General features: G+C 36.4%; 2 protein-coding genes across 10 annotated transcripts; one reads left to right on the top strand and one right to left on the bottom strand.

Annotated features, from left to right (window-relative positions):
- The first annotated feature begins 43239 nt into the window (after window positions 1-43239).
- LOC131151912 (protein TIC236, chloroplastic) lies at window positions 43240-125009 on the top strand. 4 transcript variants are annotated; one of them, XM_058103405.1, is made up of 25 exons: window positions 43247-43554; window positions 43781-46004; window positions 60605-60803; window positions 60917-60976; window positions 77696-77800; window positions 90836-90976; window positions 96126-96188; window positions 96487-96717; window positions 96809-96892; window positions 103081-103238; window positions 103342-103864; window positions 109008-109178; window positions 109307-109366; window positions 111004-111126; window positions 115772-116047; window positions 117229-117294; window positions 117513-117644; window positions 117756-118580; window positions 118716-118996; window positions 119330-119586; window positions 121971-122209; window positions 122326-122517; window positions 122632-122783; window positions 122873-122904; window positions 124498-124606. In XM_058103405.1, the coding sequence occupies exons 2-24, from the start codon at window positions 43891-43893 to the stop codon at window positions 122877-122879; spliced, it is 6459 nt and encodes a 2152-aa protein (XP_057959388.1). In that variant the 5' UTR covers window positions 43247-43554; window positions 43781-43890; the 3' UTR covers window positions 122880-122904; window positions 124498-124606. The 4 variants fall into 4 exon arrangements, with proteins under 4 accessions (XP_057959385.1, XP_057959387.1, XP_057959386.1 ...); XM_058103402.1 differs by having other exon boundaries at window positions 43240-43554; window positions 122632-122904; window positions 124498-125009; XM_058103404.1 differs by having other exon boundaries at window positions 43240-43554; window positions 43701-46004; window positions 122632-122904; window positions 124498-125009.
- Window positions 125010-125526: 517 nt separating this feature from the next.
- Window positions 125527-132956, bottom strand: LOC131151911 (psbP domain-containing protein 5, chloroplastic). 6 transcript variants are annotated; one of them, XM_058103398.1, is made up of 11 exons: window positions 132632-132956; window positions 132399-132565; window positions 131690-131798; window positions 130564-130613; window positions 129951-130018; window positions 129780-129878; window positions 126787-126846; window positions 126605-126664; window positions 126462-126516; window positions 126080-126129; window positions 125527-125723 (listed from the first exon to the last, which is right to left on the bottom strand). In XM_058103398.1, exons 1-11 carry the CDS (start codon window positions 132703-132705, stop codon window positions 125625-125627), a joined length of 891 nt encoding a protein of 296 aa, XP_057959381.1. In that variant the 5' UTR covers window positions 132706-132956; the 3' UTR covers window positions 125527-125624. The 6 variants fall into 6 exon arrangements, with proteins under 6 accessions (XP_057959381.1, XP_057959382.1, XP_057959378.1 ...); XM_058103399.1 differs by having other exon boundaries at window positions 132399-132553; window positions 132632-132946; XM_058103395.1 differs by having other exon boundaries at window positions 129780-130018.
- Between the last annotated feature and the right edge of the window lie 11223 nt (window positions 132957-144179).

Here is a 144179-nt window from a genome sequence, read left to right as displayed (position 1 = left end):
CTATTGCAGAAATATTACAAAATGAGAGAAAGAAGAGAGAATGTGCCTAAGAGAGAAGTAGGCAAATTTGGGGATGAGATTACAAATGGAGGTGATGGGTTTATATAGGTTAGGAAATACCACTATTACAACCACTAATCACCTACCTTTGAAAAAATAGCCTACCATTGAAGACTTCAATGGCAATGGTAGGCTTCTAGAATGAGCCATAATTCAACAAATCTCCACCTTGGCGAAATTCCATCTCTTAACATCTCTCATGGATTCCATAATGTCTTCAAATGCGCTTGTAGCGCAAATCTTTCAATTTTTAACAATGTTGATCAAGTTCAAGTAATGTTGAAACTTGACCACAGTTACCACTTTTGTCATCATATCAGTAGGATTCTCAGTGGTTCGAATCTTCTGGATTACTACTCCACCTTTTTTCAGAAATTCTCGAACAAAGTGATATCGAACGTCGATGTGTTTTGTCCTTGAATGGTAGACTTGGTTTTTTGCTAGATGGATAGCACTTTGGCTATCACTATGCACCTTGATGTGCTTTTGTTCAATTCCCAAATCTTTCATCAATCCTTGAAGCCAAATTGCCTCCTTCACAGCCTCTGTGACTGCCATATACTCTACCTCTGTAGTGGACAAAGCAACTGTTGACTATAAGGTAGACCTCCAACTAACCGGCGCTTTTGCAAGAGTAAAAACATAGCCAGTAGTTGACCGACGCTTATCCAAATCACCAGCGTAGTCGGAATCACAGTATCCAACAATACTATGATCATCTTGCTTATCCTGTTCAAATATCAGTCCAACATCTACCGTATACAAAATGTATCGTAGAATCCATTTCACAGCTTGCCAATGTTCCTTTCCAGGATCATGCATATACCTGCTCACAACTTCAACGGCTTGTGAAATATCGGGCCTTGTACACACCATGGCATACATCAAGCTACCAACAGCACTTGAATATGGTACTTTTGACATGTATTCTCGTTCTGCTTCAGTTTTTGGAGACATAGATGCATTTAGCTTGAAATGAGGAGCAAGCGGAGTACTAACAGGTTTTGACTTCTCATCCATACCAAAACGCTTCAGTACTTTACTCAAATATTGTTTTTGAGTCAAACAAAGTCTCCCCAATTTCTTATCTCTACTTATCTCCATACCGAGAATTTTCTTTGCTTCGCCTAGATCCTTCATCTCAAACTCCCTATTCAACTGAGCCTTCAGTTTGTCAATTTCTGTCTGACTTTTGGAGGCTATCAATATATCATCAACATAAAGAAGAAGATATATGAAAGATCTATCTTGTAGCTTGCAAAAATACACACAGTGATCATATTTGCTTTTTCTGTACTTTTGCTCCATCATAAACTTGTCAAATCGTTTTGACCACTGCCTTGGGGATTGTTTTAATCCATACAACGATTTTTCAAGTTTGCACACCATATTTTCTTTTTCAGCAACTTTGAAACCTCCTGGCTGAGTCATGTAGATTTCCTCTTCCAAGTCTCCATGTAAAAATGCAGTTTTTACATCTAATTGAACTAGTTCCATATCCAATTTTGCTACCAAAGCCAATAAGATTCTAATGGAGGAATGTTTTACTACTGGAGAAAATACCTCATTATAATCAATTCCCTCCGTTTGTGCATAGCCTTTAGCCACCAATCTTGCTTTGTAGCGAACACTATTCTTGTTAGGAAATCTATCTTTCTTTGTATATACCCATTTACACCCAATTGCCTTCTTTCCCTTCGGAAGACTAACAAGCTTCCATGTTCGATTCTTATGAAGGGACTGCATTTCTTCATTCATGGCTTCCCTCCACTTTTCTTCTTCCGAACTTTGGATTGCTTCATTGTAAGTAACAGGGGTATCATCGTTTGCAATTGGAGATGCGTAAGCCACCATGTCAACAAAGCAAACAGGCTTTCTAATTTTTCTCTTTGGCTTACTCAATGCAATAGATTCATGTTGCTGTGGAGGTTCTTGGGTTGAAACCTCTTCTACAGGCGACTCTTCTTCTACCATAGGAGAGTCTTCATTTTCTGGGTAAACAATTCTTCTATCAAACTCCACCTGTTTTGGAGCACCATCTTTTTGCTCAACACTTTCTGTTGTCACCTTTCTTAAAAAAGTAGATTCATTAAAGGTAACATCCCTGCTGAAGATTATTTTCTTTGTCTCTAGACACCAAAGACGATATCCCTTTACTCCAGAGGTGATTCCCATAAAGATTGCTTTCTTAGCCCTCGGATCCAGCTTTGATTCCTTGACATGATAGTAGGCAGTGGAACCGAATACATGTAAGGAATCATAATCTGTAGCAGGTTTTCCAAACCATTTCTCCAATGGTGTTTTACCACAAATAGCAGTAGATGTTAGGCGGTTGATGAGGTGGCAGGCATATGTTATAGCCTCAGCCCAAAATTCTCTACCCAACTCAGCATTGGACAACATACACCGAACCTTCTCCAACAAAGTTCGATTCATACGTTTTGTCACACCATTCTGTTGTGGTGTACTTCTCACTGTGAAGTGTCGAATAATACCTTCATCTTCGCAGACTTTAAGAAATGGATCACTTCTATATTCTCCACCATTATCTGTACGGAGGCACTTGATCCTTCTGCTTGTTTGAGTTTCCACCATATTTTTCCATTTGAGGAAGACTCCTAACACTTCATCCTTAGGTTTCATAGTATACACCCATACTCTTCGAGAAAAATCGTCAACAAAGGTCACATTAGTAGTGTTTTCCTCCCAGTGAAGTTGTCTTGGAAGGTCCCCACACATCAGAGTGTACATAATCCAAAATACCCTCGGTATTATGGATTGCAGTACCAAATTTCACTCTTGTTTGCTTCCCTTTGATGCAATGTTCACAGAAATCTAGCTTGCAGGTCTTTGCTCCCTTTAATAATCCTTGATTTGTAAGAAGTCCCAAAGATTTTTCACTTGCATGCCCTAAGCGTATATGCCATAACCTAGTTGCTTCTATTTCTTTATCATCAGAAGAAACTGTTGCTGCCGTCCCAATAACTGTACGACCTTGATAGTGATTCAAGTTATTGTTCTTCCGAATTCCCTTGATTACCATGAGTGCACCAGAGATGATCTTCATGACTCCGTTTTCTGCTGTTACTTTGAATCCCTTTGATTCTAGGGTTCCCACAGAAATAAGATTCTTCATCAAACTTGGTACATATCTAACGTCCGTCAATATTTTGATTGATCCATCTTGATTCCTCAAGCGGATTGAACCAATCCCATGTGTGGTAAGAGGGACATCATTTGCTGTGTAGACGACTCCACCTTCTAGTTCTTTAAAATCAAAGAATCAATCCCGATTGGGACACATATGATGGCTACACCCAGAATCTAGTAGCCATATACTCGAAGAACTAGTTGATGGCGTAGCAACAAGCGAAAGATCTGAGCTTCCATCTTCGTACTCGGCCACATTTGAGATGGCCTTTCCTTTATCAGGTTTGCCTTTATTCTTTAGCTTCGGACAGTCTTTCTTCCAGTGCCCCTTTTCCTGACAAAAGGCACATTCATCTTTGTTTGGTCTGGACCTTGACTTGGATCTCTCTTTCTTTCTACTATTCTGGCTTTGTGAACGGCCTCGAACTACTAGAGCCTCGTTGGCTCCACTTGTGCTTTCAAGCTTGTCCTTCTTCCTCAATTCATAGCTGTACAAAGCAGCACAAACCTCGCCAAGAGACACTTTATCCTTTCCATGGAGCAGAGTAGTTTCAAGAAACTCAAACTCCTTAGGAAGGGATCCCAACAACATCAAAGCCAGGTCTTCGTTTTTAAAAGTCTCATCCAGATTAACTAGATCAGTAACCAACCTATTAAAGTTGGTGATATGATCATTCATAGTGGTATCCGAGACATAAGTGAAGCGAAATAGTCTCTTCTTCATATGGAGTTTGTTCTGAGAGCTTTTCTTTAAAAACTTTTCCTCCAGTGCCTTCCACAACTTGTTTGCAGAAGTTCCCTTACAGAATGCATACTTCTGCTCTCTTGAAAGACACGATCGAATTGTACCACATGCTAACTGATTAATGGTCCCCCATTCTTTCTTCTCAATATCTTCTAGTTTCTCTTCTTCAATGGCAATGTCTAAACCTTGCTGAAAGAGAGCGTCTAGAACCTCACTTTACCACATACCAAAATGACCGGTGCCTTCAAAAATCTCCACTGCAAATCTGGCATTTGTCACAGTAGTTCTTGCCAAAATAGACGAGTTTGATGTGGATGCTTTTGCACTATCTCTGCCATAAATGCTATTCAATAGCTGCCGATGTGGAATGCCAATAGCCTAAGGAAAACTTTTCTGATGTGGAAGATCAGACTAAGCTACAACCACAGAGCATACTAAGAATAACCTTGGCTCTGATACCAATTGTTGTGAAACTTGAGATTGTTCCACCTAACTTTACCACAGTTTACTATTGTATAGGTAAATAGAGAGTGAATAATTGTGCAAAATTACACCAGGTAAATTCCCAGGGAAGTGGGGGGTCACAACGGACCGCTTAAATCTCTCTTTCCTAGACAGAATTTTCCTTAGACATGTAATTAACACAATATATTATTACAACTATACCCGACAAAAGTTAACTACTGAATAGATGAAAGGAAGAACACCAGAATTTAACGAGGTTAAGCTAATTGTGCCTACGTCCTCGGACACTATCAATCAATATTTCTCTATTGTAGAAATATTACAAAATGAGAGAGAGAAGAGAGAATGTGCCTAAGAGAGAAGTATGCAAATTTGGGGATGAGATTACAAATGGAGGTGATGGGTTTATATAGGTTAGGAAATACCACTATTACAACCACTAATCACCTACCTTTGAAAAAATAGCCTACCATTGAAGACTTCAATGGCAATGGTAGGCTTCTAGAATGAGCCATAATTCAACACTCTCTAGACTGATGGATTACTAACAAGTGAAATAAAAAATTTGTCATGTCTTACGATTTGATTATATTGAATACTTGTTTTATAAAAATAGAAGAACACTTAATAACTTTCAAGAGTGGATAAAATAAAAGTCAAATAGATTTCTTTTTAACTAAGAACAACGACCGTCTATCTTGTAAGGATTGTAAAGTTATCCTAGTTGAAAGTTTGGCTACACAATATAGAGTCTTAGTATCAGATATCCATATTAAAACATGGAAGAGAAGAAGTAGCATGAATCAATACAAGAGTACTAGATGGTGGAACTTGAAGGGAGATAATATAGTGAAATTCAAAGATAAAATGAACAAAGAGTGTGATTGGACAATAGGGGATAAGGTTGATACAAATATTGTTTAAAATAAAATGGTGAATTCTATTGCAAGGATAGCAAAAGAGGTTTTAGGTGAGCCCAAAGGAAGATACTTGGGTAGTAAAGAAAGTTGGTGGTGGGATCAAGAAGTCTAAAAAGTCGTTAAGACAAAAAGAAATTGGTATAAGATATGACAATATTGTAGAGATATAGAAAATCTTGAAAAATATAAAGTAGTAAGAAAAAATGCATAAAAGACTATCAATGAAGCTAAACATAGAGCTTATGATATTTTATATACTAAGCTAGATACAAAAGAAGAATAAAAAGACATTTATAAATTTGTTAGAGCTAGAGAAAGAAAATGTAAAGATTTAGGTTTTGTAAAATGTATAATGGACGAGAATAATAATGTCTTGATTAGAGAAGAAATAAAAGAAAGGTGGTGGAGATACTTTGATAAATTATTCAATGAAAACTAAAATAAAATATTGAACTTGGAAGTGACAAATGAAGAAAAGATTAAAAATATGAGATTTATTTGTAAAATTAGAGTCCTTGAAGTTAATATGACATTAAAAAAAAAATGAAAAGTGGAAAATCTATAGGACGAGATAAAATACCAATTGAAGTTTGGAAATGTTTGGGAGATAAAGGAATTATTTGGTTAACTAATCTATTCAATAATATTATAAAAATCAAGAAAATGCCAGAAGAATGGAGGAAAAGTACGTTAGTACCTCTGTATAAAAACAAAGGCGACATTAAAAAATGTAATAACTATTGTGAAATTAAGATTATGAGTCATACAATGAAATTATAGGAAAGGGTAATTGAACATAAAATAAGATTAGAAATGAAGATTTCAAAAAATCAATTTGATTTTATACCTGAGAGATTAACAATAGAAGTTATTTATCTTTTAAGAAGTTTAATGGGAAAGTTTAGGGAAAAGAAGAAGGATTTGCATATGGTTTTTATTGATCTAGAGAGAGCTTATGATAAAGTGCCTAGGGAAGTTGATGGGTGGTTTAACATTAAAAGAGGTAAGAAATGAACATATACGTAAAAATTTAGGCATAGCACCAGTTGAAAATAAGATAAGGAAGGGACGACTTAGATGGTTTGGGTATTAAAATTCAAGCTTAGCAGAGCACCTATGAGGAGGAGTGAGTGAGTTATGGTTTCTGGCATGAAAAGGGGTAGGAGCAGGCCTAAAATTACTTGGAATAAGGTAGTGAGGAAGGATTTAATAGCCCTTAATCTAATAGAGGAAAATACTCTGGATCGGGTGAATTGGCGAAAAGGAATTTATGTAACCGATCCCACCTAGTGGAACTTGAGGCTTGTTGTTGTTGTTGTATTGCACTCTTAATTGCTCTAGTTATTTCTTCATAGCATATGATGGCTCGATTTTGTTACTTGTACACATTCATTTTGGAATTACTAGTTGCTGCACCTGTGGGGTCGTATGTGAAATTTTTGACTAATTTTGAACAAAGAATTATTGTAAAAGGTATAGCTTATTGATACGAAAAGGCAAATGTTTATCCACGACAAAATGAGTATCAAATGAAATTTCCAAAGATTTTTAAACAAACAGAGTTGACTACCAACATGTATAACCTCCTTGTACATAACCGTGTGTAATATCTACTCTATTTTTCAGTTGATTTTGTCAACTTGTGATGCATTGGCCCAAAATGCCCATTTCATAAGTTCATAACCTTTATATTGACAATCCAATTATACCATAACTTCCTCTTTTTGCGTCATCATATTTAGAGTCCTTTTTCCTATAGTCCTATGACACATCTCTTTCCAACACCAACCTTTCTATGTGTTGGGAAAAAAAATTGTGGAGATTCTTAATTATACAAAAATAAATAAATAAATAAAATAAAATAAAATAAATAAAGGAGGAAATTGACCATGGAGTCTGCAATCTGACTGTTTATGCATACCAACATTTATCTGTTCATTCATTGATCTTTTGTGAAAATATATTAGTTAGAATGAGAAGAAACAAATGATTGCTGAACTGAATATTTTACATCGTGAGCTTAGCTTATCTATATTTTTCAAACGGAGCTTATCTACAAAGAACATAAAATTTTCATTGTTGGGTGTGAGTTAGCTTTGTGCTTCTTTAAGTAGTATGAAATTTTAGTATCTTTTTTTTTCTTACATGTTTTAGGATATTGAATTGTTAAAAGTTCTCTTAGCCTTGCATGGGTTTGACAAGTATTACACTAAACAGATCTTATCTGTTGCTATTCATGTCATCTAAAGACTCCATATTTTTCTTCACCACATTGCTTTGTCACCAGAAACAGCAATGGAAGCCTGCAGTTCACACATGCACGCATACACGTATTGCATACACCCGTGTAAAAATCCAAGCACAGACCTTCACACACTTTAAAGGTAACTGGAGATGGGAATTTCTTATATAATGGCATGCATGCTCTGCTTGTGTATAGTTGCCATTCCTCTGGAACTCAATCCGAAGCTTTGAGCGATTTTGAAGTAATGGCAGCAACTGGTTCTTCATCTTCGCAGTCATATGCATCTTGGCCACACCCTTCCCCTGCAGATGCTGATACCAAACACAATCTTGTCAAGCAGATAAGAAGACATGAGGTTGCGATAACCGAACTCACTAGTCTCCAATCCACTCGACCAGTCTATCAGAAATTTGGGAATATATTTTTTCGCACCACTGTGCAGAAAGCAGCAGCATATGAGCAGAGAGAACTTGATTTGGCTAGAGCCCGTCGAGAGGGCGGCACATAGTCTCTGTAAACTGATCAAATTTGTGCGTGCATTTGTAGTTTATGGAATGGATTTGAGATTGTGTTATTTCTTATTTGAATCTGTTTTTCGTTGGTTTGGTTGTGATTTTATTCAGGTTATTTAATGGGTCATGAGCGGCGCTATATATTTCTGGTCATTGAAATCATGTTTGTGTGAATGCATTGAATTTTTGCATTTTTTAATAGATAATGGCCATGGTTTTGGGAACGTTGTTGTAAACTAGAGAAAATGGGAGGTGAAGATGGCTGGGTGAAGATTGGCAGTAGGACTACAGAGTAGATGGTTCAATTAATACAGCGAAATGTGGCCTATGATCTTTAAGAGAAACTTTACAAATTAGTCTATGATTTTATTATGCTCACAAAACTAGTTAGGGTTTTCAAAACTATAAAAAGTTATAAAGCTATTAATTTTTTTTAACAAAAATGAATATATTAAGCGAAAAACATATTTCTATAGACAAGAATGCCGCTTAAATGTACTTGAATGAAGCATAATATAATTTTGTATTATGCTCTATATAAATTCACACAAATTTAAATCAAAAATTTTAAATTTATGTTCCTAAATATCAAGCAAGAGAGTATAATATAATACTAATGAAAATTAACTAAAATATAGAAGGAGTTCTATTATATGTTAAATTGCATGCAAACATAAATAATATTCATAAATGGGTGTGGGTGCGAGGGGTGGATCCAAGGATCGAGGGGATGGTTGTTGGCAAACCTCCAATTTTTCATGAATATTGATATATTTTTTAATTAATTTTCACCTTTCAAAAAATATTTTAATTAATTCATATTAGTATTATACTATTTCTCTCTTAATATTTGGAAGCATGAATTTAAGACTTTGAATTTAATTTTATGTGTATTTAGATAAAATATAGTATGAAATTGTATTATACTTCATTCAAATCCACCATTTAAGGGCATTCTTGTCTATAAAAAAGAGCTTTTTCATCTAATATATTATTTTTTGTAAAATATAGGGCCAACCTTGGGTTTCTCCCTTTTTCTAATTCTTGCTTATGAGATCCTCTACTTGTGCTCATATTGCTTTAATTAATGCTCGATTTGGAGAAGCTTTGAACCTATAAATGTATACCCTATGTTGTGTATGATTAGGGATATGCAACAACTCCTCATATTTCTCAATAAAGGGAAGCAGATTTGTAGGTATGAAAGTGAAACATCAAAAAACTAGATCCGTCCATATTTGTTATTGAATTGATGCTGATCTTCCATGGACAACTGATTCCAAGAGATTAATAAATTGTCAACATCATGCTTCTTATATCGAAGCTTCGTGGTGTCTAGTAATGTATTTTGGTAATCTTGAGGTAATGCATCCCTTTCCTTCATATATAATCGTTTTGATTCTAATGCCTCTTCCGATATCCTTATGACTTCTCGAGGCATGATATATCATAGAATGCATGAACCTTTAGTTGTATTAAAAAGGAATAAAAATTCAAATAGATTAGCGCACGCCAAAAAAAATAGTTATCATGTTCTCGGTGTCTTAGGAAAAATTTAAATAGACCATCGGTTCAAGGGAGGGGTTTCTAGTGCAGGGGTACAACACTAATAGGCATTCTAAAGGTTCCCAAACTATATTTACCGTTAGTTGTGCAAGTTAGAAAAGCCCCAATCTTCAGTCATTACATATTTTGAGTAGAAAGAGTTCAATTTAGTTAAGGGAATTTTCATAAGGCTTATGCGGGGGAGAGTGCCCCACAGAGATCTCACTACTTCTTCCCTCTCCTAGCATAATAGGTGAGAGTGCTTATGTAGAACTCGTGCAGTGTTAGTGTACAATGTGTATAGTGAGCACATGAACGAATGAATGTAGGTAAATAATGCAGAAAAACAAGATAGCCCTAAAAAATAAAATAAAATAAAATAAAAAGGCAGAGGACTAGCTTATTCTAGAAAGGAGAAAACACATAAAAGCACAACATGTACACATATGCATTACAAAACAAGCAAAAACACAAGGTATACAAAACCAACGAAAGAAAGCTAGCTGCCAAACAGATCACACAATTACTCATAACAAACACATATAGAAGGAAGGCAAAAAAACACAAGTGAATTGACTCTCTATAGCTCCCTAGTGGAGTTATTAAGTTGTCGACGTTTTGTCCGGGGGGTGCCGATGAATAGGGAATGGTGGTCCCCAAACAAGAAAGAAAATAGTTTTGATGAAAAAGGGTAAAAACATTTAAAGATGTAGTTGCCACCTTTTCTTTTCTTTTTTTAAGAAAATACAAGGAAAATAAAGAAAATCCCTACAAAAGATCTGTGGAAAAAAACCATAAAATGAGCTCGAGAGTACATTTTTTCATAGGGAAGTTGATTAGCCACTCATCTCAGTGATGATTAGCCTCTCAGCACCCCTTAACAACACTCGTCGTAGAACGGTTACCACAATTTTGTATGTGTTGCTTTAAAAAAGACAAAAAATTTGAAAATGAAAGGATATCCTTTTCTGGTCATCCAGTGATGAAATCACCATATGAGCACTCCAGCATGGCTTCAAGTAGCCCAGGGTATAACAAAGGGTTGGACTCAAAACCCTAAGTTTTGGTAAAAGTATGATGGTGATGGTGATTGATAAACTGTTGGTTTTAAAAATGTCGAGTTTGTATTACCAGCTTAGAAAATCAAAGTTTTAAGAAAAGGGAGATCGGACTTGTAATACTAGTATTTGAAAAAAAAAATGAGTTTTCGTGTAGCGATATGCATGAGTTTTGAAAAGTTAAGGATTCATCATCGGCTCTATTGAAAAATCGAGAAAACATTGAAAAAATACATATTTTTTGGATTTTTTTTTTTGAAAATATATTTGAAAAAAAGAAGACTCTAACACCAAATGGGCTAAATATGGTTCATTACATTTAATTCTATTAGTCAGAGCCCTAACCCTTCTTGAATCATATGATTCTCGAAGGTTTAAACTCCTACCATGCCTAGGGATAAAAGGGAGGAAAACACTATATAATAAAATTCCCCTTGTTATCCCATCATCAGTTAGAAACAAACTGTGAGAACCACGCAAAAAAAGCTCATATTTTTGTAATTTTTCAACATTTTCTCTAAATTTTTGGGTTTTCAAATAAAATAAAAATACATGCACCTGAACACAATTAAACACACACACACATGTCAAACAGACACTTACATGTACATATTCCCACACACTTATAATATTATATAAGTATACACCATATTCACACATACCCGCACATGCGCACACGCACGCACACACATATAATACTTGTATCACACATGTCTGTATATGAATAATACACTTTATATAAAAGTACACACACAAGCTTATATACACACATGTGTAAATATCGCATATTTACATATAGATACATACATACATACATACATATATATATATATATATATATATAGATATATAAGTCCACACTCACACTTATAAGCATTCATACATATATTTATTATGTAAATACACACATACACTCATATATGTAACATATTCACCTACACACACACACACACACATATATAATAATAACCAAATGCATAAATAAATATTTATGTGTATTAATATGTATTAATGGGTGTATATATAGGTATATGTGTGTGTGTGTGTGTGTATTAATATATATTTATACACACACACATATGTAACACACACACACACACATATATTTATATATATATGCATGCATATCATGCCTCCATACATAAACATGCATCCATCCATCCATCCATCCATCATACATGACATGCAAATGCAATTATGCATCATGCATCCATGTATTCATGCATCATTATGCATACATATACTCATTCATGCATGTCACATTCATCATGCATATTCATGCATCCACACACATACACATACCTATGTCCATGCATCATCATCCATGTATATGCATCATGCATCCCTACATACATCTATTTATGCATGTCACATTCACCATGCATCCACACACATACAGATACATATGTCCATGCATCGTCATTCATGTATATGCATTATCCCTACATACATGCATAATCTATTATACATGACATGCATATTCTCCATGCATCCATGTTGACTCTATGAGTCCGATTCCATTTTAATTATGAAAAAACCAATGTTTCTTACATGTGCACTGAGCTTCTTGAACAGGTTCATCCTTAACACGCACTAATGGTAGGAACACAAGGAAGTCATACAAATCATAAAGATCATGTTTCATACATGGCATCTAAAGAAGCAAAAGAATGAAGACTTCTTTGTTATTGTATTTGCAATCAATTTTATTGGGTCTGTAATATAATATGGTTTGTAATAACTGCATCACATGCATGATAAGACTAAATGCTTAAGGCTGTAGACTGACCTTAGGGATCACTTTCGGTCGACTGACGTTGGATTTTTGGCTTAACTCAAAAGTCCATAGACTGACCTTAGGTTCCTAAGCACTACATGAAAAATCCCTTAAGCCTATTTGCAAACACACAAAACAAAGATTGAATCAAATAAGGTCAAAAGAAAGAAATATATTTTTTCCAAGGGTTCAGGTGACCGACCCACTCACGTTATAAACGTCTTAATTAACTGAACATCCAAGAAGTCAACATTTGACTTGCTCAGTCGACTGAACCATATTTGAACGCATTGTCCACGGTCGACCGAACCCTAACCTTGTCTGTCACGACTTGTTTAATTTTCACATTTTTTTTTTCATAATATAATACAATATCACAAGGCTCAGCAGACCATAATCTACCTGGACTCGTGGGTATTAGTGATATATCAGTAACATAGTGCAGAAGCCTAAGCAGCAGGAAATACACAATCATACTATCATAAATACAAAATCATCCATCATAATTCCAGAGTTACTACATCTACTATATTTATATACACACAGTACACAACCCAAAAGATAACTAGGGCCATCCCACAAAGTACATCTGACCCTATCAAAACACTTACCCTTCTGGAAGGACAGACCAATCGTACTAGATCAACGAGGCTTTACTCGCTCTCCTATCAGGGGCTCCTGAAATGTTTATAAAATTCGGGGTGAGACTCCTCTCAGTAAGGGAAATAAACTAATACTAGTGTGTGGCAACATGAGTATTCCGTGTTATACATATACCATACAGAATATATTTAGTAAACTTGTTATATCAAATCTGGGAAAACATATATATCATCAAAACATAGCAGAACATACTGCATTTTCATAAACATATATCATCTCATATAATAATAATACAAAAACATTCCTGGTAGGTTAGTTGGCTGTTGTCATGTATTACCCCCACATGACTGGGTTGTGTGGCTCGAAGGCGAGACCTGACAATGGTTGGCCGACCACTGCCAAGTCAAAAGTTTAGTCTGTAAGTCTGATGGGTCTGCCAGACCTGGTCCATACACCAAGGGCGCTCACACACTTCTTAAAAACCACATCGACCATCCAATCTCACACCACTCTGTACAGCGGCATTAACTTGAATATCATGATCATGATGACCATGGACACATAACAATGGTACTGTGCAAGTGCTAGCCTAAACCAAACCAACCAGGTTCTGATATCATATAACATATACTGAAACTGTGATACATAGATATTTCATATCATTAATTACCAAATCAATCATGTCATTTTACATATATACGTATATCATGAAAATCATCGGCCCGTATGCCGGTATTTCACATTTTACCATAGCTTGGCCCGTACGTCGACAAATCATATCCATAGCATAGCCCATACGCTGGCAAATCATTTCCATAGCTCAGCACGTACACCGGCAAATCATACACATAGCATAGCCCGTATGCTAGTAAATCATTTCCATAGCTTGGCCCGTACGCCAACAAATCATACACATAGCTCTGCCCGTACGCCAGTTTTTCATTTTTTTTTTAAATCCGTATCATTAACACATTTCCATAAAACAGTTTTTCATTATAATTTCTACTCATTGCATACTAAACAGGTTTTTTGTATATTTAACATACCATCATTTTCAGTAGTATTTCCCAAATATAAAACATATATATAAATATATTTATTTTCCTGAAATCAAATACTATAGAAATATACACATTTCGTAAAATATTAGCTTAGTTTATCCCCTTACCTGATTCTTGAAAAGGCCCTAAATCAAACACTCCTACACCCGCAGGGTTCCTCGTTCAACACCGTGAAAACAACATTTTCCAGAACCAAAGTTCAGTATTTCTACGCGTACTACGCTTTCTACAACTGTAAAAAATCTAAATATTGAGTAGAAAGTCTTACCTTAGATTTGGGATGGTTTCCAACTCAGGCCCACCGACTATCCACTCCAGTAGATTTGCAGAGAACTTTCCCAGGAGCTTCGTAGTGGCTTTAAATCCTCGAACCGGCAGAAATCCGACCCGAAATCGAAGAGAGAAAGAGGAGGAAACGAAGGGTAAGAGAGAGAGAAGTTATGCGTAGGAAAATGACTGAAAAATCACGTTTAACCCTATTTATCTTGCGTGATTCATCTACGAGCCACGTCACCTCGTCGACGAGTTTGTAGAAAGTTCGTCGACAAACTTTAACCCTCGTCAACGAATTTCAGGCTTCCGAAAATCCTCTCTCGGCATCTTCCCGTCGACGAATCTTGTCCTCGTCGACGAGCTCCTCTTATACCCTCGTCGATGAGTCCCCTATGTTCGTCGACGAGGAGCTAAAAAATTCCTCAGGATTATCCCATCCAAAATGCAACGTTGTCAACGAACGTGAAGCGTTCGTCGATGAATTCGACTGCCTCCTTCTATTCCTATTTCCATTTCCCTTTCTTTTTATTATTTAAATATCATTTTTCTTCGGGTCGTTACATTCTCCTTTCCCACCTTCCACGATCGACCGAACGATCAGTTCAAAAGTGCCTCGGCAAACCAAGGCCCATGAACTGGCAAACCAAACTCATGGCCGAGCGATCGAACCTCGAAGGGTTGGAAAATCACCCTTGCTCAGTTATTCGACCAGTGTCCCCGAGCTACCCCGTCTGTTCGGGCAACTAACCCTTATCACCAGGTGACCGAACCTCTCGGGTTCGCCTATTTTTACCACGGTAATTAGCACTAAACAGGGGTTAATTTTTAGTTAAACTTTTTCAATATCCCTAATAGGTCCCCAACAGTCAAAATTTGAGGGATATCTATATACACCCCCTCATTTTCCTTGATTAGCAACGAGATTAGCCAAAGTAATTAGCAATAATTCCTCTCAAATTTTTACACTTCTTTCGCTATATACTTTACATTCCAAACATAATTTTTTTAATACTCTCTCTTACACTTACTTGCAAATATTATTTTTGAAGTAGAGAGTTTCATATTATTCCTCTCTTACAAATCAATTGCAAGTTTGCAAGGATTAATTGTGGTTATTGTGTGCATCTTTCAAATCATTTCCTTGGCATTACTCTCACATATTCATACATGTTTAAAAAATCTTTTTGAGAGTTTTTCTTGATTGTTTATTCCCATAATATTTCGTATATAAATATTTGATTGGTTTAACTTGCTTTAGCTTCCTAGTCTTTCCCTTCAAATTGTAAGACTTTAGAGCTTGCATACTTTATTTGATAAATCTTTTGCAAGCTTAAACCCTAAGTATCTGTTGTGATTATATTTGATAAAATATCTTTGTAATACTTGATTAGGGTTTTGAGGTAACCTTGAATATTCATTTGTTGAATATATTGTCTTGAATTAAATTTTCAAGATCTCACTTGAGCATTAAATCCATATCATCTGTGAGTGCATATATTTGGATCATATTATTGTACAAATCTGCTTGTGTACGAAAAAATTTATTGATTTTAATATAGATGTGGCCTAAGGTGGGTATTCTCCGCCACTTAAGGAGTGTTTGGGCCTTCTCCACCCCGTAAGGAGAGTTTGTAAAGGTTGGGGTCAGCCCTGCTAATTTGACCTGGGGTATTCCCTTGCCCAGTAAGGAAAGGGTGGTTGTAACCGGTATCGCTCCACCCGTTAAGTGAGCATTAGTGGTAATCCTCGGGCTTGCGAGTTAAGGCAAGGATGTAGGCACGTTTGCCAAATCCTGATAACATATTCGATGTTACTTTTACTTTTCTTGCTTTTTATTCTGCTTCTTGCTTGATTTAATTCTTTTTCTGAATATACTGTATATCTGATTGACACGGAATTGTAATTTGTTGAGAGATACTGGAACTGTATTGCCTGTGCTGAGAATTGATTAATTTATCATTTTTGCAATTTCATACGTGCTTAGACTGCCCCTAGGTTGTGTATTACTATTGCTGGCTCAGTTAAACCTAGGAAGAAATTTTAAATTTTCAATTCACCCCCCTCTTGGGACCACACCAATTCTAACTATCCATGTATTCATGCGTCATCATGCATTCATTCACATGCACATGCACGTGCTCACATGCATATTGCACACATACATGCATCACATATGCAACTAGCACACACCATACACACACATTGCATGCAGCACACCGCACACACAAAACACACAACACAACAAACACACAGCACACATGCATGAATACTGGGGAAAACAAGAGAAGAAAGGGAGAAAATAGAAAAGGAAGAAGAAGAAGAAGAAGGAGCAGAAAGAAGAACAAAGGGGGGGGGGAGAGAGAGAGAGAGAGAGAGGAGGTTACTTGAAGGGAGGGAGTTCTCAAGCTAGTAGGGCAAGAGAAAGAGAAGAGGAAAAAAAGGTAGAAGGAGGAGAAAGATTAAGAAATGAAGGGGGGAGAGAGAGGGGGTGTAACGACCCGAAAAATAATGGTATTTAAATAATAAAGAGTGAGGGAAATGGAAACAGGAACAGAAGGAGGCAACAGGCTTTATCAACGAACGCGAAATTGCACTTTGGATGGAATAACCCGGAAGTAACACACAGGCCTCGTCGATGAACAGAGGGAGTTCGTCAACGAACGCATAAAGGGACCTCGTCGACGAAGCCACGCCTCGTCGACGAGAAGATACTGAAAAGGGTTTTTGGATAGTCTGAAATTCGTCGACGAGGGAGGAAGTTCGTCGATGAAATTATTAAAGGACTTGTCGACGAGGTGACGTGTCTTATCAACGAACCGGCACTATAAATAGTGAAAATTCATATTTTTATCAAAATCTCAACACAAATTACCCCTTTCTCTCTCTAAAAACGCCTCTCCCTCCTTCTCTCTTTGATTCCGAGTCCGTTGCTCACCGGATTGACAATCTAAAGCCACAACGACGCTCTTGGCAAAGTTCTCTGCAAGTCTGCTGGAGCTTATCGTTGATGGAGTTGGTTTGGATTTCGTCCCAATCTCAGGGTAAGACATTTTATTCGGTATTTGTCTTCCCTTAGTTATAAGAAATACAATACATAAAGAAATACTGATATTTTGTTCTGGGGGATGTGGTTTTCAGGGTGTTGAGTGGAGAACCCTGCGGCTATAGGGCTAGAGTACAGTAGGGACTTTTTAGAGATAAGGTAAGGGAAATTTGCTATGCTATGAATTTTATAATGTTATCAGAGATTTTTATATATGCATATACCGGCTTATTACGCAATTTTTATAGAATGAGTTTTAAATGCTTGTGTGGTCTGAGTAGATAATTATTTGATGAAGAACTTATACAATTTGTACAGTATATCATACTATACAGAATACACAGATATAGATTGTATATTTCAGACATTTATCTAGAATAGTAAATTATAGTTTTACTTATATCAGTATGTTATAGTTTTATACAGATCAGTATATCACAGATGTTTATCCAGAACAGTATATTACAGTTTTACTCAGATCAGTATATCACAGCTTTATTCAGAACAATATATACAGTATTTATAGTTTGCCATGTTTCTTGTTACCATAACAAACAGAGTATACGGACATAATATATAGACAAAGTATAAAGACAGATATACAGAGATAGCATTTAGATGCTACTGATACAGAATATAGAGATTACAGAGTTTACAGTATAGAAAGATAGTGTTATGGTAATTTTGGAAACATGATGAAAACAGTAAAAGAGTATATATGTATATATATAGTATCAGATCCCTCAGGAATGATTACAGACAGATACAGATAAAGAATACAGAGCACGATACCTTTGCTATATACAAAATAGAGTCCAACCACATATCTCAGATAGTGTGTGGGTACCGTCAAACTGTGCTCAGAGAGGATGCAGCTCCCCAGTTCACTGGGTTGAGGGGGCCAGTTTGACGAGGTAGCAGCCAGTCCCGCACCTAGGAGAGTATGCAGTTTGGTCGAGCTGAGATAGTGTAGAGTATATTAACTTATCTAGAGGGCTGACCAGATTAAGTCCCACTTACGAGCCGCACAATCCTTTTATGAGGGGTCAAATCATGACATACAGAGTTCCAGGGATAAAGCACAATTATGTATATATATACAGTTTTACAGTATCTGATGGGTATAGTATGATATTAGCAGTATGAAAAGTAGAAAATATAGATGATACAGTTATATTTTAAATTGTGAAAAGAAAGATATGCTTTACAGATTTACTATTGTATTATAGTTCAGTTGTTATTTAAACAGTATTCCTAACTTAGTTGTCACACACTAGTAATAGCATATTTCCACTTACTAAGTGTCGACTCACCCCATGACTTTAACATTTTTTTTCAGGTGAACTAGCTGGGCGAGCTAACCAGGCTCGCAGATAAAGAGTTTATTTGATTACCTTGGATTAGAGGGTAAGTTTGTGCAGGGTTTTGTATTTTGGGTCAGATATTTTGGAGAGAGATGTATTATATAGTATGATTTAGAAATACAAATTTCTGGTATTGTATGATGTGTATAGATTACGTTTCTGCTGCACAGGTATGATTTTATATTCAAATTTACCCCGGTGCCTTCCGAGGCTCGAGTTTCATAGCAGGGGGTATTAGAGTAGTTCATATATATATATATATATATATATAATGATGTAAATTTTGAGGTGGCCACAAGGGGGATAGAGAGAGAATAATTGACAGAGAGAATTGAGACCATGAGAAAGGGAGCCCTTTGAGCTTTAAATAAAGGGTAAAGAGGAGATAGGGGAATAGAAAAAGAAAGAGAGAGAGAGAGAGAGAGAGAGAGTAAGTGCTGCTACGACGTGAGCCCATCAGCCTTTAAATAGAAGGCAAAGGGGAGATAGGGGAATGGAGAGAAAGAGAGAGAGAGAGAGAGAGAGAGAGAGAGAGAGAGAGAGAGAGATAGAGAGAGAGAGAAACTTACATCTAAGGTTACAAAATCATGAATTCAAAATATTAATTTCTAATAACAGAGGACATTTCTAAACATTAAAATCTAATAATAAATTAGGACCATTTCAAAATTTTAAAGGTCCAATTTATTAAAGTTGACATGCTTGTCCATTGCTTATTCGCCTGATCACCTAATGACTAGGCGATCAACATCACTTGATGGTTGCATGACCTTTGTTGCTTAGATGGCTACTTCTGATTTCTGTGTCACTTGGTTAATAGCAATTCACCTCGCCTAGTGACTTGGGCAACTACCACATGTCCAACCGATGTTAGTTGTATTTTAAGGTGTGCTTAAAATGAGACAAATAATGCCCTCCATGACTGCTCAATTTAGTTGTATTCAATGCTTATAAATGACAACTATAATGTTATTTATTAAAAAACTTATTATTTATTTTTACTTTTTGGGCTTGAAGAATGTATTATCTTCATTATCTTCCTAGGTCGAATCATTTCCTAATTGATCAAATTATTTTGTAAGGAATGCTCAAAGCATGTTTTAATGGACCAAGAATGTATAATAGAAAATAATCACCCAATATCGAATTTAGATTATTCACCCAATATCGAATTTAGATTAAGTTAAGAAATGTTGTTCACCTAACTTAAATTCGTCACCAATTAATTCATTAAGCCCCATATCAAGCTTGAGATTATTTTCATTCTTAAGATTTCTTTCGTCTTCATCATCGGTAAGCTTCAAATCCTCGACCAAAGAGGAGTTCTTGTTCTTTTTATATTTAGATACTTTAGAATCATTGTCCTCATTAGTATATTTGGCCACTAAGAAATCCTCATAATTTATGTCGGTGGTGGGCTCGACCTCTCTATCTCCTTCTTTAGAATTGACCAATAGATCATTCTCATGTTTTTATAGCCACTGTTTTTGCTAACAAAAGTTTGTTGCCCCCATATTGTTGAGGACTATGCGCGATCTACAACGGAGGCTTTCACAGGTGTTTTTGTTGTGAGTCCTGAACTACCAAACTTTTCTTTTCGTAGGTTTTCAATTCAGGATCTTGTCTTTCTCTTCAAGTCAACCATGATTGTCTTCATCACGGTTGTTACCTCGTGAGAGGTGTAAATGATTGCATGAAAACTTTCTTCAGAAAATTGTTGCCAAAATCAGCGTCAAATTAGCATTGGTGAGTATGATTGGCCTTGGTGACATAATTGACTCACTCGAAAAATGAGCAGCTCAGAAGCTATCCCAAGTATAGGAGTTACGTCATGTAATAATCAGCCCAAGGGCTAAATCATCTCCTCAATGAATGCGTTTTAATCTCAAATTTTACGTTCATCCATTCGAAAATAAAACAGTACTGAACTCAGTTCAGATTCGAGTTTTTCAAGATTGTTCAGATTCCTTTTAACCAATTAAAATAACATGCAATTTGAATCCTAAAACTAACGCGCACTGAATTAACGAGCAAAAATGGAAACCCTAATATACTCAAGGAAATACCGAAACATGCGTTAACTAAAGATGGTAATTTAGAACATGGAATTAAAAACACACAATGGAAACTCAATAGATTCAAAGCACACACTAAAAATTGGATCTTTAACAAAAGCAATAACTCAAACTACAATCACAATTTAAACACAAAACAAACAAAAATTTAACACATAAACGATAACAAAAAATAATAATAAAAACACGAGAAATCAAACCGGACTTGATTGAAAAGACTAAATTAAAACTTCCACTAATTAGATAAACAAATAAATAATTTCAACAAGAATTAAATACTTGACAATGTTCAACTTAAAGTGGAATTTCAAATAACATTTAAAAACTAAACTTTATTCAATATTTAAAGACTTAACAAAAATAAAAAAAGAAAGGAAGGAAGAGAGAGAAAGAGAAAAAAAAATAAAAGAGAGAGAACAAGGGCCTGTGCTGGTTCTGGAGCAACCCGAAGGCAGAGACTGCTCTTCGAGTACAGCAGAGAGGCTGGAAAAGGCAGCTGCCATGATGGTTGCAGAAGAGAGGTCCTCAAGTTCCAGTTGGTGTGGCACCAGGCTGCTGCTGCTACTTCGGGTGGCTAGCAGGCTGCTAGTATGGAGTGGTCTGCTATGGAGTGGCCGTGGGTTCTGCTCTGCTGGAGGTTTGTTGCTGGTAGGAGTCCTGGCCAAGGGCTGTGCTAGAGAGTGGTCAGAAGGCTGGTGTTGTTGGAGTCACGGCAGCAAGGGGACAAGGGAAAGACAGAGGGAAGAAAGGAAAAAAAACAGAGAGGGGACCGAGAGACAGGGAGAGCGGGAAGACAAGGGAAAGAGAGAATAAAGGGATACTGAAAGAGAAGGAGAGATTGAGGGTTAGAGAGAACCAAGAGAAAGGGTGAGAGGCAGGGAGAGAAGAGAGCAAAGAGAATGGAAAGGGAAGGGAAGAGGGGTGGTGCCGGAGGCACACCGTGTGCAGGGGAGAAGAGAGAGCATTTAAAGAGGGGAGGGAATGCCCTAGTGACCCGGATCCAACTCACTTAACCCGACCATGCATGGCCAGGTCACATCAAGGCTTTTATTATTATTTTTTTCTTTTTTTTTTCTTCATTTTTTGCTCATTTTTGTTCTTTGCCAACATGTCCTGTTTTGACCCTCTTGGAACCCGTTTCGCTCGAAACTCAAAACACGAAAGTTGTAGATAATCCTTTCCTCTTTCTCCAAAAATTTAAATCATCATCAGAGCTCACATGGAAAAGTTATGCATGATTTACAAATTAGTACCGATTTTGACTCTCGAGAATTTTCCTACGACAAAAAATTATCAAAAATTCATAGATTATGTAATAAAACTAAAAAATGATAAATTCGGCACTTTATTAAAATATTGGATGTAGATGGACATTTAATTAAAAATATAAGTCGTAGAGACCGGATTAAAGTGCCCAATTATGCAGTTTTGGCGCGTAATCACACCCCCCAACTAACGTTTTGCTAGTCTCTAGCAAATGACGTGAATGAATTTCAGGACGGTGCTTACAACTACAAACTCTAGTGAACATGAAATTAGTGCATATATGACACTACCATACAACTTCATATACAAGAATACAACTGAATTTCACACAGGCTTGTTCATATTCAATGCACATACTCCGAAGCACGTCACTCATGCAAGTTTCATCGTTTATATGTCGTTTAAGAACAGTATACCCACATGAAGTTAACCGACGGCACAATTCAGAGTTAAGCAGTCTTATAAGTTTGTGACTCTCAAGATGTGTGGGATGTGTGTGACTCAGTACACCTAGGATACCAGTGGACACCTACAAAACGGTCGCTTTGACTCGGCCTAACTGGTATACCCTCAAGAACAGTCAAAGAAAATGGGTTCACTCATCATATGTGAGGAGGAGTATCGCGATCAAACATCCCACATATTAAAAGGAACAAACTCGAAGTATATGGAGTGGACTAGTCTGGAAAGGATCTAGCCTATCTATGAGGTGTCGGGTCCTTCACCCTAGCATCTTCACACCTACTCACCATATCCAACCAAGGCCACCCTAGATCAACTTATTCACAAACTTGTCATGAATACATCTAAGGCATTAACCGGTTGAAGAATCTTCATACGTGAAAAATATGTGTCGTGTCCTTAACTTTTTGTGATATGTATTTGGACTGATATTGACATTTCATTTCATGCGCATGCTTATTTCTTGTTCTTTTTTTTCTACTCATTCTTCATTTTCTGTCTTTTCTTGATCAATTAGGACAATCTCTACGCTTCTTTTGTTATCTTCATACCATCAATGGGAATTGAGCTCGAATAGTGGTCCATGAACTAAGTCTATCTCTAGGGGTGGCTTAGCCTTCACATTTTGAGTAGGTTACAAGACCTAGGTTTCTATCTCCCCACTAAGTGTCACCTTTAGGCTAGCAAATCAAAGACAGAGACTAGTGTACAAGGAATCATCCAGAAAAAAAAGAATTGAGTTCCATGAACTCTGATTTGATATTAACGCTCAAAAGGATGATACATAGCTCAAAGATATCTCACAAGGTGTCATAGTCGCCACGGGTGTTTTTTTAGTGCTCACAGGAAACCCTAAGTGCAATGTATCACGTGAATGTGTTTATTTAGCCTCGTGAGATACATGTAGATACAAGAAATTATATAGCCAAATTAACACGAGTGTACTATCAATCAATTCTTCGTGGAGTCACAAAATCATATAAAGAGAAACTACGCATAATTGACTCAAGTGTGTCATTCTTAAGTTATACGCAAGTATATGAAAGGTATACGCATTGTTAAGCATGGCATAATGCAATGTAATTACTCAATTCTCTTTTTTTCTTTCTCTTTTTCTTTTTGATTTTTTTTTGATAATATAAAACTCATATAAAACCCAGTACGTGTACGTGCACAGTGTCACATGCGAATGCTCACCCCACCAACTAAAGTGGAACATTGTCCTCAATGTGAAAGCATAGGGGAAATAGAAAGGACTGTGCACGGGAGTAAAGCGTACCTGAGTGACGGGGTAATGGAAAAGAAAGACTGAACTGCAAGAAAATAAACCTGAAAACTAACTAAAAATAAAATAAGGTAAAATAAAAGGAAAAGAAGAGAAAGAAAAACATCACAATTGTCTGGCAGAAGCTCAGGAGGAATTTCTTCTGGTGGCCACGGGTCTATAAATTGCATCGGCGGTTCTCCAAATTTGAGCCGCCACAATCGATCAGTCTTCAAACCTGCACGAAAATCAACCTCAAATGAATTAATACTCGTTAAAATACCAAACAATATGTGTGCAAATCGACCCTCGTGTGTTGACAAGAAAGGGTATTTATTCAACATCGTGTCCAGGAAATTTGCTTCTTTACGAACTAGTGTTTAAGAAAAAGTTATTGGAACGGTTACCTTTAGTTCTTCAGAAGCATTAACATTACAAGTTTTACCTGATTCTTTGAAAATTAAATTCTCACCAGACTAGTCACCCTCTTTATTGGGTGTACAAATCATCTCACCATGGCAAGAATCTACTTCCACATTGGGTTCCGTTACATTTGATTCAGGCAGGAGTGACGGTTCTACCGATTCTGAGCTCTGAGTATGAGGTACCGCAAGTTGGTACTCTATATTGGTATCAGTCTCCTTATTAACTAACTGCTCCGCTTCTTTGCTCGTTTTCTCTGATTTTTCTTTGAATTCATCTATTTCAGCCATAACTTATGGTGCTAGGAGTACTAGTTGACTTGTGATGAGCGTTTCAGGTTGGGGAACTTCTTTCTCACTTATCGAAGTAGTTGTGGTCTCTGCTATCTCAAGAGAAACATCATGTATTTGTTGGTGTGGCTACTAGTACTCTTGAGGACTAGGCTGAGGTTCCATGAGCAATTCTTCATTTTCTAAGATGTCTAACTGCGTGCTTATTGCATTAATGATATCCCGCAATTCCTTATTATAATTGACTTGATTTTGCATGAACTACTGGAGCATGTTCGCCATCTGTGTTATGCTATCCTCGAAAAGTCTTAACGGCGTATAGCTCTGAGGGATCTATTGTAGCTGATATAGAGGCGAAGGATTCTTTGGATAATATGGTAGTTCATATGCATCTCCATCACTGATTGTGTTGATAGGGTGTGCAATCATGGGTGCTTGAGTGTATCATGTGTTCCACTGTGGGACATTGTTAGCTAAGTAATCAAAGAATGATAGTATCTGATCTGGATCCTCGCTGACGGGTTCACCATTAGATATGGTCTGGACAAAGTACTTGCAATTAGGGGTAAGAACAGTATAAAAACAATCAGCTAACCTCCATGAGTCAAACCCATGATGTGGACAAGTACTTAGCAGATCCTTGAATCGCTCCCAGCAAGCCCGAAATGTCTTGTCATCCTGTTGCACAAAATTAAGAATTTGTTCCTACAAAAATTAAATTTTCTGTGAGGAACAAAAAGCATTTAGAAATTCACGCCCTATATCAGACCAATTAGTGACAGAGTGAGGTCTCAAGGACTGAAACCACATCTGCGCTCTATCCTTCAAAAAGCCAAGAAATAAATGCAGTTTAGTAGATTCATCAGTTCTAGCATGAGAGAAAAAAATATTGTAAGTCAACTCGAACTCTGACAGGTGCTGATAAGGGCACTTAAATTCCATCCCATAGAATTGAGGTAGCAACGACTTCCTCCTGCGCTACCTCATGAAATCAAGTTCTTCATTAGGCAAAGTGAAAGAGGATGCAGTAGCGTATTCAAGTTGCAAAAAGTCCATTATCGAGCGCGGTGCAGGTGTAGCCATTTTATTTCAAAACTCAAAAAAAAAAAAAAATTTCTATCCTTTGTTTTCTTCTTTTTTTTTTTTTTTCATAAACCAAATTAAAATGACGGGAAAAACGCTAATTTGAGACTAAAATCGACATTCCCCGGCAATGGTGCCAAAAACTTGACTTACTCGAAAAATGAGCAGCTCGGAAGCTATCCCAAGTATAGGAGTTACGTCGTGTAATATTCAGCCCGTCTCATCAGGGAATGCGTTTTAATCTTAAATTTTACGTTCGTCCAATCGAAAATAAAACGGTACTGAACTCAACTTAGATTTGAGTTTTTCAAGATTGTTTAGATTCCTTTTGACCAATTAAAATAACATGCAATTTGAATCCTAAAACTAACGCGCACTGAATTAATGAGCAAAAATGGAAACCCTAATCTACTCAAGGAAATACCGAAACATGCATTAACTAAAGATGGTAATTTAGAACATGGAATTAAAAACACACAATGGAAACTCAATAGATTCAAAGCACACACTAAAAATCGAATCTTTAACAAAAGCAATAACTCAAACTACAATCACAATTTAAACACAAAACAAACAAAAATTTAATACATAAACGATAACAAAAAATATTAATAAAAACACAAGAAATCAAACCAGACTTAATTAAAAAGACTAAATTAAAACTCCCACTAATTAGATAAACAAATAAATAATTTCAACAAGAATTAAATACTTGACAATGTTCAACTTAAAGATAAATTTCAAATAACATTTAAAAACTAAACTTTATTCAATATTTAAAGACTTAACAAAAATAAATAAAAGAAAGAAAGGAAGAGAGAGAGAGAGAAAATAAAAGAGAGAGAATAGGGGCTTGTGCTGGTTATGGAGCAACCCAAAGGCAGAGACTGCTCTTCGAGTACAGTAGAGAGGCTGGAAAAGGTTGTTGCCATGGTGGTTGCAGAAGAGAGGTCCTCGGGTTCCAGTTGGTGTGGCAGCAGGCTGCTGCTGTTGTTTCGGGTGGTTAGCAGAAGGCTGGTGTTGTTGGAGTCACGGCAGTAAGGGGACGAGGGAAAGACAGAGGGAAGAAAGGAAAAAAAACAGAGAGGGCACCGAGAGACAGGGAGAGCAGGAAGACAAGGGAAAGAGAGAATAGAGGGAGACTGAAAGAGAAGGAGAGACTGAGGGTTAAAGAGAACCAAGAGAAAGGGTGAGAGGTGGGGAGAGAAGAGAGCAAAGAGAAAGGAAAGGGAAGGGAAGAGGGGTGGTTCCGGAGGCACACCGTGTGCAGGGGAGAAGAGAGAGCATTTAAAGGGGGGAGGGAATGCCCTAGTGGATCCAACTCACTTGACCCGGCCATGCATGGCTGGGTCACATCAAGGCTTTTATTTTTATTTTTTTCTTTTTTTTTCTTCATTTTTTACTCATTTTTGTTCTCTGCGAACATGGCCTGTTTTGACCCTCGTGGAACCCGTTTCACTCAAAACTTTAAACACATAAGTTGTAGATAATCCTTTCCTCTTTTTCTAAAAATTTGAGTCGTCTTGATCGGGGCTCGGATGGAAAAGTTATGCATGATTTACAAATTGGTACTAATTTTGACTCCCGAGAATTTTCCTGCGACAAAAAATTACCAAAAATTCATAGATTATGCAATAAAACTCAAAAATGATAAATTCGGAACTTTATTAAAATATTGGATGTAAATGGACATCTAATTAAAAATACAATCCGTAGAGACCGAATTAAAGTGCCCAATTATGCAGTTTTGACGTGTAATCAATAATGACCTCCCCTTACATTTCTGGTAACTAGTACTGGCATTAAGGGCCCCACTGGGCATGCCAAACATATATTTGGAAGAAAAAAAAAAAATCTTTTAAGGGATGGTGCGATTTTAAATAGGTAGAAGGTGGATTGGTAGTGAATCGATTTGTTATATCAACTCCTATCAAAAGTGCAAGAATAACAATAGTAAGACTCATAGAAAACATAGAAGGAGGAGAACAGGGGGGTGAAAAGACTTAGTTAGAAGAGTTAAGAAGAGATAAAGAGGGAATATACTAAAAGGAGAATAAAGTGAAAGAGATAAAGAGATAAGCGGAATGAAAGACAATGAGGGATGTGCAACACTAGGCTATTGCATTATGTTTGCTAAGTTGAGCTGAATGGGAGATCCTTTCAATAAACCTTACATGTGTTTATAACCTTCTCGAGCCTAACCTACATCTAAGATTACAAAATCATAAAATCAATATATTAAGTATTATAAAGGATGTATCTAGATATTAAATTGAGATCATTTCATAACATTGAAGGTCCAATTATTATAGTCGACATGCTTGCCTAATGCTTGCTTACCTTATCACGTGAAGGATAGGCGAACTTCACCTGATCACTAGGCGATCAGTGTCACCTGATGGTTGCATGGTCTTTGTCGCTTAAGTAGATACTTCTAATTTCTATGTCACTTGGGTAATAAATGATTAACTTCACCTAGTGACTTAGGCGACCATCACATGTCCAAGTGATGTTAGTTGTATTCCAGGATGTGCTCAGAGATGACACAGATAACAAGTAAGGAAGATTTAAAGGAAATATGATGCAATTTCTAACAATTATAGAGATTTCCATCACATAAATAACTTGGGAAGGAACATTTGCATTATGATAACTTGTAAGACTCTTGTCTTTAATCTAACTTTTTCCTGTTGTATTGACTAGGCAAACTTTTTTTTTGTCATGATTACTGAATATAATATTGTTTCAATAAAAGATTGAGGATACAAATTTTATAATAAAATAATTATTATAGGTTAACATAAATTTATTCTATACATGTGTGTGTATAGGTTAATATAAATTTATTCTATACATGTGTCTGTAATGTGCCTTTGTGCATATGCTTGTAGTATGGATTTCTAGATTTGAGACTAGCATTTGAGAAAACCATTAGCACTATATCATATATTGAAATGGAAAATTTGCCCATCTCCGCCCACCTTTTTCTCTCTCACAAGTGAAAATCAAGATATAAAATTGTTTTTTTTTTTTTTGTGGTAAAAACAAAACTAGAGTGTTGATATTGCTTTTAAGAGTTCCAATATCCTTACATTCTTATTTTAAAAAATCACTTTATTATTTCTATAACAACCTGCCTAATTTACCATATTTATTAATTTTTTTTCCATAATAACAATCAATATAACAATCTTGTACAACTGTATAACATAATCAACTTGAACCCGTGGGTACCAAGGATAATACCCAAAATACAACTCAGATACCTAAGCAGCAGGAAATGTAAATTACAACATACCATACAATCAACCACAATACCAAAGTTCAACTAAACCCGTTATATTTACAATCATCCACTAAAAGGTCAATTATATCCTAGGGTCATAACCTAAAAATAAACCTAACCCTAACTCAACAACTCACCCTTCATATAGGGTAGCCCCACCGATTTCTACTGTCGCGGAGCTCTATCCACTCCTCTACCTGGATTTCTTGAAATGTTTATATAGCTGGGGTGAGACACCTCTCAGGAAGGGAAATAAACTAATATCACTGTGTGGCAACATGAGTGTTTTCGTGTTATACATAATATCAGTACGTACATCATAACTGGTAAAAACTATTGATATCATATCTGAATAAAACATGTTTCTTCATAACATATTATAACGTACTAATTTACTAACATGAAAATCATCTTATATAACTGTAAAATACTGAATTACACCCAGGATAGATAGCTAGCTGATGTCATGTCTTACCCCCACATGACTAGGCTGTGCAGCCCGAAGGTGGGACCTAACAATGGTTGGCTAACCATGCTAGATCAAACATAAGTCTAGAAGTCCGATGGGCCCATCCCTACCTGGTCCCGGGACTACTAGGGGGACTACTCCACTCTACACTGATGCCACATCCACTTCCATCTCCCACACTATTGGTCGTGTGGTAGCACTATCATAATTCTGAACATATAGCTACGGTACTGTGCTCCTGAAACTGTACTAAACCATGTCATCCGGGTTCTGATATCATATAATAAATTTCATATACTTAACATAGCTGTTTCGTATTTCATAATAATAACTGTCATCTACATATTTCATAAATTCTGTGTGATCATACTTGATTATGGCATCTGCGCCGACATGAATCTCGGCATCTATGTCGGCATAACATAATATACCAAACATAATTTTCCTGTACCGTTTAATATTATAATAATAAAATAATGGTTCCTGTGTTCTTTTATAATTACCTTGAAAACTATTAGATCATACTTGATGTGGGAAAACATATTATTCTGATATACATATTTACATGGAAATTTAACCTCATGCCACACAGAAATAGGTAACATTTTGAATATAAACTCTGTTCTAAAATCATGATTTCTGTCAAATCACGTTTAAATCATAATCTTGTTCATAACAGTATTTCCCAAAAATAGTTATATAATATACGTATTTTCCTGAAATTTAATGCTATAAAATGATAATAATTTCATGAAAAGCCTTAACTTAGTTTATCCCCTTACTTGGCTTACTGAGAAACCCACAAAATCCCCAATTCCTACACTTGCAGTGTTCCCAACACAATACCCTGAAATTAACATTTTCCCAACAAAACTTCAGTATTTCCTTTCCTAACATATTCTCCTTAGTCCAAAAACACTAAATACCCAATAATACTGAAATTAACTAACTTACCCAAATTTTGGGATGGTTCCCAAGTTAGCCTAACCAACGATCCTGTTGACCTTATTGGTTATATCTTGTTTCGATTATGACAAATACTATGATATTTAATGGTTAATGAGTTTGTGTGCAGGATCAATCGAACGTATTATATGGTGCACGCACACGACATATGAAGTGAAGACCTAAAGACCCTTTTTATGTTGTATTGTAATTTAATCATCTATTTGGGTCTATAATAATAATTAATGTCTTACTTACATGGTAGGATGAATAAAATCAAGACCATAGATGGACCTTAGGGAACACCCTTCGGTCGACCAGATTTTTTCGGTGTCTTCAAAAGGACCTAAAAATGACCCTAGGACACTCACTATTGCACATGTATGTGTTAGACATTTGAATAGGGCGTTTGTTGCATGTAATAGGACCGAAATGCACAAAATGTGCACACTTAGTCAACCGGCCCATCAAGTATATTTTCAGCCTCGTCGAACAAACTGGTGCCAGGTTAATAGTTTGACCATGGCCCGGTCAACCGAGCTTCCCAGTTCATTACTTGCCGATCGATCGAAACTTGACTGGGTCAACAGATTGACCATAGCCCGGTTGACCGAACTTACATAGTTCATTTATACCTTGTCGAATGAACTCCCTTGGAGTCAACTTTTCGACCACTTGGTCAACCGAGCCCAAAATGTACTTCAATGCTCTGGTCGACTAAGGGTCCTCGGGAGATGTCCCAACGGTTTGGTCGACCGACCAGTTAGTTCATATTTGCCCTGGTCGACCGAACCTTGGACTTTTGGAAAAATCGCATCGGACATACTTGTCCGGTCGACTGGCCCTACAGTTCATTTTTTGCCTGGTCGACTGAACCTCAAGAACTTCGGTCGACCGAACTTGTCTTGGTCAACTGGTGCTCTTGGGTTGTCCCATATTTTTTACCATGGTTAAATTTTTTAAACGAGGTTAATTAGGATTAAATTGGTTTAAAACAATATTAATAATACCCTACATGTCTTAATGACTATAATTTTTCCTATCTCTATATATAGGGCTTCATTTGAAAAAAATAGTAATGAGATTAAGAAAATAATTAGCAAATATCCTCTGATTTTCAAAAGCTCTATTTCTCACATCCAAGCCTTATTTCTTCGTTCTTACTCATCCTTGTTGCAAATCTTGCTAAGTAAGAGTGCTATTGTGTGTATTTAGTAAAACTTACACTTTTGTTAGTTCCAGATTGATTGATATATATTTTTATCCAAGAGTAAGCTTGAAGTTTTTCTAGGAGACTTCATTAATAAGTCTTCTGTAGGAAAACCTTATAGAGCTAGTGAGTTTTGCATCATCATTGCAATACTCAAGAGTTCGCATTACTTTTTGTTTGTGAAATAAATTTTTACGAACCATTTTCAAATATCCCGTGTGCTTATTTTTGAGAAAAATATTTTTGAGATATTTTTCTTGTCAAGATCTTTGTTATTGTACCTTTTGAGTGATAATATTATCTTGACACAACGATCAAATATTTTACAAACCAATTTCAAATATCTCTTGTGATTTATCTTAAGAAAAATATTTTGAGATATTTGTTAGCATATTGAAGATCTTTATTGCTATATCTTTTTATCTTGATACAAAGATCAAATAAATTTTGCAAACCATTTTTGAATATCTCTTGTGGTTTATATTAACAAAAATATTGGTTGAGATATTTGGAGTGTGCTTGTGATTTTTGCTTCTGCATTGTGATTGAATATATTGTGTTTTACAAAGATCATATCATTTGCACTCTCACGCACTAATTACATCGCTCATATAATTATTTGAGAGTAAACACTTAGACTACACTAAGCTTATCAAATAATATCTTTTGGTAGTGTATTGATTATACTGTGCGTAACTGGGTACATATCTACTTTACATGAAAACACAATCACTGTACCATATCATTGAGTGAATATTGTTTTATTTCCAGGCGTGGCTTGAGGGGGCGGTAATCCAGCTCGGTAAGGATTGTGTAGGTTGAGGTTAGCCTTGTGTTAATTGACCTGAATGTAAAGGTTGAGGTCAGCCCTATGCTAATTGACCTGGTTGTTTAGGTGTGGCTCCACCTATTAAGTGAGCCTATAGTGGTAATCCTTGTGCTTATTAGCCAAGGCGGGGACGTAGGCAATTTGGCTGAACCTCGATAACATTTCTGGGTGTCGTCTCCTTTACTGCTATTGTGCATGCTTAATTAAATTTCTATTGCAATTTAAATTCCATTGTATATTTGCATTGATTTATTTTATATGCACTAGATGGACCTTAGGCTTGTGTAATACTATTGATTAGTGGATTGGCCTAGGCAATAAATTTTAAATACCCAATTCACCCCCCTCTTGGGGTTGCACCAAAGCTAACAGATCCACTCCAGTAGATATTAAGAGAATCTTTTCAGAAGTAGCATGGCGGCTTTGGATCGTTGAACTGATGAAAACTTGAGTCAGAAACTTAGAAAGAAGGTAGAGGGGACGAAAACCTAGAGAGAGAAGGGCTACATGCAAAATTTCATGCATTGAAATCCGATTTTGGCATACTTATGCACTGACCTTCTATAGAGACCCGAACCCGTAAGTAAGGAAAATTGGTAAGAAACATAATAAAGGAGATTTTTACAGTAGGGTTCGTCAACAAAGACAGTGAGTTCGTCAAAGAAGTCCCTTGAGTTCCTCGTCAATGAAATTCAGAGCATCGTCGACGAGCTGTGTGACAGATTCGTCAACGAAGACGCCGCCTCGTCGACAAGTTTGACTCGGTCAAAAGCTCTATAAATATCCATTTTGTTGCTTAAGGGTTAAGAAACTCAAAATTACTCTCTCTTTCTCTAAACCAGCGAAATTCTCTATCTCTCTACGATCCTTCATCGTTCGATGTCTGTTTCTAAAAACGGAGGTTCCTGCGTGGATCAGGGGAGGAAACTCTACAACTCTAGCGGATCGGATCGTTGTTTTGGAAATTTTCAGGTTTTCCCCAAAAATCGAGGTAAGGATCTGATTCCATTTTTGATTAAGCAGTTATATAGTAGTCTAGATTTCGAAGAAGTTATGTTCTGTGGTTTTTAGGTTTCGAGGATCTCGGGTTGTCGGTTTGGACCTTTTCATATGTGGTTTTGTTTTGGGTTTAAGGTAAGGGAAATTTGATTACAACAGTATTTATGTAAAACCAATCCGCTAAAAAGTTAGTTTATATCGATATGTATGTTTTAACTGCTTATTTGCTAAATTTCACCGAGTAGAAATACCAATTTTACGATTTTATGGTGTTTGGTAGAAATGAGGATTTTGGCGTATGATCTACAAACTTTACAAAACCTCTTTATTTGCACTAGTATTATGGTAGGAGATGCTTGAATCCCATATTTCTATTTTAGACGGTGTTTACTTAATTTTATACCATATAGCGGACTTTTAACTAAACTAGTGTGACATATGAACTGGAATGGAATGTGAGATTCTTTTATAATATTTGTATGAATTATAGGAACTGAAGTTCCATTTTGCTATACTGAAAATGTGGAAAACAGATGTCGGTTATATACCGTGCTCTATACCTAAAAAGGGTAAACCGAGAGAGTATGTGCTGGTTTATACCCAAAGTGATTGAATGAGTTAGCGAAAATATTGGAATTGCACAAGTTATTTTGTTTTCATTATAAATTGTATATATGATAAATGGAAACACAACTTGCTACCAAAGGAGTTGAAATATACTTCAGTGAATGAAGTTGAAATATACTTCAATGCGGGGGTTGAAAAATACTCCTAGATGCTCGGTTCCGTAACTGGTAAGTACAATGCAATCGCACATGTGAATCAGTGTGGGTACATAAGATAGTTGGCTTGCAGGAGTTTGTAATCACTGGTGAAATAATAGACCAGGTTAGGCAGTCTGACTATAAAATAGATGCTCAACAATGTCTGCACAAAGAGGGCATGTTAGAGTCATTAGTGCACAACCTGTGTCACGTGGTAAATAAGCATAATTATGTCATACCAAGCTGGTCATTGTTCTAATATTCATATACATGATTTAAAGGCTTTTATGGAAGAAATATATCGTATTTACGTTACTATACATGTTGCACCACCAGATTGAAAAATGGTCATTGTATGTATTGAATTTGATTAAAAGGAGCATATGTAGTCACACACTGTTGCAATACTTTCCACCTTACTGAAAAGTGTCTCACCTCGTATCTAACCTTTGTTTTTAGGTCCATCAGGATGTCAATCCTTGTAGCTAGAGGGACTCGGGAGGTTGTTTTTGGGTTTAGTCTATGTAACCTTTTTCCGCAACGTTTACATTATAAATATGTATGATTTATACTCGTATGTCCCTGTTTAGGGCAAGATGTCTATGTATGTTTAGCAGGTACAGGTATTATGTATTTGTGTTAATGGTACTGGTCCGTATCAAGGGCTGGGTCGTTACAGTTGGTATCAGAGCCCTTAACCAGTTGGAAGTGTGTTTTGACGCATGCTGTCTGGTTAGGGATATGTTCAGGACTTAGGAGTTGCTAGTTCTGTAGTCTAGAATATACCAAAGTGTAGGACAAGGATGAGACCTTGGGTTTTGCTTTGTATACTTGGAGACGTAAATCCATTGATAGACTTCTGTGTTTTTCTGGATCAGTCAAGAGGTTCAGAAAATCACGGCAATGCATTGACGGTTTTGTTTCCAAGTGGAAGGGTGGAACTTGAGTTAGAATGAGAATGTCAAATTTATGGAGTATGGCAATATTGAGCATACGATCATAGGAAATTGAGCTTATATTATGATAGTAGTAATTGATATTAGGCTATTACTCTTCTAATGGATTCTAGTAATTGCTTTTCAGGATGGAATCCAGGGATATTACTACCAACGTGGGAGGCAGTAGTAGTGTGGGTGTTGGCCATGAGGTTGGCAATGACTCTACTAGGGTATTGCGGGATTTCGCACAATAGCTTATGGCTGAGGTGGTGCGAATGAATAGAGGGCAGGATCGTTCTACGACTGAGATGGGTTGCTCCATTGATCAGTTCACTAGGTTGAAGCCTTCGGCTTTTGTAGGAAGTGCATATCCAGTTTGTGCTGAGAATTGGATTCAGGAGATCGAGAAGATCCTAGATGTTTTGAACTGCACGAAGAAGCAGAAGGTCACCTTTGCCACATTCAAGTTGGCAGGGGAGGCCGAGAGATGGTGGGTGTCTGTAAAGAAGATGGAGGAGCACTGACCGATACTAGTAGCGTTGACGTAGGCTTGGTTCAAATAGCTATTCTTTGAACTATATTTTCCGGCCACGGTCAAGAACGTGAAGATGGAGGAGTTTATGAACCTGATGTAGGAATCATTGACAGTGCAGTAGTACGCTGCCAAATTCCAGGAGCTGTCCCGATTCGCTCCATTTGTGATACCGGATAAAGTAAAGAAGGCTTGGAAGTTTCAGAGGGGTTTGACGAAAGAGATTCCTAGGCAGACAGCGATCTTGTAGTTGCAGGACTTTGCTACATTGGTTGATAAAGCCACTGTGGTAGAGGAGAGTTTGCTAGAGGATGCCGAGGTTCAAGTTCCGAAGAAAAGGCCAGCGCCTCCTAGTTCTTCGTCTGGGGCAAGGCAAGGCAGTTGGAAGAGGAACAGTGGTGGTACATCCCATAATATCGCATCTTACCATAGTTGTTCTCTTTGTGGTAAGAAACTCGCTGGGCAGTGTTGGTTGACTACGGGGGCTTGTATACGGTGTGGTAGGCAAGGGCATCAGTCAAGAGACTATTGTGTAGTGGGAAACGGTGGAACCTCGCAGCAGCCATACAGGGGAAATACTCAGGCACAACATGGTGGTCAGCAAGGGGGTACGACCCAAGCTAGGGTGTATTCTCTGACTCTAGCCAATGCAGAGAACGCTGGTGACGTAGTCACATGTATCATTTACATGCTTTCTTAGAAAGCTATTGTATTATTTGATTCCGGGGCAATGCATTCTTTTGTTTCCCATGGTTTTGTTAAATTGTGTGGTTTAGAGATGCAACTGTTAGACTATGAACTGGTAGTGGCTACGTCATTTGGGTCTGTAGTTGGGTGTAGCTGTGTAGTCCGTAACATCCTGGTAGAAATTCATGGAAGAGTGCTACCAGTTGACCTTGTGGTGTATGACATGTACAACTTTTATATCATCTTAGGGTTAGACTGGTTGTCAGCCAGTTATGCCAGTATTGATTGCCACAAAAGGGAGGTGTTGTTCAGACTGCCAGGGGAGCAGGAATTTAAATTCCTAGGGTCGTGCGTGTGTTCCGGACCACGGATCCTTTCAACTCTACAAGCTAGGAAGTTACTCCTGGGGGGATGCCAGGGGTATCTAGCGTTTGTGAAAGACACGCCAGCAGAAGAGAGTAAACTGGAGATGATTGCTGTAGTACGCGAGTTCCCTGACGTGTTTCCAGATGACTTGCCAAGGTTACCTCCGGACCATGAAGTGGAATTTTCTAATGAGTTAGCTCCAGGTATGGAACCCATATCGAAAGCTTTGTATCGTATGGCTCCAGTTGAGCAAAGAGAAAGCTCCAGCTGAGCTAAGAGAGTTGAAAGAATAGCTTCAAGAGTTGCTAGACAAGGGTACATTCGACCTAGTGTTTCTCCTTGGGGAGCACCGGTATTATTTGTGAAGAAGAAGGATGGGTCGATGAGAATGAGCATCGACTACAGAGAACTGAATAAGTTGACGATGAAGAATAAATATTCGTTACCCAGGATCGATGATTTGTTTGATCAGCTTTAGGGCACACAGATCTTTTTTAAGATCGATTTATGATCTAGGTATCACCAGCTGAAGGTGAAAGCGGAGGATGTCTCGAAGACAACATTTCGAACCCGGTATGGCCATTTCGAATTTATAGTCATGCCTTTTGGTTTGACTAATGTACCTGCAGCATTTATGGATTTGATGAATAGAGTCTTTCACGAATATCTAGACCAGTTCGTCGTGGTATTTATCGATGACATCCTAGTGTATTCTAGGAGTGCTATAGAGCATGAAGTTCATTTGAGACTGGTATTGTAAAGCTTAGGGATAAGATGTTGTATGCTAAACTAAGAAGTGTGAGTTTTGGCTGGAATAGATTGCATTTCTAGGGCACGTAGTGTCTAAAGAAATTGTATCAGTGGACCCAAGTAAGATTGAGGTAGTAGTGGACTGGGTGAGATTGAAGAATGTTCAAGAGGTCAGAAGTTTTCTAGGTCTTGCAGGTTACTACCATCGATTTGTAGAAGGGTTTTCCAGTTTAGCACGTCCTTTGACGAGACTCACACGGAAGAATGTGAAGTACGATTGGACTAACGAGTGCGAGCTGAGTTTCCAAGAGCTGAAAGGGTGATTGGTTACTGCTCTAGTCCTGACCATTCCTTCTGGGGATGGCAGATTTGTTATTTATAGTGACGCCTTGGAGGTGGTGAAAGGAAATCATCAGGCTGTTCTTGCTAGCTTGGTGGTACAACCAACTTTGCAGGAGAGGATCCGTGTAGTGCAGGAGGAGGATCCGGAGTTGGTTGAAGTTAGAGAAGGAGTTCAGAAGGGGTTGAAGTCGGATTTCAGTATCTCTAGTGATGAGATATTGGGATTTTGTAGCAGGGTTCGTGTATCTAATGATGCCATGATTAAATGAGTCATTTTGGAGGAGGCACTTCGTTCACTCTACACTGTACATCCTGGTAGTACGAAAATGTACCGGGATTTGAGGGAATCTTTCTGGTGGTCCAACATGAAAAGAGAGATCACCCATTTTGTAGAACAATGCTTGACATGTCAGCGGATTAAAACGGAGCATCAGAGGCCGACAGGACCACTTCAGCTACTTGACATTCCTGAGTGGAAGTGGGAGCACGTCTCAATGGATTTTGTGACAGGTCTACCTGCGGCGGTGCATGGGCAAAATGCTATATGAGTTATAGTAGATCGACTGACGAAGACTGCACATTTCATTCCAATCAGAGTTAGTTACTCTCTGAATAGGCTGGCAAAACTTTATGTACAGGAGGTGGTATGACTCCATGGTGTCCTTATTTCTATTATTTCAGATCGAGATCCGCATTTTACATCTTGTTTCTGGAAGAGTCTACAAATGTCTTGGGATCACGATTGATGTTCAGTACTTCTTTTCACTCGTAGACAAATGGATAGCCGGAGAGGACTAGTCAAACGTTAGAGGATATGTTGCGGGCTTGTGTACTGGACTTTGGGGATAGTTGGATACGATATCTACTGCTTATTGAGTTTGCATATAAAAACAATTACCAGGCTAGCATAGAGATGGCACCTTACAAAGCACTTTATGGTCTCCGGTGTCGATCTTCGTTGTACTGGGATTAGGTAAGTGAGTGGCAGATATTGGGTTCAGAATTGGTTTAGTAGACCTCCGCAAAGGTCGAATTGATCAAGGAAATAATCAAGACAGCTTAGAGTCAACAGAAGTGTTATTGATACTTGTCGACGAGAGTTGGAATTTGAGGTAGGAGATATGGTATTCCTGAGGATCGCTCCGATGAAATGGGTGATGAGGTTCGAGAAAAAAAGGGAAGCTAAGTCCTTGGTATATCGGGCCTTTTGAGATCCTGGAAAGGATAGGTTCGGTTGCTTATCAAGTGTCTTTAACCTCAGCACTATCCAGAGTTCATGAAGTGTTTCACGTGTCTGTATTGAGGAAGTACGTACCAGATCCATCACATGTACTGTGTTATGAACCTCTAGAGATCAGTGATGCTTTATCATATGAGGAGGTACCAGTACAGGTATTGGACCGAAAGGTTCAGCAGTTACGTACTAAGGAAATACCTCTCGTGAAGGTATTATGACGTAACCATGCAGTGGAAGAAGCTTCATGGGAATTAGAATATGAAATACGCCAGAAGTACCAGCAGTTATTTGGTAGTATGTAAGTACGTATAGTAGTATAGATGGTTTAGACTAAATGGCATGATCTTCGGGAAAGTTTTGTTTGTGCATGTAATCTTCCAAAGTATCTTTTTGTAATCACGGTATTCCTCCACCATATGTGGGGGTAAGTAATAAATTTAGGCCAGAGCCGCTTGTTGGTGGCTGCTGACTTTTTCGCAGAATGGAATTATAAGATAAGACTATATTTAGCAACAATTAGTGAATTTCGAGGACAAAATTCTTATAAGGAGCGGAGATTGTAGAGAATCGAACCTGTAAATAAGGAAAATATGTAAGAAACAGAATAAATGAGGTTTTTACAGCAGGGTTCGTCAACAAAGACAGTGAGTTCGTCGACGAAATTCAGAGCGTCATTGACAAGGGGATACATAGAGAGCCCAGAAAAATTAAGGGTTAAGAAACTCAAAATCACACACACTCTCTCTCTCTAAACCAGCGAAATTTTCTCTCTCTCTCTCTCTACGATCCTTCACCGTTCGACGTCTGTTTCTAAAAACGAAGGTTCCTACCTGGATCAGGGGAGGAAACTCTACAACTCTAGCAGATTGAATTGTTGTTTTGGAGATTTTTGGGTTTTCCCCAAAAATTGAGGTAAGGTTCTGATTCCGTTTTTGATTAAGCAGTTATATAGTAGTCTAGATTTCAGAGAAGTTATGTTCTATGGTTTTTAGGTTTCGAGGATCCCGGGTTGTCGGTTTGGACCGTTTCGTATGTGGTTTCGTTTCGGGTTTAAGGTAAGGGGAATTTGATTACAACAGTATTTATGTAAAACCAATCCGCTAAAAAGTTAGTTTATATCGATATGTATGTTTTAACTGCTTATTTGCTAAATTCCACTGAGTAGAAATGTCGATTTTACGATTTTACTGTTTTTGGCATGAGGATTTTGGCATATGATCTCCAAACTTTATAAAACCTCTTTATTTGCACTAGTATTATGGTTGGAGATGCTTGAATCCCGTGTTTCTCTTTTAAACGGTGTTTACTTAATTTTATACCATATAGCGGACTTTTAACTAAACTAGTGTGACATATGAACTGGAATGGAATGTGAGATTCTTCTATAATATTTGTATGAATTATGGGAACTGAAGTTCCATTTTGCTATATTGAAAATGTGGAAAACAGATGCCGGTTATATATTGTGCTTTATACCCAAAAAGGGTAAACCAAGAAAGTGTGTGCCGGTTTATACCTGAAGTGATTGAATGAGTTTGCGAAGATACTGTAATTGCACAGGTTATTGTGTTTTCATTATAAATTGTATATATGATAAATGGAAACACAACTTGCTACCAAAGGAGTTGAAATATACTTTAGTGAATGTAGTTGAAACATACTTCCGTGCGAGGGTTGAAAAATACTCCTAGATGCTCGGTTCCGTAACTGGTAAGTGCAGTGCAATCACACATGTGAATCAGTATGGGCACATAAGATAGTCGGCTTGCAGGAGTTCGTAATCACTGGTGAAATAATAGACCAAGGGAGGTAGTCAAACTATAGAATAGATGCTCGACAATGTCTGCACAAACAGGGCATGTTAGAGTCATCGGTGCACAACTCGTGCCACGGGGTAAATAGGCGTAATTATGTCACACCAAGCTGGTCATTGTTCTAATCTTCATATACATGATTTAAAGGCTTTTTTTGGAAGAAATATATCGTATTTACGTTACTATACCCGTTGCACCACCAGATTGAAAAATGGTCGTTGTATGTATTGAATTTGATTAAAAGGAGCATATGGAGTCACACACTGTTGTAATACTTTCCACCTTATTGAGAAGTGTCTCACCCCGTATCTAACCTTTGTTTTTTGGTCCATCAGGACGTCGGTCCTAGTAGTTAGAGGGACCCGGGAGGTTGTTTTTGGGTTTAGTCTACGTAAATGTTCTAATTATGTACTAAACTTAGTTGGAGTTCTCATTTTAGAGGATTGTAATAACAAATTATATTCTAAGTCTGGATATTTGTATTTGAGGATATAGTAGTAAGCTCTGATATAAGTCTAGTAGAAATCCCAATAAATGTTTTATGTTTTTCCGCAACATTTACATTATAAATGTATGATTTATACCCGTATGTCTCTGTTTAGGATGGGATATCTATGTATGTTTAGCAAGTACAGGTATTGGTATTGGTCCGTATAAAGGGTTGGGTCATTAAACCTTCGTCGACAAGACATGTCACTTCATCGACGAGGACAATAAGGGAGTTATTCGATGAATTCATGACCTTTGTCGACGAATTTCAGGTCCATAATAGCCCTCTTGGTAATTCCTTGTCGACGAGACACGTGTCCCCGTCGACGATCCCAATAAGCCAATTCGCATTCGTCGATGAGACCCTGCTATGACCTCTTTACAATTTCATTTTTCTCTCATTTCTTTCATTATTTTAAATACCATAATTTTTTGGGTCTCTACAATTTCAACACTCGAAAAACCAATGGAAAAGGACAATGCTCATCCAAAATTTAGCTGGATTGCAAATATAAAAAAATTATTTAGAATAATATCATATTTGAATTTAAAAAATATGTGTTTAACTAATAATTGCAATTTTCTTTTTTAAAAATTTTGTTTTCTTTTATAAATTTCCAATAAGAGAAATATAAATTCATCACTATTTTTCTTAATTAAACCATGTAAAACAACAATAACGATTTAGTAAATTAATTTATTTTTAGTATAAATTAATGTGTTAATTTTTAATAATATCATCTTCACATTTAATATCAATTAAGGAAATCTTAAGTGATTTTCAATCATCTTTTTTTCTTCAATTATCTTTCTAAAAATATCCCAATTCACAAATCATCTTATAATTATAATATATACGTGGATATACAATTAAATTAATAAATTATTTTAATTTTAATTTTAAAAAATTCCCACACCTGCTTATTGTTTTCAAGCTCTCCATTATATCTTAAAAATAATAAATAAAAGAATTGATTGGGCTCTTCAAATAATAATAGTTCTCTTGTAACCATACCATTAAACTTAGGGGGGGTTATAGGTAACTTAAGAGGGATTATGTGAAACATCAAATGTTGGTCTTATAACTGTCAAATCCTATGAGCGTTCCTATCAATTTTGGGTGTATCAGTTTTAAATTATGATTCTAATGGGATATAAATTCAAGTGATTTAAGTCTAGCTAAGGGTCTAAAAAATGTCACATTGAAGTACGAGCGTTGAATTCCCTCTTGTTATCCTACACACGATCTTCACTTAAGAGTCATGTTTTTTCTTTTATGTGCAAAAGAATACATATTTGTAAATACATAGAAGTGCTCTTGATTTCTTAGAAAAACAAAATAATATATTGACAAATATCTCCCTCGCAGCTTCGTAAAGTAAAAATAAAAATCATGAGTACAAAATTTAGATTTGACAAGAGTTCAAGCCTTCAAAATCACAACTTTCTAATAAAAAAAGACTTTACTATTCAATGTAGAGACGTAGTTTTGCTATTTCAATGAATTAAATATATGTTTGAACATACTTTTAAAAGTAAATGATAGAAATTGCCACGATTAGTATTGAATTTGTTTTTCTTTTCAAAATTGTTTCTTTCTAAATTTCACTAATGCATTACTTACAAATTCATAAAAAACTTGAATATAGTTAGATGCACTCAATAATAACTAGTTAAATACAATCAAGGTAGAATATTGTTTCCATGGGCACATTAAATTATTAACTTATTTATTATTTGACAAGTTATCAATCTTAGTTTTTTTTATTTTTCTCAATAATTAATTAATATGTTTATAAAATAAAATATATATAAGGGTATAAATGGTATTGTATCGAACAGTGGCATTTCTGTCATCCAATCCTAACTAATTTCGGTCGTGCCTCGCACTTCAAAACAAGACAGCATCTTTGAACACCCGCAGCAGCACCTTGCACGGCTATGCCACTTCTTCCTCCTTCCTTCTCTCCCCCTCTTCCTCCATCTCTCTCTCTCCCGAGTTTGAACAACACCCACATATCTATAAGCAATCTCAGACACTCTCCACTGGCGTTCAATTGATTTTCTTTTCCCCAGTTCTTAATTTCATCACCTCTGGTTCGAGCTTCCCCGTTTACGCTTCTCTGCCTCTCCTCCACTCGTCTATCTATCTGTCTCCCAATTTAATTTTCAAAATTTTGATTCGATTCTCCGGGCTCGTATCAATTGATTAGGTATTTATAACTTTTCGCTTTTTTTTTTGATCTGAAGACCCCTTTAGCTTGGCTTTGTGTTTCTTTTTCGGTTTTCAAGAACTATAAGGAAAGTAAAAGTGTTATTTGATTTTTAAATCTTTTCTCTTTCTGGGTTTTCTCGGCAGTCGTACAGAATATTTGATGAGCAGGTCTGATTTGATGAAAATGGCTAATTTATGGTGTTTTATGTTCTTCCTTTCGATAGGGTTTTATGTTTGAGCATTTTGTAGTTTTATGAGGATTTAGGGGACTAAGAGCAGGTTCTTGGTCCCCGACAGATGTCTTGCATTGGGTGGAGGTGTACAAAATTTGACGATGAGCATTAAACTGCACAGTCCATTTATCGGATTTCCGCTTCATAGCTCGGTAAATGAAAAGAACAATGGTGATTTATTTTCTTCGGATAGATATCTGGCAAAGAGGGCTTTCCGCAGATTTATGTGTGCGAACCAGAATAACTGGATACATCGAGCAATTGGGTCTTCATATTTCCGTTGGAAAAATGTAGAGTTAATAAGATGCAGCTATGGGTCAAGGAGTGGGTCAAAATCCAAGGTGAAATGTGTGAAAGAGCCTTTTGCTCGTAGCAAGGCTCTGGTGAGGTCTTTTTCTCCTTTGTGGAAGGAGGGGCTACTGTTGCTCAGGTGCTCTGTTTTTTTAGCTGTGGCATCTGGGGCGTGCTTATTGGTATGGTATGGGCGGGCAAAGGCCAAGAGTTTTATTGAAACTAAGGTTTTGCCAAATGTTTGTTCGGTGCTAAGTGAATACATTCAGCGTGAGATTGACTTTGGTAAGGTGAGGAGGATTTCACCCTTAAGCATTACATTGGAGTCATGTTCAATTGGGCCTAATAATGAAGAATTTTCATGTGGCGAGGTCCCTACAGTCAAACTTCGAGTTCGTCCTTTTGCGAGCCTGAGGAAAGGAAAGATTGTGATTGATGCAGTTTTGTCTCATCCAAATGTGTTGATTGTGCAAAAGAAGGACTACACTTGGTTGGGGTTACCCTCTTCTGAAGGGATTTTACACAGGCATTTATCAACTGAAGAAGGGATTGACCATCGGACGAAAACCAGGAGGAATGCTAGGGAGAAAGCAGGTGCTTGCTGCTCCAGACAAAGGGATGATGCAGCTAGGGAAGCAGCAGAGATGGGCTATATTATTCCTGAGCGAGTTACTTGTTTATCTGAAGCTGATATTCCAAAGGAGGGTACTAGTCCTTTAACAGGGTTACCCAATTCTGAGTCTTTTTCATGCTTGAAGGAGGGAATGCACTGGAGAGATCATCATTGCATGGACCGAGGTGTTGAGTATGATTTGAAGCATGCGGATCTCGAGAAGTCATTTGGCATAACAATCTCAGGATCAGGGCTTAACTTCTGGTCTAGAATGACATCAGGGCCTGCAAACTACAAGTTCAAGAGGAAGGCTAGTGGGAAAGATGTCTCTGCATCTAATGTTACTGCCAAAAGAAGAATTCTTGAGTGTAGTGCGTTAAAGGCAGTTCCATATTTTCACGGCTCATTTGATAGCATTATTGGTAAGAGTTTGCAGTCATCTGGAGGTTGTGCTGATATGAATCTTGATCCTCTTTTGGCAAAATTAAAGGAAGATACTTATCCCGTTTCTCGGTTGAGTAGTGCTGAAGAAAATTATAACATGAATGGAGCTCATAACATTGGGGCAAAGAAAATTGATGATCATGAAAGATTTGAAACTGACATTGATCATTCTGGTATCAAGGTGAGCTCAGAATTTGGGAATAACATGAAGGAAGGTCTTGTACCAGGAGATAATTCAGACAGTCGGCCTCTCACAATGAACAAAAATATTAGCAGTCATATTAATAGTTTTAGTTTTGTATCTTATCCTTCTCTTATGATAATACATAAACTAAATGAAGATAGAAAATTCAGTGAAAATTTTCTTCCGATTAGTAATGTTAGAGGAGTGGGCAAAACCAGCGGTTATAATGTGAACAGTAAGGATTTACAAACAGTTGATGCTGTAAATACACATATGGATACAACCGATAAATCTGTGAATTTGAAAGACAGGATGTTGGAGTCTTCTGTAGATGTTTCTGAGACCCAAGAAAGTCATACATCTCAAGGTTCAACATTCATAAAGCTCCAGCCTTGGAGTGCAATGCACCATTCAATTCAAATATGGCCCTTGAGCCTCAATCCAGGTTCACCCTCTTATCCTAAGAAAGTGGGGGAGTTGTTATCTTATTTTCTCGCTGGTCCAATTCAAAAATTGAAGACAGGTATGGGTCAGAAAGTTGGAGGTATTGTTACAGAACTTCTTGATTGGGCAGATGAAACGCAGACTGAAGGCATTGGCAGAGTGCTTCCGGTGATACTGGATTCTGTTCATTTTAAAGATGGGGCACTGATGCTACTTGCATATGGCGATAGGGAACCCAGGTGAAGACCACTTCCATTGACTTAATAGCATTTTACTTATTGTTTACATTTATTCCTAGTTTATTTGAAGATATGATAATTTTTTTATTGATTTCCATTTCTGAATATTGCTTCTGAATATTGTGGGGGGGCTTGATTTGCTTACTGCGAAATTCAGGGGTTCACTGTGCTGATCTTACTAGATAGCTTCTGATGCAATATATACTGAAATATTGAATATTTAAAATAATATAAAATAAATATGCAGTCCAATTTAATTTTTTTTAAAAATATTTTGAATTGAGCCAATCAAAATTCCAAACCTGATCGAGCTTCTGTTTCATGTTTTGCTCTTTTCTTCTTCTTCTTCTTCTTCTTTTTTTTTTTAATTTGTATTAACCATTAAGGTGCTGTTTGGTTTGCGGGATCTTTCAGGATTCCCGGAAATCTGATGTCCATGGCATCCCATTGGCATGTTTGTCTTGGGCTTGGAAAGTGTCGCAATAGTTCCTTATTGTTTATTGTGGTGTCTTTGGAGGGAGAGAAATAGTAGGTGTTTTGAAGATAAGGAAAGATCCTTCTCAGACCTGAAGCTATTTTTCTTTACAACTTTGATGGATTGGTTGGTTGCTTTGTGAAACGAATAATTTTCTTCTGTTTTTGAGTTACTAGATTCTTGTAATTTCTGTTTTTGATTTGTTTACCCCATGTACACTCCTTGTGTATTTGGTGTTCATTTTGATATCTATAAACTTATTACTTATCAGAAAAAAAAAGTGTCGCAATAGTAATCTCACTTCTTGGGATTGAAAAATTCCCAAAAAAGGTTCCCATGTTCAAAAATAGACTCTTACATTCCAATGGGCATCATATTTTTCAGGACTAAATTGTCCCACTACTTTAGCCAGTTGGACTTGGACATAAGTGCTCTGTATAACACAGACTACACAGTATTATCATACACTATTATGATATTTATGTTAGATTACCACATTACGTAAAGGCTTAAGCTATTAGATTGTGGGCCAACAATGTATATCAAGCTTCAACACTCCCCCACATGTGCAGCCCGACAACATGTGGATAGATAAACACACAATAAGTAGCTCTCATTACAGGGAATACAATAACTTTTTAAACACCTCATAATAAACGCGGGCAACAAGACTAGAACCATAGTCTTCAATTTCCAAGAAATTGTTGAAAATTTTGATTTCTGTCACCCTCAAAATCGAAATGGCACTCGATTTCCATTTTACATAATTTCCATCAAAATTTCAATGAATCATTCAAAATTTATTGAATTCTTGAAATTTTAGCAAAACTTGTCAAAATTTTAACTATAGAACTAAATTTCCTCGGAATTCAAGTAAAAGATTTAGGAGTGAAGTGAAATTTCTCTCTTAATTTATTTTATTTTTTATTGAAATAAAAAATTATTACAAGGGATTTTGAAATTATATGAAAAAAATAAACTTACAACATTTTTTATCTATGCATTCATGTCTAAATTATCAATATAATAAATAATATTTAAATTGTTTAGGAATTTCACTTGTATTAACTGAATATTTTTTATGCACATTATCTTATACACAAATTATATTACAACTTTTCCACCTCATACACAACATAGATGTATTTAACTTGCAATATATTAGTCCTAAATTTTATGTTATTACGCCTAATAACCATTTCTAAAGCTTCATAAAAGAGTTCCATGATTTACTACTGCTTTCCATTATTTTTTCAAATCGAAATTGAAATTTTCATCGAAATTTCTGTACTTTTGGAGCTTCAAAATTTGAGTCAAAATTGAAATTTAAGACCTTGACTAGAACTCAGGTCCTCTTGGTAGTCAGCTCTAATAGCATATTAGATTACTACTTTACCTAAAAGCTTAAGCTATTAGGTTGTGGGCTAGCGATGTATATCAAGCTTTAAAAATTTATAATAATAAAATATTATTATAATACTTTTGAAAATTGAAAGTAGTTACAATTGAAAGTAATAATATTAGTATTTTATAACAATATAATATTAAAGTCTAATATAATAATATTAGTATGTTATAATAATATAATACTAATATTGTTAATTATATATATTTTTTGACTGTATTCATAAAATGATATAGTAATGCATTTTTAATGTTAGTATGTTATAATAATATAATGCTAATATTATTAATTATATGTATATTTTTACTGTATTCATAAAATGATAGTAATGTATTTTTATCCTATAATATTATTAATATTTAATGTTGTATTACATATCTTCATATATCATTACATACATAATAAAGTGTATTTTGGTAATCTTTTGAAATGCCTGATTGTATTCTCATGTTGATTGTTGAACTAAACATGAACACGGGTATTTTGTGTAGATTCCCAAGGATCCTATAACATAAACCAAACTAAATATTCCTACAAGAATGACATCTCGTTTGCAGGAATGTCACTCCAAGGGAGCATCTTTAATCTCGAGAAACAAATGGAACCTGAAGGACATTTAGCGGACAGTTTTAAATATTAAAAGCTTATGCTTTGTTATCGTGGTTTGTTTTTTTTGATAAACAATGATCGTTCATTAGTGTGCCTAATGTGTTCCTGGGCACTGCAGTGCAGTGAAGTGCATGCCTGCTGCTATTTTTTAGCTTAGGTCAGGCACCTTGAATGAGGCCTTGGCCTGTGGCACCTAACATGTGCCTCACTCAAGCACAAGGTGCATTAAGAGGACCTCATTTGTATCCTATCGTCAGTATTAAAACCCTTGTTGTTCTGAAAAACTTGTCTAGCACTTTTCAAGCTGTCAGACAAGGTGCCTTAATGATGCAATTATCTCTCTCTCTCACTTGAGCACAAGGTGCAGAAAGGAAGTATCTCCATGACTCCATCGAAATCTTATTATCATCATTAAAATCCAACTAGTATTAAGATGATATGGTTCTAGACTTCTATTAAATTGATTTAAATCGAGTATGTGAGCTAGTCTTGCATGTAATGATGCAAGTGATGAGAGAGAAATAGAGAGGGATGGGAGGTTTAAGGTTGAGAAATCTTTAGGAGCTCAAGTATCACATGGCAGGTAAGGGAGGAAGAGAGATGATATGATGAAGGGAGATGTAGATGGAGAAAGGTAAAAGGTTTTAGTAGGACACTTTTTTTCTAGTGGAGAAAAAAACTAAGAGAGAAGAACTGTTACGAGAATGGGCTAAAAGGTCCCCAAAAGAGTTAATTGGGGGTATTTATAATGGTGGCAGGGTGGAATTAGCAGCGTTACCTAATAATGTGATACCATCGGGCACCTTAAGCGATGAGAAAACATGTATGATTGGTCGAGTGAGAAGGTGGCAGTGATGCTTCTTGTTGAGGGAATAGAAAATAAGGTCAGTTGTGGTATGCCGGTAGTATTTGAGCTTACTAGGAAAGATCTAGGGTTTTGGCTTCTCTTAATGTCTCCTGCTCCCAAACATGAGCCCCATTAGGTCAATTCTCTCTAGTTCATCCCAAGGGTCCATTGTCAAATGGGGACCTGCCACCAATCCTGTACTTAATCCCCTGCACAACTTGTGTCTGCCCTCATACCTAGCTTGCTGCTTGGCTCTTGATTGTGGACTGATGGAAATCCTTTTCTATTAATTATCACTAGACTAATAAAATATTATAACAATGATGGATATTTCCCCTTAATGGAGATCATGTGGGTTAAGTGAAAATGCAAGCACTGCTTTAATTTTCTGTTATACATGGGTTAATTAAGACTAAAATAATAGTTGCTTGGGTTTTTTGGAGAGAACTAGGTTTGTCTGGAATCGGTGAAGGATTTGTTGAGTATTTTTATTACAGGTTTTGGTAACAGTAATGTTTGGCTTTGTGGAGGTGTGGATTTTTTGCTGTTTTGTAGGGTATTCGATTGGAATAGAATGCTCATGTCTTTATGGGGAAGAAATGACTTGCCCTTTCTCTGGGATATGATTCACTATACAGTGTCGCTATGGGCTTTTGTAGCAGGTAGCTTTAAAGGGTTGTGTTCTTCGGATTTACAATGTGATTGGATGGCTGTCACATTTTGATTGTATATTAAATTTTGTTATCTTTCCTTAGGATGATTTCTTCCCTCTTTTTATGCATTCTTCCTCCATTAATGAAATCTTTTCTTCTTTTATAAAGTAAAATATCAAAATAATTAAGCTCTTTTTTAATCATTTATACATGTAAAGCCATTTAAGTTACTTAACATTTTACATGTGAATAAGGACAATCCTATTCGAATTCAATAAAGTACTTCTAAAAACAATCAAAATCGCAAAGAGTGAAAAGTCCACTCCGCTTCCAAGAACGATATTGACAATTGGAAAGTGTTATATTAGTTTAACTATCTAAATTTGAAGTTTGGGTTATTTACTCAAAATCAGAGTTCTAGGAAATTAATTTAGCCTAAAATCAATTAGAAGCTAAAATGTTGGGGAAGATTTATTCGTTAAGAATCGTAAGATTATTTCAGAAATAGATCCTTGAGGTGTTGCTCAAATTGTTGTCCAGTAACCAAGGTTTCCAAACTTGGATAAATTCTACATTTGGTGAAACCTGTGTTTAGTTTTGGTCAAATGTACCATGTTTCCAAAATTGGACAAACTCTACACTTGGTCAACCCACTATTCACTTTGGCCTAGCTTGATTATAAACACTCTTGAAAACTTCATAGCCATGAAATTAAGCCTAATCATGTTTTTCAAATGATATTCTCTTTTTCTAGTTAGTAAATGAAATAGAAAATCAAATTTTGGATGGGGATACTAGGGCTTGGAGCCTTTAACCATTGCATCCTAAGTGAGCACTTTACAATTTGTTGTGAAATGGATCGTATAATGAAATTGCACAGTGGAATAAACGACAAGAAATAAATAACACAACCAAAGCCTACATCCACGGAAGTAAAAGGCACACAGATTTCACTATGGAAATCACAATGTACACAAGACACTTCAATAATGATCACACACACTCTCAAAATATGCCCAGATGACATATATAGAGTTTCCTCGGAGGTTTTCCCTCCGTTTGCCCAACCACCCAACATTCAAAAATTCAAAATTTTAGAAAATTGTTGCAGCCCAGGCGCCCCTCGTCGATGAACACAGGGGCTTCGTCGACGAGACCAAGAAGAACCTTCGTTGACAAATACAGGGCTCTCGTCGACGATGCTAGAAGTCTGAAATTTCCTGCTCTCAGTAATTATTCGTTGACGAGCTTCAGAGCCTTCGTCAACGAATCTTTGCTGTTCTCTTGTCGACGAGTCCTGCTGTGCTACCCTCGTCATATTTTTCCTCCTTCCTTCTTTGCTTATCAAAGCAGAAGTATAAGAGCCACAAATAACAATCTCCACCTTGGTGATTATACGCCCCTTAGGAGAATCTCAAAAACATGAACTGTTTCGCTTTGAACTTAAAAATGCTTGGTTGGGTATGCCTCCCTTCTATCACTAAGTAAGTCCAAGCAATGCTTGAACTTCTCTGAAGTAATTGATTTGGTTAGAATATTTGCTGCATTATTAGATGTGTGAACTTTCTCCAATACAAGTTCACCCAAAGCAATCAATTCCTGAATCTTGTGGAACCTCACATCAATGTGCTTGGTCCTTGCATGATATATCTGATTCTTTGCCAAGTAAATGACACTCTGACTATCACAATGCAGCACCACACCATCTTACTGTAACCCTAGTTCTCTAACTAAACCAGTAAGCCATAAGGCCTCCTTTGTAGTTTCGGCAACTGCCATATATTCCACCTCAGTCGTGGACAATATTACCAGAGACTGTACCATGGATCTTCAACATACCAGTCCTCCTACCAAGGTAAACACATATCCCGTTGTAGACCTTCTGTGATCCATATCTTCAGTATAATCTGCATCAACAAACCCTATAACTGAAGGACAACTCTGTTGCTTGCCGAACATGATGCCATATCCCGATGTACCCCGCAAGTATCTAAATATCTATTTTACAGCTTCTTAATGCTGCCTTCTTGGATTAGAGAGGAACGTGCTCACCACGTTCACTGCATGAGTTAAATCTGGTCTCGTACATACCATGACATACATTAAACTCCCCATAGCACTAGCATAGGGAACCTTTGATATGTCTCGAATTTCCTCATTTGAACTTGGGCAATCTGCAATAGACAATTTGAAATGATTCGTTAGAGGTGTACACACCGGTCTTGCATCAGCCATGACTCTCCAACTCCTTCTGCACATAATCGCCCTGAGATAGCCATAATCTCGCTGCAGTCCTGTCTCGGCGAATCTCCATCTCAAGTATTTTCTTGGCTGAACCAAAATCCTTTATGTCAAATTCCTTATACAACAAGTACTTTAACTGATTCACCTCAGTTAAATCTCTTGCAGCTATCAACATATCATCGACATACAATAACAAGAAAATAAGTGAGCCATCATCAAGTTTGTTCACATATATGCAGCAGTCATACTCACACCGTTTGTAGCCAATTTTCATCATATACGAATCAAACCGTTTATACAATTGCCTTGGAGACTGTTCCAGCCCATAAAAATATATTTTCAACCTACAAACAAAATTTTCTTTTCCTGATTCAATGAATCCCTCCGGCTGTACCATGAAAATTTGTTCCTCCAAGTCACCGTGAAGAAATGCTGTCTTCACGTCCATTTGTTCCAAATGAAGATCAAAATGAACTATGCCAACCCCAATACAACTCTGATAGAAGTATGTCGGACCACTGGGGAAAAGATTTCATCATAATCTATTCTCTTCTTCCGTGAGTATCCTTTTGCCACCAACCGTGCCTTGAACTTCTCACCTTTCTTTTTTGATATTGCCTCCTTTTTCCTGTACACCCATTTGCACCCAATCGGTCTCTTTCCATCTGGAAGCTCCACCAACTCCCAAGTTTGATTTTTATGTAGTGACTCAATTTCCTCAATTATTGCTCCCATCCATCTATCTTTCTCCTAGCCGTGCACTGCCCATTGAAATGTAGTTGGATTATTGCAACTAATAAGAAAAGCATAAGACACTAACTCTTTAAACCCATACCTTGGCGGAGGCCAAATAGTGCGTCTACATCTTCCTAACGGAATTTCGTCGACTTGCTGGCTTTCCAAACTAGAGCTCCCTGCAACCATGGGACCATGATCATTTCCGTTGCCTTGAGCTTCCAATTCTAGCTGCACAATATGTTCATCATTGCCCCAGCTTTCTAGCTCCTGTTTCTGTTCATCAAACTCTTGAATACGCTTCACCATAGTCTTCTCATCAAAGACTTCATCTCTACTGATCACCACATTATTTGCCACTGGGTCCCACAACTTATACCCCTTCACACTCTCTGGATAACCAAGAAGATGCAACGACAAGACTTCGGGTCAAGCTTAGACCTCTCCTCACTGGACACGTGGACATAGGATGGACACCCAAATACCTTCAATTCGGAGTAATCTACTGCATTTCCCGTCCAAACCTCTTCTGCTACTTTACCTGCTAGTGATGCCCTTGGTGATCGGTTAACCAGAAAACAAGCCATACTAATTGCCTCGGCTCAGAAGTTCTTCGGTTGCCTTGCATTCAATCTGAGACACTGAGCCCTATCAGCAAGAGTCTGGTTCATCTGTTCTGCCACACCATTTTGCTGAGGTGTCTGGCGAACTGTAAAATGTCTCTTAATGCCCTGCTCCGCACAAAACTCCATAAACCGAGAATCAGCATATTCAGTCCCATTATCCGACCTTAAGTATTTGATTTTCCTCCCTGTCAGGTTTTCCACTACAGTCTTCCAAATCTTAAATTTGGCAAACGTACTAGATTTGTGACGCATCAAGTAAACCCAGACCTTTCGTGAGTAATCATCAATGAAACTCACATAATACACATGTCCACCCTTTGATGCAACTCTAACTGGGCTCCAAACATCTAAATGTACATAGTTAAGAATTCCTTTTGTTTTATGAGTAGCTGATTTGAATTTTTCCCTGTTCTGTTTTCTAAGAACACAAAACCTACGAAATTCCAACTGACACATTTTCAAGCCTTTCAACAATTTTCTCTTGTGTAGTTCTTTCATGCCATGTTCTCCCATATGCCCAAGACACATATGCCACAAGACGGTCTCATCTAATTCAGCATCCACGGTTGCAACTCCACCTACAATGGTAGTTCCCTGCAACGTGTAAATATTTCCATCCAGTTTTTGCCCTTTCATTACAGTTAGATTACCTGTCAAGACTCTACCTTTGGACTTGTAATTAAAACAATTACAATCCAAAGTGTCAAGAGATATTAAACTCTTTCTCAACTCAGGTATATGTCTTACATTACAGAATGTTCTTACAATACCATCAAACATTTTTACCTTTACATTTCCTATGCCAACAATCTTGCAAGAAGCATCATTACCCTTAAGAACTGATCCAGAATTTACTAACTTGTAAGTGCTGAACTACTCCTTGTTTGGAGTCAGGTGATAAGAACATGCTGAGTCAAGTATCTAGGAGTCCGTTAGATTATCCGACTCCGCTAAAACTGATAGAATATCACCATCCGCTGAATCCTTTTCTTGAACAACATTCACAGATTTAGAAATCTTCTCATGCTTATTAGCATTACTTTTCTTCCAATCCGGACACTCAGGTTTCACATGCCCCTTTTTACTGCATTTATAACACCAGATTTCCTTCTTATTATTGGATTGATTCTGGGATTTCTGATTAGACCTATTTTTAAACTTTCCTTTGCCTCAATCATTACAACCCTTTACCACAAGTACTTCACCTTCATCACATATTTTCAACCCTTGATGAAAATTTAACAAAACACTTGTTACTCTTCCAAATCAAGCGTTTCTTTTCCCCACGTAAGAGTGGTCACAAGATTTTCGTAGGTATGAGTTGAGGGTAAAGAATTTAACGGCATCAAAGCCTTATCATCCTCATCAAACTTCACATCAACTCTCATAAGATCACTTATGATTTGATTAAACGCATTGATGTGTTAATCTAGATTAGATCTTTCTACCATATTAAGCCAATAGAAACGCTGCTTAAGAAAAAATTTGTTATTGTGGGATTTAGACATGTACCGACTTTCTAATTTTTGCCAGATAGCCGCTGGAGAATCCTCCTCCATCACCCGATAGAGAACTTCGTCAGCCAAACACAAGCGTATGGTCGACGCTGCCTTTGCTTTCAAATCTAATCATGTTGCCTCATCCATTCCTTCCGGTTAAGTATCAAGCAAAGTTATAGCCATTCCTTGTTGCACAAGAATGTCTTTCACTCTCCTCTGCCATAAACCGAAGTTTTCGGTTCCTTCGAATTTGACAATGTCAAATCTTGCAGAAGACAATCCTGATGCCATAACAACATTCACTCTGATACCAATTTGTTGTGAAATGGATCGTATAATGAAATTGCATAGCGGAATAAACAACAAGAAATAAATAACACAACCAATAAGAACAACAACACAAAGATTTACGTAGTTCGGCAAAGCCTACATCCACGGAAGCAAAAGACACAAATTTCATTATGGAAATCACAATGTACACAATACAGTTCAATAATGATCACACACACTTTCAAAATATGCCCAGATGACATATATAGAGTTTCCTCGGAGGTTTCCCCTCATTTGCCCAACCACCCAACGTTAAAAAATTCAAAATTTCAAAAAACTGTAGCAGCCCAGGCGCCCCTCGTTGACGAACACAGGGGCTTCGTTGACGAGACCAAGAAAAATCTTCGTCGACGAATACAAGGCTCTCATCGACGATGTCAGAAGTCTGAAATTTCCTACTCTCGGTAATTATTTGTCGACGAGCTTCAGAACCTTCGTCGACGAATCTCTGCTGTTCTCTTGTCGACGAGCATAGGCCCTTCGTCGATGAGTCCTGCTGTGCTGCCCCCTTCATGTTTTTCCTCCTTCCTTCTTTGCTTATCAAAACAAAAGTATAAGAGCCACAAATAACACAATTTATGCTACATCTAATTATGTGTGTGTTGAATAATTTGGTAAAATGGAAGACCTAATCATAATGATGGGTTTCTCCCTTTATTTATAATATATGTCAAAGTACATTCCAAAAACCATAATGCCCTTACTAACTATCACTTGTTAACATAACACACGCACACACCAACAATGCTAAATGACTAAGATAACCATCAACACTCCTCAAGCTGGAGCACATATATCATATGCTCCTAGCTTGTTACAAATGAATTTAACATGAGCACCCCCCAAGGCTTTAGTAAATAAATTAGCAAGCTTCAAATCAGACTTCACATGAGTGGTGGTAATGAGTTTCTGCACAAGTTTCTACTGAACAAAGTGGCAATCAACCTCAATGTGCTTTATCCGTTCAAGGAAGACCGGGATGGAGGCAATATAAATGGCATCTTGGTTGTCACACATCAGCTCCATAGCATGAGAATGTGGAAAAACTAGTTCTTCTAGCATGTTCTTCAACCAAAGAAGTTCACATGTAGTGTGGGTCATGACCCTATACTTTGACTCAACACTTGATTTGGCCACCACAGTTTGTTTTATACTCCAAGAAACCATTTTTCCACTAACAAGAATACAATACCCGATTGTGGATCTTCTATTAGGAGGTGACTTGGTCCAATCTACATCATTATATCCCTGAATATGAGTGCGACCTCGATCTTGATATAAGAGACCTTGCCTAGGTGCACCTTTGAGATATCTCAAGATGCAAATTATTGCATTCTAGTGACTTGTTCTTGGAGAATCAAGAAATTGACTCACAAAACTTGCTGCAAAAAATATATCCGACCGGGTGACCATGAGATAATTCAGATTTCCAACAAGTCTCCAATATTGTCTTGAATTGGCTAACAAATCACCCATATCTGACGCTAGCTTATCGTGACGATCCATAGGTGTATCGACGAGTTTGGATCCCAACAGTCTAGTCTTATGTAAAAGTTCAAGAACATACTTCCTTTGTGACAGGATGGTTCTGATACGAGATCTTGATAATTTTATACCCGAGAAATACTATAATGGTCCCAAATACTTTGTTCGAAACTTCGTCTGCAGGAAATGCTTTAGGCTCTGAAACCTTGATCATCATCACCAGTAATCACAATGTCATCCACATATAGAATAAGCAGAATCCTTCCTGATGGAGTATGACTATAAAATATAGAATGATCTACTGCACACTGTTGAATGCCAACATGCCTTCAGAGATTGTTTTACATATAGCGACTTCTTGAACTGACACTCTAAGCCTGACTCCCCTTGAGTAACAAACCTAGGTGGTTGCTTCATATAGACCTCCTCCCGACGATCACCTTGTAGGAAAGCATTCTTCACGTCTAATTGGTGTAGAGGTCAGTGAGAAGGGGTGGCTAAGGAGATGAACAAATGTACCGAGGCTAGTTTAACTACATGGGAGAATATGTTTGAATGGTATAGGCCATATACTTGAGTATATCCCTTAGCAACAAGGTGGGCCTTCAAACAAGCTAGGGAACCATCTGAATTAACCTTCACAATGTAACCCAACGACAACCAACCACATACTTATTAGGAGGAAAAGGCATCAAGCCCCAAGTGTCATTATCCTGTAGAGCATGTGTCTCTTCTATCATTGCGTTCCTCCACCTAGAATGGGAGAGGGCTTTAGAAATAGACTTGGGAAGAGCAATAGAAGACAAGATACTAACAAAACAGTAGTATGAGGGTGACAAGAAATCATAAGAAACAAAATTAGAGATTGGATGTTGGGTGCAAATGCGCTTACCTTTTTGAACAGCTGTAGGAGGATCAACCACTTGGGGTAGAGGATCATTGGACGAGGGAATTGGAGGCGTAGAAGTGGAAGTTGGAGGAAGTTCTCCTCCCTTGAGTCTTCATATGTACACCTGTAGATTGGGACGATTCAAGCGGTGAGAAGGACTCAAACTAGATGAAGATGTAGGAAGACTAGACGAAGGAAATAAGTTAGGGTCAGGAAAGATAGGTAGAGGAAGAGACTCATCAAGGTCAATAAAACTCAAGGAATCATAATAGTAAGGTGTAGACTAAGAAAAGGTGACATCAACAGAGACAAATAATTGATGTGAAGTGGGACTATAACGTTGATATCCTTTTTGAGTATAGGAATAACCTAGAAAAATACATTTGATAGCATGAGGATCCAATTTATCCCTTTTGGATTTAACAAATGAACAAAGGACAAGGAAGAAGGGAGAACGAAGGAGCCTTAAAAAAGATAATTGAATATGGGATTTTACTACCAAGGAAAGAAGATGGCATTTTATTGATGAGAGAGTAAATGGAGTGCACAACATCACTCCAAAAAAACTATGGGGCATTCATTTGATATTAAAGGGTTCGATTGACTTCAAGAACGTCTGTTTTTCTGCTTTGCAACTCCATTTTGTTGTGGAGCATGGGTACAAGATGACTGATGGATCATGCAGAGTTTGTCATATAGTAATGAATTGAGTATTGAAGTACTTTTTAGCATTATCACCATGAAGTATCTAGACTAGCATATCAATTTGACTTCTTATTTGAGAACAGAAGGCACAAAAGATATTAAACAACTTAGACCGATCTTTCATTAAATACTACCAAATCATTTTGGAGTACTCATCACAAAGTGAGAAAGTATCGAAAGCCCAACTTTGACGTGACGCGACTAGGACCTCAAACATCGGAATGAACTTACATAAAAGGGCCAATGACTCTTTTATTGACTTGGGAGGCAAAGGGAACGCGATGATGCTTTCCTAATTGACATGAGTCACAGTTGAGGTTAGACACGAAACTCAAAGTAGGAACTAGTTGTTTTAACTTGTCCAATGATGGATGACCAAGGCGACAATGGATTTGATGTGATGCGGCAGCGGCACTATAGGCAATAGGAGAAGAGAGCGACTCAAAGTAGTAAAGTCCACCAGCCGTATGTTCTATGCCAATTGTCTTCCTTGTCTTCAAATCTTGAATAAGAACAGAATCAGGAAAGAAGGTTACAGAGCAATTTACTGACTTTGTAATTTTACTAACATACATGAAACTAAAGGAGGATTTAGGAATGTAGAGAATAGAAGAAAGAGAGATGGAGGGGGTATGATTTATTGTTCCTATTCCCTTTGCAGCAGTAGTGGACCCGCTAGCAAGGGTAAATTGAGGTAGATTTGTAGAATATTGGAGAGTAGAAAAGAAGTTGGTGACACCTATCATATGGGCAGTAGCTGCAGAATCAATAACCCAGGAACTAGTGGGAGAGATTCTGGATGACGTATAGATGGTATGATTACTTTTCTGTGCAAAAGATGCAATGTGATGAGATGCCTGTTGGGATGCCTGATACTGCAAGAACTTTAAATACTCTTCCTCTGAAACATTTATAGCATGTTGTTCACTCAAACAAGTAACTGACGAGGGGGACACACTTTTGGGATTGGGAACTCCATCCCAACACAAATACAACCACGATAGAGCAGCAAATAAAAAATACACAGCAGGCAACATGTTTTTCGAATTCACCAACTTGATCCCAACATACACAACCTTCGACAGCCAATGCAAACCACAAGCCCACAATGTACAATTCAAAAACACAGAAAATGCCACTGTTTCAGGCTCAATAGACTCAACATTGACAAACAGCTTCGAGAAGCATCAAACAACCATTCCTCAAGTGTCGTAAATGAGCAACTAAAAAAGTGAGATCTTTGAACAAAAAACATCACAAAAAACTTCAATAATATGTTTATAGAGGGATTTGAGCCCTGCTGGAAGAATTCAGGCCAGAAACATGCCTGAAATTGGCTTGATGCGCTGGTGAGTGAGGTCAGCCCTGACAGCTTTCAACTGTTGACAGTGTCTGGGTGACTATGGTGTTGATTTTGCAAAATCTATTATGGATTTTGTGTTCCTGAACTGGCAGTGTCGCCCAGGAATTTTATGGCGACTGCTCTGGCTTCTGGCAGCTGCTGGCTATTTTTTTTTAGGGCTATAGTGTTGCTGGAAATTCTTCTATGGTGGTAGACATGCAACGGATTTAGGGTTTTGGGCTTCGGTTTTGATGACGGCTGTGACAATTGGGGTTTAGGTCTCATAATCATGCTCTGATATCATGTTGAATTATTGGGTAAAATGGAAGACCTAATGACAATGATAGTCTCTCCATTTATTTATAGTATATGCCAAAGTACATACCAATGACAATAATGCCTTTACTAACTCTCACTTGTTAACATAACACTCGCACACTAAAAATGCTAAATGACTAAGATAACCATCAACAGTGTGCAAGTGTATATGTTCGTGTGTGTCACTTTTACATGCCAAAAAGAAAAATTAAAGGGTTGAAATCTGCTTGTGCCCTTATTTTTGTAACCTTTGTTCAATGAGTCTCTTTGAGATATCTTTAATGCATTTAGAAATTTGGAATGTAACAACTGTATCTTTTCTGGTGTGATTTAAAGTGATGGTGTTTGGTGATTCTCTGTCTCAAAAAGTCAAAGTTCTATTATGTACAATTATGTGCATTATTGCTGGCATTTATGTCTTTTATACACTTTTTGAAGAGAGATGGAGAATGTCAACGGACATGTAGAGTTTCAAAATCATTATGGCCGTGTGCATGCACAGCTGAGTGGCAGTTGTAAGATGTGGAGATCGGATGTGACATCAGAAGATGGTGGGTGGCTGTCCACTGATGTTTTTGTCGACCTTGTGGAGCAGAAATGGCATGCCAATCTAAAAGTTGTTAACCTCTTTGTCCCGGTAAGGTATAGAGTGAAATGTTATCTGAAGTTGGAAATTTAGACTTCAGTGTATCTTCACTCTATTGGTTTGTGGTTTGTTTATGTGCTGCATTTTATATGTTCTTTATGCAGCTCTTTGAAAGGATTTTAGAAATCCCAATCATGTGGTCTAAAGGAAGAGCCAGTGGTGAGGTGCTCATCTTAACTTCAATTTACTTATTTTTATTTTCTGTTTCCTATTTTTGAGTATTATTTTAGAATTATCTCATAGAAGACACCAGAATGTTTCTTATAATTATCCTATAATTTTTTATTTCATGCGTGCTGTTTTTCTTTTAATGTTGAGAGCTGTGTAGATTTTCCAACCTTCGCTCCAAGTTATGAATTTTTTGTTCTTCTGAATTTTGTATTTGGAACAATTTCTTCGTTTGAACTTTCGTTGAATGCTTCTAATTGGAATTTTCAAGCATCATTTGTTTTAGATCCAGCCCCCCACAACGAACATGCACACACACACACACACACAAAATCTCTGTGACACGATGTGGGAATTTGTGCACCATCACTCATTTTGCCTGTGAAAAGATGTACTGCCCTTTTATGTTTTGTAACTCTATTTAATGTGCCTTTTTCCTTTTTAGGTTTTTAATAATACTTTTAAGGTGGGGAACTTTGAAAGAAAGTGACGCACCAATGCAAAATTTGAAAGAGGAACTTATTTTTTGTGAAGGGAATTAGTATGAGTAAGTGTGTAACACTGAAGCTCTTAATGCCCTTCTTTGAAAGTGTGATGTCAAACCAGTTCTTGGTTTCATTTTGGTATATGTTAGATTACCACTTCATTCAAATGCTTAAGCTTATAAGTTTTGGGCCAACAATGTATATCTAGCTTTAATATGCATTCTCGCATATGATCCAATCTCTCAACTCTCTCTCTCTCTTGTGGGCGGAGACGTAAAACGCATGGTGGTGGTTGAGGGATGACTTTTGACCTGGTTCTTGAAGGTGAGATTTTCGATCTTCTTAGAATCATAGAGTATCGAAGGGCCAGGAGGATTTTGGTCTTCTTGGAGATTGGCAAGATTGAGTGGTTCCTTGCAGCTTGGGAAGACTTCTGGGTGTTGAGAAGTGAAAGACCCGTGACGACCCCTTGGTATCATCGAATGAGGAACAAAAACAAAACCTTGCTGCTGCAACTGAATGTTAACAAACATGGTAACTACCTTGCCCTAACGGACATAAACATTAGCGGCTGGAGAAGCATCGAGCTTTCCTGAGGGTTGCTACTTGAAGGGTGGTCATAAGATCTTGTCTTCGGCAGTTGAGGTAGGTCGACGAGTGATTCCTAGTTTGAAGAGGAAGTCCAAGTGATGTAGGAGAAGAAGCAAGATCTTGGGAAGAGCCATGTTGGAGAATAATTTAGAAGAATTGGGTTAAGGGATTGTTTGGTTTAATTAGTAGTTCATTAAGTATTTAGTTTAATTAGTATGTTGTGTGTATTTTGGGGGCTTGTTTGTAATATTTGTGTGCAGTAGGGGTATGTTTGTAATTCATGTAGTTTTAGGGGTATGTGTGTAATTTTATGAATTTAGGCTTTCTTATAAATAGTGTGTGAAAGGCATGTTGTAAGTTAGTTGTTGATGAATTTGAATTGTTGATTGAACATGAGTTCCCCCCTGGTGTCTCCTCTCTCCGCCCTTCCCTCCCTTCCTCTCTTCTATTTCTTCTAGTCTCTCTCATGGCAGAACCTTGATGCTAGCCCTGCATCACCAAGGCCTCTGCACTGAGAAGAATGATACAGACCAGCTCACAAATGGAGAAGAAGAAGGTGGCTTTCTCTCTCGATGCAGTCCCACTCCAACTTGACAAGAAACTGTGCGTTCTTGCCCCCACTATGGTAACTGCATGAGGGTCTCCTTGTTTATTGAGCTGAAACAAGATTTGCAAGGGTTGGGGATGATGACTGGGGCTATGCAGTCTTTAACGAGTATTGCTGGGCAGGGAAACAGTAGCCAGGGCACTTCTGATCATTTTCGATTTTCTGGGCCAGGACTTGGGGTGGACCTTGACTTGGGCTCTGACAGTTCGACTGTCAGTGCATTTCTATTTGACCTCTCAGCACCTCAAGCACCTAACCCTGGGCCCCTTTCTTAGCCCTAGCTCACTTCTTTCACCTCTTTTCAAGTTTCACATAGACCAGTTTGCACTGAGAAAGAAGAAGTTCAATTTTGGGGAGTTACTGCCCTACAGGAACCCCTCACACAGAAAACAGGAACTCAGGAAGATGAGGTTGACCTGGAGCTGGAGTCTAACAATTCTCAGGCTGGTAATGAAGGCTTAACCTTAGTTGCAGCCCCTAACACTTGCTTAGAAGCTTTGCAGGACAGCTGCCCTTCCTACAACTTTAAGATGCCGAAAGGTTTAGATATGGCCACTACCTGTTTTAAGGAGCAGGTCTCTGATTGGGTTCTCTGGAAGATGAAGTTGGTTAGTATAACCATTGGCGTCCTTTGAATGCTTCGAAGACAAGGCCTTGAAACTGTTCAAAAAAATTGAAAAAATGAGAAGGGAGAATTGTCACTAAAATACCCATGGTCAGTAATAAGAAAATGGACACCAACAAGGAGTCAAAACGATTGAAATTCTCACTGGAAGGGTAAAGTGTTGAGGAAGCTCATCTTATGGAACGTGAGGGGATCCAATAACTCAATAACAGATAAAAAAGGAGTTTAATAAATTCCTTCTCAAAGATTGAAGAGGTGACATCGTTTGTCTGCAGGAACCTAAAGTAGAGTTGGTGGATCACTTTTTGGTCAGAAGTTTATGGGGACAGGAGGCCTGTGGGTGAATTTCCCTTGGAGCTGATGGTAATGCAGGGGGTATTCTTGTTTTTTGGAAGCATAGTGGGGTGGAATTGCTGGAGCACTCAGTTAATTCCTTCTCAGTTTCCTGTATGTTTAAGAATCTGGAGGATAACTTCCAGTGGATCCTCACTGGGGTCCATGTCCTAGGTGAAGGTGCCTCAAGACTGCTTTTGTGGAATAAGCTCTTGGATATTAGAAGTCAGTGGGATGCTCCTTGGATCATTGGGGATGACTTCAATATGGTTGTTTATCCTCATGAAAAATGCGAAAGTAACTCTGACAACACTTGCATGAGAGGTTTGGGATTTCATCAATGGAAATGCCCTCACCAATTTGCCACTGATGGGTGGCACTTTCATTTGGTCCAACTCTAAGGTGTCGCTTTCTTTCTTGAGGATAGACAGGTTCTTAATTTCTGCAGATTGGGAATTTACTTCCCCAAAGTTACTTTGAGTCTCCTGCCTAGGCCCATCTTGTATCACTTCCATGTACTCCTTGACACAGGAGGAGTGAATTGGGGTTCAACTCCTTTTAAATTTGAAAACATGTGGCTCAATTGTTTCAGAGGCCTTGTTAAGCAATGCGGTCTAGCCTACATTTCAGGAGAAGAGCCAGTTTCATGTTCGTCTCAAATTTGAAGGGGTTGAAAATAAAAGCTGAATTTGTGGAACATAAGTACCTTTGGAAATGTTCGTGTGAAAAAATCACCTTTCTTAATGGATTCAAAGATCTAGATGAAGAGGAGCTAGGCCAAGGTTCAAAATGCTGAAAGGAAGGCTAGAAGATTTTTACTAAAAAAGAAATTGCTTAATGTTGTTAATGTATATGAGATCAGATGGAAGCAGAAGTCCGTAGCATTATGGCTCATGGAGGGGGATTGAAAGACTAGTACCTTTCACTCAACAGAAAAACCCTCACCGAAGATTCAACACCTCATCTAGCATTGAAATTGGGAGGGACACCGTGACTATTGAAGAGGATGTAAAAGGGCATATGTGATTTTTACAAAGACCTCTATACTGAATCTAAAGCCTGGACCAGCAGTGGATGGAATCAGCTTCAGATCTCTTAACCCTTCCACTGCAAGTGGCTTGAGAGGCCATTTGTTGAAGCAGACAATTTTCAAGCTCTCAAGAAATGTTGGGGATAAAGTAATTGGCCTGATAGTTTCTCGTTAGCCTTCTGTCAAGCAAACTGAGGCCTTCTCGAGCATGATATTCACAGCATTTTTAGGGAGCTTTGTAGCATAGGCAGATCTGTGAGTTGCATTAATGTGACTTTTGTCACTCTGAATCTGAAGTGATCCAATCAGCCTTGTGGAAAGTATTTACAAAATCCTGGCTGCCGGCTCAAAAAAGCCACTCCAGAAGTCATTGGGCAGCACCAGCATGCTTTCTTGGCTGGCAGGAAGATAATGGGTGCAGCCATTATTGCAAATGAAGTAGTGCATGCCTATTGTAAGGATAGAAGTGGGGGTGGTGGTCTGCAAGCTCGACATGGATAAATCAAAGGTCATATTAAGTAGAACTTTCTTCTTTATATCCTGAAGAGAATGGACTTCGGAAAGCTATGGTACACATTGATCGTACAATGCATCAATACCCCAAGCTTCTATATGCTGGTGGTGGTCTGCAAGCTTGGCATGTAGAAATATTTTGGCCATGTTAATTAGAACTTTCTTCTTTATATCCTGAAGAGAATGGGCTTTGGAAAGCTATGGTGCACATGGATTGCACAATGCATCAATTCCCCAAGCTTCTCTATGCTCATTAATGGCTGCCCATCGCTCCTCTAGAAGTTTGAGGTATGGTGATGAACCCCCCCCTCCCCCTTTTTCTCTCTTTCTTATCTTGGTGATGGAAGTGTTAAGCTTCATGTTGAAGAAAGCTATTGAAGGAGGGCTCCTCAAAGGTCTCATAGTGGGTAAAAACGGGTGGTTTATGGAAGTTTCACATATTCTCTGAGGATGACACTGTCATTGTTTGTGGAGAAGAACCCCGCCAAACCCTCATTTGATGCATTTTAGTTGGGTTTGAGGCAGTTTCGAGCTTGAAGGTGAATGTGGGAGAAGTGAGATTATTTCGGTTGGGGATGGTGTTGGGGCATCTGTCCTAGGTGGACTTCTAGGCTGCAAGATGGGGACCTTCCCCATCAGGTGCCTTGGTCTCCCTCTTGGAGCCAAATTAAAATACAAAGGTGTTTGAGATCCCATAATTAAAAAGTTCGCGAAAAGGTTGGCAGGTTTGCAAAGGAACTTCTAATTAAAAGGTGGGATACTCACACCCATTAAGAGCACCTTGACTAACCTCCTCGTCTATTTTATGTCCTATTTTCCTTGTTTCAGTTGCCAAAAGGCTGGAAGGGATTGAAAGGTGATTCCTTTGGGGGAGCTTCCTGGGGGATGGGGGATTTAAATGTTGTCAAGTAGGGGATGGTTAAGCAACCTATTCATTTGGGAGGCTTGGGGCTGAAATCCCGCTATACTTTCAATAATGCCCTTCTTGGGAAATGGCTATGGAGATTCATGAAGGAAAAAGATCACCTTTGCTTGGGAGTCATTGCTTCTAATATGGGCTCCAGCACATTGAATGGATCACTCATGCCGGAAGAGGATCCTATGGAGTTGGGGTTCCGAAATACATCAGGAAAGGCTGGGACGATTTTTATGCCTTTATTAGCTTTCAAGTGGGGAATGGGGACAATGTTTACTCTTGTACAATGTTTGGTGTGTTCAAAGGGCCCTAAGTGCTAAATTTCAGTCCATGTGTCTTGCAATAGGAATGCCCTCATTAGTAAACATCTTCAGGTTTCAGAACAGAAGACATTTTGGAACATTCCCTTGATTTGAAATGTCGCTAATTGGGAACTTGATATCCTCACTGACTTTTACAGAAGTTGGTACCAGTTCTGGTATTAGAACAGCATGTACCAAAATGGATCCTGGATAGTAATGGTAGATTCAGAGTCAGATTCTTTTACAGGAAACTCTTCCCTCTGGGAACAAACTACAGCAACCTTCCTCGGAATCACATCTGGAAATCAGCAGTCCCCACAAAGGCTGCTCTTCTTGCATGCATGGGAAGGTTTTAATGCCTGATATACCCTCGTAAACTGGTGTTCCTGTGTATGGTTAATGCTGAAACGTAGATTTCATCCTTGGATCCTCCTGCACTGCTAATGGACCAGAAATCTTTGGAGCATGGCCTTCTTCTTGGCCAGGCAGCAGTGGGCCACTGCCAGCTCTGTGTGAGAGGAGTCGTGGGCTTGGAAAGGTATCTGAGCCACAAAATAGAAAAGGAATGCCTTGACTCTCATCCTTCTGTGATGCAGGGGCAGCATTAAGGTTCTGCCTTGACAGAGATTAGAAGAAATAGAAGAGAGGAAGGGAAGGGAAGGGAGGAGAGAGGAGAAACCAGGGGGGAACTCACGTTCAATCAATTATTCAAATTCATCAACAACTAACTTACAACATGGCTTTCACACACTATTTATAAGAAAGCCTAAACACATAAAATTACACACATAACCCTAAAACTCTATGAACTACAAACATACCCCTACTTTGCACAAATATTACAAACAAGCCTCCAAAATACACATAATATTATACTAATTAAACTAACTACGTAATAAACTACTAATTAAACATAACTATCCCTTAACCCAATTCTTCTAAATTATTTTCCAACATGGCTCTTCCCAAGATCTTGCTTATTGTCCTACCTCAACTCTCCCCCAGTAAGAAAAAATTCAGTGTTAAATTTTGAACTGTTGGAGAAACAAAAGGGAGAAGCAAACTTGGACTATCTGAAAGTCAATACTTGAATGAGACAAGAAACCACATTCCATTGGCAGCACCATAGACTTGAGTTGAGAATTAGCATCAATGAACATATTGAGGATGACAAACTCAAGTATAGGAATGTATGAAAGACTTTGGATATCTTCAAGCATATGCATTTCCTTGCTTGTAGTGTTTTCAAGTTGAGCAGATATGACTGATTTTTTTTCTTGGTTAATTGGTAGAGGGGACTTCAAAATGATTTGCATCCCATTACAGTGGAAGACATATGTATTCTCAAGCCCTTGAGTCAGACTCAAATCATCCAACCAAGGAGTGCATGGCCAATCTTCATAGGTAGTAGTGGTGGCAAAACGGGTTCACGGGCTGGGTCCAGGTGGGTCGTAATCGGACCGGGTCATAAGCAGGTTAGGTCATAAACGGGTCGCACACATGCCAACCCTAACCCGCCCGTTTATTAAACGGATGGGTTGCGGGTCACGCGTTTAAAAAATATAATTTATTTATTTTAAATTTTTTTAAAATTTCATATAAAATAATTTTTAAAAAAAACACTCCATTTTATTTATTAATATCTAAATAAAAACAACCAATTTGCTACAAGTTTATAGACGTTTGTGTGAAATGATCTCCATCCCAGCTAACTTGGGTTAGTGAACCTAAACAGAGATCTGATAATTTTAGGTCAGGGCTCAAATCAGACCCAATCTGTCCATCACAGAAACAAAAACAAAATAAAACAAAATTGCATTGAAAAGAGGAAAAATGCAAATGCTATTATATAGGAAACTGGGCACCTTCAAGTCCCACCAAGGGTCACATGTCCCGAGAGTGGCATCCAAAATTGCCACCCCATATTTCAGTTTCTGATGAACCATAAAGAACAGGATGAATTCATTTGAGACATTGACCGCCATTTTCACAACATCCAATGTAGAATTAGAAACACCAGACAATAGAGGGAACCTTGAGGAAGCTTGTCAAGCAGTGGAGCTCATCGTATGCCGTTAAATCATTTGTTCGTAACCTTGTGCGGTAGAATGGTAGATCTGCGTCTCTGGATCGTGAGGGAGCTTGATCCGACCGTGGAGCAGCTGGAGCTGTGGAGTGGAGAGTGGAGACTGGTCTATGGAGGAGACGAGGACTCGAGGACTCGAGCTTTGCTCGAGGAGTGGATCGCAGTCCGCAGATTCTCAGCAAGCAGCGCACCAGCAGGAGGTAGCCAGAGGAGAGCCGCGGCCCGTAGGAAATAGGATTAGGGTTTTTAGGTTTTAGGTTTTATCTGGGTAGCAGCCGGGTAGGGCTAGACTTAGCCAGTTAGTGTGTGGGTGGTTTTGATATATATATATATGTGCCAAATAAATGTGGGTGACCCGACTCAAACCCGGTTTGACCCGTTTATAAACAGTTGATTTCTATAATCCAGAACCTGTTTTAAACGGGGGGATTACGGGTGACCCGATGGGTCATGACCCGTTTTTCTAGGCCTAATAGGTAGGATATCCAACCAAACATTAGTCAAATATTCACCCATTTGGATGGAAACCCCACATCTTTCATAAACATGTACAGCAGAGTTATCAACCCAAGACATCTCATATGGCTCTGGGTGAGGTTCTGGATGAAACTGGATTTCAGTGATTCCATTTATGGAAACCACATTCATTGGACATCTTCCATCAATAATGATTTTGCAAACCTTTTCTCCGCATTTGAGAAAGGTGTTGAAGAGCTTGAAATTGTGCCCAAGGTATGATAAATGACATTCCTTTGTCCTATAATATGTCACCATGTTGTTGATTTATGCAGCAAGATATTTTGATTGTGGACACTAAACTGCAAGCAAGCGCAATAAAATTTGGCACAAAACCCTAGAAATTGTCACTCTAGTATTAAAAATCAGGTTTTGTTGCTGTAATTTCTGAGTTCTCTTTGTGAATTTTATTCATTTCAGCAGGACAATCAATATCAAAGGTGAATTGAAGATAGTTTTTGAAAAATTGGGAGCAACACTTGTGGGAAATTGTATTAAAGGGTTGTGATCCAATTTCTCAAAAACTATCTTCAAATCACCTTTGATATTGATTGTACTGCTGAAACGAAACAAATTCACAAAGAGAACTCACAAATTACACAACAAAACCTGATTTTTAATACTGGCGTGACAATTTCTAGGGTTTCGTGCCAACTGCCAAAAATCATTGCGCTTGCTTGCAATGTAGTGTCCACAGTCAAAATATCTTGCTGCATATCAAAATATCATGGAGAAAGCACCAATTTCTCATTGTGAGAACCAATTTCTTGCGATTCTGGCAGCAGGAGGAAGTCCGGCAGAATCCTCACTTGCCGTCGCTAGAGGGGTGACTTTCTGGGGAGTGGTAGATTGAAGGGTGGTGAGTCGAATGGTTGTGATGGTGTGTCAAAAAAACTCCGGCAAGGGTGGATTTTGAGGGGAAGGGTTTTGGGGGGTTCTGTTTTTGGTGGTGTGGGTGGTGTTGCAGAATCTAGGCTGGAAATCAGGGTTTTGAAAAATGGCACATGACCGGAATTTCTGAAAAAGTTCAGAAACTGCGGAACTGCTTTTCGGTTTTTTTTTTTAAAAACTAAAATTTCAGAATAGAGAAGAGTTACAAACATACCCCTACTTTACGCATATATTACAAACAAGCCCCCAAAATACACATAATGTTATACTAATTAAACTTAATACATAATAAACTACTTATTAGACCCAACAATCCCTTAACCAATTCTTGTTAATTATTCTCCAACATGGCTCTTCCCAAGATCTTGCTTCTTGTCCTACATCACCCTGCCATATTTTGGTCCGTTTAGGAAGGAAAGAAATAGGAGAGCCTTTGAAGGTTCAGCTATGCCCCTGTGCAGTTTAGTAAAGATCAGCGGTTTGCTATTGTTAGCAGTTGGCCATTTTTTGAATGATCCTCATGCGATTCTTGATTTTTGTGGCATCCTGCGGGGCGGGTGATCCTTTTTTGTTTGTTGTACTGGGTTGGCATCCCCTTGATGTCCTTTTAATAAAATTCTATTTGCCGATTAAAAAAAAAAAAAAATGTATATCTAGCTTTGACACTCCTCTGAGCCTGCAGCTGAATTGCAAATGGGGAGATAAATGATCGATAAGTAACACCATTACAGGGAATAAGATAATTTTGAATCAACACATAATAAATGCGGGCAGTAAGATAGAAACTAGGACCCCCTAGCAACCATAGCTTTGATACCATGTAGGTTATATCAAAAGCTCAAGCTGTTAGGTTGTGGGTCAACAATGTATATCAAGCTTAGCAATTGTTATTATTATTAACTCTTTCAAAGTAATAAGGAAAACAAATTGTAGAAAAATAACAAGGATAAAACATTGTGGGAATGTACCCATCTTTTTTTAGGATAGGTAATAGGGGAGAGGGATGGTGAGGTTTGAATCTTTGCTTGAATGGAAAGTGGAATGTGCCCTTACCACTAGACTGTCCTCTGTTCTCAAATGTATCTTTTTTTGATAATAAAAGAAAATATATTAAGGCAAAGAATGTACAATCAAACGAGGATACTAAATCCTCAAAAAAATAATAAAAAAAAAATAAAAGAAAATAAAAATAAAAATAAAAGTAGATCAAGAAAACAGAAACTGCAATAATCAACCAAGAAATTCCCTCTTTGAACCCTTCCCATCATAGTTCACTGAACACTTCATATTAGCGAATTCCCTTTGGCCTTTGTTCACCTTGGACTTGCCACCATCAAGCTTGACTTCATTACCTCCTTGATCAAATAACTTGAAGCCCAAGTCATCCAACAACCTCTGAGTATCAATATCCTTCCCAGGGCTTTCATCTTGAACATGAGTTGACAGAATTCCATCCTTAACCTTTTTATCATGTCTGTGAACCTCATCTTCAAACTAATTCATACCTTCTAAACCTTCTAAAGGAGTAGGTGATGCGTAAGATAGATCCCTAAGAATTGAGATGATCAATTGAAATATTGTAGGAATATCCACACTATTCCCAAATATGGTCCAAGAGTAACATTTTTCCGATCAAAATCACTACTCCCTCTGCTGTCCTCTTCTGAAACATTTCCCCATTTCTTACTTTCTTTACTCAACTTTGCCCTCTCAATGATTGGCTCTTCCACTATACTTAATACACTTTTGGAATTCCTCTTTATAATTTATGAGTTTTCTCACTAGATAATTCTTGCTTTTCTTCATTAAAATTCCCCCCATCAAGACCCATTTGCATATTCCTTTGACGAGTGTGCACCTTATCACTCCCCGAACTATCCAAATAGATTCCCTTTCTAGCTTGATTTCCCACCGAACTAAAGATGAAATCCTCGTTTTCCAACTCAAAAGAAATAAAATTCTTTGATCTAGACTCCCCCTTAACATTCCTTAAGCTCCTCCTAATGCCATTTTCCTCCAGTTGAGGAGAAACATCAAACCTATCAGGCCTTTCACCTCCTTCTGCCTCCTACACTCTACTTTTAATTGAACATCCCTCATCATGAAATTCAAAGCTCTTATTTGAAGAAAACACAAAGTCGGATCTCTTTTTACTTCATTTAAGAAGGACGCTATTCAACATGTTGCTATCTGAAGCATGATGAACCCTTGTCTAATCCTAAATTGTTGACAAAGAGGCTTCCTTATGTTTAGGGGACTGTAAAACTCTCAAGTCTTTAGCATTCCCATATGAGTGGCCCATCTGCTCTTCTATATAAGATTTCTTGCTGTCCAAGCCCATTTTAAAATCAGAAGCATGATTTTGGGCCTCGTTAACCAAAATCCCCATCAAAGAGTTTAATAAACTCTTGCTATTTTCAAATAGCTCGCTAAAATTAATGTTACTAGACAATAAGGCAGACCTAACCCACTCTAATTTCGTCAATCCATCTTTCATGCTAGAAACCCTAGGGTGCCTTTGTCTTTGTCTTCTCATCATCCGTGTGAGAAACCCTAGCTGCCTCTAGTTTCATCTCCTCGGTTGACACCATCGCCTTCAAGCCATTGGTTGTACTTGAAAAGCTACCTCTTGCAACCTTCCCCTGCAGTAAGTACGTACATTTTCCTGCAAATTTGTAGAAATTGAACAACCTTCACCATCGTCCATTTGAGGCTGACGAACCTGAACTCTCCAAAGCAACGAAGGCATCCCCAAATTGAGACCACCCTTCCCCGTTCAGCCCTTGAGGAACAAAAATGGAATACTTCTTACCCCTCAATCCATGTCCTAATTTTATGAAATTCCTTGCCCTAGTCTCATAAATCCCCATCCAATAATCAACATAACCAACTTGGAAGATTCGAAATCCCTTGCTCGACTTACTAGCAAGAGCCGAGAATCCCTGAGAAAACCATGTAGTAGCTCCTGAAGAGAGACGAACTCGTCCATTGTGATTTTGGTTCTTCTAAAAAATGTATAGAGGTTCGACCTTCCCTACCTTATTCAACATTAGGTCAAAGGACTTCCCATCAATCTAGGTCGTGTGAACCACCACCATTATGCCTAATTGGAAACATGAAAACAGTTGAATTGGAGAATTGCGATGGAAGGGTAAAAGCACGCGAGAGAGAACCATCATGAGACCCGACTTTTGAAGCGTTGCGATAGGGCTTGAAGCCAACGAAATAGGAAGAGCTAGTTCAACTTTGATGATTCCATGATTCATTAGCCTTCGTTCATTTAATAAAAGCCAACCACTTCCACCAGAAATCAAAGTAATAGGAATGAAGGGAAGGGATCTTCGTCCCTCTAGTGAAACAGGTTGGGAGGGAATTCAATCTGGGCTTCGGATTTGTTCCCAAATATTAAAAGAATATGGTATCATCTGTCCATATTTACATTTAATCACCTTATGCCATAGGGAGTTCATTTCCTAAAGAAACATTAACAACCATTTGTCAATTAGGGAGATGTTTTAGGAATCACATTACCAAGCTCTAGGCCGCCCCCCTTTGGATTTGGGTTTTTTTAACAACCTCCCAACTAACTAGATAATCTCTCTTACTCCTCCTGAAACCCGACTAAAGGAAATCATGCATCAACTTTCAAGGTCCTAAATTTCAATTTCAAATCAAATTTTGAAGCTCCAAAGTATGAAAATTTAAATGGAAATTTTGATTTCGATATGAAAAAATAATGGAAATTAGCAATAAATCATGGAATTCTTTTATGAAACTTTAGAAATAGTTAATAAACGTAATAACATAAATTTTATGACTAATATATTATAAGTTAAGTACATCTATGTTGTGTATGAAGTGGAAAAGTTGTAATATAATTTGTGTATGAGATAATGTGCATTAAAAATATTCAGTTAATACAAATGAAATTCCTAAATCATTTAAATATTATTTATTGTACAAATAATGATAATTTAGATATGAATGCTTAGTTAAAAAATGTTGTTGTAAGTTTATTTTTTTCATATAATTTCAAAATACCTTGTAATAATCTTTTTATCTCAATAAAAAATAAAATAAGTTAAGAGAGAAGTTTCACTTTGCTTCTAAATCCCTTATTTGAATTCTGAGGAAATTTTGTTCTATAGCTAAAACTTTGACAAGTTTTGCTAAAATTTTGAGATTTCGATAAATTTCGAATGATTCGTTGAAATTTTGATGGAAATTATGTAAAATGAAAATCAGCTACCATTTCGATTTCAAGAGGGACGGAAATTGGAAATTTCCAATTTTGACAATTTCATGGAAATTTAAGACTATGTTGGCTTCTATAGAGTCCTCAAATGTATTCTTAACAATGATCTTTTGGCTTAATTGGAAAGATGCTACAAGGTATGCTCTCTTTCACACTTGCAAAAGCTCCCCTTTTGACTGAGCATGGAATTGTTATAAGACGTCAAGAGAGATGCAAAAACGTTTGATCTAGATCGAAGGTCTTTACTTCAATCTACAAATTGCACAAAGTGTGCAAGAGTCTTGTTTATACTTCTTGAACAAAATCAATTTCATAATTGGTGGGTGAGATTTCTCGTGGTTGCTACAAATTGGTTTTTGGATGGCTTGTCGATTTTCGTTTGGTTGGGAAGGGGGTTTCAAAGCATTCGAATGGGTAATGTGTGGTATTGGATTTCTATTTGTCTAACAAGGGTGGCGAGATCTCTAGAGTTAGGGCTGGGGCGGAAGGGGAAGAGATTTTTGGTATTCATCCCAAGTGGCACAAGAAGTGATGATTGGAAAAGCATTGTGAATAGGTTTTGTGAGATGGCTAGGGATCTGCATCCTGATTCTGGTGGCAAAGACAAAGGGTTAATGAAGGAAGCTGGCTTATTGAGCATGGAGTCTGGTGGTGGTGGCAGAGAAGAAGGGAAGATGAAGGATGTAAACAAAGTGTTCAGGCAAGGATCCAGGGTATGGTCGTTGGGAAATGTCAGATCTGTGCTCAGTGTGGTGGTGAGTTGCGATTAGAGGACCTGGGTCTTCATTGTTGGAACTTAAGGATTGTTGTTCGGTGATGAAGATTGATTCAATTATGGTGGATATGATCAATGAAGCACCTATGATGTTGGTTGAGGCAACTAAGATTTCTGTTGGGGAGGTGGAGAGGAAGAAAATTGGGCCGGAGTGTTCGCTGATTGTGTTGGACTTGGGCCAGCTACTTGAAAAAGCAGGAGCTTCCCTTTTTATCAAATCTGGGCCAGTTTCTTGAACGTATAAGAGGGTTATGTTTAATCTTAATTGGGAATCTATTGAACCAGCCCACAATCTAGACACTGCTGATAGAGCTCAGGAGTTGGGTGAATTAGCCGTGGTGCTGATTAGCTTTCAAATATGGGTCAAGGAGTTATTTTGTGTGGTGTTCCAAGTAACAGAGAAGCTCAAAAAATGTCTATTGCAGTATGGCCTAAGGGATATGGTTAAGGGGCAAAGCTGTTCGTCTGGGGATGATGGTTTAACAGCTTTCATTTGAGGATGTAATGGGGGGAATTCTCAGGCAGAGCAGGGGCTTTATTCAGGTGAAGGCCAGAACGTGGTAAGTCATGGAAATGGTTCGTGCCCAGGGATGGTGGGTATTTATGGGGAAGGTAAGGATGACTGAGAATGTAAAAAGAATGTGGATACAAAGGTGTATAAGTGTGTTGATCAGTGAGGAAGGTGGGGAAGTGAGAGAAGTTTGCTTGTTATGCAGGGAGGATATTTGTTGAAAATAGATGAAGATGGAAAGTTTTATGTTGAGGATTCTCAGAGATGCTCTTAAATAAAGGAGAAAATCAGTTTCAAGAGGAAAAGAAGAAAATGAGGGGCTATTTTAGTTTTTGGAAGATGACAGTGAGTGTGATACTGCCTATCATTGCATGAGGTTCGTGAAAAAGTTGGTTGTATTTCTTTCTCTATCATATGCGTCTCATCTGCTTTTAGGTTTGGAGGATGTATGTATCTTTTGAGGAGGAGGGATTGGGTGTAGAATTGGCTGTGACTGATCAATGTAGGGATGGGGTATTACCTACTCCTATGGAGGAGATTAGTGTGCATGATGTTGGTGCCCAAAAACTTGTGGATAATATGGGACTGTAGATGGTTGATCATGGAGGGAATGAAGTTGGATGGGGCTAAAAGAAATGTTACTAAATCTGTGAGGGAATTAGCAAGATTAAAGAGCTCTATCAATATAAACTTGTCTTTCCTGCTTCATAGTTCTATCTGGAAAGCTAAAGTCCCGTCAAAGATTAAGGCTTTTATTTGGTTGGTTGTTCTTAATAGAATTAACACTAACAATCTGTTGCAAAGTAAGAGACCTTTTAAGGCCACGGCTCCTTTCTTTTTGAGAATCCATATATCCCTTATCAGGGTATGGGCTGCAATCTCTCGAGCACAGGTTTAGGTTCAGCCTCAACAGGAAAATCAAATGGAGCATCAACAATGCATCTTCAGTCTGCACAGGCCAAGAACTATGAGTTAACCCCAGAATGAAAGGGATGATGGAGGGATCATTTTTATTTCCGAATGTCTGTTCTCTTTGTTTTGAAAGTTCAGAATCTGCTTCTCAACTGTTCCTTCATTACTTATTTTAATGGAGGGAGAGGAATTATATTTTTAGCTTATTTGGAGAAAGTTAGGTGTATCTGGAGTTGATGGCGGATTTTTTGGCTATATCATTTTTAGGTTTTTGGTGGGCTAAAGATAGTTTGGTGTTGTTGAGGTGTGATTGGCAGTTTTTTAGGGGATTTGATTTGAGCGGATTGCTTGTAATTTTACGGGAAGAGGATGCCTTCGATTATGTTTTGGGATGGGAATGGGATTCAGTTTCTAGCCTCCTTGGGCTTTTGAAGCAGGATGTTTCAAAGGGTTTCTTTTTCTGATTTTTTCAACTGGTTGGCTGCACTTTTTTATTTTCTTTCGACTATTTTTTTGTTTCTGTTTTTTGTTCTTTTATCTTTTAAGGAGGATTTCTAATGCTCCTCATTGTACTTCTTGTTCTCCTTAATAAAATATCTTTTTTTTTTTATCAAAAAAAGATCTATCAATTATGAAGAAAAGGGCTTAAAGAGGGGTTTTTTTCAATTAGGATTTTTTAGGTTTTGGTTTTATTTCCTTTATTTTTTATTTTTTATTTTTATTTTTGCCCCTATTTTTTTTGGATTTTCTGCTATCAAGATCTCTTTATCTTCTTCTAGATTGTATTTCTCTCTTTCTGTTTCTAAATATTATTTCTTTTGTGATAAAAAATAATTATTCTAAAGTTGTCAACATTGCCAGATTCAATTTTAGCGTTAAAACCAGAAAAACGAGCATTATAATTATTTACTATATTCTGTATGCATTAAAATATTACTTTTAAGTTCATATCTTGATTCATTTTACCATTACAGTTGTGCATTCTTTTAAATAAAAATTTTACATAGCCAATCCCCTACAGCTCTGTGTTTTTATTAATGAGAGTCATAATAGCAATTTTGGCCTTGAGGGGTGTTGTGTGAGCTACTTCTATTTGGAGAGTCTATACATTGTGCCCCATCTAGGATTTTGGTGCAACTGCGTGGCTACATTGCTTCATAGACATATAAAACAGGCTTTAAAATGTTATTAAGGAAGCGAAGCTTCACCATCTGCCATCTTAACAAGTTTTAGAAATTTCTTTTACTGCTTGAGTAGTCTATATTGTTGACAAGCCACTCAAGTTCTTATACGATTTTTTTTCTATCCATATTCCGATTAATTCTGGTTAAATTCTGAACTATGTGGATTGTTCTCTCTGTTTACAGGTTCACATATGTATGTCGAGGGAAGAAACTTTTCCTAATCTTCATGGGCAGCTAGATGTGGCTGGAGTGGCCTTTCAAATATATGATGCTCCATCAAGATTTTCGGTATATCTTTGTTCCGTTTCTTCAAAAAATGCTTGCCATCCCCACCTGGATTTCCAGAGATCTCTTTTGTAGCATAGTAAATATTTTTTGGGTATTTCTTTATTCAGAGTTGGCAAAAAAATGATATGTTATGTTTGGAATCTTTGTTCTCATGTTATATATTTCTTTTATGCTGCACTCTTTTAAGGGGTGGTTTGTCCTCTGAGTTTTCTAGGTGATTGGAAATAACATGCTAAACCATTGAGAGCAAGGTGTGAAAGAATATGTTGCTTCTAAATTGAAGTTATAATTATACAATTGCTACATAAGCACCGTTTCCACTCCCTCAATGTTTTCTATACAATCTATTGTTTGCTAAAAGTCTGGGAGATTAAATTCACCGTTGTTTAAAAAATTTTCAGTTATCGAGCACCTTTTGTGATTATAGTCCTAAAAAGGGTTGATGGATATTTCAAGGTTTTTTCTAGGGGTGATTTCCTAGCCCAATCGCCCAGCCCACAACAGCCAAGCACGAGCCTGATCTAGGTTTATAGGCCTTTATTGCTGGGATGGGTTTTATTTTCAAGACCTGATCAAACCTAGGGCTGTCCTTCGGAATGATGCCATTAAACCCACCCTGTCTTGTTTGATTTACAATCTGTATATAAATTGACCATGTACAAAGTTGACGCAGTTTGAGTGTTTTTTGCCATCTCCTTAGGTAGTGATTGGTTCATGGGATTAAAAATATTCCCACAGAAAATCCTAAGATCCTCACTCCTGGGAATGGGATGCCTGTCATGGGAATGTACTTCTTTTGGTTTGTATTGTAAGATTACTAGGAATGCACACGGGGTGTCCATGTTAGTGTTTGGTTCAACATAGGAATCCTGGCAAGCATTTCATCTCAAGAAGATTGCCATTATATCCTTGACCAGTCTATGAACAATATATAAAGATTAATCATATTTTCAGCTCAATAACCTACCAAGCATATGTACCACAAATTATATTCATGCCCTAAAAATTTCAACAATCATTAATAACAAATATTTAACAATTAACCGAAATAATGGGGTTCAATATTGTCTCTAAATTTCAATCATTATGTTATATTATTATAACATAATAATACTCTTATGTTAATTCTCAGTTGGGCCATTCAAGTGAATGGGACCAAATTTGTTTATACTAGGAATAGAGTCCTAGAGGCTTTAAAGTCAGCCCATGGATATAATCAGATGCATAATAAGGGCCAAGGTGGGGCTCATGAAGTTCATGGATCTAATGAGAAGGCTTTCAATGTTAATGTTCCTGGCCTCAGAAGGAATATAAAAGTTCCCATTGTGCTTGTAATGGTGGGAAGACACCTTTTACAGAAAAGAAAGGAGGTAAGAGAAGCGGGTTTCAAACCTTGCAGCAGAGGAGGCGGCACATAAGAAATATCCCCAAGAATTTCAGAAGGGTCAGAATCATACGACCAAATTGATCGTGGAGTTCATCCAACAATAGTCCACTATCAAAGGCAAACTCACTTACTGTCATTGTCCAAAATATCACCCCATTTCTTTTCCTTTATCCTTCTCTAAGACTGACCTAGAAAAGTTTTGAGATTCCTCAACGAAAAAATTCCCTGCAGAATATCTTTTTAAAAATTTGAGTTCAATTGATTATTAACAAAGGATCACTGCTAACCTGGTCCCTTCCTGCCCTGATGACTGACACTTATAGACCTTCATATCCTCAGCCTTATTATATCCTTTTACATCCTTGCTACCCACAGATGAATAAATTACCTCTGAACGTAGTCCACTACTGATTTGCTTCTCACCCTGCCCTTCAACAGGAAGCGGCTACTCCATGGGATTCATCCACCCTTTGCATCCTCCACAGTACCTCTTCCCCCAACCCCAACATAAGAAGTATCTGACCCAGCTAAGCATGTTTCTATATTTGAGGAATGGAGTTTGGGTGAAGATCTGGTATGGAGTGTTCAATGTAAGGTCAGAATTCTCCCTACACCTGCGGGGGAGGTTATTGTGAAGGATGTAGAAGCTGAAAATTTATTGGACTAGAATCACTAGATGAATCTGGGTCTGTTTGATCTTGGAGGTAATGAAGTTCGTTTGGATGGTGTTAAAAGAAAAATGAAGAAAGGTTGGCATGAATTGACAAATTTGTGGAGTCGGTCAGTTATGATGGAAGGGTTAGAGATGGACTTTTTATTTGGACTTTGTTAGGTTTAATGTTGGTTTTATTTTGTTCTCCTTTTCTGTTCGTGGTTTTTTCTTTTCTTGCTCTGAAGATCCCTTATCCTCTGCTAAGCTGTATCTTTTCTTTTCTCTTTCTTAAATTTAAATGGCTATCAAAAAAATAATAATAAGATTACTTTTATTTTTATTTTTATTGATTTCTATTATAATTATTAATTATTAATTATTTTAAATGTAATACATCATGGGGAGATTGATATCTTACCAGCCAAAATATGGGGGAAATTTAGGCCAGAAATAGGATACCCTGGGAATGGGATTCCCATGAAATGTGCTGGAGCATGAGAATGGGATTCCGCTATTTTTGAGAAATCCTTTATTCCTAGGAACTGTGAAATATGGTCAGATTCTAGCTCCAAAACATACATGGGAATGTGATGCCATGGACATCTTATTCCTAAGAATGTTGAAAGATGCTTTGAACCAAACAGCCCTTACTCTCTGTTTCTCTCTCTCTACATGCACACATACGTGAATCTGTGTGTGTGGAGAGTGAGAGAGTGAGAGAGAGATGCTGTGAATAAAACAATCCCTTATTTTTGCTCTCCTTTTCTCTCTCTACGCACATTTGATTCAATGATAAATCTCTCTATCTGTCTCTCTCTCTGGAGAGAGAGGTTCCTTGATCTCTCCTTTTATTCACTGCCCTATCTCTCTCTTTATAACTACCATCTCTCTTTCTCAACAAAACATAGTTGCTGCCATGAGAACTGTGTGGGTTTTTGATCAAGGATCAGGAAGGGTGTGGGGAGGAATTTCAGGGCAAAGGTGATTATTTGAAGGTCATTGGTAAAGGTAGTTCTTTGTGCAAATGATACTGGCAATAAGGTTCACATTTGTCAGTGGGCTGGGCAGGCAGTGTGGATATGAAAAAGGGTTTTGAATCCAAGTGAAGTGATTCTGATGGGAGATTGAATGAAATTTTAAGAAGAGAAGCTGAAGGCAGCTTGTGTATTCTGGACTCTTTTGAGTGGTAAAAGTGGTGATGTGGATGAGAGAGCTAAGAAGAGTAGGAACAATAAATGGGTGATGAGTTGGATAGTGGGAGTTATGACAATAGTCGGTTTGATTATGATAGTGGCCTGGTTTTGGATGAGTTTCAGGAACAGTATGGTTATCATTTTTTGATTCGTCTTATTTACTTAGGGATTTATTGTATGTTCATTTATCTTTGATGGGAGGCTTAGTGGGTGTTCCTCTAATTAAGGATGATGGAATGGGTATTGTGAGGATGGGATTCTGCCTTCTCCTGTGGAGAAGATTAAAAGGAAGGACTTAGAAGCTCAACAAATGCTGGATAAGATGGGCATGTAGTTTTTCCTGTCCCAGAGGTAAGAAGTCTGTTTGAATGGGGATAAAAGAAAGATGAAGGGACATGCGAGTTGGCTGACCTGAGTGAGTTATAATGGGAAGGGTTTAAAGAGAGCCTTTCTTATCTTGTTCTTCAATTAGTTTTCTTTTGTTTTTCTTTTGCTGTTTGTTTTTCATTGAGGATTTCTTATCTTCTCTTTGATACTGTAAATTCTTCTCCTATCTTAATAATTTTTTCATAATAAAATACAAACTTTCATTCATAATTTCCATAATTTATTCTAATGCTGTGTTTGGAAGCATGGATTTCAGACTTGGATTTGGATTTGGGCAAATTTCAATATAGTTCTATATTACATCTTATCTAAATCCAATACAAATCCAAAACCAAGGCCTCTCTAAATATAAGGTAGGTTTCTAGCGTTTCCTCAAATTGAAATTGAAATTTCTGTTAGAATTTTCATAAATTGAGATCCTTCAAATTAATGTCGAAATTGGAATATTGGTCCTTGGTTGACTAAGAAAGGGTGATTTAGTTTATGTTAGAGGTTGTGGGAGGGGCTAGGGTAGACTTAGAATAGCTTGAACTGACGTCTTAGAAAAGATTTGATAGCACATCTTTTTGAGAATATTGCCCTAGGTTGTGTAGAATGGTGGAAAATGATTCATACAACACATCTTTTTGAGAATATTGTCCTAAGTCGTGTAGAATGGTAGAAAATGATTCATACAGCTAACCCCACTTGATGGGACTTTCATATTTCTTGTCATTATATTATTTTTGAGATTATATATTTTTACTTAATATATTTTTTTATTTAAATAACTCCTCATGTGATGCACTTAATGTCCTAGTTTTTTCACACACAGCCGGTCTCAAGCTCGGGGTACAAGAGGAGGGTTGCGTTAGGTGGTTGACAGCCAGTGTAAAACTTGTCAGATCACTGTGATATGAATCCTTACTGAATATTTGTTGGTGTCCCTTATGAGTGACGCGTTGCACTTGTACCGCCCGGGTGTAGCAAAAAGTGGGTGAGGGTGTGCTAGGTCGTTGCCTAGTTACGATGTCAAATATGTCAGGATTCCTACATCATTATGGACATGGGCAGGTAAAGAAACTAGTTCATGAAACTAGGATTAGATTAGCAACTTGGAATATAGGGACACTTACGGGTAAAAGCATGGAGATTGTGGACACAATGATTAGAAGAAAAATTAATATAATTTGCCTTCAAGAAACTAAGTGGGCCGGGGAGAAAGGTAGAGAGATTGGTAAATCAGGATTTAAACTTTGGTACATTGGAAAAGAAAAACATAATAATGGAGTAGGGATTATTGTAGACAAAAAGTTAAAAGATAGTGTTGTTGATGTAAGTAGAGTAGGGGATAGAATTATAAAAATCAAGATGGTATTAGGCCAAGAGATGATAAATATCATTAGTGCTTATGCTCCTCAAGTAAGCTTAGCAAAAAATCTTAAAAGACAATTTTGGGAAGATATGGATAGTATTATACAAGGCATACCAAGGATTGAGAAAATATTCTTAGGAGGAGATCTAAATGGATATGTTTGAAGGGATGATAAAGATTATGAAATGATACATAAAGGATATGGATATGGAGACAAGAATGAGCTTGGGGAGTTGATCTTAGACTTCGCCATGTCATATGATTTTACTGTAATGAATACTTGCTTTGAGAAGATAGAAGAACACTTAATAACCTTTAAAAGTTGAAAAAATAGAAGTCAAATTGATTTTTTTTTTTTAAACTGGGAGGATAGATTGTTTATCATATAAGGATTGTAAAGTTATTCCAAGTGAAAGCCTAACCACACGGCATAGAGTCTTAGTGTTAGATATACGTATTAAAAAATGGAAGAAAAGGATAAAATAAACCAGTGCAAGATGACTAGGTGGTGGAACCTAAAGGGAGAAAATATAATAAAATTTAAAGATAAAATGATCAAAGATGGGGATTGGACTATAGAACATAAGATAGATACAAATACTCTTTGGAATAGATTAACTAGCTTTATTAAAAGAATAGCAAAAGAGATTTAAGGTGAATCAAGGGGAAGATTCTTGAATAGCAAAGAAAGTTGGTGGTGGGATAAAGATGTCCAAAAAGCTGTAAAGACAAAAAGAATTTGGTATAAAACGTTGGAAAAAATGTAGAAACGTGGATAACTTTGAAAAGTATAAAGAGGCGAGAAAAGATGCAAAACAGGCCGTTAGTGAAGCTAAATACAAATCATTTAATAGTTTGTACGATAGTTTAGATACCAAAAAAGGGGAAAGAGATATATTTAAATTTGCTAAAACTAGAGGAAGGAAGAGTAAGGACTTAGGAAATGTAAAATGTATAAAAAGTGAGGATGATATTGTCTTGGTTGAGGACGAAGGCATAAAATATTGATGGCGAAGTTACTTTAGTAAGTTGTTTAATGAAAACCAAATAGAAGGCTTAAACTTAGAATTGACAATTTAGGATAAGACTAAAAATATGAGATTTATTCGCAAAATTAGAGTCAACGAAGTTAAGTGCACTAAAAAAGATGAAAAATGGAAAAGCTATAGGACTAGATAACATCCCAATTGAAGTTTGGATATGTTTAGGTGATAATGGAATTATATGGTTAACTAACTTATTTAACACAATTATAAAAACTAAGAAAATTCCAGATGAATGGAGGAAAAACACTTTAATATATCTATATACAAAACTAAAGGAGATATCCAAAATTGTAATAACTATCGTGGAATTAAACTTATGAGGCATACGATGAAACTGTGAGAAAGAGTAGCTGAACAAAGATTAAGGTTTAAATGAAGGTCTTAGAAAATTAGTTTAGTTTTATGCTTGGGAGATCTACCATAGAAGCTATATATCTCTTAAGAAGATTAATAGAAAATTTTAGGGAAAAAAGGAGGGACTTGCATATGGTATTTATTGACTTAGAGAAGCATATGATAGGGTACCTAGGGAAGTTCTATGGTGGGTTTTAGAAGAAAAAGGTGTATGTTGTAGGTATACTAATGTCATTAAGGATATGTACGATGGAGTAATGACTGCTGTAAGGATTATAGATGGAGAAACTAGAGAATTTCCAATCACTATAGGTGTACATCAAGGATTTGATTTGAGCCCTTATCTTTTTGCTTTAGTGATGGACCAACTGACTAAGTGCATTCAAAATGAGGTTCCATAGTATATGTTGTTTGCAGATGATATTGTATTGATTGAGAAAACTAGGGGCGGAGTAGAGACTAAGTTAGAATTATGGAGAGAAGCCTTGGAATCCAGAGACTTTAAGATAAGTAGAAATAAGACAGAATATATGAAATGTAATTTCAATACTGATAGGAGGAATATTGGAGATAAAGTTAAACTTGACAATGAAGAAATAAATAGCACCTGAGATTTCAATACCTTGGATCTATTATGCTAGACGAAGAAGAAATTGAGGATGATGTATAATGTATAAGGTTAAAGCAGTTGGGTAAAATGGAGACGTGTTTTAAGTGTGCTTTGTGATCGTAGAATACCCGCAAAATTAAGAGGGAAGTTTTGTAGGACAGTTATATCTAGCTATGCTATATGGATAAGAATGTTGGGCGACGAAGAAATAGAATATCCAAAGAGTAAAAGTTTCTGAGATTAGAATGCTTAGATGGATGAGTGAAATACCATTGGAATGAACTTATTCATGGTAAGTTAGGTGTAGCTTTCATAGAAGATAAGATAAGGTAGGGACGACTCAAATGGTTTGGGCACTTGCAATGTAAGCCACATATTGCGTCAGTGAGGAAGAGTGAGTTAGTTACTATGGAGGATAGTAGAAGGGGTAGGGGTATACCTAAAATAACTTGGAATAAGATAGTAAGGATTTAACAGATCTGAATTTGTCAAAAGAAATGGTCCATAATCACATAAATTGGCGGGGATAGGATTCATATAGCTGACCCCATTTAGTGGGACTTAAGGCTTGGTTTTGTTGTTGTTGTTGTTGTTGTTATATTTTTTATTTTAAATAAACCAGCAATATCTTATTTCTATGTTTTATTCATTGTCTATATGTTGCTTGAGTTTATGGCTAGTACACTTACCACCAATTTTATTTATCCGTCTTTCATATCTCTCTCTGAGAAAAAGCCCACCATCTCCCTCTTTTCCTCTCTCCTATGCTACTTCTTCAAGTATTAACAAGAAGAAGACATTGCTGAAAAGTTTTATGTTTAGGAGTCTCAGAAAAGTTATATTCTAAGTTGTAAAAGAGAAAGTAAGTTTCTGAAGGAAAGCAATAAATGTTTGGATATATCGTAAGAATATAGTGAATATGATAGTGATTTTTCTTGTTATAGTGGTCTTTTGTTGGATGATTTTTGCAAAATTTTGGATTACGTGTCCAAGTTTGCTGTCACTCTTGGGGATATTTCTTTTGTACCCCTCTTCTGCTTGAATGTCTGGAGGATGCTTCTAATTTTATATCATTGAGGGGTGGAGGATGTTTCTAATTTTCTATCATTGAGGGGTGGTTTGGGTGTAGACTTGGCTGTGATTAATCAATGTAGGGATGGGTATTATTACCTACTCCAGAGGAGGAGATTAGTGTGCAGGAAGTTGGTGTTCAAAAAATTCTGAAAAATATGGGAATGTGGCTGGCTGCCCCTGGAGGGAATAAAGTTTGTTTGGATGGGGCTAAAAGAAAAGGGACTAAAGATCAGTGGGATCTAGCAAGTTTTTAGAGCTCCATCAATTATGAAGGGAAGGGTGTAAAGAGGGGTTTTCTTAATTAGGGGTTGTAAGTTTTTGTTTAGTTTAGTTTAGTTTAGGTTTTTTTTTTCCTTATGTTTTTTCCTGCTCTTATGATCTCTTGTCCTATCCTAGGTTGTATTTCGCTCTTTTCTTGCTCTTAATATATTTCTTTTGTGATTAAAAAGAACAAGAAGAAGACTATGTTTATGAGAAGCCTTGAGAACAACTTGGGTTCTAACAACAGCTGAATCATTTCTATAGTCCACATGAAAATGTTGCATTTTTTGTGTGGACAGTGGCATGGAAAGTGTTGCATCACACAGTTCCATCAAATTTATGGAGCTTGTCTTTGAGCTGCAGTTTGAGGGGTCTGCCTTTGATACAAATTATAATGACCTAACCGCTTTGTTGAAGTGTTGAACTGGTAATAATTTGCCTATACTCAATGACTAAGCTAAAGATTGAGCATGACCTAAATTGAAATTGACGTAAACATTGAAATTTCCATTTCCATACTTTTGAATCCTTGAAATTTTAGTTGAAATCAGAATACCTTGTTTTAGAGGCTTTGGGAGGCAAAAGAAAGTGAAGACTTTGAGGTAGTTTGTAGTTTTTTCTGCTTGTGGGTGGAGGGGAATGCCTGGATTTTCTATGATTGCGCTTCGTCCATTGATATGATTTGTGATATTATTGTTTTCTTTTCCTCGATGTGGAGATTCTATGCGTAGACGTGAAAGCTCTATCAATGGATGCATTCTAGCCTATTTTTTTTTAAAGGGTGATTCCCTTGTCTACGAACCGCCCTTCATCTATTGATATGATTTGTGATATGATTTTTTTCTCTGCCTTGATTTGGACCTTTATTTCATGCATTCTTTCTTTGATATCTAGCATGATTGGTTGGCCTTGCTAGCTTAATGTTTTTTTTTTCCTCCCCTATTTTATTTCTTGTTTTCTGTTTTTTTTTTTTTCCATGCTCTAATTTTTTTAATGATTTCTCATCCTTTATTTTGTGTTTTTATTCCTTAATAAAATTCTTTTTTTATTAAAAACAGAGTTGTTAAAAGGACAATAGCTGCCAATTTGTGCAACAAAGTGAGAAAGTTCATAAAGAAGATTAATTAGGTTGATTGCTTGGCCAAAATAATAGTAGCAATAGTAGTAATAGTAAAATAAATAAAGGATAAAGTGAAAAAAGAAGAAGAAGACTAGTTTGGTTAATTGGCGGCAATGTTTTGAAAGGCAAAAGTGAGGTGTTTTACCATTTAACCCTTACGAGGTGAGGCATACACCTTTTGGGAATTTTATTTTTTGCAATGTTTTAAAAGGTGGAGGTGTAAGGCAAGGCGTTTTAACCCTTAAGAGGCGAGGCATAAGCCTTAAGGCTTTGGAGCATAAGCCTTTTGAGAATTTGTTTTTACGATAAGAGTATGAAAATAAATTATATATATTTTAAAAATAAGGAAAAAATTAAGAATATTGCAAAAATAATGTAAAAAATAATAATTATATATATTTTGCAAACTACTTGTTGGCCATTCAAAAATTTCCAACTTGAATACATGACATAAATCATGACAAGAGATAGCTATACTATTACAAAGTTCAAACTATTTTTGTGATCTAAGACAACCCTTACCTATTTTGGAAAGGTTGAGGTTCAAGAGTTTTAAAAAGTCAACTCATGTTATGACATTCCTTTTATACAAGCGCATAGTTAAAATTTTCTAACCAATTCTAACTTGAGAAATCACAAACCCAAAATGTGAAGTCTCAACTAAAAAGGCACAAAAAGGCGTGCCTTTTGTAAAAATGCGTAAGCCTTAGCATGTAATGCATTAGCCTTTTTGGAATTTGGTATTTTAGATTGAGCCTCAAGGCATTTTAGGCATACCTTAATTTGAGGTGAGCCTCGACTGGCCCTTTTGAAACACTAGTTTTTTTTTTATTAAAATATGTAATATTGATAAAAAAAAAAAAAAAAAGGTGGTAACAAAGTTCCAAATTTTTTTTTATTTAGAATCAAATATAATTTGTTGAACAACTTGTTTGCCATATTAAGTATACTAGAATTCATTAAATAATCAAGTTAAGACTAAGAGATATAACATTACAAAGTTCAAGTTATTTCCATTTTTTGTAGTCAATTCAAGTATAGGCGGTGGAAAGATTGACCATCTTGTTAGTTGGGATAGGATTAAGAGACCTAAGTCTGAAGGGTGTTTGGGCCTTGGGATTGTGGTGTCTAAAACATTTCTCTATTTGGGAAATGGCTATGGAGGTTCCCCTTGGAGGTTGACTCCTTATGGAACATGTTAATTAGAAGCAAGTATAGTTTGCAAATTTGCATGGGAATGGTTGGGATACTAGGCAGTGGCAATGATTCTCACACAAGCACTTGGAAATTTATTACCCAGGTTATCATTTATTCTACCCTCTAGCTCACATCCAAGTAGGAAATGGGAATAGTATTCAGTTGTGGGAGGATAATTGGGTTGGTGAGGTTTCATTGGAGTATTTGTTCCCTCACCTTTTCAGTCTTCCACTCATATGCCCTGATTTGCTTTTTGTTCTTTGGAAGGGGGGCTCTTTTTCTTGGGATTTTCATTTCTTTTAGAAATATCAGTGAAAGTGATGTCGATGATATGAACATTTCATTGGGATCATTGGATTCTTTTACTCAAGCAAGAAAAAATTGAGGATTTGAGTAGGGGACACCTATGGTTCATTTCCATAAAATCCTTTCTTTCATCTTTTGAAATCCTTGAATCCTTCTTCTTTCCCCTTGAATAATTTTACCTGGAATTCCTTTCAAGATCAGGGCAATCATGTGGACTATGGCTCTTAAGAAGCTTAATACTAATGATTAGGTATGGAGATTTTATTAGGTTATCAGTCTGGATATTTGTATTATGGGTTTTGAGTCAAGTGAAACTACAGACCACTTGTTTCTTCATTGTTGGGCCTAAGAAGCTTTGGGTCTATTTGTTTTCAGTTTTTTATGAGACTTGGGTGCTACAACTGACTCTTGAGTTCTAAGAATTTAAGAGATCAACTCATAGTAGGATATGCCTTTCGTATCAAAATGTGGTTAAAATTTTCTTGCCTAATATAGCTTGATTCATGCACCTAAGTGCACAAGCCTCAACTAAAAGGTGCAAAAGGCGTACCTTTTGTATAAATGCGTGAACCTCAGCGTGTAATGTGTTGGCCTTATTTTAGATTGTGTCTCTAGGTATTTTGCCCTTGATTCAGCTTGAAGCGAGCCTCAATCAAGCCTTTTAAAATATTGATTTGATGAATTATTCGACCTACTTCTTGAAACCTGTCTTGCTAAGAGAAATTAGTAGGTTATTTGGCATAACCACATCTTATTTTAGACAGCCAATCAACTTTTTTATTTATTTATTTTTATTCTGGTTAGTTTTTATGGAGTTACGGGTAGTTTGGGTTTAACTGGATAACCATCCAAAGGAAAATTGCTCATAATCCTAGAATTTAATTGGCTATCTGAAATTTGACGTGATTAGGCAGCCTAGCCTAATAATTTCTCCACTGCAAGCAATACAATATTATCTTGTTTAATTGTTATGGTGAAACCTCCCTGTTTGAGGTCTTGGGTAGGTAGTATGTAGTTTGAGTGCATGGCTTCTCCCTTCATTGATTGTTTTCTGCAGAAAAGAGATCGGAACACTAGATTCTCATTTCAACAGTAATCTTCATTTTCGTTTTGGTGGATGACATAGATAATCAATTCTTTTCTGATGAGTAACAAATAGAATAGAGATGGAACATACCTAGCATCTTGTAGTTTCATTGGTTGTGTGGGGAGTGCTTTTTGGCTCTCTTCTGCTCGGTTAATGTCCATTATATGAACTCTGAGGCCAGATTTTTCGGATGCAGATAATTTGGCTGCAATTTTGAATTGAGCTAGGAGGATGCTCGAAGATCTTTTTCATTACTAATACTCATTTTTTTGTTTTGGTACTTGGCAGAGTTGAATACTAATTGTGGCTTTGGTGGCTTGGTTTTTTTCTGAACTATTTTTTCTTTTTTACCTTCTTTGAATCGGTGATTCTTTCATCCTATTTTCTTTATTAAAATTTTTTAATCCTTGAATATGGTATTCTCTTTCTCCCCAAATTTTGTAGATAAATGCAACTAGGCATCATTTTAAACCCCCTCCGCCCCACCCAAACCAAAAATAAAAAAATTAATAAAATTTTCTTTAATGAACAAAGAATTTGTCAGAGTTTGAAAAAGTTAAATTATTATTATTATTGGGTTACTTTGAAGTCTGGGAATAGGAATTGGAGGCTTTTATGAGTTTTTTTATTATTATTATTTTTTTATAAATGAAGATTTATCTCACTTGTTTCCTTCATATTTTACTAAGTTGCCTGTCTAGAAATTCATGTAGATCCATAAAATTGTTCATTTCGTCATTTAAGACATTTCAGCATGCTCAGCTTTATTTCCTGGGCAGCAGCTACTTTTACTTTTCAAAATCTCCTTTTCTAGCCAGGTGTGGGGTTGGGGGAGGGATGAGCAAATAGTTCTGACAAGATGCTGTAGTTTTTACAACAGAATTTTTTTCACGTGATTTCTTCATGTGCAACAAAAACCCTTGATTGGTACCTCATGTATGGTTGTATTCAAAGTTGAAAATATTCGAGGATTATTTGAAGAAGATTATGCATAAATTTTTTTGCAGGATGGATCAGCAATTCTCCATTTCCGTGGTCAACGAATATTCCTACATAATGCAAGTGGTTGGTTTGGCAAAGTTCCTTTGGAAGCTTCTGGAGATTTTGGCATTCATCCAGAAGAAGGAGAGTTTCATCTCATGTGTCAGGTATTGTCTTTCACAATATGTTGTTTAGATTGAGCGTTCATCAAAATTTATTAGGACATTGAGAATTACCTTCACTGATTTAGAAATTGCCTTGCAATATCTTAGGGCCGCAAATTAGGATGATCTGAGTGATGGGGGCTCAAATTGGAGGAAGATGCTGGAGAACTAGGTATTGGTAATAAGTTTGGATTTGGAAGGCTATGCAAGAGGGACTCATCAAGGTCAATGAAATTCAAGGAATTAGAATAGTATGGCGTAGACTCAAAGAAGGTGACATCAGCAGAGAGAAAAAAATCGATGTAAAGTAGGACTATAAGATTGTTATCCCTTTTAAGTACAAGAATAGCCTAGAAAAATGCATTTGATAGCACAAGGATCCTACTTATCCATTCATGGACGTAACTGATGGACAAAGGACACAGCCAAATATACATGGAGGAATTGAATAGGGTTTTACCACCAAGAACAGAGAATGGCATTTTATTGATGAGAGAAAGTAGTGAGCATGACGTCACTCCAAAAAATTTTGGGGACATTCATTTTATCTGATAGGGTACGAGAGACTTCAAGAATATGAATGCCTTTTTGCTTTGCAACTCCATTTTGTTGTGGAGCATGGGCACAAGTTGTTTGATGGATCGTACTAAAGTTGGTCATGTAGGTAGTGAATTGGGCTGTGAAGTACTCCTTAGCATTATCACTATGAAGTATCCTAACTCACACGTCAAATTGAGTCCTCCTTTAAGAATTGTAGACATTAAACAATTTAGAACGATCTTTCATTAAATACAACCAAGTCAGCCTAGAGTAGTCATCGACAAATGCAACAAAGTATTCGAACCCCAATTTTGATGCAAAATGACTAGGCTTCCATTTGGGAGCACTTAAAAAAAAGTGCTTATAGCACTTATCACTTAAAATAAACACTTACAAAAATGTGGCATTTGGCTTGTACTATAACAAACGCTTAGTGCAAAAAGTGCTTTTCTAAACTCACTTTTTTGAGAACTATTTTAGTAAATTTTGAGAAGCAATTAAAATTGCTTTTTGGTCACTTATAAGTGGCATTGTTCATAGGCGGGGTCAATTTTATAAATATAAGAAAATTTAATTGCTATTTTATATTTTAAAAAATAAATTAGAACACAATGATATATTATTTTAATATGTATTATAGTATATTAATTATTAATGAAACATAATTTAATTTTGGAATGAAGAAGAAGAACTATCTATTATTTTAAATTAGTATAAAAAATTAAAATTAATAATTTAATTAATAATATTATTTTAACGTAAATTAGTAAGATAATCATGTTATAAATATAAACTAAGAACAAGATGATTGTTAATCAAAAAATAAAATTATATTATTTTTATTAATAAAAATTTTAAATATTAATTAGAAAAAATTTAAATATTAATTAAAAATAACATTTAACATAATTATTAATTAAATTGTTAATTAAAATTAACCATATATTATTTTATTATGCATTATAACCTATTAAATATTAATAAAATATAATTAAATTTTGGAATGAATAAAAAAAAAAACCATCTATAAATTTAAATTGACATTAAATAATCTAAAAAAATTAATTTAGTTATTAATACTATTTTAAGAATAAATTAATGTGATAATATAACAAGATTATTTTCAATTAATAAATAATATTATATTATTTTAATTAATAAAAATATTTAAATTTCAATTATAAAATTAATATAATTATCATTTAAATTTTAAATTATAAAAATATTAATATTTTTAGTGAAAATATATTTAAAAATACATATTGATTATTTTAATTCAATTTTGGATTGAATAAGAACTATTTTAAGTTAATATTAAATAAATTAAAATTTTAAATTTAATTAATAAAATTATTTTTATCATAATTTAATGTGATAGTATATTGTTATTAATTAAAAATAATAATCTTACATTATTTTTTAATAGGAAATATTTTAATTAGTATATTGTTATTAATTAAAAATAATAATCTTACATTATTTTTTAATAGGAAATATTTTAATTTTAATTATACAACAACAACAAAGCCAAGCCTTAGTCCCACTTAAAGAAATTGTTAACTAAAAATGTTAATATTTGTAATTTGAAATATGTTTAAAAATAATCATATAGTACCCTATAATAGAAGTACGTTTCCAAATACTAATTTTAAACACAACCAAACATCACTTATAACTTTCAGCACTTTTCTAGTTCAACACTTATCATTAGCACTTATTAAATTCAACACTTTTTCTTAGAAGTTCTTCTACATAAGTGGTTCCAAACGATCCGTAGGACCCTAAACATAGGTATGGACTAACATGAAAGGGCTAACTACCTGTTTATTGACTTAGGGGGCAAAGGGGACACGGTGATGCTTTCTGAAACAAGACTCACACTCAAGATTAGAAACAAAACACAAAGTAGGTACTAGCTGTTTTTACTTGTCCAAACAAGTAAACAGCGATAGGAGTAGAGCATCACTCAATGTAGTAAAGTCCACCAGCCTCATATCCTATGCCAGTTGTCTTCATTATCTTTGAATCCTAAATAACAACCAAGTAAAGAAAGAAGGTTACAGAACAATTTAGTGACTTTTTAATCTTACTCACAGTAGAGGGATTTAGGAATGTGTAAAACAGAAGAAAGAGAGATGGAAGGTGTAGGATTTACTATTCCTATCCTCCTAACTGTGGCAGTGGACCAATCAGCAAGAGTAACTCGAGGTAGATTTTTAGAATACTGGAAGGCAAAAAAGAAGTTGGTTACACCTGTCAGATGGTCAGTGGCGGTGGCATCAATAACCTAAGGATTGATGAAAAAGACACCAAATGACATGCAGGCTGTAGGATTACCCTTCTGAGCAAAAGATGCAACATGAGGAGATGCTTGTTGGGATGCCTGATACTGCAGGATTCTTGAATACTACACCTCTGAGATAGTTATTGTGTGATGTTCACCAATGACTGAACAAGTGCTTGACAAGGGAAACATACTTTTAAGATTTGAGGACTCCATCTGGACACACACAAGTTCAGTATGACAGGAAATCGGAAATGCACAGTGAACAAACTGCTTCTGGGATTCATGGACCTGAATCGAATGCGCACAACCTTCAACACATGTAGCAAACGGCAAACACAAATAACAAGATAACATCTGAAAGAATGACAAACGCAGCAAATACCACTGTTTCATGCCCCAATGAACTCAATAAACATTGACAAACAGCTTCGGGTAGTACCAAGCAATCATTACTGGAGTTCCGCACATGTGCAACTAAAATTGTGAGATCTTTTGACAAAGAACTATCACCAAAAAACTCAATGATATGTCTATAGAGGTCTTTGAACAGGAACAACCTTCCAGAAACATGCCCAGATGAAGTTTCATGCTCTGGTGCGTGGGGTCTGCCCTGCCTACCTTCAAGTGGCATGTGAGGGCACGTGGGAGCAGCTCTGTTGGCAATGCTGTGAGTGGCTACGGTGCCAGTTTTGCAAAATCTAAAGGGGTTTATATGTTCAGAAATGTCAGTGTCATGCAGGGAGTTTCCAGCAATTACTGTGGCTTCTGGCAGCAGTTGGCTGGTTTTCAAGCCTATGGTGATGCTGGCAGTTATCCTTCGATGGTGGACATGTAGCAGATTTTTTAGGGTTTTAGGCTTCGGTTTTATGGTGGCTGTGGCAATTAGCATTTAGGTCTCAGAAATGTTGAAGAATTGAGTACATTGGAAGACCTAATCACAATGATAAGTCTCTCCCTCTATATATAATACATGCCAAGTACACAACAATGACCATATTATCCTTACTAACTCACACACTAACTCACACTTACTAACACAGCACAGAAATAACTCACAATAGTAACACTAACACTAAATAACTACAGTAATTAGTAACAATTTCATTAGACCAAATGAGACCACAAAGGGATTCTCCATCTGTGTTGTTAGATTGAATGATTTTATAACAGATCGCCATGTGATCAGATTTTGGAGGGAGGGAGGGAGAGGAGTGTTCAAATTACATGATGTGATATTAAATAATTTTACATTACTTAGGACCACAAAAGGAATCTCTGTATGTGTCATTAGATCGAATGATAGTATCACAGATTGCCCCATGATCGGATTTTGGCTCCATCTATTAATGGATGGGGTCCAGTCAAGTTAATCAAAGTCGAAATACTAGAAATAGTTTAAAAAGTCTCAAAGAATTCTAACTTTGATTGCTTTGACTGGAGGTCATATGTGATCAAATGAGATCATAATTTGAACAAATGCTTGATATAAGGTGAACTCTCGATCTAATTGTTGAAATCCAATTTTGTGGTCCTGCGGGGACCCTAGAAAAAGCCAAAAAGGTGCATCATGTAATTTGAAGCTTCCTCTACATATACAAGCTGAAGCATATGATATCACCACCTTAATGCTTAGGTGGACAGCATCTCCTTTCGTTATTTTGTGAACTATTAGAGCTTATATATAAATTTAACATTAAATATTATCTCCAGTAATGTGATATTCTTAAATTTTAATGTAGTGTTCTCACCTTATTTACTCCCAACCTTTTTTAACTTGCACTATATTGTACTATATATTTATTATTAATCTAATAATAATACATTTCTTATTGATTCCTCAGACTGATAACTTTCTAATTTAAAATTTTATTGTTATTATCTCCAACTATTTTTTTGTACCAAAAAGAAAAATGGATTTTATTTTATTTTTATGAAGGAACTAATCTTGTTGTGTAAAGTTCTTTTTTCTTATAAAAGACCGTGTTCACTTTTATCCTTGATTTTAGGGTGAGAACCTTAAGACCTTTCTAGTTAACAGTGTTCATTTTTCTTTTCCAGTATTCCAAAAAATCAAAAATGCCACATTCTAATCTACTTATCAATATATTTTTAAGAAGCTTGGAAAAATGTGGCATTGTCTCCAGTTTCCCAAGTTCTATTCAAAATTGGAGAGCTAGAATACAAGGTGGCATTTTTTAGTCCTTTGGAAAGCTGAGAATGGAAAATAAAAATGTTTTCTACCACTGAATAGGTCCTTAAAATCTCCTCTTGCTAATTGTGCTTGCAACAAATTAGTCATTTGTTTTATTTTTATTGTATCTCCAGGTTCCTTGCGTTGAAGTGAATGCCCTGATGAGAACTTTCAAGATGAAGCCCTTGCTGTTCCCTGTATGTTTATAATGTATTTGCTGGATTTGATTCTTTATATTTACAGCTGCTGATGCTTGAGCTGTATAATCTGTACCATGTTGTCAACCTTCTTTGTTATTGGAGATTTGGTTATCCCACAATATTATATTATTTTCCTTTTTCATGCTTTCTAGCTATCTGTGCAAGCAATCCTGTTAGTTTTCTTCCTATGATTATACCTCAAATTGCTGAGTGAGATAGTGCATATATTTGTTATTTGATCTTTTAAAAGCTAAAATTATGTGTCTTTTTGGTTCTTGTGTTTATCTGACTGCAGTTGGCCGGTTCAGTAACTGCCGTATTCAACTGTCAAGGCCCCTTGGATGCTCCTATATTTGTGGGTAGTGGAATGGTTTCAAGGAAGATAGCGCATTCAGTTTCTGACATCCCTCCAACGTCTGCCTCAGAAACAATAATGAAGAATAAAGAGGCTGGTGCAGTGGCAGCATTTGATCGTATCCCATTTTCATATTTATCAGCCAATTTCACTTTCAACACTGATAACTGTGTAAGTTTTCTGTAGATAGCCATGCACTCATGCATGGATCCAAACTAGAACAGGAATCTATAATCATTATCAGGTCTTGAATTTATGACAGGTTGCTGACTTGTATGGAATTAGAGCTAGTCTTGTCGATGGTGGTGAAATTCGAGGGGCAGGCAATGCGTGGATTTGCCCAGAGGTACTCTATCCATTTTTAAGGCAGTTCTCTTGTGGATTCTTTTGGTTGTGATTATCAGATTCCATGATCTAGACCAAGCATGACTTGAGGGATAATGGATTGTAGGTGATAAAAATATATCTGAAAAATCATGCTCACAAACATTTTACTGGGAGGAATATATGTTATGTGGTCCTGGCATTGCAGAAAAAAATAACAGTAATAATAATTCGAAAGTAAATTTTTTTTCTCAAAAGTCAAAAACAGAGAAGAATTCCCACTAGGAAAAGGATTTCGAGCGTTGGAGTGCTGGGTTTGCCTCGCCCAAATTTTTTTTCCTACCTGCAACTAGGGCTGTAGATGAACCAAGCTGCTCATGAGTGGTTGGGGGCTCAGCTTGATAAGTGTTTATTATCGAAATCAGTGTTTTAAAAGGCGAAGGCATAAGGTGAGGCGTTTTACCCAAGTGAGGTGTTTTACCCCTATTGAGGCGAGGCGTAAGCCTTTTGATATTTTGATTATTTTTATTTTAAAAATATAAAATAAATTTATATATACAAAAATTAATATGAAATTTATTAAGATAAATTATAAATTTTGTTGTCTGAATTGTAAACTAAAAAATTAGTTTAACAAAAATCAAAACACATTAACCAAAGCTGTCATTATTACCCATACAGTGTATTCCTGTAAGTGTAATGCCACAGCCACATGGCCTTTCCATAGTCATGTGTCTTCCTTGCAGGTTGCCTTCCCACCCAGTAAAAAAATCTTTCTTTTCTGGTTGCCTCTCTCGCACCATCTTCTCTCCACAGTCCACTACTTCCATCAAAAAGGGTCTTGAGCCGAGAAAGAGACACTCGAGACGAGAGAGAGAGAGAGAGAGAGAGAGAGAGAGAGAGAGAGAGAGACTTGAGACGATAGTGAGAGACACTCGAAGATGACCCAATCATCTCATGGCAGAGAGAGAACGAGAGAGGGAAAGAGACGAACTGCTAGATAGAGGTGGCAGCTCAGTCATGCCATTGGAGGAGCTCGTTGAAGAAGATGAGTGGCTTTTTGTCGAAGTGATGGAGCACTCATCAAAGGGAGGAGTCTTTGATCATTCGATTCTTCGTCCATTTGTGGATAGAAGCACGAACGAAAGGGCCTTTCTGCCCTATTTTTCAGTTTCTTTAATTTTTTTTTATATTATTAAAGTAAGTTAAGGGCTAGTCCCAGAATGCATGTGCCTTCCTATTGAGGCGTAAAAAAAACCCATTTTTTTCAGTGGAGAAGTATGCGCTGAACCAGAAAGCATATGCATAGTAGGATTTTTGCCTTTTGAACTATGCCTCAGTGCGTTCTAGCAGCAAAACATCTCAAGGCATGCCTCAAAAATACCTCTTTAAAATTCTGATCTAAATGAGCAATTCCCAACGGAATTTATAAGCCCAGATAGTAAACGAACCAAGCTTGAACATAGGCAGGCTCAGCTCCTTTCGTCTTGTGAGCAGCTTGATTTCAGGCTTGATTGGGCTGGTTTTCTATGCTCATTAAGGGGCTTGGTAATGAGGTTGTTAATAGGCTTGATCCAGGTTCACTAAGTGCTTCAATTCTTTTTTCTTTGCAGTATAAGGGCAGTTTTTCTTTCAAAATAAGGACTGAAAATGCCCTAGGCAGATTGTAGGGTTTCTTTTGGCCTAGCCCCAAAAGGCCATATATAAAATTTGAGTTTGATCCCCGAGCCTGAGCTTAAGCCCAAACCCAAGCTGATAATTTTAATCCTGAGCCGAGCTCGAGCCCGAGCCCGAGCCCGAGCCCAAGCCCAAGCCCAAGCTAATAATTTTTATTCCGAGCCAAGCTGGAGCCCTAGCTCGAACCAAGCCTAGCCCAAGTGCAATCATGCTAAAGCTTGGCTCAGCTTGGCTTGTTTGCAGCCCTACCTGGAAGATAGGATAACAGGCAGTTTATTGCCAACTCAAAGAAGTTTTTTTTCCCTTGATGAACTGGTAATTGTTTTTAAGAGAAGAAAGATACTATGTGGAGGATGAGGTTTCCTCTAACCAATCAATGAAGAAAAATGAAAGAACATCAACATTCAACAGTACAAAGCTAATGAAGTAAAACATTCCAGTCTCATTGCAACTTGAAGGTATCATACTGGGGCCACAAGAAATTCATGAAGTTGTCTGGAACTGGAAGTGATACAATGATAGGTTATAAACATTGATTCCCTTCCATTTAAGTATTGTATGTTTCATTGTTACATTTAGCATACAGTAGAATGAAAGCATTCTTAGGATTAAATGCAGAATTGTCCTAAAAAAAATTTTTAATTAGTCGTAAGAAAGTGGATGCTGTAGTCCCCTAAAATAATTTATCACAAGTGAAATAGTCAAAAGTTGATATAATTTCACAAAAATTGAAGATTGACAGATATATATATATATATATATATATATATTTTTTTTCAATGAAAATTATCATTTTTGAGGCACCAATTAGATTTTAGAATCCACTTTACAAGAGCAATCTTAGCATACATGATGATTGAAAATTAGAAAAATATTATTTAAATAGATTTTATTATTTAATTTTTCCAAATTTTATTGATAATTTTATTTTAATTATATTTTAATATGGTTATTTAATTTTAATTTTTATTAAAAAAAGATTTTTTATAGAATTTTTTGTTAACAATTATGTATAAAATAAATGATTTAATCCTCAAAAGTTTATTTTGGATATTAAAGTATTCTGGCAACAAGTTGTCAGAACAATTGAAACCATAAAATCTGGTTTTCAGCTTTTCTGGAAACAGCTGAAAAGCAACAACAGAACAAAAAATTTGTAACGTAAATAAAAGCGTTTTCGTAATCTTTTTTCTTCGCTGTGAGGAAACAAAGACAAAAAACAGAAATGACAACCCTAATATTATTAAGTGCCATGACATGACATTTGACACATTTACGTTAACACAAATCCATGATCAGATGTTTCCAGAAACAAAATTGGTTAAGCTTAGAATCAGTGTGTTATGTGAGCAGATCTTGTGAGCTACCTGACTCTAGCATTTCTGAGAAGTTAATTTCTTTTAAAGAAGGAAAAGAAAACCGGTTTGCTCTTGTTATTTGAAATCTTATAAGTTTGAATTCCGGAATTAAATTGTGAAATGGACTTTATTTGTCCTTTTTTATGTGTATACCCCATTTCCTGGCTTCCATTTATTTAAATTTAGAGTTGCAAGTTTATTATTTTTCTAATTCTTGGAAGAGGTCTAGGGGAAGCATTTGATGGGGGATGAAATTATGTGATCCTGGAAAATTATTTGTCCTATATTGAGTGGATTCTCCACTATCACTAAGTCTTGGATATACTTTACCTGATGTGAGATGTTTTTTGAGTTTGATTGAGCAATTATGAGATCATATGGACTTCTAGACTGGCAAATTAGAGGTTGGTCTGCTAGATAAAAATAGGGGTCTAGTTGGGAATCCTTTATTGGGTCTCTAACGCTTCTGAAATTTTTTTTTTCTTTAGTTCATTGAGAAAGCTTTTTTATTTTTCAACCATTTCTTTTTCTCATGAGACCCCATCCTATGCTATTAACAATCATCCTTTCTCTATGCAATATTATATTTGCGTTTTACAACTAAGTACAAATAATTTGTAGTCAAATATTTGATATCACATTTAAATATATAAAATTTTAGTTTCATAAAAAATTTACATGTATAAGTGTGACAGTGGTTGACCTCTGAATATGTAGTGCTGTGTTGTGTGGGCAGCACTATGGCCATGTGGACCCAGGGTGCTGAAGGTGACATCTAGACGCATTGAATACATTGAATAAGGCCCCTTTAAAATTTTGGATTAATTTGTTTATAGTTTGATCAGATCACTTGACAATGAAGTTATGAGCTGAGATAATTGGGTTTCTATTGAGTCCAGTATAATTGATGTCAAGGCACCACTGATGATAATCATAGAATTCATAGTGCTACAAGATGGGATGAGGTTTCAAATTTTGTGCTTAGTGGAACTGGAATTAAGATAACTGGAGGACTGAAGATGTTTTCTCATTTGGTAACATACAAATTATAATATAAATTTGTTGCGGTGACTACATCTCCTCATGAGAATTGCCAAGTCATATAAATAAAGCCCTGGTCTGTGGGTTATTGTAAATAGGAAAAGATTCATTACCTGGCTTCGCTATGGTGTGTTGGTTCATGTTGCTTTAAAGGAATGAGCTTCTCTGATATCCAACAGGATTGGCTCTGTTTGTCGGTTTGATTGGTGTTTTTTTTTTTTTTCCCTTCATTGTCTTTGTTTTTTGTTTTTTTTTGTTTTTTTTTTTTTTTGTTTTTTTTCATTTTGTTGAGGAGGATGTCTTATTATCCTTTTTGTACTTTACTGATCCTTTAACAAAATCTTCTTCTTTTGCTATTAAAAAAAAAAAAAAATGATTTAGAGGATTATATGCTAGATGAGGATAAGAAAAAAGTCATCATGCAGAGGATTCAACTTCCCCTGGGGTAGGATACTGTGAAGTAAAGTTGATAATGGATTATCAATAAGCCTAAATTATATTTTTATCGGGTCGATGCTTGAGTGGTTAATGGGGATGGGACTGTAAACTTATTCCCAATATGTCTACGCTGGTCAAATCCAGCTAAGTCCAGTAATTGGCCAAACCATCATGAGATAATATAAATGTATAATCCATTTTCCTCAAAAATGCTTGATACTGATCTAACACGGTATCAGAACCATGGTTGCCAAGAGGTCCTGGCTTTAGTCTTGTTGCCCATGTTTATCATGATTGTTAAAAATTATTTTATCCATTGTTCTTTTGCATGGAACTTGTGCAATACTCTTTTTTGGGTGCTTGGTGAACTGTAGGTCTGTCCAAAGTTTGTGGAAGATCTTTTGACAATTTCCTTTGCTGCTTTTGGGAATGGCATGGATGTTAAAAGGTTCTGACAGTGGGCTCTTTGTGCTGTGTTAATGGGGAATTTGGCTGGAAAGAATTGTTAGAATTTTTTAATTTTTTTCTGTAAGAGATTATCAGTAGGATTTCTCTGCAATAGGATTTGGTACTTGGCTTCTCTTTGGGCTTGGATGCTGTTTCAAGATATTAGCAAAGATTCGGGTGCTTTATTTTATTAAGTTTACATAGTTTTTTTTTTCTCTTGAGCAAGGACTTCTTGTTTTCCTTTTTTTCACTTTTTTTTTTTTTTTTTGTGACTGTTTCTTCTTCTGCTTAATAAAATTTCCTTTTCTGCAAAATTTTTTTTTGTTTTATTCTTTGTAATGGGCGATATTCATCATTTGTTTCTGTCATTCATATAAAGGTGCATTTAGGAGTTGTCTGTTATTTCAAAATCAGGCTCAAAATTGTGTTTAGGGATTTACATGTGTAGATTGAGCTAGTTCACCTTCTGACCTGAAGTCCACAAATAGTGCTGTGTTTTTGTTGGTGGTAACTTGGTATAAGATACAAATTGGGTGGCGCAATCGATTGCTCAGTCAAAGTATCCCGCATGGCTCACACACATATGAGCTTGTTTGGCTAAATAATATATAGGAAAAACTTGGTTTTTTGTCTTTTTCCACATTCTTAGCCAATGAAGTTGTTGTGTAATAATCGACTACTATTCATATTGCTTCCAACCCAAGTCTTCCATGAGCAAGTGAAAGACATTGAAGCTGATTGTTACTTTGTTTGGGAGAAACTTGTGTAAAAGCCCATTACAACCGCTCATGTCAAGCCCGCATTCCAACTTGCTGATTTATTGACTGAAGCTCTTGGGGGGGGGTGGGGGGGGGGGGGGGTTGCTTGCTTTAAATCCATTTGTAACAAGCTAGGGGCATATGATATCTATGCTCCAGCTTGAGGGGAAGTGTTACTGATCACTTTAGTTATTTAGTTTTATTTCTGTGTGTTAATATTGTGTTATTAACCATGACTTAGAAAGGGTATGAAGGTCATTGCAGTGTACATGGCACGCATTATAAATAGAGAGGGAGACCTATTTTCTGTTTAAGGTTTCCCATTTACAAAACATTCTCAACAGTTGTAAATCTTTTCCTCTCTTCTTACAATCTGACGACATCTGCCTTTATTATCTAAGAAAAAAAAAATAGAATTGTGTTGTTTTAAGTTATTTTTAAAAGATTATATTTTTTCCCTAACTGTGACATATAACCCTCTGATTTTGCAGGGTGAGGTTGATGATATGGCAATGGATGTGAATTTTTCTGGAAACCTATCATTTGGTAAAGTATTGCATCGATATTTTCCTGGTTATCATCATCTGATACCACTTACATTAGGCGATTTAAATGGTGAAACAAAACTTTCTGGATCACTTTCAAGGCCGTAAGATTCCATGGTCTCTTCTTGTTTCTGGCAGAAGCTTTTATTGTGTATTTTTTGGGCTTTCATTGTAGATCTAACCTTATACAACTATTTTTGAATATAGGAGGTTTGACATTAGGTGGACAACGCCCAAGGCTGAAGGGTCATTTAGTGATGCTCGAGGAGAAATCATAATTTCACATGATTTTATTACTGTCAGTTCCTCATCAGTTGCTTTTGAATTGAATATGAAACTTCTAACATCTTATCTGGATGCATACCAGTTAAACAAAGAAGAATTTGTTGTTAAGAGTGCCATGCCAATAGTTGTTGAAGGAGTTGAATTGGATTTACGTATGCGTGCTTTTGAGTTCTTGGTTTCTTCTTATCCTTTTGATTCTCCAAGACCTATGCAACTGAAATCGACTGGAAGGATTAAGTTCCAAGGGAAGGTTATAAAAAATTCCACCTTCACTAATGACCAAGCTTTTGCCTCTCAGAAGAATATTGAGGATGTGGCAATGACAGATAAAGGAAATATTGATAATCTTGTTGGGGAGGTTTCAATATCAGGTCTCAAATTGAATCAATTGATGCTGGCACCTGATTTAGTTGGGAAGTTGAGTATTTCACACAAATGTATCAAGGTACTTATTTTACTTCTTAACTGTTTTTTCCTTGAAATTATACTCGTTATATTAATCAACGTTCTTTTTTGGGAAATATGTTACATTATTTACCTCACCTATACAAGTACTTGAAGTGTCACACTAAAAGAAGCTAAAGATGGGTTTTTAGATCTACCTTACACTGGTGTTGAACCTTTCTGGGAGACTTGACATGGTGCATTGCTCATAGAGAGAACCTGGGTAGTTTTAGCTGCATTGCTGTCAATGTCTGTGTGACAGGCAAATGTTGATGGTTTGTGCTGAAAAATCAGTCAAACAGTTCTATCCTTGTTTTATGGCTTTCAGGTTTAAGTAAATGATGATTTTTACTTATTTTTATCAGAAATAGGAGAATTATAAATATTAGATTACTTAGAGGAGCATCCCCAATGGTAGATGGGAAAAAAAGCTCACGAGAAAGGGGTATTCCCAACCTCCACTCTTTCTATAAGAGAACCCTCTCTCAATATCCAACCTTACATCATACATGAGGAAGAGAGAGATGAGAAATCTGAGACATTTTCCAAGGGATTGCATGGTTGATATTAGTATGTCACCTCCTGTCTAAACATCTGATCCATTCTATTGAAGTTGATACTCACTTTGGATTACCTTGTGCAAAAGGAAGCTTACTCAAAAGCACTTCCCTATAGCCATTTTTCTACTAATGAGATGTTCTTGCACGCCCCAAACCCCACCATTCTCTCTTACAAAGTGTCCCTGCTAACAAGATGATCCTCTTATTATTCCCTGCCCAAAACCTGGAAAAAATTTCTCATCAACTTATGAGCTTACTTGCAAAAGAATCTTAAACACAGAGTAGAAATACGACGGACGAGGAGAGGGGCAGGCATAAATCAGATTAATACTACCCTACAATGATGTCTCCTCTAACTATCCTGTCTCTTTGACGGCTTCTTTAGCATCAGGCTTCAAAAGGATGCGACTGTAGGATCGCCACCTAAAGGGGCACCTAAATAAATGGAAGTCCAACATTCTACAGAATTTTTTTTCCTGATTTTTTGATTGAAAGTTTAATGCTGAGTTTGGATTATTTTTTGTAGGAGATTCTCTTATTTTTGGGAAGAGTAGGAAGCAATCAAAACTGTAGCTTGATTCATGGTCAATGCTGATTTTTGCGCTATGGCCCCATGGTGCCTGAAATTGTTTGGCTTTGATGGCTTCTATTCAGTTTGGATGTTTCTCCTTCCTCTTCTCCTCCTCTATATTGCAACAACATGAGCACTGTCTTGATTGCTTACAAATTACAATCCCTTATGTGAATGCATAGTGTATATTGTTTTTCTTTCTTTTTTTTCTGATAAAAAAAATTCATTGGGTGTGAAAAAAAAAATGCAAAATGAAGGACTAGATATATTCTTATAACAAAAGAAAGAAAAAGATACAAAAGGAAAAGTAGAGAGAGGAAACATAGCCAGTCTCACTGAGAATATGAAGAACAAGTCCTCTTGAAACAACTACCACAAAAAAAGCCATAGAGGTGCAAAGAAACCAATTCTATTTCAAATCCCAAAGCAACAATTAAGTCAAAGAGTGTCCATTGAAAACGTGCGCCGTGCGTGTTCCTTTCCATCCAAATGCTTGCAAAAACCAGAAAAAAATAAACACTTTTGCTCAATCTATTAGCATCTTTACCCCTTCGGAGTCCTCTAAAAGAAGCAGGAGTTTAAATTTCAATTTTCAACTAAATTTCAAGGCTTCAAAGGGATTAAGTTTTGATGGAAATTTCTACTTCTATTTCAATTTTTAAAATGATGGAAATTAATAGTAAAGCATGGTTTTTTATAATGAAACATTAAAAACTGTTAATAAACATCTTAATGCAAGATTAAGAAATGAAAAATTATAAACAAAATACGTCAATGGCAAGTATGTGGGGTACAAGGTGCAAGAATTGTAATGTTATAACCATATTCATGCTAAATTTATATAAGATAAATTCAGAGTTAAATATTAGTTATCATGTTAACACAGCTATTTAGACAGAAAAGGTTTAAAAAAATATATTGGAGCTAATTTCTAAGTTTAATTTTGCATAAAATTTCAAAAATCCAAAAGCTTTTTAATAATCTTTATTTGCAATGAAAAGGGAGATTTATTAAGACATAAATTTCAATTACTACTATAACTATCTAGCCCTCTCATCAACTATTGCATCATAAATCTGTTTTCAATTAGATGTGGTACTAATATTGCTCAGCATAAAGGTACAAGGTTTTGTGCTCTGAAATCATTGGTCATTTATTCCACTGCCAATTATGTGTCTTCATCTTCCCCCTGCTTTCCTCTCATTTGCCTTAAAATTTCCTCAATTTCTATACCATCCTGTTGTGCTGTTGAGGCCTTGCTTTTCCTGGGTGGAAGTGTGCCATGGATGTAGATATGGAGGCTTGACTTCTCTAGGGATATGTGAATCAATGGATCTTCCCCTAGTAATGAATTGATTCAGTGTTGCGATGCATATGGCATTAGGTATCATCCTGATGGCACTATTGAAAGCCTTGGCTAAGTGGTATATTCAAATTTATGGTGTTGATTACTTGGAGACATTCTCTCTTTTTATCTTCAGGTTATAATTCTTTGGTAGTTAATTTGGATGTCCCTAATATCAATGATGTTAAAAATGCTTTCTTGAATGGGGATCTAGAAAGCGAGGTTTACGTGGAGCATCCTTTGTGGTATGTTGCTTATAGGAGAGTGACGAGTTCTGTAATTGGATAAGCCATTTATGGACATAAGCACTCCTTAAGGGCATGTTTTGACAATTTTGGGTAGGTGTTTTTCACTTTAGCTTTACATGGTGTTTCTTTGATCTCTTTGTTTTTTTTACAAAGGAGACAGATGTGATGCTTCTGATGGCATACGTGAACGGTATCATTATTGCTGCCAGTGAGACTAGTGGAATTGCAGATGTAAAGCATTGGATTCAAGAGCAGTTTCAAATCAAGGACCTGGGAACACTTCAATATACTCCGGATTTTTTTATGTATGCTATTGTATTGGGAGCTAAATCAATTGATACTCCCATGGACCTTAATGTGAAATTACCACTTTACCAGCAATGACGGGCCTGATTCTGAATATAAGCATCAGTACAAGAAGCTGAGTGGGAGATGATGTGTACTTAATCATCACAAGGCCTGGCATTTTCTCTGCAGTTGGAGTTGTTAGTCTATCAGAGAGAGAGAGAGAGCTAATATTCTTCTGGTTGAAACCTCTCTCTCTTCTCTCCTATTGTCTTACCACTAGACCTAATTCTTTGGTTATCTATCTAATGAAATCGGATTCTTGAACCTCTTAACACCCTTACTTCTATTAGTATTGCTACTACCATCACTGCTTATCATTCTAGAAATGTCATTATAAATAAATTTTAGTCATGCCATTCCACTTAAGAACAGTTATTTTGCTCCATTTTTTTGCTGCTTTGTTCCATTTCTACGTGCCAAAAATTAGCTTTGTCTCACACTTAAAGCATTTCTTCTAGTAACAAAAGAAAATTAATTTAGAGATATTAAGAAACCCAATCTAAAAAGGCCAACAAGTCAAAGCTAAAAAAGAGAAGAAAAAAAATACCATGAAACAGAGATATCGTATTGAAAGAACTGTTCTCTAAACCCTTCCCGTCATTATTTATGGAGCCCTATAACTTGTCCTATATTTGTACTTTCTTTTTCTTACTCTTTCTGCAATCCAACTTCAAATCCTGACCTCTGGAGTCATTCTTGAGCCCTTAATCTCCAATTTATCTTGAGTTTTATTATCCTGATTATTTACCTCCAGCTCTTGCAAAGTTGATAAAATACCATTGCCCATGATAGCATTTTCCTGCTCCCACCTAATCTGATCACTGACTATGTATATTAATCCATACAATAATAGTTTAGATTACTATTTTTCCCTTCATCCTCAAAGGGAAGGAGCACTGCACAGTAAAACTCCCACCAACCTTTAATATTCTCAAAATGTGAGTCAGGGTTTTGAGCTAGCTTTTATATGGAGCAGCACACTTGGCTGTGATCTAGGCCCAAACTTTTGTGTTTCCACTTATTTTTTTGGCGAGCTCTTCTAATAGATGCTAAAATAATTAATTTCATCTATATCTTTTTCAAGAGTCTTAGAACTAGATGAGGTTGACAATGTGGTCAACTCCTTGGCCAAGAATTTGAATTTTGCAATGAGCTATTGTACAGAAGTAGATTAATATTAGCAAAGGTTCTTCTTTTTCTGTGTTGCTTTTGATTTGCTGAAGATAAAAGTATAAACCTTCAACCTCTCATGCTTTTACTTTGAACAATGTTATTGGAATGCTAAGGTTCCTTTTAAGATGAGGGCATTCACTTGGACTTTGACTTTAAACATGGTTAATGCTAATGACTTGTTACAGGTACCATAAGGCTATCAGCCTAGTTATTCGTATGAGTGTTTAGAGTATAACGAGACTAATGTCCATATATTTCTTCATTGTTGTGTGGCTAGATAGCTTTGAGCTACCTTTTCCTCTGTTTTTGGCAGTGTGTGTCAGAACCCAAAATGTGACTTCATGTTGGTGCAGTTTTGGGGTTTGGGAAGAAGCAAAAGAGGGAATGACTTTGTGGAATTATGCACTGTCTACTATTTTTTCAGAATTTGTTGCTTGAGAGAAATGTGAAGATTTTTTAAAGCCAAAACAACATCATCCCATCTGTTATGGGATAAGTCATTTTCCTTGCTTCTGTTTGGGCACAGGCTTTGGTAACATTTTGGGGGAGTTCTCTTTGAGAACTCCATAGGTATTGGAGAGATGCTTTTCTTTAATTGATTTTAGCTTTTCTTTGGAGGATGTCTTGTTCTCTGCAGCTTGTGCTTCTTTCCTTCACTCATTAATGAATTTCTTTTTCCATAAGGGAGAATAAATAAATAAATTAATAAAATTTAAAAAAAGGTTTTACAACTCATTGCCTCCCAAATTTTATGTGCAAACTTATTTAATCAAGTTTAAGATTAATCGATTACTCTGATATATACCAATCTTTGGTCACTACCTACTCTCATGATATTCATTGTTTCTTCCTTATTCAATAATCAACTGGTTCTAAATTCTTAGTTCTTACTTATGCAGCTGGATGCTACTGGCAGGCCAGATGAAAGTCTTGCAGTGGTGGTTGTAGAACCATTACAACCTAGTCATGTGGAACACTCACAAAGTGGAAAATTGCTGTCTTTTTCCCTTCAAAAAGGGCAACTAAGAGCTAGTGTTTGCTATCGACCACTGCATTCAGCAAACTTGGAGGTTCTTGCTATTTTTTGTTCCTACTGTCATTTTGAAGCTGATACAATCTAGAACATTTGTTTTGAGCTTACTTATTCTCAAGGATTTGAAAAATAAGTTTATCTAAATTTTCTGTTTTATGTCTGTAGGTACGGCATTTGCCACTGGATGAATTGGAATTGGCTTCACTCCGTGGAACAATACAAAGGGTGAGTTGGCTAGATTATGCTAAGATCCTCTTCTTGTTCTCCTTTGGATTTCATTTTCCTTTTACATGCAGAATAACCACAACAATATAGGCGGGTGAAATAGGACTAGGGGGAAAAATGATGAAACAGAAATATAAGGACTGTGTATTTGGGAGTGCGTTGAATAATTATAAAACTGGGTGCTAATGCTCTACACTGACTTTAAATGATGATGAATATTTTAGTTTCAGGTATTTCCTTTTACACTATACTTCGTTGACAAATTCCACTTCCGTTTGTTGCTTGTTGACCGATTAATTTCTCATTATTTGTTTCGCACTGGCCAATATTTGTTGAGGCATTAGATTCTTAATGCTTGTATGGTAAAAATGTTGGAGATTTGCATCTACAACTAAATAAGTTGAAGATCCTTGTATAAATATTTACTGCCAAGAGGAAGTTTGGCATGTGATGGAAGTGTAAAAAATTTTGAAGAAGGCCATTAGTCGCGTGGATAGAGTATGTAGTTAAGTGAAAGGAGATTCAAAATAGTTTATTTCAACTAACAGCATGCCTTTTACCCCTTGGAATGACAAAGGGGAATTAGTAGTATTTGTTACATTGATAGAAATTTGAATGGGTCTTCTTATTCTGTTCTTTGACCTGGGATGGGGGAGGGGGGGTCTGAGGAAGGGTTGTTTGCTTTGAGCAATGCATGCCTTTGTTAATGTAAGGGAGGGTTTTAGAGATGCAATGGATATCTTGTGTATCACAGAGAAACTATGCTTGTCTCTATTTTGTATAGGACTGGAGCTCTATTAAAAATCTACGAAATAAGCTACACAATGAGAAGAAATATATAGACCATGTTATCCTTCACCAACCCCAAGAAAAAGCCTCAAAATAGTTGAAAATCCGGTGCTTACTATATTATCCTTCACCAACTCCAAGAAAGCCTGAGAACAGTTGAAAATATGGTGTTTGCTTTCTTTTAAAATGGTGAAGAGCATGAGTAAGCATCAAAGCTTTCAGCTGCCAATGATAAATGACCAGTTGGAATGGCACAATGATACAGATTCTGTTTGTGAGGAGGCATTCCAATTGGAGAGGATTAGCTGACTTGAAATTAAGCTTCCATTCATCTATGTTCATTTTCTATCAGGTGGTTAATATTATGTTTTAGCATCCTAAATTATGATTATTCAATGAGAAAGAGAGTGTAAAATAGAGATATAGAGATTCCGGAGGATGTGAAAACTATGTTGGCACATAAGATGCCCTTTTTAGCTTCCTCCTTTGCTGTATTAGTCCAAAATTTTTGGAATTTGTTCCATGTCTAATATGTCTAAACCAACTTGTAGACATTTTTTTCACATTGGATTTTCAGTTCAATAATAGCTTTTCTTTTTCATGAAACTATATTTTGGCTTTCACTTTGTATTGTGATGCCATACATGGCTGCTTCTGTTTCTGTGATATCATGTGACCTGAATTTTACTAGCTGCATTACTAGAATCATAATCTGTTTGAAGCTTGATAATTTCCTATTTAATAATTTCTTTATGAGCAATTCCATGTTTAATAGTTGTTAATCACCAAATGCAGTTTGCCAAATTGTTACTCAGACATTAGATGCTTTTTTTAATTAAAATTTTCAGGCAGAGATTCAACTTAATCTCCAAAAAAGAAGAGGTCTTGGAGTGTTATCTGTGCTGCGGCCAAAATTCAGTGGTGTGCTGGGTGAAGCCCTAGATGTGGCTGCTAGATGGAGTGGAGATGTTGTGAGTACCTCTTTCTGTTGTTTCCCTCTCCTATTTACCAGTGTTCTATTCAAGAATCCTGCAAGCTGAGAAATTAATGTTAGCATAAAATAACTGTCTTTACTTGTATTGGCTTATTTACTACTCTTGAGTCATAGTTGTTAGAATCTTGCAATGCACAATTCAATTCATATGATTCGTATCACTTCTACACCAAGTCGATTTGAATCTTACTAGTGAATCTTGAAACAGCTGAATCTTTGTGAATCTATCAATTCACCGTTGTGAATCTATCGAGCATTTTTGTCATCAGTATTTCATGTATGAAATAGCAGGCTGGTTCATGAATTCATTTTTCTTGAAACATCTCTATTAATCTCCTCTCTTTCTTCTCCTTTCTTGCCTAACTTAAACTCGTATGGTCATATTACAACAAATGAGAAATAAGGAAAGTGCAAACTAGAATAGGAAGAACCAGATTTCAGTCACTGATGCAATGTGAGCTTCGAGGCCTGTGACGCAAATTCATCGCATTTTGAACTTCGGAATTTTTTGGAAGTCTTGTTATTTTATTGTTTTCCAGGTTTTTTCCCTTATTTTTGCATCAATTTTTAGTAGTATTTTGTTTAGGGAATGACCTGGTAGATTCTAAGGTTTAGTTATTAGGAAAGAAGTATCCTAATAGCATCTAGGTTTCCTAATTTTGTTTGCTGGATTCCCAAGCATAACAGGCCTATAAGTATGTGACTGCAAGAGGTTTTGGAGTTGAATTATGAATTAATTTGTATTAGGGTTGGAGCCTGGAGTTCCTGTCTCTCTTGTTTGTGTGCCTGTGTGGTATCTCTGTCCTGTGAGTTCCATGGAGCAACAACTTGGTATCAGAGCCAGCCTAGTGCTGTACTGCCACCGCCACCCCACCTCCATTGGTCCTCCTTCTACAATGCCATCCTTGTTTTCTGTTGTACCCCTTCAACCACCACAAATCTGCAAGAATCATTGCCCTCACCATTTGCCACCTCATCATAAACAACCAGAGAAGCTGACCTTTGCTGCTTTATCTCCTACCAACCAGCTCAAAGTCGACACCACAGCCAGGATTCTTCATTGCTGCCAACCAGGTTGTTTGCCAATTACTAGTCACTGACCAGCAGAGCCCCTTGTAGTCTTCTTCGCTGACCACACGACAGATTCATCAATTTATGCACCATAGAACCTATTCATAATCCTTAATCGTCCTTCATCATGAAGCCTCGTCAGTTCTCATCTTCTTCACCAGAGTCCTGTCACCACCACTCTTGTCATTGAATCATCACCATGGCATTGGCCTTGAGATGACTTATCCCTAGTGAGATCAAACCAATTTCCCCCCTCCATTGTGAACCATTGTAAGTCCTAAACCCCTCTTCCCCTTTTCTTTTCAATCCATGAACCCACCTATAAAACACTCAATTGCACCCAGATTCTCATGACCTAGTACAATGCAGCCCAAGCCCAAACTGTGAGACCAGTTACTGAAAACTGGGCCCAACCTTCTTTCTTCATAAATCAGTGCACTTTGTTTTAACCAAACCAAACCTGTTGACCATCCAACTCAGACCATACCCCTAGCAGGACCGACCCAGCTTCCACTCCATGTTCTGATTTAGTCAGATTTGGGGAAAAAAATAGAGGAAAAGAAAAAAAAATGTTACTGTTAAAAACTCATTGGCTACTAAAAAATGGGAACTCGCAGAGAAACTCATGAAGGTTGGGAATCGCCTTCACTCTCCCCCATCTTCAGTTGATGTCCTTTTGCTTTTGTTAAATCAAGTTTGAGGGTTTCTTGATGCAAGTAGAGCAATTCTCACCATCATCACTAAATGATGCTCTCCTTAAAACTTTAGTTAATATTGTCTTTCTTAGGCATTCATAACTAGATGTTAAGGTTGCTGTTGCTGCTTGCCTTAGTGAAGTTATGAGAATTGATGCCCCAGACATTGCTTATCCAGATGCCAAAAAATGAAAAAGGTGTTAAATTGATTGTGTCCATTTTTTAGGAGATCCATAACTGGACTAGCGTCATTTATATAACATGTGGATCTTCATTCTTGCAAATATAGACAAGGTTTAGTTTTCTCTTGTCATGATTTGACCTTCAAGGTGATGCATTGATTCTTGATGTGTTTCGCCATTTTCTTGCATCCATTAGAGTATCATTTTGCGCAAGTATTTTCTGCCATGGCAGAAGTCATGGTTCTTCTTTTAGAGGAGACTGATGATGTCATAGTAGAATTTCTGTGTATCATTATCTCCTGTGTAAAGTTTGATAACTAAAGCACTCTCCCCCCTGCTCAAAATTTGTAAGGAAGTGCTTAATTTGTATGCTCCTAAGCTACTAGACAAGGCATCCTTTCAAGAGTTGAATAAGAAAAAAGATGATCATGTTAGCAAAGGTCCACTAGAGGTTGTGAAGCTCCAAGTGTTAGATTCGAAGCTATTCACAGAGGCCCATATATTGAGTTTATTATCTGAGACAAGTATTTTAACTCAGCTCACTTTCAAAATTTCAGTCTTTTGAGGATTTGAAAAGGTCTATTCCTGCCTCCTATGTTTTGACAGGCCTATGGTTCTTGATCCTTCTGCATTTTAAAATTCAAGGTTGAATTTTTGCCAACTGGGGAAGCTTTATAAAATGTGAGCTTTGAGGCCTGCAATGAATACCCATCAATGGCTAATAAAGAGTAACTTAACATAATCCCATATCTCCTTGCATGTATTTAAATGTGTAAACAAATCAGCAATATGTGGCCCTCTCATAACAAACCAACAATATTTTTGAACCCATACATCCTAGTTCTCTTTATAATAGGATCTCTGTTAGTTAGATAACAGTGTCCCTTGACAAGTGAGATAAATTTTAATGATCTTCAACCACAGGGTGTAATTACTAACTAATAATAGTAATTTATGCAGGTAACAAGGTGTGCATAGGTGTTATAATTTTTACATGGTGTTCTTGGAGTTCAGGAGAAAACACTAACAAAGGTGCACTAGGACAAAATTGCACTGATATTGGACCATGAGAAAAACACATTGATATTGCACCAATTAGGAGAACATTGCAGACACAGCTCCCACAAATTTGAGAGACTTACCAGAATAATGCAGAATGAGATAGTCAGCCGTCAGTCTAGATCCACAATTTTGGTTCATACATTCCATCCTTCAGTGAATCAATGTGAAACAATGCTGGGGATTCATTCATCTAACTCCAGACAACTTCAATCAAAGGAAGAATATCTGTGAAGAAGCTTCTGATTGCACTGGGATCTGATTCAAATTGAAAAACTAGCAATTGCAACTATAAAAAGGCTGAAATTATCTGCCCAAAAATAACCAAATACCAAATTTCTTGAGGGTTTTGGACACCCAGGAGAGGTGCATCTGTCTCATAGTTACCTGGAACGTGGTACATTTGGGGTTGTGGTACGTGTATGGGTACAGGTACACTACTTAAGAGTACCCAGTTCTTGGGGTGTAGGCTTAGTCCATATGCCATTTGTGGTCATGGTACACTTGAACCACTATGTTGGATCTCGTATGGTATGTTTTGAATTACTAGTAAATGTGTCATCTGCATTTCACGCAATTGCATGTGAATGATATTATGTAAATTTTTGTAATTCTTAATAAAATTTAGAAATATTTTTTAAAGAATTAATAATATATTCTCAAAATTTACTTTATAACTATAAGTATGAATTTTCAAAGTTACTCATAAAATTTTTTAAAAAATGATAAAATTTTCTTTTTCTCCAAATTTTTAAAATATGAATTGCGTACAGTTGAAAACAGCCTGAAATTGATATTTTCTACCCTTTATTTTTAGAAATGAAAAGGACCAGAAACTGTCTTTGAAAATGGTATCAAACGGACAGTCTCTTTTGCTTTTCACTGTCAATTAAAAGCAAGTAGTCTCTTTATCATGGTCTATTGATAATGAATATTTTGAACTTATTTTAGTTATTTGCATGGTAGTGTCGTTTTAAACTTTTAGTTTCTTCCTTTCCTTTTTCCATATCAGTATGATAAACACCATTTGTTTACTTAATTGGTAAGGATTTAAGCCTGAACATCACATTACACACAATATTGTCTAATTTCTGCATCAATTCCCTTATTTAACTTGTTAATGGTATTGTTTCTGGTTGAATAAGTTCTAATTGGCTTCTTTTTTTTTTCCCAGTTTTTTGTTTTATAGTTCACTTTTTCTGGACTATTCCAGAATTTTGAAGGGAGAAGTCTTTTTCTCCTTTGTGTAAATTCTTCTCTTATCAATGAAATCTCTTCTTTTGTTATAATTTTTTTTTTTTTTAAAAAGGGTTCTTAAGAACAACTTGTTTAAACATTGCAAGCAATACATCTTCAATTTTTTTTCCCTCTCAATTCAGTTAGTTTAATATCAATTCAACTCAACTAAAGTTTAAGCTTTGTGTTAGTGAATAAGTTCTGCCATGGAATTCTTCCCAGGTCCTTTATTGGCCATTTGTTTCCCATTGTTGTTACTTGTTTTCTTTTATTAGTTATTTTATCTTTGCTTTCCCAAACTTCAAAACTTCTAAATATTGTGTTTTTCATATTTGTGTCAGTATTTTCAATGTTGACGGATTGATATGTTATTGTCTAGATCACTGTTGAAAAAACTGTTCTGGAACAAAGCAATAGCAGGTACGAGCTTCAGGGTGAATATGTGTTGCCTGGCACTCGTGATCGAAATCCTACTGATAAAGAAAGGGGTGGCCTGTTTAAAAGGGCGATGACTGGGCATCTGGGTAGTGTGATATCTTCTATGGGAAGGTGGAGAATGAGACTCGAAGTTCCTAGAGCCGAAGTTGCTGAGATGCTTCCACTTGCAAGACTTCTTTCCCGAAGTACCGATCCCGCTGTTCATTCTAGATCAAAGGTTGATTTCCTCTTAAATTTATTGTAATTTTTTTCATGAAATTTCTCTGTTTGTAACTTACATCCATGTGTGCTAGAAATGGCTTGGAACAAGATCTGTAGTGGGCAACCTGACATTTTAGCTAATGAGTGAAAGTATTTAAATTTCTTTGGAAATCTAATGTCAATGTAATCTGGAATAACTCATGAAAAGGGGGCATTGAAGAGTTTTAGTAAAGGAGATGGAGAGGTGAGTGGAGTTTTTAGTAGTTGTCTAGGAAAAGCTACATGATTGACTAAAATTATAACTTAACAATTATAGTTGAAGTTGAAATTACTGGTATTTTAATGAACATAAATTAACCAAAGATAAAGGAGCCCCTTAAATGATTAAATATAGGAAAATCTCCAAAACTATTAGGTTTGATGGGATTGTATTTCAGGCTCAAAGGTGTGTTGAACTGGATTTTTCATTTAGACTGTAAATATGCCTTATTAATGAATGAAAATCACCACCTTTTCTTTTGCTGTCTGTCTCTGTGCATGTGAGTGAAAGAGAGAAATAGAGAGAGGAGGGAGGGTCATTAAGTGTCAAACGACTAAGCATTGCTTTTGAAATTGTTAAACTGACAATTCATACTTTAAAACTCCTAAAGAGAATGACTAAACAAGGCTAAGATATGAAACAAGAGGATCAAATTTTTACTGTTGCTGTTGTTATTATTATTTATAATTTAGGACTGGAAATTCGTTATCAAAGCTTTTTCTTACTTCAAAGATTAATGAGAAGTTTCGGATTGATGGCCTTTGAAATTTGCACCAGTCAGCCTCAAGATAGCTAACATTTAACTCCCAGTCCCTGCTTTGACTGGAGCATGGGTACAAGGCTGCCCTTCTCTTGCCTAGCTTCCAAATTTTTTTTCTTTAGTTTAACTTGGTTAAATTTTTGGATTGAGTTGATTCTTTGCTAGTTTAGTTGGCATATATGTTTCAAGTTTTTTTAATTGATTATTTGTGCTTTTCTTTGTTATATTGATGCACCAAATATAGAAATTATGTCAAAGTTCACATTATAAATGAGGCAAAAAGAATATTAAATATTATATTGTCTTAGCTTTTAGTTCATTTATTATTTTTTATTAGGATTCACATAATAATTGCTTATTATAAATCCTGATTCTGCATGTTTTTGACCTTTTGCAGGATCTTTTTCTGCAAAGTTTGCAGTCAGTGGGATTGTATACTGAAAGTCTCCAAGACTTGCTTGAGGTATTTTTTTAGCAAGGATGCAGTATGTTCATTCCTGGTTTGTATCTCCAATACTATGTTCTTCTGTCTTAGTGTTCAGAAAACCAGATTGAAATGCATGATATGATTTATATTGCAATTCACATTTCTGTTCATATGAATAAGATGAACTGTCCATGGTACAGCTTAATATCCATTGTCTTAGTATGAAAATTTTAGTTAAGTTTCTGCATTTTCAGGTAATTCGGGGGCATTATACTCAATCAAATGAAGTTATTCTTGAAGATCTGAGTCTTCCAGGTTTAGCTGAACTTAGAGGTTGCTGGCATGGCTCTCTTGATGCTAGTGGTGGAGGCAACGGGGACACAGTGGTAGATATCTTTGAATTTTTCCTTAAGTCAACATAGTTTGGACATCATGCATGTAACTATATGGAGGATTCAATTGAAAATTATAATTGGCTTTGTCATTGTATTCATCAGGCAGAATTTGACTTTCATGGGGAGGACTGGGAGTGGGGAACCTACAAAACGCAGCATGTGCTGGCAATTGGTGCGTACAGTAACAATGATGGTTTGCGACTTGAGAAAATATTTATCCAAAAGGATAATGCGACAATCCATGCTGATGGGACTTTGTTGGGACCAAAAACCAATCTTCATTTTGCTGTTCTTAATTTTCCTGTTAGCCTAGTCCCTACTTTGGTTCAGGTTATTGAATCTTCAGCTGTTGATGCTGTTCATTCTTTGCGGCAATTGTTAGCACCAATTAAAGGTATACTGCACATGGAAGGGGATCTTCGAGGAAGTCTTGTAAAACCAGAATGCGATGTGAAAGTAAGGCTCCTAGACGGTGCTATTGGGGGCATTGATCTTGGGCGAGCTGAAATTGTTGCCTCTCTAACCTCAACCAGTCGTTTTCTATTTAATGCAAAGTTTGAACCTATCATTCAAAATGGCCATGTACACATTCAAGGGAGTGTTCCTGTAACTTTTGTCCAAAATAACCTGTTGGAGGAGGAAGATACAGATACAGATAAAAGTGGAGCCATGTGGGTACCTGGATGGGCCAGGGAAAGGACTAGAGGATCTGCAGATGAAGCCAGTGAAAAGAAAGTATCCAGGGATAGAAATGAAGAAGTTTGGGATACTCAGTTAGCAGAAAGCCTCAAAGGGTTAAATTGGAACATATTAGATGTTGGAGAAGTTAGAGTTGATGCCGATATCAAGGATGGGGGCATGATGTTGTTAACAGCTTTATGTCCTCATGCAAATTGGCTTCATGGCAATGCTGACATTATGCTCCAGGTAGGTTTAGTTAAAGGTTCTTAAAAAACATCAAATACTTTTACTGGGCAATCATAATTATCTACAATTTTACAATGTATTTTTTATGGCTTTACCATAACATTTCTGAGGCATTTTACTTGCTCCAATTTATAGGTTAGAGGGACAGTTGAACAACCAGAGCTCAATGGGTCTGCATCATTCCACAGGGCGTCTGTGTCTTCACCAGTACTCTGGAAACCACTTACCAACTTTGGTGGCACAGTGCATGTGAAATCAAATAGGTTATGCATCAGTTCATTAGAAAGTAGGGTAGGAAGACGGGGAAAGCTGTTCCTAAAAGGGAGCCTTCCCCTCAGAACAAGTGAAGCATCCCTTGGCGATAAAATTGACCTAAAATGTGAAGTTCTAGAAGTACGAGCAAAGAATATCTTCAGGTGTGTTATCTTCCTCCCATTTGTGGGAATTTACAAATTAACATTTTCTTTATCATATTGCCTCTATTTATCTTTAGATATTATGATTTACGGGTGATTAACTATCACAACACCTCTTGATATTTTTCAATTCTTAACAATTTTTTTCCTGACTATATAATTTTTCCAGTGTGGTTATTATTCTTACAAAAGAAAAAAAAAAATGGTTCCCCTATTTTTTTTTAGTTTTTCCTTTTGATTTTATAATTTATAGCTGTTTCCTAATGTTAAGTTTGCATTTTATTTTTCTTTAAATGTTTTGCCGAGGTAATCTGATTGTCTTATTAAAATCAGTGGTCAGGTTGACACTCAGATGCAGATAACTGGATCTATACTGCAACCAAACATTTCTGGGAAAATTAAGTTGAGCCATGGAGAAGCATATCTACCACATGATAAGAGTAGCGGCGCTGCACCTCTTAATAGACTGGCATCAAATCAATCAAGGCTAACAAGCAGCAGTTACAATCATTTGGTTGCTTCGAGATATGTTTCTCGGTTTTTCAGTTCAGAACCTGCCGTGTCAAGCACTAAATTTGCTAAACCCTTGGGTAAATTATTGACATTTCATAAAGCGTGTTTTCTAGATTTTTCCATGTCTGGATGACTGTTGGCTTGGTATCTTCTGTTTTCTGCTCATTCTTTTTCGTTATTTATTTATTTATTTGGTTTGTCCTTCTAGGACAATACCTTATCCTTCTCTTTGTATTTCTTTTCTTTCTTATTCTTATTTATAATTTTTTATTTTTATATCAAAAAAGAAAATTCAGAAGTTGTGTGGTGAGAACTCTGCCATATGATCAGGTGCCTGATACTCTGACAGGATTGAAGATCATGTCTCCTTTCACTGAATGTGAACAGAGTTCAAATTCTTAAATGTGTCTATTTTAACATTTGCAATTTTTAAAAAAGAAAAAAAAGTTTTGATCATAGGACACCAGAATGTTGGTTCGGTTGAAATCCCGGAAGTTTTCGAATATTTCTGCTATAAATCTTCCCTTCTAACCCCCCCCCCCCAAAAAAACAAAAAAAAACAGGAAAAGAAAAGAAAAAATAGGAAAATCCAAAATAGAGAACTAGGAAGAAGTTTCAGTTTAAGTGAAACCCCAAAAAATTCAGTTAATTTTTTTTCGTGTCTTTGACTGTTCCCCATTTTCAATTGTTTATCAAACTCTCAAAGTTGACTTGAAATTAGTTTGTGTTCTCCCATCTTTCTTTACCAAAATTCAACCACCGAATTTGTAATCAGTCAAAATGATTAATTTAGATGCTTCAATATCAAAAATGCCTTTCTTAATGCTAAATCAAATTGAAATGTAGGATGTGTTGTCTTCCCCCCCCCCCCCCCCAAAAGGATATTGACCGTAAGGTTTAAAAAAGCATCCCTAGGTCATTAGGGGGAGGGTTGTCATAGTGTATGCAGCCTTACCCCCGCTTTTATGAAGAGAGGTTGTTTCTTTGGACTCTCAAACCCATGACCGGTCACAAAGTGGCAACTTTACCATTGATCCAAGGCTCGCCCTTTGCCCTCACTAATATTGACCCTAAGTTTGTGTTGTTAAATTTTTTTTTCCTTTTATGGCATGTCTACACAACTTGAGCTTGGAATTGTGCTGATTAATGGATTTGAAAACCAAAACTCATGGCTTTACATTGAAGTTCCAAACATTTAACATTTTGTTATGTTTTGAAACTAAATTTTATAATATATGTTACATATATTGTTGGAATAAGGTCAAGAAGAAGGGTAAGAAGAACATGGGTCATTTGAGAGAGAGAGAGAGAGAGAGCCCAAGTAGTTGGGATAGTAATTCTTGTCGTTATTGTAATAAAATTTCAATGAACAGAAGGGATAGCCTTGGATTCACTTAAATGGAGAAAAGGGATCCATAGAGCAACCCCAAATAGTTGGGATGGTAATTTTGTTGTTACTGTTGTCATTGTCTATTCATAGGATTATGTGCCTGTGTATCCATGTCTAATCTAGTGTGTACAAAATGATTGTGGTTTCAGAATTTGATTTTGTTCTGCTCTTTATACCCTTTCTATGAAATAAATTCTAAGGGTTGAAAGATTTGGTGCAACAGTATTAGCAATTAGTATGCTGGATGTGTAGCACCAGTTTTACCCTGCTTGGTGGGACCAGCACTGGATAATTGCAATTTTTTTTTTAAATATTGGAAGAAGATTTTAATCCCTTTGACACTTGCCCTTAAAAGTTCAAACTTCTCATCTTCCCATTATGCATTGAATGACATGGTGTATAATTCCTTCAATGACTGTAGTGCTTATAGCTGCATCTGATTCCCTTTTATGTTATTTCAATATCTTATTCACATTTATGTAACTTATATATTGGCAGGATCGTCTTAGAGCTTTTCAATCAAATTTCCTCTATCTTTATGCATTCTTTGTTTCTTTTGTTCTTTTAATATTTTGCATTACCTTGTTTGTATTCTGCAAATTGCATTTTTTTTTCGTAATGACAAATTGTGTTTGCATGACTGCACCTCATGAATCATTTCCTTGATTTCACAATGTATCAAATGTCCTCGGTGCGTCCACAACTTTTTCACGGCCTATGTTCAATGCACATTTTTCACACATTTTTTTTTATTACCTTTATTACTTGGATTTGAAAAGAGACTCTGAACCATAATGTCCCCTGTGACATGGAGGGAATAAGGGATTGAAAAAACCTTTGATTGGAGTGCATATGAGGCTTGAAGATAAACCTTCAAGAATTCACATGCTACTGCATTGATCTAATTTACAGGATTGCACAAAATACTGTTAGAGTGATCAAAGTCGAGCACTATGGATTGCATAAACTATGGCATTGAAACGTAGGTCATTTGCATAGTGATAATCTACATTTTGTTTGTCGTACATGTATATCTTGGAAAATATCCAGCATTGTTTATCTTATGTACAGGTAAACAGACTGAGGTAGGGACGGAAATTGAGCAAGTAAACAGTAAGCTCAAACTAGATATCCGCCTCACTGATTTAAAGCTTGTTCTTGGACCGGAGTTGAGGATATTGTATCCTTTGATTCTCAATTTTGCCGTCAGTGGAGAGCTTGAGCTAAATGGTCTGGCTCATCCAAAATGGATAAAGCCTAGAGGAATTCTGACATTTGAGAATGGTGATGTGAATCTTGTTGCCACTCAGGCAAGTCCACTCTACAGCTACATTAGTCTTTTATTTGTTGCATACATCTTCTGTTTTTATTGTTGGGATTTGTGACTTTTATTGTATATGCGCAAGTTAACTTTTCTTAAATTCAGGTGAGGCTCAAGCGAGAGCATCTAAATATTGCAAAATTTGAGCCTGATAATGGACTAGATCCAATGCTAGACTTAGCTTTGGTTGGATCAGAGTGGCAATTTAGGATTCAAAGTAGAGCAAGCAACTGGCAGGACAAGTTGGTTGTAACCTCAACGCGCTCAGTGGAGCAGGATGTCCTCTCGCCTACAGAGGTAACAGCAGAATCCAGATTGAATGCTATTAGAGACTCTGCAACAGCAGAATCCCAATCTTGTTATGCCTTTTGTTCGATGCCATGAATGTGATCTTGAATTTCCTTTGCACAGGCTGCTAGAGTATTTGAGAGTCAATTAGCAGAGTCCATATTAGAAGGCGATGGCCAACTTGCATTTAAGAAGCTTGCTACTGCAACACTTGAGAAATTAATGCCAAGAATAGAAGGGAAGGGAGAGTTTGGACAGGCTCGGTGGAGGCTAGTGTATGCACCACAGATACCTAGCTTGCTTTCTGTTGATCCTTCTTTTGATCCTCTCAAATCTCTTGCTAGTAATATTTCATTTGGTACAGAGGTTGAAGTTCAGCTTGGGAAACGTCTTCAGGTTCTTTCCATTCATTTTCTTTCTGGTTGAAATCATTCATTCCTTATCACATGTGCTTTACTTTGTTCAAAAGTGCTGCTTCTTTGAAGAAGAATTCAACAACACTGAAAAATATTATGTCTGAAGAAGGGATATGTGTGTGTGTATAATACATAAATGAAATGTCAAGGTCTCACTAAGAAACTCTATACTAAGTTTCCCCATTGTGCTTCTCTCCTTATTCACTCTGCACTTTCAATTTCTGAAATCCAAGGTAATGTTTGATTCGTGGATTTTTATTCCTAGAAATGAATAACTATAATTGATAGTTTATGGCAGGCTGCAGCAGTGGTGGTTGGGGGATGGTTTCTAAATTATTATATTCCTATACAATTTTCGTTATGTTCTCATTGTATTCCATCCTATGTGTAGGAATAGGTATTCAGCGAACCAAGGGTAACCTAAAAGCTTCGAGGTCCCACTTACCAATTACATAACAAATTTCTCCTGTGCATCTTCTCTCTTCTGTCACACATTTATTCTTCACATTTATCTCTTTCTACCATCCCTCTCTCACACATGCTGCATCCCCTTCGCTCATGTGTGTGTGTGTGTGTGTGCGTGTTTTGTGAACCTTTTTCTGCTAAAATGCATGCATTCAATTGTCACTTTTCTCCCTTTTCTTAGTGGATTATCACACTACCTCCCAAACACTTCAAACCCCACCCCTCACCACAAACCCCCCCCCCCCCTGCCCAAAAAAATTATAATAATAATAAAAAATAAATAGATAAATGCTCCTCTTCAAATATATAAAAAAGAAAAGTTGACCTATTTAATTTTGAATTTCTCATACCTTTCTCTAAATATTTGTGTGCACGTGCCATTTTTTCTAGTATACGCAAGTCTTGAATAATATAGCCAGCACCACCAATCCTTAAGCCCCACAAGGTGTGGTCAGCTATATGAATTTCATGATCTTCAGCAATATCCTCTGACGAATGGAGTGTAAATCCTTATGCCCCATCTCAGTCCAAGTTATTATAGGTCCATTCCTCTTACCTCTTACTACCAAAAATATCAATTAGCCCATTCTTAGCTAACTGGCAATAAAAATTAAAAACTTTAAATTGTTATCATAATCAGAAAGAAAAGGTTGCATGTAAAAATATTTCAGCAGAAATATTCAAACAAAAATGTTAGCAGGATGACGTCATTCTGTTTTTCCTACTGTGTAGTTTACTTATATAAAGAAATATCGAAGTGGGCAATATGAATCAATCTTACCATATGCATTTGGTTAGATGCTGTTTTGTGCTGTGCTCAAAATATCAAACTTGACCCAATGAAGGTCGTTCATATATGCCTGTTTTGCTTCAGAAGATGTGAAAGGAAAACTTCAAAGTTGTGCTTCAGCATTTCTTCATAACCAAAACAATGTGTGTATATATGGCACAAAAATATGGAAACAACAAGCCAACATGATGTGAAACACATTTGAATATTTCTTGTAAATTAATTGTAAACGCATTAGTGGTACGCTTTTTTTTCCTCTTGAATTATCAGTATTTCTTTAATTTGTTATGGCCATTTGCCATTGCATTTTCTTTCCAGGCATCCATGGTTAGACAGATGAAGGACTCGGAAATGGCAATGCAGTGGACCTTGATCTACCAACTTACAAGCCGCCTAAGGGTGCTCCTACAATCTGCTCCATTCAAGCGCCTTCTTTTCGAATACTCTGCTACATCACAGGACTAGTCTGCAAAGCACTTTCTTTTTCAGGCAGTTGAAATCTTGGTTTGGAGAACGATAACATTTCATCAATATGTAGCACAGAATTTGGTGCTTTTGTTCCCATAGAGGTTTCCGCTGGTGGGTAGGATGGCCCTCCCTGCGCCTTGGGCGGGGGGTTCGCTGCCCTTTGAAATATTCATTTATTTATTGTTTAGGAGGGGGGAGGAGGTGGGGATTTAGCGGGGTTGGGGCACAGGTACGTTTGTAATTTGTATGGTTAGAAATTTAGAGATGTATATATCATATATTCTGTAATTCTTTGCTCAAAAACTAATTGAGCTTGTTCATAAGTTAAAACACATTGTGCATGTATTGAGAAATCCCAAAAATGACATTGTCAGATATAAGTGGGAAATCTTTAAAAAGGTTGTCGATTGTTAGCAAAATTATAGTCTGTTTAAATCTTGATCCTATACTTTAGAATGATGTTAGGATTGGCAGGAGGTGATATTTTGCAAACCGTTCTGAGCACAAGGTGAAAGCCTGATGAAATCAAGTCAAATGAGCACCTGAGCCTCCAAGCTCTCTCAAGAACACCTTTGAACTACTCTCCAGTAGCCTGACATAGCTCAAAATCAGCAACACTTTAGTTTCTCCGCAGTTAAAATTTAATGGCTAAATGGTCTACCCAGTTCCAAATGGGTAGGGTTGGATCTTATATTGATAGGTCATAATTTGACATTGCCCATTTTAACACATACCCACCTATTTAATATGCCTGCTCAACTAAGAAGAGAAAAATGAGCCCAACGTCATTAGGGAAAACCAAGAGCAAAAATCCACCAAAAAAAGGTCATTTTGTTGGTGCAAACATCATCAAAATTGGGAGAGAGAGAGAGAGAGAGAGAGCTCAAAATCCTTGAATTTTTTCTATTGAAAATAGAGACATCCAAGAGCCAAAGGCAAAAGCCAAAAAACCAAAAAACAAAATGAAGCAGCACTGGTCACCAAAATCTCCAGGGATCCTTGAACGGTGGAACATAGTTTACTGTGGGTGGAAGAAGGCGGAAAGAAGATACAGTTTTTTCCAATAAAGGACCCATCTGCATGAGCACACAAGGTATTGTCCACTTAGTAATAAAAATGAAAAGTTGGAGCACATAGAAAGTACCATAAACATGAATGAGAAAATTAAAAAATATATTAACAATCAAGCACGCACGATGGATCTACAAATGTCACACTTTATTTAATTTCAAAAACTAAGTTCTGAAAAAAAATTTGTAATTATGAATAGCTATATATACTTGAGCAAGCCATATACGAGAATGCTGAAGGACTTTTTTAACAACATTATGACCAAAACGTACAAGTTAAAAAATGCCTATAATTCTCTTACTTAATTGTACATATAATATACTGTTTAAAGTTAAGTGCAGAGAGAGAGGGAGAGACTTACTACATTCCACTTATTGTTAAGAGTAGAAGCACTCAGCGTGTACAAATAACCTGCAATTCAGCGTTTAAGAAGCTAAGGAATAAAAGAAGAGGAAAAAGCATTTAAAAACTTACACGTAGGGTCCTGAACTAGGAAAGAACCATGAGGAGACAAACTCATGCAAGATTTTTCAGAAGAGGAATAATTATAATGGATGGGGGAGGTGCTAACCACATCAATTTTTTAAATAGTTCAAAAGATTTCAAGAAGTTAATTGTACGTCAACAAATTTTCAATATCAAAATTAATTATAATAATGGTCTTGACAATTACAAATACACACTCGCACACAGAGTGTTGCATGATTTTTTCCTAAAAATGTGAGGCCAAGTCAGGATCCTACCATCACGCTCAGCAGTTGAACTAACGAAGTGTCGATAACTGCTTGGTTCTTGAATCTGCATAATTCCATGCAGCGTCAGCAAATCATTAAAGTGGTCACATTTCCCACCACTTGATGCAGCAGTCAAAATTAGACATACGTACAGCATTGGTAGGTGATTTGCGAAGGAGATACTCATAATACCAGTAAGGCACACCATCAATCTGAAACATAAAGAAGCCAAAAACCAAAGCATTAACTTTTATGTCGTGAAATGCTGAAATTTAAATATGTTCAGGCTAAAATTGTAGTTCATATAAACTGGAAAAAAGTTTCGAGAGCTCACTTCACTTGAATGTGCATCCAGAACTGAACTCTCAGTCATACGCTGACTTGCAGTAACTCGCTGCACAATTTAGTAATACTATGTTACTTCAAACTGATAATTAATTTTTATGGTACACCAGTCCTTCCCAAACACCACTTTGAAGGTTAACAATTTCCAAATCAACATACTGCTTTATCTAGGGATCATTTCTAAGAAAGAGATGAATGCTTAATGACATCAGTATACCTATATTTTCTACTGTACGATGGAGTAATGATTAATGTAGGGACCATAGGTGGAGAGACTAGAGAATTTCCAATCACAATAGGTGTACATCAAGGATTTGCTTCAAGCCTTTATCTTTTTACTTTAGTGATCTAGGAGTATCCAAAATGAGGTTCCATGGTGTATGTTGTTTGTAGATGATATTGTATTGATTGATTTTCACTAGGGGTGGAGTAAAGGCTAAATAAGAATTATGAAAAGAAACTTTAGAATCTAGAGGTTTTAGGATAAGTTCAAATAAGATAGAATATAGGAAATGTAATTTCAGTAAAACTTGATGATGAAGAAATAAATACCATTAGCAAATTTCGATACCTTGAACCTATTATGTAAGCTGAAGGAGAACTTGAAGAGGATATAATGCATTGAGTTAAAGCAAATTAGATAAAATGGAAAAGTGTTTGAAGTGTGCTTTGTGACCACAGAATACCCTTAAAATTAAAAGGAAAGTTTTATAGGACAGCTATAAGACCAGCTATGCTATATGGATTAGAATGTTGGGCGACTATGAAATAGCATAACCAAAACATAAAAGTTTCCAAGATGAGAATGCTTAGATGGATGAGTAGTATAATATTAAAAGATGAATTAAGAAATAAACATATTCGCAGTAATGTAGACATAGCTCCTTGTAGAAGATAAGATAAGGGAGGGATGACTCAGATGGTTTGGGCTCTTGCAACGTAGGTCACATAATGTGCCAGTGAGGAACAATGAGTTAGTTACTATGAGGGGCAATAGAAGGAATAGAAGTAGACCTAAAATAAATTGGAATGAGATGGTAAGGATTTAATAGCCTTGAATTTGTCCAAAGAAATTGTCCATAATCACATAAATTTGCAGAAAATGATTTTTGTAGCCGACCCCACTTAGTGGGATTTAAGACTTGGTTTTGTTGTTTTATGTTGTCTTTCAGAGATGAATGTAAGTTGTACAAATGACCAAGAGATGGTCATTTTAGCCTTCTATTCATTGTCTTGTAAGGTTTTCATTCCAAATGAGACATTCCCTATCAATGTCCAATTTATATATATAAACATGTCTAAAGTTTGGAATTCCAGATTCAGTTTTACCATTTTCCCGCCCACGCAGACCAACCAGTGTGAACCCAATGAAAGAAGACAAGATCAAGTTGAATTTTGTGAAACCAAGTGGATTTATGGTTCTCTCCTAAAACTGCCATGATTATAAACTAAGTTGATTTCAAGCCGGTCCCATCTGGATCTTCAGAACACAAATTGAAACACAACCTCATACTTCCAATCATAGTTAGAATCTTCCGATTCCCAATTCAATACATGTGATTTGTATCAATTCTACACCAAATTAATTCAAATCTTACTAGTGAATCTAAAAACAACCAAATCATTGCCGAATCTATCGATTCAGCACACAAATCTAGCATATCTATCTAAATCTATGGATTTGCACAATTCTAGACCTATCATATCCTAATGGACCCAACTAGTTTAAAACCCTATTTCCTTTTTTATCGCTTTTACTTTTACACAATTACCTTCCATTCCTTGTCTATATCAGTTTTGAGCTAAAATAGAGGAGAAAAAAGAACTCTAGATCTTATGTTACCTTCACAAAAGCATTCTTCACTCTTGGAGTATACTATTCTGCCATTGAGAAGGGCAGAAGAGAGTCCCTATGTTACCTAGAACATGGAATGTTCCAGTTTCTGGAATGGGAATGGGATCATGGTATGGCACATGATCTAAAATGTGGAATGTTAGGGGTCTACTTAATTAGATATATTGGTGAAAGATATGATATGTGAAAGATATTGAACTAGAACTTTGGATTGTTAGATTTAGCGTTCCAGAACGAAAATGTACCAAGTTTTAAAATGTTCGTACCAGTACATGGTTCACTAGGGTGTTGGCATTTTCTGGTAACTATGAGCAGAACACTCATGTTTTGTTGTGTAGTTAAGATTCAAATTTTGGTTTTCCAGTAGTTTATTCAATTATTATCATTTTAAAAGAGAATTTGTTCTTTCATCGTTGACAAACACCAAAAGTCAGTCAAAGTTCATGTTTTATTAATATCTTTTTGACTCATTCCCTTCCTTTTCATTTGTTCAAGAAAAGCATACACATGAAATATCATTTTTTTTTTATTGTCAAAATTTAAATGTATTGTACTATTTTACTTCTTGTTCATATATCAATATACGCATGTCATTTAGAAATGATTTTGGAAATTATTCCGAAGCTTCGATTCTAGATTCTTGATTCTTGATTCCTAAAGTTGGAATTTCAATCACAATTCCAATCTCAATTTAACAACTATCCTTTTAATCAATTAGTTTTAGTCATTTTTATTGTTAATAAATATTGTTCATAATTTTAAATTTTTCTATATTACCCTATCATTTTAAATTATTTAAATTTTGAATGAGTTACAAGTTGGCAAGAAAATCAATGGGTAATTACAGTTACAGGTCCCATTTTTTTAAGCCAATTACAAGAAGCTCTGAGTGTTTCTCTCTTGTGCATGCTCATCCCATCAAGTCCTAGCAGAAAATAAAATGCAATTTGCTTAGGAAATTGGTCAGAATTTAGCAGTAAATTCCAAAACATTAATTTTCAATCTTTTTAACATTAAACATCGTCTAAATATAGAAAGCATCTAACTAAAACATGAGACACGGTCATATATTTTCATAAGCTTAAGGCTCCTTAAACTACAAGTATAGAGACAGGTAGGTAGATTACCAAAGGTGACTTTTCAGATAATACAGAATCAGCAACAGCTTTTGCATTCCATTTACTCCTGTCCTTCAATCTTAAGAATTGTGAATTGGGGGGGCCTATCTGAACCAAAATAAATGGAATTATGAATGTAACCATAGGGCAGTTGCAAGAACTTAGTTTTATTGAAGTTACCGCAACAGAAATGATGAGGTTATCAATAAAATCAACACGCTCGGACACAATGCGCAGGCGTGCATTAGCTGTATCATATTAAAAGCAGTATCCATTTAGTTTTCTTTCTGAAAGATGCACAATATAAATGCCTAGGGTGCTCAGAACATTGAACCAGAAACCATTCCTTGGTGATATTTCTAGCAAGTCTAAGGTAACGTTTGGTTCGCAAAATAGCTATTCCTTGAAAATAAGATGGAATACATTGAAAAATTTGGGAATAGAGAGAATAGCTAGCTATTCCTTGTGTATTTCTCATTTTTTTCATCCAAAATGTAATAAAAAATAAATAGATATTCCCACGGTGAAATTTGGGAATAGTTATTCCTTGTCTATTCCTCATTTTAGTTTCATAAAAAGCTTGAGTTTGCTATTTGTTTTATGATAATAGCACAATTTTTTTGTATAATTAATTATAACTAACTTATTATAACTAATCTATTCCTAGGAATAGGCATTCCGCCAATCAAACGTAACCTAAATGTTTCAATGTAACTTAGAAAAAATGGAGAATAGTATTTATCTAATGACATGCTTGATTTCAATTTTAACAATAAAATGCAATCAAACTTACGGGACAGTGGCGCTGCTGACGAATAACGTTCGGGCTTTCTGGACTCCACCCTTCAAAATGATAAAAAGAATCAAGCCTTTAGAATTTACCGAGAGTTGTAACACATTGGAGAATGTCTAACTATGATAGGCTTACAAAAAGCATCACCATCAAGGGCACAAAATAAATAAATAAATAAAAAGTCCACTATAACTCTTTATCCTCATGAATTTATTATGGATGAATTCTGCAGGCACATTCAAGAGAGATTTCCCACCCTGATACAGTTTTGAGACATGAAATTAAAGCATCATTAAATCTAAGGTAAAACTGCAAATAAAACTGCAGCAGGGTGGATTCAGTTAAGACATGCCTCGAGTCTTGAGTATTGGAGTTTAAGTTAAGACATGTGTTGAGTCTTGAGTATTGTTTGACTAAAGACACATTAAATTCTTATAAGACTACAAATGCTCCATGATGCAAGATGCTTGAGGTTTTATGGAGCAAAATATTTTGCAATGAATGAGCATGGCCAGATGGAGGATTTTATGATAGATTGCTAGTCAAACATAAATAGAAATGGCCCAATCAAGGACAAAATGGGAGAAAGTGACTTTAGATGGCTAGGGCATATAGCCATGAACATTGAAAAATAGATAAGACTCTTCTAGTTTAAGTTGAAAGCCCCAAGTGAGCATGAGGAAGGCCAAAAGGATCATAGGCTTGAAAAGTAAGAAAGACATTATAGTCGAGGGACAAAGTAACTTATAATTGAGCACTATGGAGGGAAAAGATTCAAGTGACTGACTATAAGTTGGGGACAGCTTAGCTGAATTGGGTTCACAAGATAGTCATTAGAACAATACACCACCTCACCACCATTAAAGACAAATTCAAAATCTAAACACATGCAAACCCAACGTAGGTGTTGAAAAGTCTGAAAAAAAATTGCCAAATTTTTCAAAATGACTTACAGTCAAGGGAAAATATCAAATTTCAGTAATCCTCACTACAATGAGAATATCCGCACTTAATTTTTTAGTCATCAAATAGTAAAGTATCTATTCAAAAGAATATTATTTGATTCAAAAAATTGTACCACTGGTTAGCCAAAAATAATAAATAAAAAGAAAATAAAAAATCATACCATTTAATTACAAACTTCTTTGATTGCAACTCAACTGGGTACAGGTAAGAGTAAGCATTTATGTCATCGACCACTGAAGCCATTTTCAACTCTTCCTCAGCCCGGCATCCTGAAAAACCCCTAATATAAGTTTTTGACAAAAAACATAAGAATTGACTAACGAAGAAATCCTTTTATAATCAGGACAACTAGCATGAACCAAAAAGTAAAGAAAAAGTGAAAGAAGTATTAACCTAAAATTCTCACGCCAAATTCCATGACTGTACAATCTTTTGCAGAGAAAAAAAACAAACAAATATAACGTGTGGATTTTAACAAAATTTACTGGAGGAAAGAAAGTAAAACGAAGAGGAGACCAGGAATCCTCCCAAAAAACAATAAATAAATAAATAAAAACAAAACAAAATAAAACAGAACAAATTAAACAAACAGAAACAAAAGAACGAAAACAAAATTGGCACTAACCCATCTCAAATTATGATTAACGGTGTAAGTTGATCATTGTCATAAATTTACGTTGCCAAATCTAAAGAAATAATACTTAAATCCATGAGTAGATACGCAGAATTCAGAGAACTATGATATGATCATCAAAGGCAAATGCCTCTATATCTTTTCCAGTGAAACAAGCGGGCAAACAAAATTATCTCCCAAACTTCGACACAGTTAGAATCGATGAAACAGCTGAGTCAATGCGATAATAGCTTACCCGGGGATGGAAAGGTAATGATTAGAGAAGAAGACAAGCCAAGAAACATCAAATCCCTTCTGCACAACCCATTTTCTGAACTGGGTTTGGAAGGAACACAAGAACTGAGTTTAATGTTGCTGCGCAATCGATAATTCCTCCGGTTTGGCGTGTTTCTACATTGAATTCTGAAGGCCAATAAAAAAAAATTTAATCTTGTGAGACAGCGAGATAAGGAGAGAGAGACAGTTTACCTGAAGAGTTTCGGGAGGCAAGCATGGTTAGGAGAGGAGAACCAAGGGGGAGGAGAAAGGAGAGCCTCTGCCATATTGCTCTCTTCTTTCTGGTCACCTCATCCACTCTGGAACTCGCCGTTGTCGAAAAGAGCATACCATTTTATAATTTTAAGATTTAAATTGTTGTTGAAATTTCTTTTAAATTTTTATATTAATTCCAACTTTTGATATCCTAATTAACAAATCTGCCCTCCATAATGTATAATACTTCACAAAAATTAAAAATTTTTACAAACTTTGTATGTCTATTGTCAAACTTTCAATGTTAATCACAAATTCATATGACAAAAAAGGTGCCAGGTTATATAGATTTATACAAGGATTGTACATCACATCAATCTATATTAGAAGCTTACCAAAATTTCTTATAATTCTTAAGCTCCAATTATCAAGTTTTCTTTTTTTTCTCTTTTATTGTTTCTCTCCTTTTCTCAAATATTCTATGTTGACCTAACAAGGTTAGATCTCATTTTGATCATGACAAACTAAGAAATATTATTGTACTTTCAAGTAAATTTACATATATTATATCTTACAAACACAATGAACCATATTTAAGTTTAAAAGTCACGAATAAAACAAGTAAAATGAAGAAAGACTAGAATTTAGATAAAGATCAAACTTTAAGATATGAATACTTAGATTTTATTTCATGTGTAATGTAATATAAGTCCCATGTAAGTACTTCTCAAACTTATATTTGTTTAACAAGCTCTTAAGATAAATAATTGGACTTAAAGACCTGTTTTAATAACTTGGAAAATATTCCTTCAAAGTCCAAATATCTTTTTAAATGGATACAAATGAGTTTTGGAATCAAAACTAAAGAGAACACTGAATTTCAAGGTGTTTGAGCAATCGAGGCTCATGCTTAGTCGACTGAATGTTGGAATCAGAACAACCTGGTCCGGCATTAGTGAGTTCGGGCAACTAGCCTTATGGTTCAGTCGACCAAATGGGTACTGCTATTATTAAAGCCCAAATAGTATTGGTTCAAGCAACTGAACTTAAAGTTCAAATGACCGAAAGGCTACTACCTATTTGAAATTCATTATTTTAATTGGTTCGGGCAACCGAACTCCCAATTTAGTGGACCAAAGTGCACGATATATTTTGTGAACAATGCGATTTCTTTCCATTTGTGAAAGATATTGTTACCAAAATTTGGGCAAACGGTAAGATTTCAAACCTAACTATATAAGGCTAACCCTAATCATGTTAGGGCAACCTAATAGCACGAAAACATATTGATTTCATCTTTCAAATGCCGCTGTGCGCTGTTCTCATTCATTGCAAAATATTTTCTGCTTTTTGTACTTCAAGTTCATTGTTTTCAATCCAGAAAACCTTTTGAGCTTCATAATAAATTTATTTTGAGAGTATTAGATTGATTTTCGAGTGTACAAATTTGCTCTTTAAGAGAGTTTTCTTATTGTGCAAAATCTGCTACTGATTTATTTGTAAACAAACGATTCGGGTGTGAATCGAAGACAAGCAAGAGGGTGTTCTTGCTTAAGAGGTGTTCCACCTACTAAACAAAGAGAGGTGCTCTACCTATTGAATGGCGAAAGGTGCTCCACCTACTGAAAGGAGAGTTTAGTAAATTCCTCATAGCAAGTTGCTTGAGACAAGGACGTAGGCATGTTGCCGAACCTTGTAAAAAATCTCGGTGTCATTCTTATCACTTATATTTTTACTTTCAAGCACATATATATTGAATTTATCTACTGTGAATGATTTATTTTGATTTGGGAATGCTATGAATGTTTTAATTTGAGTTGTGGATGCTAAGAAAAATTTGAATACCTATTCTGATTAAAATTTGTTGTAGCTATGAATTTCTACTTTGATTTAATCTACTGAAATTGAACTATATTGATTTATTAATTATTCTAATACTAGCATAAATATTTGAGTGGTTGAACATATTGTTATTAACATTAATTTGCTAAGAATATTATAAATCTTGTGATTTAATTTCATACTTATGATTGGTGATTGATATAGTTGTTTGCAGAATAGATTTCTGTGGTGATTAAAATATTTAGAGCACGTGTTAAATAAGTTTTAAAATTAATTAAGTTTCAGCACAAAAAATTTAAAATACCCAATTTACCCCCCCCCCCCCCTCTTGGGATATACCTTTACTTTCAATTGGTATCAGAGTATAGGTTGCAATATATCCTAATAGGTAGTTGCACAAAGATCTAAATAGCAAACCTAGGTGTGTACCCATTTGGTGAAGGAAAATCCTTTGCTAGACCCCTAATATTTTGCAGTGTGAACTACACCTTTTGGAAATAGAGGATGAGAATTTTTTTACAAACCATGGACTGGAGAGTTTGGAGAGTTGTAGTCGAAGGAAACTATGTTCCTACTAAAGTCACTGAAAATAAGGAAATTCCTTAGGAAGAAAGTGAAATGAATGAGGTATATATGAAACAAATGCAAATAAACTCTAGTGCAATGAATGTCTTGTCTTGTGCATTAGACGCAAAATGAATTCAATAGAATAATGGGCTGCAAGAGTGCAAAGGAAATTTGGGAAAAGTTAGAAATAACCTATTAAGGAACCGTAGATGTTAGGGATAGCAAGATAGACTTGCTCACTAGTGAGTATGAAACTTTTAGGATGAACCTAGAAGAATCCATATAGAGTATGTACACTAGATTCATCCATATCATAAATTCCCTAAACGCATTTGGGAAAAACTGCCCTACATACGAAATGATTAGGAAACTCCTTAGTGGACTTCCATATGTTTAGGAACCTAAGGCCACAACCATATTGAAGGTAGAAACGTAAAATCCATGACCTTAGATAAGCTCATTGGGTCACTTCTCACATACGAGATGGCCATTAATGAAAGAACAACTGATGCTAGCAAAGCTAAGAAATCCATTGCACTTAAAGCCTCCAAAGAAAGCTCGAGTGATGAGGAAGTTGAAGAGATGGATGAAGAAGACCTAGCTTTAATCACCAGACGACTAGGTACACTCTTAAAAAAGAAGGATAAATTTATTAAGAAATTTTGAGGATCTAAAATGGACAAAGGAGAAACTAGTAGGAAAGAAACAAAAGCAGAACCTTCAACATGCTATAATTGCAAAAAGATAGGTCACATTAAACCTGACTGTCCACAGCTTAAAAAGAGTCTAAGAAAAAGAAGAAGAATAAGGTAATGAAGGCCACAACTTGAGATGACTCCAGCTCAAGCAGTTTGGAAAGTGAATCGAGCGATCAAGAGGTGGCAAACTTATGCCTTATGGCGTTGAACGATGAAATAAACTCTTATTCTAACTCGTTCATTAACTCTATTGATGAATCTTATGATGAATCTTGTGATAGCATGCCATCATACACTGAATTGCAAATCGAGTTACTTAAGTTGCATAAAAGCTTTGTTAGGGTGTCAACAAGAAACACCACACTAAAAAGTGAGAATGAAAAGTTAATGAAGAAATTAAAGTCAAATCTCACCATTGAAAAGGAAAAGGACTTACACATTGCTGCACTTGAGGATAAGACTGAAAAAATTTTAAAAGATCTAAAGGACTTAAAATCACAAGCCATTTGTGAAAATGATAAAGACTTAAAGATCACCAGTCTAGAAAAAAAAAGGTAGAAGATCAGTCTAAAATAATCTATAACTTCACAAAAGGAAAAGAAAATTTTGGCAAACTAGTTGGGTCTCAAAAGATGAATCCTTTATCCAAATCATGTGTCATATAATTCTTATCATACTCCTTGATTTTCTGAGAAGCATATGCAATGACCTTCCCTCGTTTCATCAATACGCACCCAAGCCCTTTCCGAGACGCATCATTGTAAACCACAAAACCACCTTCTCCCGATGGAATGATCAGGACCAGAGCAGTGACGAGTCATTGTTTTAATTCCTCGAAGTTTTGCTCACATTTCATCAGTCCACTCAAACTTCACATTCTTCATTGTCAACCTTGTCAGAGGACTTACTAATTTAGAAAACTCTTCCACGAATTGGCGATAATACCTTGCCAGACCTAAGAAACTTTTGACCTCGTGAACATTCTTCGGTCTTTCCTAACCCATTACTGCCTCTATCTTACCCGAGTTTATAGAAACATCATCCCTGGATATCACATGGCCTAGGAATGCAACTTTTTCCAGCCAGAACTCACATTTCTTGAACTTGGCATAAAACTTCTTTTCCCGTAGCACCTGGAGTACCAACCTTAAATGATTCTCATGCTCCTCAGGACTCTTCGAATAAACAAGAATATCATCAATAAATACCGCTACAACCGATCCAAATATTTATGGAAAACCTTCTTCATAAGGTCCATAAATGCAGCAAGAGCATTAGTCAGTCCGAATGACATAACCAAGAATTCGTAGTGATCATACCTGGTTCGGAATGCAGTCTTTGGAACATCTTCTGACTTGATTTTCACCTAATGATACCCTGAACGGAGATTGATCTTATAGTAGACTTGTGTTCCCTGGAGCTAGTCAAACAAATCATCTATACGAGGAAGTGGATACTTATTCTTAATTGTCACATTGTTTATCTCTCGGTAATCAATACACATTCTCATCGACCCTTCTTTCTTTTTAACAAATAAAACTGGTGCACCCCAAGGTGACACACTGGGTCTGATGAATCTTTTATCCAGTAACTCCTGTAAATGTTCCTTCAATTCTTTCAATTTTTCTGGAGTCATTATGTAGGGAGCCTTAGAGATTGGTATCATACCTGGAAGTAGGTCTATGACAAACTCAATTTCACGGTCGGGAGGCAACCTAGGTAAGTCTTCTAGGAATACATCATATAATTCCCTCATTATTGGGATATCCTCAAGCTTTAATTCTCCTTTTGGTACTTCCTTCACACAAGCGAGATACCCCTGACATCCATCCAAAAGTAGCTTTTTTGCCTGAATAGTTGATAGTATTTGTGGTGAGCGCACGCACGACCTAACAAACTTGTACTCCTTCTCCTTAGGAGGTCTGAACACTATGTTTTTCTTATAACAGTCAATACTAGCGAAATTAGAGGCTAACCAATCCATTCCTAGTATCATATCAAATCCATGCATCTCAAATACTACTAAATTGGTGGGTAGCATCTTTTCCTGAATACAAATTGGATAGATTTTAAGAACCTTTGTACAAACCACTACGGTTCCCGTCGGTGTGACCACAGATAAATCAACATCCAATGGCTAAGTTCCCACCCCACATATTTTTACATATTCCAAATATATGAATGAATGTGTTGACCCTGAATTAAACAATACAACAGCTTTATTTACAAAAATAAAAATATTACCTGTCACCATGTCACCAGCATTCTTTACATCTCCTAGTGTAAGAGAATAAACTCGCCCCTGGTCGATGTTCCTTTAATAGTTGTCTCGGGGTGCCTGATTGTTTCCCCGAAATTGACTAGGAGTGGGCGCATGATTTAGCGGCACACGACAATCTTGTACAATATGTCCAAGTCTACCGCATCGATAATAGATAACCATTCCAACCCGGCATTCCCTCCAATGCCTCACATTACACCTAGAACAAGGAGGGCATGATGAATTACCCTGATCAGCTCGATTCCCCATTTTTGGTCTCTGGCCCACACTATTAATATTTCTTTTCCACGGACCCTAACTTGTACCAGCTTGCAAACCTAGAGGCTTGGGCCTCTTCCTCTGATTCTGTACCCTTACACTTCTCTATAGACTCGTTTCCAATACCGTGGCTTTAGCCACCAACTCTGAGAAGTTCTGAACTTGAAATGCCACTACCTACTCGTAGATCCCCTGTCTCAGGCCTTTCTAAAACCTATGTTCCTTCTTTGACTCATCTAGAACCATATACGGGGCGATTCGGGACAACTCAACAAACTTGGTCGCATACTGCTGGACGGTCAAGTTTCCCTGGGTCAAGTTCAAAACTCCTCCGCCTTGGCATCCCTAGTGGAAACGGGGAAAATATCGATCAAAGAAAATTTGTTTAAAATGGTTCCAGGTTAGAGTTACGGGTCCTGACCTATGTTCTTCTAGTTGCTTCACTAATCTCCACCAACGCTTGACCTCCCCGGTCATTTTAAAAGTAGCATACAGAACCTTTTGTTCATCAGTGCAGCGAAGGACTGCCAGTATCTCCTCAATCTCTTGAAACAAGTTTTATGGAATGAATGGGTCGGCTCCTCCCACAAAATTTGGGGGATTCATGGGGGTGAATAGCTCAATAGTGCAGCCTTGGTCAGCAGGTGTGCAGTCCCGTCCCCTAAAGTTCCACACATTCTCTGACATGACCTGCTGGGCTAAACCGTGTAGCACGGGATTAGAATCACTGTCATCCTCGTTGGAAGCCCCTATGTTGCTACTTCCTCTAGCATTCACGTTGCCATCGCTAGGGTCCATCCTAAAGATAGGATAGAAAATAATCTTAGAATCCCAATTTCATAACATGACCAATACAATCATTTAACTAAGAAACTATAAAATGTATTATATTCTTATACTAAAATACTTACACTTTCCTTTGTGGACTTCCCCCACACAAATAAACCAATTTAATGTTCATGTTCCCAATTTAAGGTTCAGTCTTACTGCTCAGAAAAAAAACCGTCGATGGTTTGCCATGGCTTTCCTGAAACCATCGTTTCAAGAAAATCACAGAAGATCGTCAAGGGATTTCTGCCTCCAGGCTGCGAGATAAAACCCAAAATTCCAATTTACTTAGTGCATTTTACTCTGCTATGCATCCTATACCCCACCCACCTTACAACACCTAGCCTACCCATTTCCTACCCTCATCAAAATTCATACATATACTCTGGTATTATTATCCGCTAAAGTCTACAGAACCTAGTAACCTAAACTTTGATACCACAACTGTAGTGACCCGAAAAAAATATAATATTACACATAAAATACTATCTTTGATACCACAACTGTGACGACCTAGAACCCAGTGGGGCCCTAGGTATGCCATTCCATAACTTAATTTAAAAAGGCAGCGAAAAAATATTTTAAACCTCATAAAAACTATACCAGAGTTCTAAACCTTCTCATTTACATAGGTATCTCCCAAAAATAATATTACAACACAAGGTATACAAAAACATATCTACATACATATCAGCGTCTCACAAGCACTTACTCTAAGCTATAGTATCTAAGCCCCACCTCGAAGCTCGCTAAGCTCAGCTCCTTGTATTTCCTAAAATGTGATAAAATTATTGGGGTGAGACACTTCTCAGTAAGACGGAATAGACTATTATCAGTGTGTGGCTAACATGAGTTTTAGTGTATACAGATATAACCATTAATATAATTTTAAATAAACAAAACATTTGTAAACTGTAACTCACACCTATATAATTTAAAAATGCATATTTTCCTTCAATATATAAATATATATAATACCGTCTCAATAATAGCCCCATTTATATAAATTTACAAATATGTATAAAAATCAACTATCACCCCTTTCGTAGTCCTTCACACATTATAAGACCATTTCACCCCTTTCGTGGCCCTTCACACATTACATGGTCAATTCACTCCTTGCGTGATCCTTCACACATTACAAGGTCAGTTCACCCCTTTCGTGGCCCTTCACACATTACATGGTCATTTCACTCATTTCGTGGCCCTTCACACATTATATGGTCATTTCACCCCTTTCGTGGTCCTTTCATTGTATAACACCATATAATAATAATTTCATCATTTTTCTTCATACAATTTTCCATAAATCTCATCAATATTCCAAATCAAACACATACCAAATATAATACCATAAAAAAAATTTCAACATGCTTATTTCTAAATAAATTAACTCATGCTACACAATTTATACAATAATTATAATTTCACAAATTGCTTGCAGAATTTTCAAAATATATATATACCTGGTAATTTAATTAAAATGTGGGCATGATCAACTCCCCGTTTTAAAATTTAATTGATAATATATATATATATATATATATATATATTTTTAAAAACCCAAATATGATCAAATTCCCGCAGTTTAATTTAACTCAAAAAAATATTTCCAAAAACTCGATCTGATCAAATCCTTGCAGTTTAATTTAATCCCAAAAATATTCCCAAAAATCCAATCTGATCAAATCCCTGCATTTTAATTTAATCCCAAAAATATTCCCAAAAACCTGATCTAATCAAATCCTTACAGTTTAATTAATTAATTATTAATTATTAATTAAATAATATAATATAATATAATATATTAATATATTAATAAAATATTATATAATATTATAATATTTCCCTAATAATATATATATATATATATATCAGGATGCTTCTCAAGGAAGCATCCTGAATCAAATTGAATTTAGGAATCAAAGCCCCCCCCCTCACGACTTTCTCTCTTTCTCCATCCCAACTCTCTCTCTCTCTCTCTCTCTCTCTCTCTCTCTCTCTCTCCCTCTCCCTTTCTCTTTCCTCAAGTTCTTTCTTTCTCCTCAATTTTTTCGGCGAATCGTACACCGATTGAAGAACAGAAAATATCTTTAGGTTCCAATTTCTACCATGAACATTTTAATTGAAGTAGATTTGTCGTTAGAACGTCGTAGGCACCACTCATAGGATAAGATAAGGAGAATAAATTATGTCAGTTATTTCAGAAACTCATCCGGTTAAATCATGGTATATATTTATTAGAATATTGTATATGGTTTTCTGAGTAATTTTATGGGTATAGAAATTATGATTTATTTATTTATTAAATTGTAGTATTTGATTAAATTAGATTTTTTAAAAATATTTTAGAATTAAGATAAAATGTAGGGATTTGATAAAATTAGATTTTTGGGAATATTTTGAAATTTAGTTAAACTGCATAGAATTGATTATATCAGAATTTTTGGGATATAATGAAATTAAATTAATAGGTAAATAAAATATGTTTTTCCCAGTCAATTGTACATTATAGTTTATTACTCAAACTGTGTGGCATAAGTATGATTATTTTTATTGTATAAATCAACATGTTAGATTATTTTCTGAATAAACAAAATGGGTACGATTTGGCGATGATTTTCAAGAAATATGGTAAAAATTATGGAATTATGATATGATTATATATATATATATATATATATATATATATAATATATATATATATTTATGGCTATATGCCGATTCTAAATGGTTGTGTGCCGATGATATGTGGTTGTATGCCGATGATAAATGGTTGTGTGCCGATTATGATATAATGGTTTTATGAAAATTATTAAATTACAAATTTTATACAAATTTGTGAAAAATGAGATTTATGTTATAACTATATTATATGAATTGTACTATATGATATCAGAACCTTGGTGGACTAGATATGATTCAGAGTACGGTACCGTAGCTAGCTAGCTAGATCAGACAGTGTAATCCCATATGTGATGACCTGCTTAATTTCCATAGATTTTTTTTTTTCGTAATATAATAAAACCCATATAAGAAACCTCAGCAGATAATAAACCACCTGTACCCGTGCGTACCCGAGTTACATCAGAAACACATCACGGAAGCCTAAGCAGTAGGAAACATATAATCATAATATCATAGATATAAAACCATCGATCACAATACTAGAGTCACTACATCCACTGTATTTAAGTATATACATCTCAAAACAAAGATCTAGGGACATTTCCGCAAAATCCAACCATCCCTACCAAAACTTACCCTTCAAAGATGGCAGATTAACAGTACTAAATCAGCGGAGCTTTACCCGCTCTCCTATCTGGGGCTCCTGAAATGTTTATAAAATTTTGGGGTGAGATACCTCTCAGTAAGGGAAATAAACTAACACTAGTGTGTGGCAACATGAGCATTTATGTGGTATACATATAGTCATAAACATAACCAATAAAACTATATATAACATTTCTGGGAAAAACATGTATAATCAACACATGGTAGAACATAATGATTTACATAGCATATTTCATCTTATATAAATAGTAATACTAAAAACAAACATCCCTGGAAGGTTAGGTGACTATTGTCATGTATTACCCCCACATGACTGGGTTGTGTCGCCCGAACGTGGGACCTGGCAATGGTTGGTCGACCACTGCCAAGTCAAAAGTATAGTCTGTAATTCCGATGGGTCTGCCAGACCTGGTCCGTACACCAGGGGCGCTCACACACTTCTTAAAACCACATCGACCATCCAATCTCACATCACTCCGTACAGTGGCGTTAACACAAATATCATGATAAATCATGAACACATAGCATCGGTACCGTGCAAGTGCTAGCCTAGACCAAGTCAACCAGGTTCTAATAACATATATCATATACTAAAATTGTAATACATGGATATTTCATGCCATTAATTATCAAATCAATATCATTTTGCATATATACATATATTATGAAAATTATTGGTCCGTACACCGGTATTTCACATTTTACCATAACTCGGCCCGTACGCGAGCAAATCATACTCATAACTCAGTCCGTACGTTGACAAATCACATCCATAGCTCAGCCCGTACATTGGAAAATCATATACATAGCTCAGCCCGTACGCTGGCAAATCATATCCATAGCTCGGCCCGTACACCGGCAAATCATATATATAGCTCAGCCTGTACGTTGGCAAATCATATAAAAATCTCTGCTCGTACGCCGCTTTTCCATTATAAAAATTCATATCATTAACACATTCCCAGAAAACAGTTTTTCATTATAATTTCTACTCATGCCACACAGAATAGGTTTTTCATATATCTAACATACCATTATTTTCAACAGTATTTCCCATATATAAATCATATATATAAATATATTTATTTTTCTGAAATCAAATGCTGTAACAATATACATATTTTTTATAAAATATTAGCTTAGTTTATCCCCTTACCTGAGTCCTGAAAAGCCCCTAAAACAAACAGCCCCACACCCACAGGGTTCGCCATTTAATATCTTGAAAACGACATTTTCCAAAACTAAAGTTTAGTATTACTAAGCGTACTACACGTTCTACAACTGTTAAATAGGCAAATACTAAGTATAAATCCTTACCCTGGATTTGGGATGGTTTCCAATTCAACCCCATCGACGATCCGCCCTAGTAGACTTGCAGAGAACTTTTCTAGGAGCGTCATGGTGGCTTCAGATCGTCGAACCGATGGAAATTCGGCCCAAAAACTTAGAAAGAAGGAGGAGAAACTGAAGGATGAGAGAGAGAGAGAGAGAGAGAGAGAGAGAGAGAGAGAGAAAGAGAGAGAGAGAGAGGTTTTTGAGTGAAAATGGACTGAAAAATCGCATTTAGCACTCTTTATATTGCGGGATTCATCGATGAGCCACGTCACCTCATCGACAAGCCCTGTAGAAAGTTCGTTGATGAACCTGAACCCTCGTCAACGAATTTCAGACTTCCAAAATCCTCTCTTGGTATCTTTTCGTCGACGAGACAGAACTTCGTCAACGAGATCTTGAAGAACCCTCGTCAACGAAACCCCTGTGTTCGTCAATGAGGCCT

This window comes from Malania oleifera, chromosome 3, assembly GCF_029873635.1.
Source record: "Malania oleifera isolate guangnan ecotype guangnan chromosome 3, ASM2987363v1, whole genome shotgun sequence".
In the NCBI taxonomy this organism is placed as follows: Eukaryota; Viridiplantae; Streptophyta; class Magnoliopsida; order Santalales; family Ximeniaceae; genus Malania; species Malania oleifera.
This window is presented reverse-complemented; position numbering and strand designations above follow the sequence as displayed.

Coding starts and splice junctions, on each gene's coding strand:
- LOC131151912 (XM_058103402.1), top strand. CDS start 43,891: ATGAGCATTAAACTGCACAGTCCATTTATCGGATTTCCGCTTCATAGC. Junction 103,865..109,007: donor TTTCACACAAATGTATCAAG/GTACTTATTTTA, acceptor TTACTTATGCAG/CTGGATGCTACTGGCAGGCC. Junction 109,179..109,306: donor TGCATTCAGCAAACTTGGAG/GTTCTTGCTATT, acceptor TTATGTCTGTAG/GTACGGCATTTGCCACTGGA.
- LOC131151911 (XM_058103395.1), bottom strand. CDS start 132,705: ATGGCAGAGGCTCTCCTTTCTCCTCCCCCTTGGTTCTCCTCTCCTAAC. Junction 130,614..131,689: donor AAGAAGTTTGTAATTAAATG/GTATGATTTTTT, acceptor ATCATTTTGAAG/GGTGGAGTCCAGAAAGCCCG. Junction 126,130..126,461: donor TTCAACTGCTGAGCGTGATG/GTAGGATCCTGA, acceptor GCTGAATTGCAG/GTTATTTGTACACGCTGAGT.